Below are 144,179 nucleotides of genomic sequence, written 5' to 3'. Positions count from 1 at the left end.
ACCACACAATTAAACAAAATCAAAATAGAGTCAAGCATGCTCATGGGTAAACATGAAATAGGGTCGCATTTTTTTTTTTTTTTTTTTTAAATATTGGAACTGTTGAAGCCTAATTAACAAAGACTCATAATATTAAGCAAAATAAACAAATCAAACACCAGTAAATAGCAAATATATATATATATATATTATTTTATTTATTTTTTTATTTTTTTAATTCTGATAACAAAAACAAATCAAACAAACAAAGTCACATTCGGATGCTTGAGATGGATTCGAATGAAAGTCAGGTTATTCGAATGACCTTGAGGGTATTCGAATGTCGGCTGCAGCTTTTAAAAGAAATGACAAATTCATTCGAATGAATTCAAATGAATTTTACCTTCATTCGAATGAATTTTAAACAGTAATCTCATTTGTGAAGGGATTTGGCCGGTCATTCGAATGCAACAGTAATTTCATTCGGATGAATTTCATGAACATTCGAATTTCTTTGAGAGTATTCGAATGGTTTTGGCAATATGCGCACTGAGAACTATGGGTCATTCGAATGTGCTTGAGATCATTCGAATGTTGCAAAGGTCTTTAGAATATGTTATTCAAACATCAAACAAACAACCACAATTAAGCATGAATCAATTGTACCTCACCCCCCAACTTGAATTATGTATTATCCTTAAACACAATAACACTTAATAAAAAAAAAAATTAGAAATACCTGGATGGTGAAATACCCTTAGACACAGTAAGAAGTTGAGATTTAGGAGTACCTGGTGTCTTCAATGCAGAAAAAAAAAATCCATATGCTCATTGTGGATTTCAAAATCTGAACTAAAAAGGAAGCATAAACTGGTGAACGTTAAAGAGAAATGCCAAACTTATAGAAGAACTAAAAAAAACACATTCAAAATTAAAAACAACTACATGAAGGCAGAACTAATAGCCTTTTATTCTTATTATTTTTTTTTCTATTGCTTTTTCCTCTTCTTCCAGTTAAGGAACAAATAAGTGGTTGCACTTCGAATCACAGCAATCATTACATGCTTTAAACCACTTATAACATTATTTTCAAAATGATGCAATTGGATTTTTCTTATAAAAGCACGACCATCTTTTGAAAATGTTTCATTCAGAGGTGTTGGATCTATTACATCAGAATATGGAATATTAATTTGCACAAACACCTCACACATGTCTGGTTTAATTTGATCCCCTACATAGACCAACCTAAAGGACAAAAAGTTAGGCTCAAATGTGGATAAACCTATGTCATCTTGACATTTCAACTTCTGGATCTTATCCTCATCCTCCTCCCAGACTTCTTCTTCTAAAATGGTATCACTGGATGAAAGTTCCTCCCAAACACACTGACCTATAGAATCTTGATTAGGTTGGGTTGGAAACTCACCCGGATCACTCATGCTCAAGATCTCTATCAACAAGGTCAATTGTTCTAAAATGTCACTTGTGGCCCTAATGGTTTGTTCTTGAAGTTTGGCCATTTGCTCAAAAACTTTTTGATCTTCCATGAACTCCTGAAGGGTATCCTCTAAAGATTTCTCATATGGAGACTGATAAACATCGGATGCAAACCCTTGCTCTAATTCAAATTGGTGAGGTGATGGAGGAAAAGGTTCATGAGATTGGAACACAGAGTCATTGTTCCATGGATGATTCAAATGGTTAAAAGAAAACCTCTCCTCACTGTGGTGTGTCTGAAAATCAGATGGCTGCCTATTCAAAAATTTCTTGAGAACAGGTATGGTAGGACAATCATCTGTTTGATGATTTGAAGACTCGCACACCGAGCATCTAACCTCACTTAAATTTTGAAAATTCTGAAATTCCAACCACTCCACCTTCCGAGTTAAATAATCCAATGTTGCACTAGGGTCATCATTAAAATCATGGGGAACAATAGGAAGTGTGGTGTAGGATGGAGTTGGTTTCCTAGGAAGGTTTGAGTAATCCTCAAAGGGTCTGGAAACAGTTTGCTTAATGGGATCATGATAACCAAAAGAATTTCCAAACACAGACATGTAATCAAAATACTGAGACATAATGGAATCTGAACATGAAAATGCAGATAAGAATTCTAACAATGAATCTTACCTAACCTATGTCTCATGTATTAATAACATAATAACAGAATTAACAGAAACTAAGTTACTGTATTTTTTTTTCGCAGCACTAATTCCATCACCGATCTCCCCGGCAACGGCGCCAAAATTGGCTGCGCTTAACCTTGTGCATTTATTTCAAACAAACACATACAAAATAAACAAAGAAGAAACAAGCATGCAAGCACAAGGCGTTTATACTCGCCAGTGTACGAGTGTGCGCTGTAGCACAATTTAATTTTCTGGGAAAGTCCAGGTCGATTCACTAGGAGATCGTTAATAAAATGAAAATAGAGCCGCGATGTAAATTGGGTTGTCAGGCCAATTCATTTGATTTTAAGTGAACAAAAATGAAGTACTGTAACTGTAAGAAGTCTTGAGTCAAGGCAATGTTCAGTGCCAGTTCCATAACTTCCCAACAGATAGATAGGTACCAAAAACACATGTCTGAATTAATTTGAGGTTTTGATATTAAAATGCATCTCAAGATGATGGTAGTTCTTGGTCTAGCAATCTCCATACATGGCATGAGAGATTCTACGTTAAGCAACTACCATAAATTAAAATACAGTTAATATGCAGTAATCAGATAACCCATTTGGATTTGGATATGATAGCATCTCCAGTTTAAGTAATCTCCATACATGGCATGGAGACTCTAAGTTTGGCTTATGCTCCACTCCAAATTCAAAAATTCAATGAACGCGCAATACTCAAATTAAATCAGGTTTCTGGTAATGCATTCGAAGTTCGGCTATCTTGGGAAATCTATGGCATTGGACACTGTCCGCGCCTTGGCCCAAGTTTAAGCTTAGCCACACATCTCCAAAGAAAAAATTAAAGAGACAGGAATTAAAGTTCTGGAATGTAAATACTGGAATTAAAATTAGAGAAATGTAGATGAACAATGAATTAAAGTTACAGAATAAAAAGAACAGAACGAAAACTACAGAATGTAAGTAACTGAAATGAAGAACACTGGAACAACATGAAGAAATAAAAACTACTGGAATTTAAGAACAAAAAGAAAGGGATAGAACAGTGTGCTTTTCCCCTTATTCTTGCAGAAATGGCGGATGGGGTCTCCCTTTGTGCTGAAGTCGACGATGAATATATATATGTACATATTCTGCAAATGGCCCTGGTCAAAGAAGAAATTACATCGCGGGCCACCATGGTCATTTGCGCATGCTCTGACAGAAGATCACATGGTGAAGCTGCTGTGCGCCTGCTGATTTCACGAGCTGGGCTTCAGTTTCGCTTTCAATGTGCACATGCGTGGGTCCCAGTTTGGACTTCTTAATTTAATCTCCAAGTTAAATTGCAATTAGCCTTACTTCACGTCCACTGGTTCACGCTGCATACAAAGAATATAAGTTATTGATATATTATATATTATATATATGTATGTCACGCATGAATATAGAATATATATATGTATTATATTTATATATTATATATTATATATCATATATTATATATTATATTATATTATATTTATTTTATTTTTACTATTTTTTTATATTATAGATATTATATATATTTTTATATTAATTTTTTAAACCTGCATATAACCACAAATTGAATATAAATATTCAATTAAAACCAATGTTAAGATTAAACTAGGGGTATAAATATAACAAATTTTTGGCATTTTTGAGCATTAATCAGCCACTCATCACCAAGGCCACTCGTCATCAAGGCCACTCGTCACCAAAGCCACTCGGTCACCAAGGCCACTCGTCACTAAGGCCACTCGGTCACCAAGGCCACTCGTCATCTTCAGGCCACTCGTCATCAAGGCCACTCGTCACCAAGGCCACTCGGTCACCAAGGCCATGTTGGAAATGTATGCCCTAAAGACACGTTTTGTTTAATTTATGGTAATGATGTTTCTTTTAGTCAGTTTGTGGCACATATATTATTTGCATTTAATTGTTGGAAAAGTGTCCATGCTATTAAGTAAGTGATTCATGTGATGGGTCGTTCTTCACAGTTAGGCATGAATCATGGGTACTTAATAAGCAAGAAAATATTACTCTTGATCTTTTGATAGAACTGGGCATTCTATCATGATAAGATCATTGTACAATAGATCCTAATGGAGAATGGCTTGCCTTAGCCAGTAAACAATCCATTTACTCTAATTGTACAAGCGCATTTGGAATGCGTAGAGTGGACCTGTGATAGAAGCTAATGACAAAGTACTAATTATCATGGAGCTAATCTATCACTGCTACTACGTGGACGAGTACTCTAATACTTGAGTATTAGTTGGTGGTCTAGTGAACCTAGAGCTATATTCTTAGATTCACTGTAGGTGAGGTCTATCAAAGATCAATAACCTTTTGAGTTGGGAGTATGGTTTCTAATTAGCTAAGACAGACTAATACAAGATAGTTTCTGTGATTCACCCCCTTGTGATTGTCTAAGAATAATCAAATAATCCAGGGCCCTAGGAACGTGACTTAAGAGTGTGTGCTTCTGGGTAGCTCCCAGTGATAAGCAAGTACATTCGAGTAGTCACGGATTATTGGACTAGTGATCTAAGGATGGTAGAAATCATTTAGAGAGGTGTTAGTACATTATTCCTTTCTAAATGATGGGTGTTACGCAGAGGGGTATTTTCGTCATTACACTAGTAGGTCAAAGACATTGCATATGCAAAATTATTCGTGGGGTCAGTGTTACCATATGGTGATAGTTGGAACACTTAGAATGACAAAATATAGCTACTAGGTAGCAGGGATATTTTGGTCATTTTAGTAGCCGTGAATAATTTGTCTTTTGGTCCCCGGGGTAGCTCGATATAACTCATGTATTATTTAATACATTTGGCTTGTTGGGTGAATTACATTGAGAGAGAATTATTTTATTCAGAATGGTCCATAATTACTTGGGCTAGAATAAAATAATAGTTCATTAGTTTTTAATTAATTAATTGGGCTAACCCAATTAGAAAATTAATTAAATGGACTTGGCCCATTAGGGTTTGGCCCACTAGGGTTTTAACCCTAGGGTTCTCCCTATATATTCTCTCCTTGGTTGTTTTTCATCCAAGTCGATTTTTACTCTTCTTCACCGAAAGAGAGGCCACGAGTTTTGAGTCATACCTTGGAAGATCGAAAGAGAGCCTTCAAGTTCTGATGCGAAGGAGCCGAAGGATTGCAGGACAGCCGTCGTTTCCACCACGAGAAGAAGCTCCCGCCCATCCTCCGCCTGTCGCTTCATTCCGTCCGGTAGTCCGTAGGAAAAGTAAGTTTCCTAGATTCTAATCAATACGAGGAAAGTTTTTATTTAAAAACACTTCCGTTGCATGCTATGTATCCTCGTCATGATCCTTCAGGCCACTCGGTCATTTTAGGCCACCAGATCATTTTAGGCTACCAGATCATTTTGGGCCACCAGATCATCAGCCCACCAGATCATCAACTCTATCAGATTCTCAGATCTAGACCTTTACCAGATCCAATTGCTTATCAAGATTCTCATCAGCAAAGACACGACTCCCAAGACTCTTGCGTCTATCCGCAATTAAAAATAGATTGTTGTATTTTGGCAACAACTCTAGAAAGACACAACTTATTACTGTAGTACAACTGTAGGGCACCCTTTTATTACAAACTTGAGTACCCTAGCTACTATTCACAATATATTACTTAGATTACAAGGGTACATAATGAAACCAAGATCCCAAAGCTAGCGAAGCTCCACCTCCTTGCCCACGCTTTGACCTAGAACCTGAAACACTTGATACTTCTGATAAAGTTGGGATGCTGAATGTCCCAGGGGTATGAAACACCTAAGTTAGACAATTACATCTAAGCGAGTGGTTCAAAAAAGGAAATATATGTGAGTGCAAATGCAATAATGCTATTATGAAATCCACCCCTATGGTAGCAATGCCAGGGTGTTGCAATCACCCCTGCGATCATCATAGTCACCCCTTGGCTCACCGTAAGAGCACGAGTTCTTCCATGATGGCCCAACAACTAGCCACAGTCACCAACATGAACATGATATATGACAAAGCAGAAGCAATATGCATAACTAAGGAAAAATATGACATGTAAGCCACAAAGGCATGATATGCAAGCCAACACCCATACACAAGTGAAGCAAAAAATGCTCAAAGTGTCACAAAACATGCAGGAATCACTCACCTTGATCGTTTTCCCTTCGATAGCACTGTTCACAGCCCGGTTTCAAGCACTAGGGGCTGTTTCTGCAAAAATCACGCATTTTAATGAACCAAACCTTAAATATTTTTATATGGAGTTCTAGATAATTAAAATAGAAGAACAACGATGAAAATTTCAAATCAAAAAGAGGCCGGACGCGCCCTCACGCACCTCTGGAAGGGTGGCCACGCGCTGCCTCTTTCCCTGTTACGGATTCTGCAACCTAAAATTAAAAATGCTATAACTTACTCATTTTTCGTGCTCTACAACCTTACGAAAAGAGAATCGACTTACCACTTCGAATTTCTCTCTATTTCGGCTAATTTCCAATGAGATGTCTCCCCCCTTCCTCTTCCATGCTTTCTTTGGTTCTTTCTCCTCTTCTTTTGCTTAGTGTACTCACCACACTTGTTATACTCCACTCCCACATAGGTCTCACCACCTTTATATAAGCTTTCAAAGCGTCCATATCTCTAGATATTACTTTCCTCTTAAGTTACACATTTTTCTCAAGCCATCATTACATTATCCCTTAGCTTTTAAGTTACCACATTTTTCTCCTCAAGCCATCATTACTACATTATCCCTTAGCTTTTAAGTCACCCCATTTTTCTTCCGAAGTCATCATTACAACCCTTGAATTATCCCTTTGGTTTATCTTTCAATTCAAGTTTCCATTTCCTTCCAATCCCAAGTCTCCAAATCTCACCTTCACGTGACTTCTAGGATAAGAACCCATTATGACTATTATCTCTTACTTTCCAAGCCAATCTTATTCTTCCAAGTCATGCCACCTTAAGACTTTTGGGGTAAAGCTCATTATTACAATCATTCCTTCATAAGACTTTAGGGTAAGGACTCATCATTACAATCATTCCCTTATTACCTTAATGCCCTAAATCAAAATATGACCGGCTATCGAACCACTCCAGAATTAGAGATCTATGTATCTCTTCTCTAGTTTGCAGCAAAGTGCACCCTAGGTCATCTTCTCACAAGGAGCCTCACCTTCTTCTACCAACAAGGAGAACCAATACAAATAACAGTTTGTTTAGGGGGGGTTGTTTTGACAGAAAATTAATTGGCAAAACAGAAAGATAAAGATGGATGAAAAATCAGTAAAAGATATGCAACCGGCTGTGTATTTGTCTCCTATGTGAAATCTTCCTCGTCCAACCTATATACCTTGGCTTGCTAGATGTTTTGATATCCGGATAACAAACTCAAAGCATCCCCAACAACCGTCCAAGGATTAGAATGATTGGAACAACAAAATGAATACAGAAATCTCTTGTAAACAAAATGCAGCCATTCACTCTCTATTCAACCTATCCGGACCTATGCAAGAACAACCGTTCAAGCACATAATATTCATTTCCTAGATGTTATACCAACCGGCTATAACATTCTGCTCTCTAAAGCATTTAACAGAAAATGAAACCATGCAAATTCACACAAACCTGCCATGAACTCCATGCATTCACAAATCTGCCCAAACTAAACCAAATAGAAATGAATAAGAAACAAACAACAAACCAGATTCTTGTAGCTCATCCGGGACTCAAATTCCACATGGATTCAAGACACACAACCGGTTACAAATGCTCTAGCCTATCATTACAGCAAGGAAAACAAAATGGAACAAAAGATGTAGAAAACAGAAAAATGCTACAACAACAAAAACGGGCAGAATCCTCTCTATTTTCTCCTCCCTTTCTATCTCATGATCTTCTGGAAATTAATGCTAAGAGGCCTTAAATACATGGCTAAGAAAGGAAAGGCTAGGGAGGCTAGGGTTGGGCCTAGCCCAACAGAAAACAAGTGAGCCCAAAACAGCACAATGAGTAGCCCAAGTCTGCTCCTTGAAAGTAGGCCCAAGCTCCTTTAGTTGAGCCACTTCTCTAGCCCATCCAATATTCCCTAAAGCCTGGATCCATAGAGTAGAGGTAAGATAGAAAATAGTGTAAGGACAATTTGAAGCATAATAAAATAGAAACAATGAAATATCAGCAAAAATTACTTCAAATGGCCTAATAAGAATGAGGTGAAATGCCAAAATATGGTATAAATATGCATGCTATCAAAATACCATTGATTTTGTTACTATAATTTTCATTACAACATCCAAGCTTTATATCAAGTTCCGGGGTATTACATCCTCCCCCCCTTAAAAGAATTTTGTCCTCAAAATTTTCCTTCTTAGTTCCCAAAGCAAATTCCTCAAAATCATGGTGTCTCCCGAACACTTTCTTGGCATGCCTCGATCAATATGGTTTGCCTTAACTCTTGGCCTAAGGCACATATTTTTAACTCAGAAATTGAAATGTTTCATCCGAAAATCGATATCAAGGTTTTCGACCCTTTCCCAATTGTCAACTCATGACCATACCTTTGAGTCTTCTAGAATAGCTTGCCAGGTCTGTTTATCAGATGAGAGTGAATTGTCAGGCTAGCGACGTAAATAGATGTTCCATCAGGAATCACATCCAATGCCACAGGCTAAAAAGCCTCCACCAATCCCCACTCTCGGGTTAATAGAACATGCTCATTCCCGCATTAGTCACCACGTTCACCTAGAACAGGCTTATAGAGCATGCTCGTTAGCCACCACATTCATCTTCCCGGGGTGGTACTGGATCACACAACCACAACCCTTCAAACAGACCATCCACCACCGTACCCCGCATTCGTATCCCTTTGAAAGAACAAGCACCTCAAGCAATCATGAAGACCTCAAACTTTTCACATAGCGTTGCCATAGCACGCTCACTACTACATCAATATCCACATCAACAAGGGAAGAGTTCAGGATAATCAAATCAGAGCCAATTGCTCACAATTTTTGGGGTGAACAACAAATTTACATACCAAATGAAGGTCAGGTTGGTAATCAGAATAAAATTTGCCTTCCCTTAAGGCCAAGTATGGGAACCGCAATCCCATTGCTTTCTATTACTGGAAAACACATTGCCTAAGCAAGTTCACAACACATCGCATGCCTACATTGCGGAAAAACATTCCATTCACAATTACGACCTACCCCAACCCATGTATGCAATTTACCATTCCATCACCCCCCTTCCAAACCTTCGAATTCCCAAGCTCACTTAGCACACAATGCAGTAGTCACACTCCTGGTATCGACACTTTCTCATACCCAAATTCTCTCAAGGAGAACAAGTCAGATATCGATCCACAAATACAACCACAAACTAATCTAAGTATGATTTGAACACCTCAATCATTAACTCACAAGGGTTATAGGTGCGTTAATCCCAAATGTCATCACTAGACACTCATAATAATCCGTAACATGATCTAGAGCAACCTTGCCACACCTTCCTTTTAATTCTCAATTACATTCCTTAAAGCCACAAATCATACTCAAAGATAGAATTACTCATTAACTCACAACTACCTAACTTATTACTTGACATCCCTTCTTTTTCCAAATTATATGTTGATACCTTTATCATCATACCTTAGATGATATGAATGGGCTGACCGTCGATCCCATTACGCAAATATCCTCGAGAAGGACATAAGAATTCCATGAACTAGACTTACCTCAGTTCTGTAATCATTGATTCCAAAGTCCAAAATTCTCAAAATCCTCAAGATTCTCAAATGTATCAAGTTCTGGAAAAATGGTTTTTTTTAATACTAGATTTTGATAAATCATTTACAAAAATAACCACCAAACTCGGTTAGTCTCCCAAGACTCCAAATTTATCAACCCTCTACAAAAAGTTGAAGATAAAGAATCATATATGGAAAGATCCCCAAGAATCTAGTAAGTCATTCAAGATTTTCTGGCATAGGTTAATTTTTCCAAATAACTAGAATACTTACTCATCCAAGTCCTGTCTTGTAAGACAATATGCATCTCCCCACACAATTGCTACCCAGAATCCTCGAGATTCAAAACTTATTAAACTCATGCAACATATTTGCTAGTACGAGGCCCTAGTAAACTACAACTCATTTGCCTTCCACTAACAAACCATTTATGGAAATGTTTCCAAAAATCTCATGCATTACCCAAGATTATAGCATGGGGTCTTAGTCCACTATAATACAACTACTTGTACTTCATCCCTTGCTTACTTACCCATTGGACTAACCATAGTCCTCGGGAACAACCTCAAATGTCACGTAACTTACCCTGTCACCAAACAACTTAAAGGTTAGTAACAATGAACACCATCACTCTCATATTATAGACATCTCATGTTGCTACTTTATCCTTTTTGATTTCCAAAAGTAGCCCCATGACCTATCCTGAAATCCAAAAGTCTGCAAAAGTTAGTAACATCAAATATATCTCTTGAATCTCAAAATTTCTATAAGAAATAAGATAGTTCCCCAAGATCCTCTGAAAGTAAAACAAGATCACTACGAGGCAAGCAGCGTAGTTCAAAATTTTGAACCTTACCCCGATCCCAGCGATTGGATCAACGTCGAAATTAAATCATTCACAAACAAATAAATAAATCTAACCTTTAGATTATCGAGTCGTTCGCGGATTCGAGCCGTCCAAGCGTCCGACCTCTAACTCGTGATACGCGGCACGAGTCCGTTGGCAAGGAGAGCGGAATAGGAGTGCTAGCTCCTTCTCCTTTGCACGGCTTGTGTATGGACGGTAAAAGAATCGATTTTCAACTCTTGAAAACCAACAAAATAAAAGTTGCTTAATTTGGGCATCCCATAAAGGGCTATATATAGGGAGGCAACCTCCTAGGGTTTGCCAAACCCTAATGGACATGGATTGGGCTAGCCCATTAATCCTAGTCCAACCAGAGATTAAAGTAGCCCAAATCCATTTATAAAATATTTGGCCTAAATCTAATTTAAGCTCAAATATTTAATATTTAATATTTAATATTTAATATTTGGCCCAAATCTAATTTAGTCCAAATATAATATTTATTATTTAATATTTGACCCAAATCTAATTTAGCCCAAATATTTAATTTAATTTAATATTTGGCCCAAATACTTTATTTAACCCAAGTATTAAATTAAGCCCAAATTATTAAATTAGAAACTTCTTTTCTAATTTAATCATTAAGTTAGAAACTACTTTTTAATTTAATCAATTGCTATTTTAGGAAACCTTTTCCTTTATGACGACCCCTCGTCATATCGATGTCATTACGTCTGTTTGTTCTTTTCCTGTGAAAACCTACGACGGCACAACTTCTTACCGAAGTGTCCCACTTAACCATACGTCTGCTTTCCTGGTTTAAGCCAGGGACCGTGCCTATTGCGTATGACTCATTAGGCTCCCGAATATGTTGGCAATGTGTCAGTACGAACACATAAGACAAGATTGGCCTCTAGCAAGGCATCATGCCTACCAAATTATTCAAAAGGATTCATAATCCGCAAATAACCTTTCACGAGCATGGTTACCGTGTAATTCGATCCTCTCGTCAATGTATCTTATGTGATCTCAAGTATGGCGATATGTTGCTTGATAACGATCACATGAGTTTTCTTCGGTCTTCTGGATATCTTCACTTAATAGAAAGTAAATCAATAACTCCTTATTGATCTCTTTTACCATGGCTATGGATTTAAAGTGAATATCCACCGAAGGCGCCTTAGATACATCATCCTCTATCAAGGGATAGACGAGTCCAATCTTGGTTATACACCCATCTCCATAAGTCTCACGATATACCCAACGATCGCCCACATGCAGCCTTTGTCTAGGCCCATCGAAACGATATCAAAGCATACCAGTCTTCTTATGAGATTACCGTGACAACCTCAGGTCCAAGGATTAGTTACACCCATTTCGTATGAGAATTCCATCAACATATAACCAAAATGGATTCTCATGGCGAGTCATGTCCAGTGACATGTTCTCCAACATTGGTCACCTATGTACTTGTCTAGGAATCCCCATGCCTATGGGTGTGAGACCCCCATTGCTATCACATAGCAAAAACATAGCACATACAAGTCTTACCGCAATTGTCAATGTCCATTCTTGACATTGCTACGACTTGGGACGTTTAATGATGTCTAGAAACTGTGATGCATAATCTCACATCTTTATAGATTATTCACAGTATACATCATATGGACTTCTATCTAGTTTCATTATGTTATTACAATAATAACAAGAAACTAATAGAATGACTTCTTGTGAATTTGAATAACTCCTTATTCAAATAATAACATGATTACAATTGTCAGTGTACAACATGCCCAATCTGGTTGGGTCTAGAGCACCTACACTAACAATCTCCCACTTGCACTAGAGCCAATCACTCATGTATCTTATACCTGATGATCGAACATGACTTTCATGTTTCTCCTGGGACAGAGCTTTAGTCAAGAGATCTACGACGTTGTCATCCGTCGACACTTTCTCTATATATGTCACCACAGCTGATAATCTCCATTATCATATGGTGATATCGCAATACAAATTTGGTCCGTTGATGAGACCGTGGTTCCTTCGCTTACGCGATGGCTTCATTGTTGTCCCAATAACTGTTATTGGATCAACAATGCTGGACACCACTTTAAGTTCATCAGAGAACTTACGGATCCATACAACCTCCTTAGCTGCTTCGAAGGTTGTTATGTATTCGACTTTAGTTGTTGAATCTGCCACTATCTCTTGTTGGAACTCTTCCAACTCATGGCCCAGCCATATAGGCAGAATATGAATTTCGACTATACGTGATTTAAAATCATCATGGTCGAATTGGAAACTGACATCCATGAACCCCTTCATGGTACGCTCTCATTCTCCATATGGTAAAAACATCTCTTTAGTACTTCACAAGTACTTAAGAATGGTTTTCACAGCAATCTAGTGTTTCTAACCTGGATCAGCTTGATATCTACTACATATGCTCAAAGTATATGCAATATCAGGCCTCGTACATAACATAGTATACATGATCGAGCCAATAGCCAAGGCATATTGTGCTTGACTCATCCTATCTCTGTCATCTTGTGTCTTCAAACACATAGCCTTGGAGAGATGTATTCCATGTGACATGGGAAGAATTCTCCTCCTAGAATCTTCCATGCTAAACCTCTTTAGCACCCTGTCAATGTACGTGCTATGGGAGAGTGCTAGCAACCTCCTGGATCTATCTCTATAGATCTTTATTCCCAGAATATAGGCTGCTTCTCTCAAATCCTTCATGGAGAAAATACTTTGAAAGCCATATTTTAACTAATTGCATCATGGGAACACCATTCCCTATGAGCAATAAATTGTCCACATATAAGACTAAAAGGACCACCACGCTCCTACTAACCTTCTTGTAAACACACGGATCAACTTCCCTTTTGTGAAAAATCAAACCTTTTGATCTTTTCATCAAAACATTGATTCTAACTCCAGGATGCTTGCCTTAGTCCATAAATGGACCTTTGCAAGTTGCAAATCTTATTTGCATGTTTATGAGTAACAAAACTGTCAGGCTGTGTCATATACACATTCTCGACCAGGTTTCCTTTAAGGAAAGCTGTTTTACCATCCATATGCTATAACCCAGAGTCAATGTCAGACATTGCCTCATCATAGGTAGTAGGCTCATCGTTCTCAGCTAGAAGCACATCTTCATGTGCCGAGATGAGAAATCCATATCTCTCTTGCTCGCAACGAACCCTCATCGACCTATGAGGTTCTTGTGTAGAAGGTTGGGGAGTTGACACAACTTCTTGTGTCTGACCTTTCTCGGGTTCCTGGAGGGGAGTATTTGTTTGTGGTTCGCCTCGAATCTTATTCGAGCTTAACATTCCTCCCACTAGCCACAGCATCTAAGAATTCTTTCTCAAGGAATGCCACATGCTTGGCAACAAAACACCTTTTGTTCATATGGGTGGTAAAAGTAATATCCATTTGGATATCCCACAAACAGATATCTTGTCGATTTGGGTTGTAGCTTATTACTGTCAACACGTTTAACATAAATTTGACAACCCAAAATCTTAAGGAAAGACAAATTTGGCTTCTTTCCTTTCCATATCTTATATGGAATCCGAGTAACTGATTTACTTGGAACCCTGTTCAAAACAAAGATCGCGGTGAGGAGTGCGTATCCCCAAAATGAAATAGGGAGTTCAGCGCGACTCATCATGGACCAGACCATGTCCAACAAGGTCCTATTCCTCCTTTAGACACACCACTCATCTCTGATGTTCCAAATGGAGTCCATTGTGAGAGAATCACATTCTGCTTCAGATGATCTAGAAACTCACTGTTCAAGTATTCACCACCTCGATCTGATCGAAGTAATTTGATACTTTTCCCAGTTTCTGTAGCGCCCCGCTCCCACCTACGGGTGTTACTCGTGAACAATCACCCGAATTGTCCACTTGCCCGGCCTTAGGCGAAGGGTGGATCGTGTTTCAAGACGAAACGCCCTAGGTGGGATCTAGGCTCGTCCTTCCCTTCGCTGAATCCCAGGATTCGCTAGCGGAATTGGGCTTTAGCCACACTGCATTGGCTGCTCTTTCACTTCATTTTTTTTTTTCTCTTTTTTTTTTTTGAGCTTCTCAACTCCCAATTTTCCAGAAATTTCACACACCTCCAAATGCATCAAATCCTCCACTTTTCTCATTGTAAGGCCTTATTTCTCAAACAACCCTTCTTAATCTTTATTTATTACAACATACCTTAACAATGAGACTTACATCACAACTTAGGCTTCAAATGCCATAAGCCAACATCTCATCTTAATATAAAATCAAATACTCTCAAGATATGCAATACACATATGATCTTAGGCTTTAACCAACCATTAATAATCAAGTTAATTTACATCTCATGACTCAAACACAATAACATAGGCTTCCATAAGCCATAACCTACACTTGAATCTTCTTTCCAAGCTTCCACATGCCATTCCACCATTTCCTTTACTTTACCATGCTTTCACAACCTACATGTGAGGGTAAAAAACCTCATGAGCTATTAAGCTCAATAAGGGTGCAATGACATAAAGTATGGAAATTAACAACATAGATGCTAATGCCATATGCAAGTGCCTAGGGTTCCAATACCTCAACCCTCAAGGTTAAAGGCTTCAACATACCCATCCCAACACACAATTTCATGGCCATGAGTCTCATGCACACAAGCATATGCAAAGCAAGCACAAAAATGTTAAAATGCATACAAGAGTCATGCTAGCCTCCATCCACTTGGGGCTTTCCCCTTACCTCATACTCCATGGATCTTCAAGTTTCCAACAACTTCAAGCCTCCAAAATCACTTCCTTTAATTTCTTCAAACTCCTTACATGAAAAACAAGCCTAGGATTATAAAGAAATCCTATAAAAATGAGAGATACAAGAAAATTATGAAACCCTTACCTCTAGGCTTCTTGGATTTCTTCTTCTCCTTTTTCTTCTTCTTTCTCTCTTCTTCATTTCTTTCTCCAAATGGCCAAAGGAAACCAAGACTTCCCTTCTTGCCATTTTATACTAGTTCCCTCATTTTTCAAGAATGCATCCTAGCCATTAGATTTATTTGGTGAGAATAAATCCTCACCATCCAAACTAACACAATCCATGGCATTAAGTCTTGTTTAAAATCCACCATTGGATCTTTTCTCACTTTACAAGACAACATCTTAGCCATCCAAAGGAAGCACAATCCATGTGCTTTGCTAGGTTTTAATCCTAGCCTTTGATTTAATTTGGAGATTAAATCTCCACCTTCCAATCATTTCTCTTCAAAATCTCTCCACCCATTTGGCAATCCATGCCAACTTCCAAGATTTAATGGCAACCCTTGGATCACTTTCCCATTTCAAGAATTAATCTCATCCCTTGAATTTATATTTATTTCCCATTTAAATTAATCTCCCCATTTTCACTCATAAATGAGTGACTAATTTCCATTTCTTTCCCATTTAAGTTAATGGGACTAATTTCACATCCATCACACTTGAGAGACATAAATAATTTCTTTCCCATTTAAATTAATGGGACTAATTTCCAACATCACATTTGAGAGACATAAATACTTTCTTTCCCATTTAAATAACTCTCATTATTTTCCAAGGCATTAATGGTGACCATTTACCATTTTCTTTTGGATTTTCTTTAATCCATATAATCATGCCTCTTATTAAATGCTTGAAAGACCATTTAATATTTCTTTTGCATTTAATTAATTCCTTCTCCAACTCATAAATCCACATATATAATTTCTCTTAAATTTCCAAGATTATGCCAAGTGTCACTCTAAGACACAAATTTGGCTTCCAATTCTTGATCTTGGTCCTCCATGTGGCATTACCACATTAATTCACTAACTTAGGGAAAATTTAATTATTCTCCTCAATAATTTATTATCCACCATTTTCCCTATTTCCATAATTAATTTCCTTCATGGAATCCCCCAAAATTCCCAAATACTATTTGTGAATTTATTAATCCCACATATTTCCTCATAAATATCATATTGGGATTTTTATTCACTTATACACCTAATTCCACATAGGAATTATTTTTAATTTATCTAAATACTCTTTTTATTGGATTTTCCTATCCAAATTACCAAAATACCCTTCTCATGGGCATTCTCAATCTCAAGGATCATCACTTCCTCAAGGGCATTTTTGGAAGTATACTCATTTCCTTTCCTATTCTCTTAACACCGGTTACACCGGGTGTTACATTTCACCCTCCTTAAAAGAATTTCGTCCTCGAAATTCACCTTACCATAATCTCCTGCCCAAGATAATTGCATTCTCGGGCTACATGGCAAAAATTTTTTTTTTTGCGCTCGAGAACCTCATAGCCTAATTATTTCTCACATTTACCTTGGGTTACACCTACCTCAAGGCTTTGCTTTAGGCCTTTGATCCTCCTATTCTTGAGGACATTCACCGATCGAATACCGCTTTGGCTTCCCGCCAAACCGCACCTTTGGTCGCTGGTCTCGCTTATTGCCACGCTGTCCATCTACAGATGGATTTTTCTCTTCCGCGAAGCATCACTTTGCTGACCACTTCCCATTTTCCATCAATCAAACAACTTTCACTAATATTGCTTCACTGATCAGTCTACCACGGTTTTACGCCGATCACACACGGCAACGTTTCACACTGCCAAATCACATGGCCACGATTTTACGCTGGTCCAACCAGCAACATTTTAGCACTGATCATCCACCGCAATGTCTCTTTTAGTGCCCACAAGACACTTCGACACCCATTCATCATGGCATACCGCCATTATCACACGCACGCATAGCCTAAGTTGATCCTCATGGCAACCTCTCATTACCGATCAACTTATCGTGCTAGTACTACACTGGAAGCACCCATTTGGCCTACCCTGCCAACTTCGACCATTTCATACATGGTCTTCTAATTGACCAGCCGACCCTCATTTTCGATATGATTACGCAAAATCCACATACCTAACACCATGCCAGGTAAATACACCGTTCAACCGTACGTACATTACCCTAGTCCAACTCGAGCCTGGCGATGCACGCACCATTACAATCTCACCTCGAGCTTAACCATGCTCGGGCCACAACCTTCTCCCAACCAGGAGTTCTTTGCATTTAAGCACACAAGGTACTTACTAGCTGATATCACACGCTAGTAAGGGTCTCTTACCCATACAAGGGAATTCTTCACTGAGCAACCCCTCTTCAATTCTTCACCCCATTTCAGCTTTTACAATTATGTCCCCATGCTAGGCCTTACCTTGGCTATTTACCCTACCACGAGTCCAGGATCCTACCATTGTGCTTTTAGGTCGCAGGACCATTAATCGGCCCTCGTCATCACCCACGGTGCGTGGCACAAGTGAATGGCTTGTTACCATCTGCACAATCACTTATGCATCGCACCTGTAGGATGACTTGTGCCTTTGGTCCACACCACAACAAGTTATCATGGTTACATCCCCACTCTTGTAGCGATCTTTAGCCAAATTCACTCACCCAGCCTCAATTTCATTGGGACTTACAACCCTCACCATTTCTCAATAGAGCCTCTTACTATTGAGGTATGACACTTCCAGCCATCATACCTCAGGTTCATTCTCAACCCGAAATAGACACTTGATTTAAACCATGCATAATGGTTCCTCTTGTCCTCCTTGGCAAGGACATCACCATAACAGCAACGAATTTTTTTTTTTTTTTCTCCCCCACGATCGTTGCATTCCAAAATTCACCGATACCAGCTTTTATGGCCATTCGCACTCGGCTTCAAGGTCTTACCATGCACGATGGTTACCTTTGACCTTCCTGACCACTTCTTTTCCCTAACCGCGATGACGACACCACCATGCTATCGCAAGGACTTGCTGTTCTTTGAATCTCACTGGTCACCACAACCAGCACGACCCTACTCTTAGGTCGCCTTCTTCACCTCACCTTTTATACATCTAGCATCTAGCTAAATCCCTGAGAGACTTTGGCTTCTCCCGAATTTCTTATACACTTTGCTACAGCTAACACTCACCTCTCGGTGAGCAACCACATGGCTCTACACCACAACAGCTTCACTAGCCGATTTCTTTTCACAACCATTAACCTTAGACGCGAGGTTAATTTTTATTAATTGCTCACACTCCAAGGCATCCCTTCAACTGCATCACTCACACCCATTAGGCGAAGGGAGAAAAGGCCGAAAATTTAAAAATTTGAAAATGATGAGTTTTTTCTCCAAAAATTGGTGATCCATCAATGGAGTGGTTTAAATGGTGATTTTTTTGGAGCCCGATAAAATTCTTCGATAGAAAAGAATTATCGAGAAAATGGCGATTGGGCGCCTGAAGGAGATTTTCCTTACAGCCAATGCAGTGTGGCTAAAGCCCAATTCCACTAGCGAATCCTGGGATTCAGCGAAGGGAAGGACGAGCCTAGATCCCACCTAGGGCGTTTCGTCTTGAAACACGATCCACCCTTCACCTAAGGCCGGGCAAGTGGACAATTCGGGTGATTGTTCACGAGTAACACCCGTAGGTGGGAGCGGGGCATTACAGTTTGTTTCTCTACTTCAAATCTAAATTCTTTGAACTTTTCAAAAGTCTCAGATTTGTGTTTCATAAGATACACATAACCAAAACATGATCTATCATCAATAAAGGTTATGAAGTAAACATATCCACCTCTAGCTTAGGTGGACGTGGGTTCACACACATCAATGTGCACAAACCCTAGCACTTATGTAGCCTCCCTTTACTTTAAAAAGAGACTTAGTTATTTTGCCAAGTAAACAAAATTCGCAAGCACCATATGATTCATAATCAAATGTGCTAAGATATCCATCTCTATACAAGTTGGATGTGCTAGTCTCATTTATATGGCCAAGGCAACAATGCCATAAATAAGTGCTATTTAAATCATCTGATTTAAGTCGCTTAGTATTTATGTTACTGATAGGAGTATCAACATCAAGGACATACAAACCATTACATATTGTTGCTTTACCATAAAACAACTCATTTTTATAAAACGAACAACTATTGTCTTTTAAATAAAAATGAATATCCATCCTTGTCAAACAAGAATTAGAAATTATACTCCTAGTCAAACTAGGATTCTAGTAATAGTTATGTAACTCCAATACAAGCCCTATGGGTAATGTTAATAAATAGGTCCCTACAATTAATGAAACAACTTTTGATCCATTTACCACGTGTAGGTACACTTCTCCTATTATTAATTTCCTCATACTCCTAAGCCTATACACGAAAGTGTAAATATGAGCATTAGATCCAGTATCTAATACTCATGTGGACTGATCAGAAGTAGATCGATTAATTCCAATAACATAAATACCTAAAGTGCCTTGAGTAGAACTCTTCTTACTCTACACCTCCCGATTTATCATAGTGGAAATATATCGCATCCTATTTCCCCTTTTAGGTTTTGGTCTTCTGGACTTTTCCAGATTGCGCTATGGAAGAACTTTTCTTCCTTTTGGCTTTCTTACTCTTGGGCTTGCCCCTGTGCGCCTTAAGCCCTTCAACTAAGAGAACACTTCCCTTGGCCTATAATCAATTTTAGGCTTGGTCTCCCTAAGTATGGATAACCACTCTCCAAGAGTCTTTTCCATAGCCGTTAAGGAGGGACTGTAGCACCAAATCTAGGGTAAGTTTCTGCATCCATACCCAAGTTTAGCTCTAGCAACTTATTGATAAAATGTATCATCTCCATGACATGCTTCTCAATAGATGATCCTTGAGCCTAGCCATGATCTCATAGGCATCATAACTCTTATGATACGACCTATGTTTTGGGGTCATGACAGCCAAGACGATATATCAAGCGATGATCATATCACCTATGTGCATCGTCTAGGCCTAATGTGCTATTATTTCTTTAACTGGTGGCTTCGTAAGAAGATGGCCCTTTATCACATAAAGGATCTTATCAAACGTGAGGACTATCCTCAAGATGATCTCCCAGTCATAGAAATTAGTCTCATTGAAGGTATAATTGCCCTCGAGTATCGATCTTATCGACATGTTTCCAGACATTCTGGATCAACAACTGAATAGAGATATTATTATAATCATATTAAATTGCGAAATCATAAATTGCAAGAAATAACATTTTATGATTGCTCCCACTATTTTCTACGAGTTTGCCACCCTCAAGACATAACTCGGGAAATCCCGTTGGAAGATTTCATAGTGAGCTAGGATCCCATCTCCCCTCGCACAACCTTTAGTGACTCAACAAATTGTGTTAGGATCGATTAGGTAGGTACTTGCTCCCAATTGCATCTCCATGCAACTCCTAGATGTTGGAAATGTATGCCCTAAAGACACGTTTTGTTTAATTTATGGTAATGATGTTTCTTTTATTCAGTTTATGGCACATATATTATTTGCATTTAATTGTTGGAAAGGTGTCCATGCTATTAAGTAAGTGATTCATGTGATGGGTCGTTCTTCACAGTTAGGCATGAATCATGGGTACTTAATAAGCAAGAAAATATAACTCTTGATCTTTTGATAGAACTGGGCATTCTATCATGATAAGATCATTGTGCAATAGATCCTAATGGAGGATGGCTTGCCTTAGCCAGTAAACAGTCCGTTTACTCTAATTGTACAAGCGCATTTGGAATGCGTAGAGTGGACCTGTGATAGAAGCTAATGACAAAGTACTAATTATCATGGAGCTAGTCTATCACTGCTACTACGTGGACGAGTACTCTAATACTTGAGTATTAGTTGGTGGTCTAGTGAACCTAGAGCTATATTCTTAGATTCATTGTAGGTGAGGTCTATCAAAGATCAATATCCTTTTGAGTTGGGAGTATGGTTTCTAATTAGCTAAGACAGACTAATACAAGATAGTTTCTGTGATTCACCCCCTTGTGATTGTCCAAGAATAATCGAATAATCCAGGGCCCTGGGAACGTGACTTATGAGTGTGTGCTTCTGGGTAGCTCCCAATGATAAGCAAGTACATTCGAGTAGTCACGGATTATTGGACTAGTGATCTAAGGATGGTAGAAGTCATTTAGAAAGGTGTTAGTACATTATTCCTTTCTAAATGATGGGTGTTACGCAGAGGGGTATTTTCGTCATTACACTAGTAGGTCAAAGACATGGCATATGCAAAATTATTCGTGGGGTCAGTATTACCATATGGTGATAGTTGGAACACTTAGAATGACAAAATATAGCTACTAGGTAGCAGGGATATTTTGGTCATTTTAGTAGCCGTGAATAATTTGTCTTTTGGTCCCCGGGGTAGCTCGATGTAACTCATGTATTTTTAATACATTTGGCTTGTTGGATGAATTACATTAAGAGAGAATTATTTTATTTAGAATGGTCCATTGGGCTAAAATAAAATAATAGTTCATTAGGGTTTTAATTAATTAATTGGGCTAACCCAATTAGAAAATTAATTAAAAGATCTTGGCCCATTAGGGTTTGGCCCACTAGGGTTTTAACCCTAGGGTTCTCCCTATATAAATCTCTCTTTAGTTGTTTTTTTATCCAAGTCGTTTTTCATTCTTCTTCACCGAAGAGAGGCCACGAGTTCGAGTCATACTCCGGAAGATCGAAAGGGGGCGTTTGAGTTCTGATGCGACGGAGCCGAAGGCTAGCAGGACAGCCGTCGTCTCCTCCACGCGAAGAAGCTCCCATCGCTCCATTTCGTCCGGTAATCCGCCGTAAAAGTAAGTCTCCTAGACTCTAACCAATACGAGGATCGTTTTTTTATTTTAAAACGCTTCCGTTGCATGCTTTTGATCCTCGCTCATGATCCTTCACTAGATTCATTGGGTTGACAACTCCTTGTCAAGCACATCTTATGTGACTCCCAATCTTTGCCTCTATACTCAGTAAGGCCTTGAGTGACTCAACAAACCCCACCTTTCTAGTTAAGTCGGACCCACCATTCAGGGACATCTCATGGCCCATGAAACATAGGAATCATAGGTGACACATGACCTTGAGTGACTCAACAAATCAAGTGCTAGCTAGAAACCTAATGCTTCATAATGATGGAAGGCAAGTTGGCTTAATATTAATGAGGGATTTATTATTTATTTACTTAGGTCTCATCACATGCAATTAATCAAATTAATAATGCATAATAAACGACTCAAACCGGTGTATGGTATGGATAACTACGGCTAGCCCCCTCGAGCCATAGAAGGAAAGCTAGCGGGTCAAACCTAGGTGAAGAATCACATATTGCTTCATAAGCACATTCTTCAAGCCTTCATTGGTCTTCGAATCTTATCTTCAATTTGGCTCCATCTCTTGCTCTTCATACAAACTACAACTATCGCTACTCTATTCTATTCTACATACATTACATAGAATCAGAAACCCCGAGTTACATTCGGGGGGAGTGAGATGAGAAGAGAATGTACATCAGAGTATAAGAGAGGCAGGACACGCAGGCCCTATTTCAAAAATCAAATTTATAAACATTCATTCCCAACATAAAATAAATGGTCGACTCGATCCATACCATACACCCATGCAATCAATCACATTGATTCATTTAGATTATGTTAATTAATTGTCGCATCTATTTCAAACTTAATGAAACGTTTTCAATAAATTGAAAATTTGTATAATTTTGGAAAAACAAAATTGTTTTAATTGTGTTGGGCTTGGGCTCCATCCATTAGTCTAACTAACAAGGCTCAACAGGTCTTGGATCAACCAATGTATGTCAAACATACATTAGCAGCCCAATAATTAATAAATAACCCAATTAATGGCCCTGTCCCATTTTTAATCACGGCCCATAAGTGTCATACACTCATGGATCGGATAAAAATAATAAAAAATAGCCAAACAATTTGGCCGGGCCCCACCAAAGAGAACCAAATGCACTGGGCCACCGAAGGGTCGACCCGGGTGCTTCACGAGGACCCCCAGGAAGGGTCAAATCGAAGCCCGAGGGAGCGAGAGGGGCCGGGAGGCGGCTGGGCAGCATGTCAAACATGCTGCCAGGCCGCAAGGCCCATGGGGCGCGCCTAGGGAGCGCATGGGCCGCGCATGGGCCGCGCCAGGCGCGAATGGGGCGTGCCTGGTGCGAGCGGCCGCGGCCCGTGCGGGCGGCAGGGGCCATGCGCCGCTCGCGGGTCGAACCCGCGGGCCGCGCGCGGGACGCGGGTCGCGCGCGCGGCCACGCTTGGGGCCGCCTTGCGCACGCGTGGCCGCGCCTGTGCACGCAGGGCCGCGCCTGGCCGGGCCCTGCGCGCGCCCAGGCCGTGCCCAGCACGTGCGGGCCCCACTCGGCCGCGTCTTTCGACGCCCCGGTGCATCCGTATGCACCCCGAACCCCGTTTCGCCCTTTTTCGTGTCATACACGATCTTTTTCCCTTCACCCAGAAACGTTTTGCAATCCAAAAAATACAAACGCAACAATCATTTAATTATTTCACAAATAACAATATAACCGAATCCGCACGTAAGGAATTGAAATATTTCGACGATGGCTCTAATACCACTTAAAGTAAAACAAGATCGCTACGAGGCAAGCAGCGTAGTTCAAAATTTTGAACCTTACCCTGATCCCAGCGATTGGATCAACGTCGAAATTAAATCATTCACAAACAAATAAATAAATCTAACCTTTAGATTATCGAGTCGTTCGCGGATTCGAGCCGTCCAAGCGTTCGACCTCTAACTCGTGATACGCGGCACGAGTCCGTTGGCAAGGAGAGCGGAATAGGAGTGCTAGCTCATTCTCCTTTGTGCGGCTTATGTATGGACGGTAAAAGAATCGATTTTCAACTCTTGAAAACCAACAAAATAAAAGTGGCTTAATTTGGGCATCCCATAAAAGGCTATATATAGGGAGGCAACCTCCTAGGGTTTGCCAAACCCTAATGGACATGGATTGGGCTAGCCCATTAATCCTAGTCCAACCAGAGATTAAAGTGGCCCAAATCCATTTATAAAATATTTGGCACAAATCTAATTTAAGCTCAAATATTTAATATTTAATATTTGACCCAAATCTAATTTAGCCCAAATATAATATTTATTATTTAATATTTGACCCAAATCTAATTTAGCCCAAATATTTAATTTAATTTAATATTTGGCTCAAATACTTTATTTAGCCCAAGTATTAAATTAAGCCCAAATTATTAAATTAGAAACTTCTTTTCTAATTTAATCATTAAGTTAGAAACTACTTTCTAATTTAATCAATTGCTATTTTAGGAAACCTTTTCCTTTATGACGACCCCTCGTCATATCGACGTCATTACGTCTGTTTGTTCTTTTCCTGTGAGAACCTACGACGGCACAACTTCTTGCCGAAGTGTCCCACTTAACCATACGTCCGCTTTCCTGGTTTAAGCCAGGGATCGTGCCTATTGCGTATGACTCATTAGGCTCCCGAATATGTTGGCAATGTGTCGGTACGAACACATAAGACAAGATTGGCCTCTAGCAAGGCATCATGCCTACCAAATTATTCAGAAGGATTCATAATCCGCAAATAACCTTTCACGAGCATGGTTACCGTGTAATTCGATCCTCTCGTCAATGTATCTTATGTGATCTCAAGTATGGCGATATGTTGCTTGATAACGATCACATGAGTTTTCTTCGGTCTTCTAGATATCTTCACTTAATAGAAAGTAAATCAATAACTCCTTATTGATCTCTTTTACCATGGCCATGGATTTAAAGTGAATATCCACCGAAGGCGCCTTAGATACATCATCCTCTATCAAGGGATAGACGAGTCCCATCTTGGTTATACACCCATCTCCATAAGCCTCACGATATACCCAACAATCGCCCACATGCAGCCTTTGTCTAGGCCCATCGAAACGATGTCAAAGCATACCAGTCTTCTTATGAGATGACCGTGACAACCTCAGGTCCAATGATTAGTTACACCCATCTCGTATGAGAATTCCATCAACATATAACCAAAATGGATTCTCATGGCGAGTCATGTCCAGTGACATGTTCTCCAACATTGGTCACCTATGTACTTGTCTAGGAATCCCCATGCCTATGGGTGTGAGACCCCCATTGCTATCACATAGCAAAACCATAACACATACAAGTCTTACCGCAATTATCAATGTCCATTCTTGACATTGCTATGACTTGGGACGTTTAATGATGTCTAGAAACTGTGATGCATCATCTCACATCTTTATAGATTATTCACAGTATACATCATATGGACTTCTATCTAGTTTCATTATGTTATTACAATAATAACAAGAAACTAATAGAATGACTTCTTGTGAATTTGAATAATTCCTTATTCAAATAATAACATGATTACAATTGTCAGTGTACAACATGCTCAATCTGATTGGGTCTAGAGCACCTACACTAACATCCTCGAATTGATATAGGGTCTTAATGACCTTAATTCCATACATTCCTCGAGTTTCGAGAATTCTCATAAATAATTTGACGTGCAAAATAGCATCTCGAAATCCTAGGTGCACTAAGTTTTTGCAAAATATTGGTTAATAAAATTTCTTATCCTCATTAATACAATTGATCAAACGATCTCATTGGCACCCAATAGACCTTAAATAAACTTCCATATAAAGGATTATATCTTCCTTTAATAATTTAATTAGTCTTTCCCAAGATTTACCAAATAACCAAATAATTACTCACATCTTGCCCAACTTACGTACTTGCCAAATCTTGCTGTCCTTAACAGGCACAACCTAGAACAACGAGTAGCCTATCCCGTCATCAAAATCGAAGATTAGTAATAGGAAAACATCATACAATGCTACTTACGTTTACTCACATTTATACACTTGAATAGACTCCTCATTTCACTATTTTGTCCATTCGAGTACATCTACATATAATCCTTTGTCTCACAAAACCAAAAATAATTCTTGCTTGGTTTCGGATCTATACCTGCCATAGATCAAAACATCCTCAAAGTTAGTTAACTCAAATCTAAATCAAAACCACAAAGCCACCACAACCCATAATATCCTCAAAGTTAGTTAAATTAAAATCTAAAGCCAAATAATATATTTAAGCTCTGATACCATCTGTAACGCCCCACTTTTCCAAATATGCAATAACTTGAAATATAATTAAGACATCACCTACGGGCATTATGCAACCCTTAGCAACGGAAGCATTGGATCGAACTTGCAAGCTTAACCAAAGCCAAATAAAGGGGTTTCCGCTAGATTTTCATTTCCAGAACAAAAAATGTAAAAGACTCTCAATACTCCGAAAAGATAACTTATTACTATAGTACAATTGTAGGGCACCCTTTTATTACAAACTTGAGTACCCTAGCTGTTATTCAAAATATATTACTTAGATTACAAATTTACAAGGGTACATAATGAAACCAAGATCCCAAAGCTAGCGAAGCTCCACCTCCTTGCCCATGCTTTGACATGGAACCTGAAATACTTGATACTTCTGATAAAGCTGGGACGCTGAATGTCCCATGGGTATCAAACACCCAAGTTAGACAATTACATCTAAGTGAGTGGTTCAGAAAAAGAAATATATGTGTGTGCAAATGCAATAATGCTATTATGAAATCCAACCCTGTGGTAGCAATGCCATGGTGTTGCAATCACCCCCGCAGTCATCATAGTCACCCCTTGGCTCACCATAAGAGCACGAGTTCTTCCATGATGGCCCAACAACTAGCCATAGTCACCAACATGAACATAATATATGACAAAGCAGAAGGAATATGCATAACCGAGAGAAAATATGACATGTAAGCCACAAAGGCATGATATGCAAGCCAACATCCACACACAAGTGAAGCAAAAAATGCTCAAAGTGTCACAAAACATACAGGAATCACTCACCTTGATCGTTTTCCCTTCGATAGCACTGTTCATAGCCCGGTTTCGAGCACTAGGGGCTGTTTCTACAGAAATCACGCATTTTAGTGAACCAAACCTTGAATGTTTTTATATGGGGTTCTAGATAATTTAAATAGGAGAAGAACGATGAAAATTTAAGGTCAAACAGAGGCCGGACGCTCCCTCATGTGCCTCCGGAAGGGTGGCCACGCGCTACCTCTTTACCTGCTACGGATTCTGGAACCTAAAATTAAAAATGCTATAACTTGCTCATTTTTGCTCTGATTCGCTCTCCGTTTGAACCTACGAACTCCTCTTTTCGTGATGCATTACCCTACAAAAAGAGAATCGACTTACCTCTTCAATTTTCTAGCTCTTTTAGCTGATTTTCAATGAGATGTCTCCACCCTTCCTCTTCCTTACTTTCTTTGGTTCTTTCTCCTCTTCTTTTGCTTAGTGTACTCACCACACTTGTTATACTCCACTCCCATGTAGGTCTCCCCCCCTTTATATAAGATTTCAAAGAGTCCATATCTCTAAATATTACTTTCCTCTGAAGTTACACATTTTTCTCAAGCCATCATTACATTATCCCTTAGCTTTTAAGTTAACACATTTTTCTCCTCAAGCCATCATTACTACATTATCCCTTAGCTTTTAAGTCACCCCATTTTTCTTCCCAAGTCATCATTACAACCCTTGAATTATCCCTTTGGCTTATCTTTCAATTCAAGTTTCCATTTCCTTCCAATCCTAAGTCTCCAAATCTCACATTCACGTGACTTCTAGGATAAGAACCCATTATGACTATTATCTCTTATTTTCCAAGCCAATCTTATTCTTCCAAGTCATGCCACCTTAAGACTTTTGGGGTAAAGCTCATTATTACAATCATTCCTTCATAAGACTTTAGGGTAAGGACTCATCATTACAATCATTCCCTTATTACGTTAATGCCCTAAATCAAAATACCATTCATTTTGCTACTATAATTTCCATTACAACATCCACGCTTTATATCAAGTTCCAGGGTATTACATCCTCCCCCCCTTAAAAGAATTTCGTCTTCAAAATTTTCCTTCTTAGTTCCGAAAGCAAATTCCTCAAAATCATGGTGTCTCCCAAACACTTTCTTGGCATGCCACGATCAATATGGTTTGCGTTAACTCTTAGCCTAAGGCACATATTTTTAACTCAGAAATCAAAATGTTTCGTCCGAAAATCGATATCAAGGTTTTCGACCCTTTCCCAATTGTCAACTCATGACCATACCTTCGAGTCTTCTAGAATAGCTTGCTAGGTCTGTTCATCGGATGAGAGTGAATTGCCAGGCTAGCGACGTAAATAGATGTTCCATCAGGAATCACATCCAATGCCACAGGCTGAAAAGGCTCCACTAGTCCCCACTCTCGGGTTAATAGAACAGGCTCATTCCCACATTAGCCACCACATTCACCCAAAACAGGCTTTTAGAGCAGGCTCGTTAGCCACCACGTTTATCTTTCCGGGGTGGTACTGGATCACACAACCACAACCCTTCAAACACACTATCCACCGTCGTACCATGCATTCGTATCCCTTTGAAAGAACAGGCACCTCAAGCAATCATGAAGACCTCAAACTTTTCACATAGCACTACCATAGCACGCTTACTACTGCATCAATATCCACATCAACAAGGGAAGAGTTCAGGATAATCAAAACAGAGCCAATTGCTCACAATTTTTGGGGTGTACAACAAATTTGCATACCAAACCGAAGGTCAGGTCGGTAATCAGAATAAAATTTGTCTTCCCTTAAGGCCAAGTATGGGAACAGCAATCCCATTGCTTGCTATTACGAGGTAACACATTTCATAAGCAAGTTCACAACACATCACATGCCTACATTGCGGAAAAACATTCCATTCACAATTACAACCTACCTCGACCCATGTATGCAATTTACCATTCCATCACCCCCTTTCCAAACCTTCGAATTCCCAAGCCCACTTAGCACACAATGCAGTAGTCACACTTCTGGTACCGACACTTTCTCATACCCAAATTCTCTCGAGGAGAACAAGTCAGATATCAGTCCACAAATACAACCATAAACTAATCTAAGTATGATTTGAACACCTCAATCATTAACTCACAAGGGTTATAGGTGCGTTAATCCCAAATGTCATCACTAGACACACATAATAATCCGTAACATGATCTAAAGTAACCTTGCCACACCTTCCTTTTAATTCTCAATTACATTCCTTAAAGCCACAAATCATACTCAAAGTTAGAATTATTCATTAACTCACAACTAACTAACTTATTACTTGACATCCCTTCTTTTGCCAAATTATATGTTGATACTTTTATCATCATACCTTAGATGATGTGAATAGGCTGACCGTCGATCCCATTACCCAAATATCCTCGAGATAGACATAAGAATTCTATGAACTAGACTTACCTCAGTTCCGTAATCATTGATTCCAAAGTCCAAAATTCTCAGAATCCTCAAGATTCCCAAATGAATCAAGTTCTGGTAAAATAGTTTTTTTTAATACGGGATTCTGATAAATCATTTACAAAAATAACCACCAAACTCGGTTAGTCTCCCAAGGCTCCAAATTTATCAACCCTCTACAAAAAGTTGAAGATAAATAATCATATATGGAAATGTCCCCAAGAATCTAGTAAGTCATTCAAGATTTTCTGGCATAGGTTAATTTTTCCAAATAACTAGAATACTTACTCATCCAAGTCTCGTCTTGTAAGACAATAGCTATCTCCCCACACAATTGTTACTCAGAATCCTCGAGATTCAAAACTTATTAAACTCATTCAACATATTTGCTAGTACGAGGCCCTAGTAAACTACAAGTCATTTGCCTTCCACTAACAAATCATTTATGGAAATGTTTCCAAAAATCTCGTGCATTACCCAAGATTATAACATGGGGTCTTAGTCCACTATAATAGAAATACTTGTACTTCATCCCTTGCTTACTTACCCATTGGACTAACCATAGTCCTCGGGAACAACCTCAAATGTCACGTAACTTACCCTGTCACCAAACAACTTAAAGGTTAGTAACAATGAACACCATTACCCTCATATTATAGACATCTCTTGTTGCTACTTTATCCTTTTTGATCCCCAAAAGTAGCCCCATGACCTATCCTGAAATCCAGAAGTCTGCAAAAGTTAGTAACATCAAATATATCTCTTGAATCTTGAAATTTCTATAGGAAATAAGATAGTTCCCCAAGATCCTCAAATTGATATAGGGTCTTAATGACCTTAATTCCATGCATTCCTCGAGTTTCGAGAATTCTCATAAATAATTTGACTTGCAAAATAGCATCTCGAAATCCTAGGTCCACCAAGTTTCTGCAAAATATTGGTTAATAAAATTTCTTATCCCCATCAATTCTTTGAAAAACAATTGATCAAACGATCTCCTTGGCACCCAATAAACCTTAAATAAACTTCCATATAAAGGATTCTATCTTCCTTTAATAATTTAATTAGTCTTTCCCAAGATTTACCAAATAACCAAATAATTACTCGCATCTTGCCCAACTTATGTACTTGCCAAATCTTGTTGTCCTTAACAGGGACAACCTTAACCAACGAGTAGCCTATCCTGTCATCAAAATCGAAGATTAGTAATAGGAAAACATCATACAATGCTACTTATGTTTACTCGTATTTATACACTTGAATAGACTCCTCATTTCACTATTTTGTCCATTCGAGTACATCTACATACAATCCTTTGTCTCGCAAAACCAAAAATAATTCTTCCTTGGTTTTGAATCTATACCTGCCATAGATCAAAACATCCTCAAAGTTAGTCAACTCAAATCTAAATCAAAACCACAAAGCCACCACAACCCATAATATCCTCAAAGTTAGTTAAATCAAAATCTAAAGCCAAATAATATATTTAAGCTCTGATACCAACTGTAACGCCCCACTTTTCCAAATATGCAATAACTTGAAATATAATTAAGACATCACCTACGGGCGTTATGGAAACCCTTTCCAACGGAAGCATTAGATCGAACTTGCAAGCTTAACCAAAGCAAAATAAAGGGTTTCCACTAGATTTTCATTTCTAGTATAAGAAATTTAAAAGACTCTCAATACTCTAGAAAGACACAACTTATTACTATAGTACAACTGTAGGGCACCCTTTTATTACGGACTCCTCTTTTTGTGCTCTACGACCCTACGGAAAGAGAATCGACTCACCTCTTTGATTTCTCGCTGTTTCGGCTGATTTCCGATGAGATGTCTCCACCTTCCTCTTCCTTGCTTTCTTTGATTCTTTCTCCTCTTCTTTTTCTTAGTGTACTCACCACACTTGTTATACTCCACTCCCACGTAGGTCCCCCCCCCCCCTTTATATAAGCTTTCAAAGCATCCATATCTCTAGATATTACTTTCCTCTTAAGTTACACATTTTTCTCAAGCCATCATTACATTATCCCTTAGCTTTTAAGTTAACACATTTTTCTCCTCTTAAGTTACCATATTTTTCTCCTCAAGCGACCATTACTACATTATCCCTTAGCTTTTAAGTCACCCCATTTTTCTTCCCAATTCATCATTACAACCCTTGAATTATCCCTTTGGTTTATCTTTCAATTCAAGTTTCCATTTCCTTCCAATCTCAAGTCTCCAAATCTCACATTCACGTGACTTCTAGGATAAGAACCCATTATGACTATTATCTCTTATTTTCCAAGCCAATCTTATTCTTCCAAGTCATGCCACCTTAAGACTTTTGGTGTAAAGCTCATTATTACAATCATTCCTTCATAAGACTTTAGGGTAAAGTTCATCATTCCTTCATAAGACTTTAGGGTAAGGACTCATTATTACAATCATTTCCTTATTATGTTAATGCCCTAAATCAAAATACCATTCATTTTGCTACTTAATTTCCATTACAACATCCAAGATTTATATCAAGTTCCAGGGTATTACACCCCGGACCTACCCATTCATTTATATCACATGCATTGGCACGTTGCCTAGAACTAGAATTGAGAAAGTAAGATTTCCCAATGATAGTGGCTACCCTTTTGAGGGAAAACAAGTGAAAACTTGCACGGGTTATAAGGATGGGGAAAATCATGTTGAGGAATAATGGATTTGCAGTTGAACTTACAACATTAGAGATTCAAAATTTTGACATAATCCTAGAAATGGACTTCCATTTTGGAAATAATGCTAGGATTGACTGTCAAGCAAAGTAGTAGAATTGCAAGATAACTATGAGACTTGGAAAATGTGGGAAAGGTTTTAAGGGCATGGGTTGGGGGAAAGTCGTAACTGTGAATGATATGTTTCCCCGATATAGGCATGCGATGTGTTGTGGGATTACTTAGGAAATGTGTTTTCCCATAATAGCAAGCAATGGGATTGTGTTTCCCATATTTGGCCTTCGGGGAGGGGATACATTTATTTTGGTTACTGACTTGACGTTCGGTTTAGTCTGCAGGCAGTTATACACCCCAGTAATTACGAGCAGCTATTTCTGGCCTGATTGTCCCAAATATTGCCTAGTTAATGTAAATGTCAGTGTAGTAGTAAGCATACTCTGGTACACTTGGGAGCATGGGTTGGTTTTGAAGAAATGGGAAGAAGCCAAGTTCAAGTATAATGAGGCAAGGCGGTGTGTCCTCATGAAAACATATGGGTTTCGACAGCTAAAAAATTGTGAGCAGCATTTTATCTCCCATGAATTAGAATTGGCAACAATTGTGGTTGTTTGGAACTTTGGCAGCACTATTTGTTTGCGGAAAGATTTGAGGTCTTCACGGATCAGGGAAGCTTGAGGTGCCTGTTCCCTCGGAGAGATTTGAATTATATCAGGCGGTGGTGGTGGATGGAGTTTTTCGAAGGATTGTGATGGTACGATCCAGTAGCACCTCAGGAAGGCAAATGTTGTGGTTAATGCAAGGGTAGCCAATCTGATGGCCCGGGGGGTGGAGACTGGTAGAGGCTTTTAACCTATTAATAGTGGGTGTGATTCCTAAGAGAACATCTATTTACGTCGCTAATTAGCAGTCAATTTTGTAAAATCTTATTATAATTATATCCCTGTTTTGATCTTAAAAATTGGGTTTAATTGAATATTTTGTAATTATATGCAGATTTAGAGAAAAATGAAATTTAAAGAAAAATTAGGGGTGAATTAAAAAATTTGGAAAAAAATATTTTTTTTTTAATTTTTAACAAAAGAAATTAAATTTTAAAAGAATCTATAATATATATATGTTGGTTCCTAATGATGGCAAATATATCCCAAGATGGGGGTGAATTGGAATTTGTATAGATTTTTGATAATTTAAAACTTTGATTAATGGCAAAACACTATGTTTCAAAATATAGGATATATGTTTCGAAATAAGACTTTTTGTTAAGTAGGTTTCGAAACCTACTATATATGTTTCGAAATATATCTCACTGTTTTACAAGTTTCGAAATATGAAATGTATGTTTCGAAATCTACTTCACTATTTTGCTTGATTTGAAATCTTTTACCTTGTAGTTCAAAATAACGATCTTTGGAAAAGATGATTTATGTAATTAAGAGGATACCAAAGATGTTTGTATATCAAAGATATGTTTTCTATGTATATGTATAAATTTGTTCTCAAGAAAACTATTTTAGTCTTTGATAACAAAACTTATGCAAGCATGTGCAATAGACAATAATGATACATGAAAGTTAAAGAATACTTGCACACAAGATATATAATGGTTCGGCACCCGCCTACTTCACTACCTTCAAGCTTACCCACTTGAATGATTTTGCAATCACAATCACTTTTTACTAGTGATCGCCACAACAAGAGTTTTACCACGGTTTACCCTAAAACCTTACAAAATAAGTTTTTACGGGCTCAACTCAAACCTAGCACCAAGTGAGTTTTAAGGCTAAACTCAAACCTTTGACACAATGAGTTTTAGGCTCAACTCAAACATTTATACCACAATGAGTTTTAGGCTAAACTGAAACCTTACAACATTAACAAAATAAATAAGTTTATCTTTACAGTCCAACAAATGTATAGCAATAGAATGCCTTACCAAATAGTTGTACAAACCTCTTAAGTTGAGGTAAGGAGAGCTGGAAAGATGATGCTTCGGATTTTCACACTTGCAATGCACAAGAATAAGATGTGTGTAGATCTTCTTGAAAGCTCAATCAAACATTTTAATCACCTCTTGTGCTTGAGTGTGTGTCTAGTGTGTGCTCACTTGTTCTTGCTTGTTGTCTCTCTATCAATCTTTTCATGTCTTCAAATACCTGTTATTTATACAAAAAGATAGAAATCTGACTGTTTTATAGCCGTTAGAGACAAGACAAAAAAGTAGGTTTCGAAACATACATAATAGGTTTCGAAACATCACAATTTTACACATAGGTTTCGAAACATACTCCTTATGTTTCGAAACATACAGTCTTTACAGCTAGATATGCACCAAGAGACATCAATGAGTGGGAGACACAATATATTCCCCACAACACATAATAATGATCTCCACTTCAAATTTGAATTTGAATTTTGCAAGCCATGGAGAATGCATTAAAAAATGTTTTGAGAAGCTTTTAGATAAATATTAAAAATGCAAAGCAAAAGGCATCTCGGATCTCTGCTGACAAAGACATAGGTTTCAAAACATACTATCATAGGTTTCGAAACATACCTCTCTGAAAATAAGGTTTCAAAACATACCATCATAGGTTTCGAAACACACTTCTCTGGAAATGAGATTTCGAAACATGATATATAGGTTTCGAAACATAGTTCAAAATCTGAAACAAATGCTAATACATAGATGTTTCAAAATAGCATATGCACTTTAGAAAACATGAAAGCTTTTCAAAGGGGTTTCAAAACATGCATAGAGATATGACAGATATCAGAATGATTTGCTTGACAGCACAATCCACAACATGTATATATCACAACTTATTTAAATTTCTTTAGTTTAAGTAAATGTCCACATTTTCTTTTATTTATATTTTACCTCCATTTACTTTAATATATAAATGTAAATAACAAAATACCCCCTATTTGGATTCAATAAAAATATCTAGAAAATCAAAATTCAAAACAATAAGAAAGTAGATTTTGATTTTTAGTACAAACTTACGATTTTGCGATTTAACCACCTCCAAAATATATACTTTTTATTTTATGAAAAATTTATTAAAAATCGTTTTAGCACTAATAAATGTTAGATATCAAATTACCGGAAGATAGTTTTCCAAAAAGAAAACTCTTTCTTATATATCTCCTTATAAGGTGCTAACCTTACAGACTTAGTTAAAATAGGGTTTTTATTTTCACAAAGTGATACATGATATTGAAATTGATATATATTGAAAACCACACACTTGACTCATAAGTTAGGGATTAAACCAATATATATTTTTCATCATTAAAACTAATGTACAAAAAGTACAACAACAATATATACATATATATAACATATATATAGTATATTATAATAGCCCATCATATAAACATATATACTAATTGAATGCAGCATGCGTAACATACATATATATTCAAATTATATAATACATTCTAACATATAACATTATATTTGCATGCAGGAAGCTTGGATCCGCATGACCATTAAATTCCAGCCGTTGATTGCAAATTGAGGCAGCCCAACAATTAAATTGGAAGTAAAGTCCAGCATCCCATGTGGCCCAAAAGAAATCTGAAATCCCAGCAAATGAAGGCCCAGCCACATGTTTAATTGGAAAGCCCAAATTGAGCCCAGCTCGTGGAAGCAATAGACGCACAACAGCAGAATGCGGTCCCTTCAATGTAATTAAATCCAAAGAGAAGGGCAACACTGGAGAGCAGCTTCCGTGATGGGCAATTCTATTCACAACGAGGGTTTTACTCTTTGTAGCCTTTTCTCATTAAATTTTTTTTTTATTTTTCATAAATCCTATTTTACCCTTCTATCACCCCACCACGTTATCTTCCTCATAGTCACTCCATCTCTTTTTCTCTCTCATTATATCAATTTCTTTCTCTTTCACACCCATCTCTCCATTTCTCTCTCCCAATCAGCACACACACAAATATGTATATATATATACAAACACACAGATAATTTATTATAATAAAATAAAATTAAAAAATATAAATAAATATCTATATTTTAAATAATTATAAATTAACTAATTATAAATTTTTTAACTAATTTTAAATTTTAAATTATCGTGAGTTAAATTTTTGATACTCAAAAATATTTAAAATTAATTAATTTATCTTATTAAATTACTTAAAGATACATATACTTAAAATTAGTTATTCAATCAACTAATTTAATAAAATATATATTTTTAAAAAATAGTTGAATTTATTTAAAGATATATGTATCTTTTTAAAAATAATTTATTAAATAAATTCAACTAATTTATTTTTTAAAAAAATTAACTAATTTAATTTATTTAAAGATGGAGGTATCTTTTTAAAAGAATTAACTAATTTATTTATTAAATAAATTCAACTAATAAGATAAATGTATCATTTTTAAAAATAATTTATTTATTTATATTTTTTTATTATTTTATAATAAAAAAATTAATTAAAAAAAAAACAAAAACAAAAACAAAAACTTTCCCAAAAACTAGCTTTTGGGAAACATTGGGTTCCCCGAAAGCTGGCTTTCGGGGAACCTTTTAATAGTCAAATTTTTTTTAAAAAAAAAATTAGTTATTTTATTTTATTAAATTATTTAAAAATACATATACTTAAAATTAGTTATTTAATCAACTAATTTAATAAGATATATATTTTTAAAAAATAGTTGAATTTATTTAAAGATATATGTATCTTTTTAAAAACAATTTATTAAATAAATTCAACTAATTTATTTTTTTAAAAATTAACTAATTTAATTTATTTAAAGATGGATGTATCTTTTTAAAAGAATTAACTAATTTATTTATTAAATAAATTCAACTAATAAGATATATGTATCTTTTTAAAAAGAATTTTTTTATTTATATTTATTTATTTTTTTATAACAAAAATTAATTAAGAAAACAAAACAAAAAAAAAAACAAAAACTTCCCAAAAGCCAGCTTTCGGGAAACATTGGGTTCCCCGAAAGCTGGCTTTCGGGAACCTTTTAATAGTTAAAAAAATATTTTAAACAATTAGTTATTTTATTTTATTAAATTATTTAAAAATACATATACTTAAAATTAGTTATTTAATCAACAAATTTAATAAGATATATATTTTTAAAAAATAGTTGAATTTATTTAAAGATATATGTATCTTTTTAAAAAGAATTTATTTATTTATATTTATTTAATTTGTTTTTTTAAAAAAATTAATTAAAAAAACAAAAAAAAACAAAAACAAAAACTTCCCAAAAGCCAGCTTTCGGGAAACATTGGGTTCCCCGAAAGCTGGCTTTCGGGGGAACCTTTTCATAGTCAAAAAATATTTAAAAAAATTAGTTATTTTATTTTATTAAATTATTTAAAAATACATATACTTAAAATAATTTAATGAGATATATATCTTTAAAAATTAATTGAATTTATTTAAAGATATATGTATCTTTTTAAAAATAATTTATTAAATAAATTCAACTAATTTATTTTTTAAAAAAATCAACTAATTGAATTTATTTAAAGATGGATGTATCTTTTTAAAAGAATTAACTAATTTATTTATTAACTAAAATCAACTAATAAGATATATGTATCTTTTAAAAAAGAATTTATTTAGTTGTATTTTTTATTTTATTTTATTATAATAAAAAAATAATTAAAAAAAAAAAACTTCCCCAAAAGTTGGCTTTCGGGGAACCCAACGTTCCCCGACCCTCAGCTTTCGGGGACCCCAGCATTCCCCGAAAGCTGGGGGTCGGGGAACGTTGGGTCCCCCGAAAGCCAACTTTCGGGGGCACTCCCAACCCCCAGCTTTCGGGGAACGCTGGGTTCCCCGAAAGCTAGAGGTCGGGATACGCTGGGTTCCCCGAAAGCCAGCTTTCGGGGAACGCTACGTGCCCCGAAAGCTAGCTTTCGAGGGACCCAAAGTTCCCCGACCCCCCAGTTTTCGGGAAATGCTGGGTTCCCCGAAAGTTGGGGTCGGGGTCGGGGGTCGGGGAACGTTGGGTTCCCCGAAATCCAACTTTCGGGGAAGTTTTTTTTTATTTTAATTATTTTTTTATTATAAAAAAATACAACTAAATAAATTCTTTTTAAAAAGATACATATATCTTATTAATTGAATTTATTTAATAAATAAATTAGTTAATTCTTTTAAAAAGATACATCCATATTTAAATAAATTAAATTAATTAATTTTTAAAAAAAATAAATTAGTTGAATTTATTTAATAAATTATTTTTAAAAAGATACATATATTTTTAAATAAATTCAACTATTTTTAAAAAATATATATCTTATTAAATTAGTTGATTAAATAACTAATTTTAAGTATATGTATTTTTAAATAATTTAATAAAATAAAATAACTAATTTTTTAAAATGTTTTTTTGACTATTAAAAGGTTCCCCGAAAGCTAGCTTTCGGGGAACCCAATGTTTCCCAAAAGCTAGCTTTTGGGGAAGTTTTTGTTTTTGTTTTTTTTTTTTAATTAATTTTTTTATTATAAAAAAATATAAATAAATAAATTTTTTTTAAAAAAGATACATTTATCTTATTAGTTGAATTTATTTAATAAATAAATTAGTTAATTCTTTTAAAAAGATACCTCCATCTTTAAATAAATTAAATTAGTTAATTTTTTAAAAAAATAAATTAGTTGAATTTATTTAATAAATTATTTTTAAAAATATATATTTTATTAAATTAGTTGATTGAATAACTAATTTTAAGTATATGTATCTTTAAGTGATTTAATAAGATAAATTAATTAATTTTAAATATTTTTGAGTATCAAAAATTTAGCTCACGATAATTTAAAATTTAAAATTAGTTAAAAAATTTATAATTAGTTAATTTATAATTATTTAAAATACAGATATTTATTTATATTTTTTAATTTTATTTTATTATAATAAATTATCTGTGTGTGTGTTTGTATATATATATATACATATTTGTGTGTGTGCGCTGATTGGGAGAGAGAAATGGAGAGATGGGTGTGAAAGAGAAATAAATTGATATAATGAGAGAGAAAGAGAGATGGAGTGACCATGAGGAAGATAACGTGGTGGGGTGATAGAAGGGTAAAATAGGATTTATGAAAAAAAAAAAAAAAAAATTTAGTGAGAAAAGACTGCAAAGAGTAAAACCTTCGCTCTGAATAGAATTTCCCTTCCGTGATTTAAAAGTAGGAACAATACCCTTGATACAACAGTTAATAACAGAAGCTGCTCTCCAGTGTTGCCCTTCTCTTTGGATTTAATTACATTGAAGGGACCGCATTCTGCTGTTGTGCGTCTATTGCTTCCACGAGCTGGGCTCAATTTGGGCTTTCCAATTAAACATGTGGCTGGGTCTTCATTTGCTGGGATTTCAGATTTCTTTTGGGCCACATGGGGTGCTGGACTTTACTTCCAATTTAATTGTTGGGCTGCCTTAATTTGCATTCAACGGCTAGAATTTAATGGTCATGCGGCTCCAAGCTTCCTGCATGCAAATATAATGTTATATGTTAGAATGTATTATATAATTTGAATATATACGTATGTTACGCATGCTGCATTCAATTAGTATATATGTTTGTATGATATGGCTATTATAATATATTATAAAATGTTATTTTTTTCAAAAATTTCTAATTCACCCCTAATTTCTCTTTAAATTTCATTTTCCTTTAAATTCACATATAATTATAAAATATTCAATTAAATCAAATTTTAAAATCAAAACAGGGGTATATTTATAATAAAATTTTATAAAATTAATCGGTAATCACACCCTCCAACTTGAATATTGCTAGTCCCTTAGCAATGAGATTTAATACTAGATTTCAATCTTCACTTTTTCACAACTTATCAAATATTGAGATTTCAAGTATGATGCAAAAATGTATAAGCGGAAACAAATGAATTTTAAACATACAATGGAATGTCTCTTATTAAGTGTTTGTCAGGCAACATGCAATCTCAAAGATGTAATTAAATCAATCAATGCCTCGCACTCTAATCTCTAAATTTTGACTTCAAACCTCATAGTAAATAGATACCCTCCAAAAGAAATAATCACACATGACAGGACTCAGGGATGCACTTTAATAAGAGTAAGTGTAAATCAAATGCAACTTGGTGTTATCCCAAATATAAAAAACAAAATTAAGAACAGAAGGGATTTTGACATAGCGTCATGATAAAAAATGCATTCATGATCAATGTCCAAATTCCAATCAAAATCTTTTCTTCTAAATTCTAGGCTTAAGTGTCAACCTGTCTAAGGATCAAGTGAGATCATAAAATGGTTGCAATGGGGTCAGGGTGATGGAATGGTTATGGAAGAAAAGGAAGTAGGGATTTAAAGAGTGTCTTGTGACCTTTATTTGGGTACCTCTTACTTGATATCTCTAAATATATATATTTTTTATTATTATTTTCTTTTCTCTCTTTTTTTTGAAATTAGCAACAAAGGAAAAAATTGTTCCAATATTTTACTGGCGAAGGAAGCAACTTTTTTTTTTTCTATTAATTTGGACTTTTTTTTTCTTCTCCCATTTTGCTCTCTTTTTTTCTTTTTCTTTTTTATAACTAGGAATAATAACAATACCAACAATAGTACCCTAGATAATAAGAGGGTTCACAACACACCTAAAGGGTAAGGACATGATTTAAGAGTGGTGATGGGTAGAGCGAGGGTTACCAAAAAAATTTATTTTCTATGTAGGCTCAAAAGGGTTTAACAAAAGATGAAGTTTTAGGAAAACAAATTAGGTTTAAGGCTCAATTATCAAGAAAATAATCTCACTCTCATATCTTATAAGATAAATCTACTCAAGCATAGCATTCAAAATAGGAAATTTGACTAGAATTCTTTTATTGTCATGTTTAGCATTCAAAGCAATGTAGGATATTGAAATTATTGAAAAAAAAATCAGAGCAAATAAAAGTATGTTCAGAGTGAATTTTTGTTCACTCAGAATCAACGACAATAGGCTCAAATGCTCACAATGGTCAATAGTCTCCACCTTTATTAAGAATTCATGTAATGTACCAATTAACTAATAACAACCTCTTTTGATTTCATGTCACGTAGACAAATGGAACATCCAGTGCATTCAAAATCCTTATTCTCAACTCATATAGTTCTATTTTCAAATAAGAAATCAAGACATTTATGCGTAGGTTGTGAATTTAGTTTAATATATCTAGTATCGAAATCTAATGCGTAGGGATAATTTTTTTTTTTTTAAATGACATGACCACACAATCAAACAAAACCAAAATAGAATCAAACATGTTCATAGGTAAACATGAATTAGTTCCTTACAAAATTGTGCCATCCCCCCAACTTGATTTACATATTATCTTTAGGCACTAATGAAATGAAAGGGGATAGGAGTACCTGGCAGTCTTCAATGTAGGATTGATTCCTTATACTTACTGTGAAGAGTTGAAACTAAACTAAAAAGAAACATTGACTACAAAACATATAAGTAATAACAATTGAAAGTACATCAACTAAAGTGAACAATTTTTTTTTTTTTTATTGTTTTCTTCCCATGTCTAGATCTGAAAGATCCATTTATTCATTTTCTTCTTATAGTAGGCTTCATCCAATGCCCACTATTGGGAAAGTTTTTGATGGAAGGATGGCATTGAACTATTATGTCAGAAATTGTGGCGCCCCACTCTTACTTATAGGTGTCACTCGTGAACAATCATCCTAACTGCTTACATGCCCGGCCATTTCTGAAGGGCGAACTATGTTTCAACATGAAATGCCCTAGGTGAGAATTAGGTTTCGTCATTTTCTTCCCTCAATCCCAGGATCAACTAGCAGATTTTGCCTTTAACCATACCATACTTGGCTAATTAATTTCCATTAAGTTTACCCAATCGCCATTTTTATTATTTTAATTCTTCTTCTTTCCAAGAATTCCACCGGGCTCCATAAAATTCACAATTTCAATCAACCCATTGATTTTTACCAATTTTGGAGGAAAAATTCATATAATTTAAATTTCTAAAACTTTGGCATTTTTTCCAAAAATACCCAAAATTTCTTTATTTTTTAAAATTCCTCCAGGGCCCATAATTAATCAAGAAACGCCACAAAAATCTCGATTTTTTTAAAATTTTTAAAAAAAATTGACTGGCGGGGCCAGCTGGCGCTGCTACTACCTGCCCGCGCGCCCACGCACACTGGGCCTCTCCTATTGCCCGGTATGGCCCCCGGCTACTGCCATTTGCCAACCTCACTCTTCCCTTATTTTTTTTCTCTCTTTCTTGGGCTTCCTAGCCCAAATTTTTTAGAATTTAAATTTAATAAATAAATCCTACAAATTTCACATTTCCAACCAAAAATTATTCTTTTTCAACACCAAAATAAACCTCAACATACATCCAAAATTTTCTTTTATTTCACAAATGAGGCTTACACAACCCTATTGTTGCTCACATAACAACATCCAAATAAAAATACATCCATGGTTTTAAGCTTTAACAAGCCCTTAATTATGAACAAAATAAATTACAACCCATGAATTAAATACAACATATAGGCTCCCATAAGCCATCCAATGTTCTCAGATCTTCATTCCCATATATCCACATGCCATTCCATATTTGCCTTGATTTTTTCCATGCCTTTACAACTTATATGTGATGGTAAAAACCTCATGAGCTATTAAGCTCAATAAAGGTGCAATGACAATAAGTATGAACAAAAACATATCGTGTGAAGCCAAATGCATGTATGCAACATGGTTAGGGCTTCCACATCCTCACAACCACCTTAGTTTGAGGCTTTAAACTACCATACTCCACACAACCTCATGGCCATAGGTCTTTAAACACAAACAACATGCTAATGCACATATTAAAAGTTTAAATACATACTTACAACTTGCAAAGCCACCACCCTTGGGGCTATCCCTTACCTTGAGGCTTTAGTGCTTCCCCAAAGCCTTCTTCTTGGAGCTTCAAAGCAAATCCTTCCTTGCTTCCAACTTCCAACTCAAAGAAAGCTTTCTTCCTTCTCTCTTTCTTTCTTCATTTCTTTCTTCCTTTGAGAGATTTTTTCCTAAGTCTTGATATCCCAAACTCAAGAGCAAATCCTAACCCTTGATCTTTCTTTATGAGACTCAATCTCAACCCATGAAAGAAAACACAATCCATGCCATGGTCCCTTTAAATATCAACCATTGGATCACTTTTCCTTTTCAAGAACTAATCTCTACCATTAAAAGAAAGCACAATCCATGTGCCTATCCAATATTACATCTCCACCATGGATTTATTTTGGAGAATAAATCTCCACCATCCATCTCATGTCTCTTTATAATTATCTCCACCCATTTGGCAATCCATGCTAACTTCCAAGACTTATCCTTGGATCAATTTTCTTTTCAAGAATCAATTTCATCCATTGGATTTCTTGAATTTTCCATTTCTTTCTCATTTATTTAAATGGGACTATTTTCATATCCATCACATGAGAGACATAATTTATTTCTTTTCCATTAAAACAATTCTCCCATTTTCAAAACATTAATGAGAGACTATTTTCCATTTCTTTTTGGATTTTCTTTTAATCCAATACAATCATGCCTCTCATTAAATGCAAGAATGACCACTTTCATTTCTTTTTGTATTAATTAACTCTCTCATTTTACTTGGACAAGAGCTTGCCAAGTGTTACCCTAAGACACCTGATAGAGCGCATATTTTCATATTATTTAGCCCTCATACTTAGTCTTTTTGCGCGTTAGTTGTGTCATTTTATTCATCTTGATTTTGTTTTATTTTATTTTATAGGAATTGGGCTTCACACTATTTTATTTTATTTTGGACATATTAGGGCTTCCTGGGTCATAAGGAGTTTTGATGGCAAGAAGGGAAACAAGGAGATTGGAGACAAAGAAGCAAAAGTGTGCTGACAGATTTGACCTTCTGTGCTTCTTTCAAATTTTTGGCCAAGTTATAATCCCAGAACGTGAATGATGTCAGAGATATTGTAGAGGATTTCTTGGGCTCTCTGGAATGATATGGTTTGTCCAAATCCGAGTTCGTTTGGGCCTCCAAATATCGCTTCAAAGTCGGGACCAGATAGCTGGGTTAAATTAAGAAAGCTGCACAGACACTAATTCTTTAAAAGGCCATAACTTGGGCGTCCGATATCCAAATCCAGTGATTAAAAAACCCAAATTCATCTACTCTTCCTGATCTACAATTTTTATGAAGGGGCCGAAGCCCAGAACGCACGTTATCCTATTCGAAATCAGCTATGGAGTTTTGGTAACCTAGGGTTTCCTCCCTAAGCTCTATTTAAGCACATTAAGAGACCATTAGGGAAAAAATTCTTTTCGGACTTGAACAGTAGCCGATTTTCCTTTTTCTCCATTGTTCTTGTCAAGATGGAAGGCTAAGGATTTTGTAACTGGTTGCATGCCATACTCCTTACCTGGTTTGAATCTTTGGACGTTTTTGTATATCTGTTTTCATCTTTAATCTTATGGTTTTGTTTCTTTGCTTCTTCTCAAGTGTGTATGTACTTTATGCGATCGTATGAATGCATGCATGATGCTTGGGCAGATTTGACTAATAGGCTCGATTGGGGTATTGGTTGCAAGAAATAAAATAAACTTAATGGGCGATTGTTCATGTCGATTTCAGATCCGTGTGCTAAAAGAAATTGAAACTTGTATATTGATCAAGAGGATCTTCTGTGATTTTTATATTTGTTTCGATTTAGTCTTCGGCGATTGTCAAGCATTTTCTTTTGATCTGGGGATTAAAGATAAATAGGTTCTTTATATGGTGGATGATGATACCCGGGTAGGGAGGAAAGGTTGCAATCGGTTGCATCTCGGTTTACTATCTTCGTGTTTATTTTGTTTTCTGTTTTTCACCAAACCCCCCCCCCCCGTTTAGTCTTGTTTTGACAAATCCGTTTGAAGTTCGTTGGGAGACGACTTTGGGTTGCACCTTTGCTGCAAGTCAAAATCATTATTCATCTAATCTATCGGTGTTCGACAGCCCGATCAACACCATACTTGGCTTCCAAGATTTAATCTAAACCATCCATGTGGTATCACCATATTAATTCACCAATTTAGGGAAAATCAATTATTTCTCACATAATTGAATATTCTCTATTTTTCTTATTTTTCATAATTTAATTCCTTTATGAAATTTCACTCCAAATTACTAAAATGCCCTTTGTGAATTATTAATCTCATTTATCTCCACATAAATACAAAAATGAGAAATTAATTCACTTCCATAATTAATTCCACCTATGAATTATTTTTAATTTACCAAATTACCCTTTATTAGACTTCACTATTGTTTTCAATTTACCAAATTATTTTCAATTTCTTTTGTTAAAAATTAAAGAAAAAATATTCTTTTTTTCTAGAATTTCTAATTCACCCCTAATTTCTCTTAAAATTTCATTTTCCTCTAAATCCACATATAATTACAAAATATTCAATTAAATCTAATTTTTAAGATCAAAACAGGGGTATAATTATAACAAGATTTTACAAAATTGACTGCTAGTCAATCATTGGTTCTTTTATCTGTAGGAATAGATCCGATAAGCCATTCCGAAAGACTCGAGGGTAAGGTCATGGATTGATGACTAGGATTTCGGTTCTCGGATGGAATACTTTAGTTTAATCAAATTTATATGCCTAAACCCAAGGAATTGAGGCAAACTATACTAGATGAGGCACACCAAGCCAGGTACATTATCCACCCTAAAGTACCTCAATATGTGAGTTTTGAGGAACTCCAAGCTGGAGAGGGTTGCGTGTGCAGGCGCATGGCCCACTTTTCAAGGGTGCATGAGAGAGTGTGAGACCTCTTTCTTCCTTGCAATTTTCCAGAAAATAAGTAAAAATCAGTAAAACAATATTATATAAAAAATATTTGGTATTTGGTTTACGAAAATTTGTGTTTTCTATAGAAAACCCAAACCCAACAATTGTGAATAGTGTTTCCAAAGGTAAAACAACAAGGTGAGTGGTTCCTACATACTATTTGTAACATCTCAAACAATATTATGTAAAAATATTTGGTGTTTGGTTTACAAAAACTTGTGTTTTCTATAGAAAACCCAAACCCGACAATTGTGAACAGTGCTTCCAAAGGTAAAACAATAAGGTGAGTTGTTCGTGCATACTATTTGTAACATCTCGAATATTTGTTGGTTCATTTGTGTGGTTTGTGGCTTGCATATCACGTGTTTCCTTGATAAAGCATATTATTCCCGTTCATCATGCATCACGACATTTGTGGTTGTGGCTAGTGACTTCAGGGTCATCATGTGTGATCGGGAAGGATCACGTGCTCGTGTAATGGGGCTGAGGAGTTTAGACATGATGATCAACAAGGATAATTGCAATATCCTACCTCACGACCATGGAAAGAGGAATCTTGTGACATACTTGCATATTGCATTTGCAAGCACGAAATCCTTTTTCCGAATCATTCACTGAGATGTTTCATATCTCAAATTGGCATATTCAAACATGCAAGGTACCCCGGGCACAAGTAAAGGAAAAGGCAAAGAGGTGGTGTAACAGCCCCTCCCTAAAACTACCCGAGAAGAGGTGCTACAAAAATAAAATAAAACTAATTGATAAACTGAAATCTGATACCATAAAGAAATATCTCAATCAACTGAAATAAGAACTCTGATACCGCATAAATTAGAAACATAAACTCTATCTAAGGGAAAAAAACCCTCAACTGAAATATAAACTAATACTGAACTAACAAACCTAATAAACTAACAAACTCCCAGACATCTTTAATCTTGAGCGGCTCCACGTACACACACTACTGACCACTGCTGCTAGGCCCCACATCTGGTACTCTCCCGTTAGGATCTAGATTGGTGAAGAGTACAAGGTGAGCTATAAAGCTTAACAAGTAATAAGCTGGAAAGAATAGCTGAAACTAAATCGAAGAATATCGATACTGATAAATACTTACTAAACTTGTACTGAGTATAATCACTATCTGTTTGCATTCATAAAAAAATGTAATGCACATAAACTGTAAACTAAATACAGGTATACAACTTTGGCCCATAGGCTCACGTAATCTGATAATACATACTTGTCTGTCTGAATTTTGTATACATAAAAACTATAAGCACATATTGTGGGCAATAAGCCCCTAGCCCCCTGGTTGCCACCAGGCGAGCAACTCATAATTGAGCTAAAAATGATACTATGGGATCCCTGCGGACTAAGCCGCCTGGTGCGCATAATGCAATGCAATGCTCACATAAATGTTGGCACACGATATATAATGCTCCATATAAAGTTATGCTTAATGCTCATACCAAAATGTATGCACATAATCTCACAAAATAATGCTGATCATGTCATAATAAAATAACACTGAACATGATATGATCTTCATCTATATATTGGAATACAAAGATTCTATGAATTATGATTTATGGTATGGGCATGATTAACTTGTCATATTTTGGTATACAAATTCAATATTTGGAGGTATTGAATATTTTGAATAAAACTTGAATTAAAACATCACTAGAAATTAAATTAGATTTCTGGAAAAGTCATCCGGATAGGAGGAACAACATCCAGATATGAAGAAGGCTCATTCAGATACACTAGTATTCAAATGAGAAGCTATTCGGATATGCTGGGATGTATTCGAATATGAACTAGGACATCCGGATATGATTCAGGTCATCCAGATATCTTACTGAGGCATTCGAATGTTACTTGAGACTATTCGAATATGAAATTCAACTTTTGGAAGAGGCATCCGGATATGCTAGACCTATTCGGATAAAAGAAAGGGCATCCAGATATGAGCTATCTGGATGTGCGAAGAATCCATCCGGATATCATACATAAGGAACTTAGAACTCATCCGGATATGGGAAGACCCATTCGGATATCTACAATTAAATTTGACGAATATGAACGTTAACAGAGACTGAAATTTGAAACAAAACTTAATGATTCTACACCATTCTGAATAAAATCTTGGGAAAACGAATTGCAATCGATATGAAACAACTTTAAGGATGATTCAAAGATAATATTTGATTGCATCGCTATAAAGATCATGCATATATGAGAACTTGCCTCTAAAAGAAATAAAAAGATGAATGAACTTACAACTCAAGAGAAAGAAGAAATAATAGGACTTGCACTCCAAATGGGAAAATGAGTAATAGAACTCACAATCCAAAATGGAGAAGGAGTAATAGAACTTGCAATCCAAAATAGATAAGGATTAATAGAACTTGTTCATAACTTCATTGTTACACACACACACACACACACACACACATATATATATACATCTCTTCTTACTGATATAAATTTGAAAACTACAACGAAGAACTGGAATAATCTGAAAATGAAACTAATATGAACCTATAATGGAAGGGATTACAGGGAAGATACTTGCCTCGATAAATCTTGATTGACTCACACGATCTCAACCAGAAATCTCCTATGTAAAGCAACTTCTGCAACTCACAAACTTCTTGGGTCTCTGCTCCTCACGCGACGTGAAGAAAACTATGGCTTATGTGCCTTTATATAAAGAAAGAAATAGCCTTAGAAGCCTATCTCCTTCTCCTTTTATAATTTGGAATCCTTATTCTTAATTAACTTGGAATCCTCCACCTACTACAACTAGGAGACTGTCAATCCAAATCCATCTCACGCATGGATTCTCACTCTCTCTTAAATACACAATCTCACTTAATTAATAATAATACAAAAATTATTATTAAAACTCTCAAATAATAATAAAACTCTGGAATTATCTTCATTCCCTTGCATTTAATTTTCACAAAATAAATGCCATTAAATGTTATTTAAATACTATTCTCTCAATTAAAAATTATTGGATTGCCATCTTGGCAAATTCTTTTAACTCCAAAATTAAATAGAATTAAATACTATTCTTTTCCTTCAAAATCTCTAAATTGCCACATTAGATAATTAATTTGCAAAATCTCTTAATCAAATACTTCAATAATTAATTAAATAATTTCTGAATAAATACTGGGCCCTCTAACGGGTTATTACAGTTTCTCCCATCCTTAAAAGAATTTGGTCCTCCAAATTCGTACCTGGTTACTCAACAACGAGGGGTAAAGACTCCTCATCTCTTCCACTACAACAAAAACGGGTTTTAACGACGGGAAAATCAGTCGTTGAAAGTTGATTTTCAGTCGTTAAAAAGTTATAACGATGGGAATTTTCCTGTCGTCAGTCGTTGTTATTGCCTCCGAGGATAAAAGTTTTTAACGACGGGAATGATAAACCCGTCGTTAATTGTATTAGCGACCGTATGATTCCCGTCGTTAAAAATAATTATTAACTACCAAATTATAACCCAATAACAACAATATTTCCCGTCGTTAATAGTCTAAACAATTAACGACCGTATAATTCCTGTCGTTAAAAATAAATTTTTAATTATCAAAACACAAACCAATAACGACAATATTTCCTCTCGTTAATAATATGAACAATTAGCGACGATATAATTCCTATTGTTAAAAAATTAAATTTTTAAATTTTTTTATTTTTTTTAATAGTATATATGAAAACAATTGTTAGTCATCAATGATAAAAATATTATGTTTTGATATAAACCACCAAACCTATATATCATTATCCATATCAAATTGAAATAAAACTCATAAAATTAAACATGTCATCCAAATAACACCAAAGTAATCATTATCCATTAACATTTACACACCAAAGGTAGTATATATATAAGTGTTAATTGCCAACAAATTACACCAAAGAATATGTTCAACTAAAAATAACACTTTGACAATTGTATATACTATTCAAAAATATACACCAAAAAAGATATTCAATTAAAAGTAACATTTTAACAATCATATATACTATTAAAAAATGTTCAACAAAACACTATATATAGTCATAAAACTATTCATGTACTCCAAGATAGCAGTTGTTTCCTTTACAATCTTGTTGTCTCATTGACCTACAAAAACAAGAAATAAAACATGAAATTAGAGTCAAATAAGTGTTCATGTTTTCTTTATAAAATGTTAGAAATAGAATTAACAAATCTCAAAACGTCTCCATCACAAACTATATAACATATAATCACTAAAATGTACCAAAACATAGAAACCCTTAAATATAGAGTAGATTGAAATGTAAATTAACAAAAACACCAAGTCTTAGTTCTATAGAATGAGGCCACCTATATGAATTCTAATTTGTGAATTATCTTTATCCATCACCATATCTTCTCACATCTCTTTATCTACTAAAATGTAGTCCTATGACCCAACATAAAATAATAAAAAATAAATATAATATATATTATGATACATATGTATTCAACACATATATTCTGGCAAATTAACAAAAATTATTCTAGTCCTATATTCCACAATCAATAGAACCAGTGCAAAGCTTGTTCAATCCAGCAACAATACAACACAAAATCAATTAATAAATGTGTAAATGATTGGCAGCTTATCTTTGTGTGTGTGTGTGAGAGAGAGAGAGATACTTTACAAATAAATAAGATTAAAAGGGGGGGGGGGGGGAGGCATTCCCATTTCACCACGCTCCTCATTTTGCAAGAGTCATTTTCACACAACTTTTTTTTTAATGCTATTTCCATAACTTGAACCAATGACTTTCTAGTCAAAAAGGAGCAACAACACCATTGCTATCGTGGCTCATTGTCTTTTTGAAATAATTTACATATGCATAAAAAGGTTCCAAACAGGATGCACCCGGCAAAGAAAAGATCAATAAATTAAAATAGGCCACAACTAGGAGAGTGGAGAATGCCAAGGAAGTCCATTAAAAAAATATAGGTTTTGAAAATTCTGAATTATGCCAAAAAAATGACAACCAACAATAAATAAGTCTTTACTCCATGCATAATCAATCATGCCATCTGAGATTAAAAAGAAAAAAACAGTTGTCAGATTTCTCTCTATGTGTGTGTGTGTGTGTGTTGGTTTGGGGTGGGGTGGGAGGGGGGGGGGGAAATCCTCATTGTTAATGCGTCCGTGATCCATCTCATTGAACCATACCAAAACCCTAACTTTATATAGAAGGGTAACAATTTGAAACGTTATCCGACTCCCAATCCAAGAAAAATCTACCAAAGAGTTGTTTTCACACGATCACTCAATAAAAATTAACTTAGCTAATCCACCAGGGTTAATTTACCAACCGTACGAGCATAACCAATGATCAACTGAGCCAACAATAGTCCACCAAATACTATCATTTCAGGACAAACCACTCACTAGAGGCTCAAAAAATGAAAGTCAATCACTGTAAATTTGTTGAGGAGGTGGAGAGCTCTAAAATTGGAGCATGATTAGGCTTGGGAGAATAAACAAATCATTTGGGTGATTTCATGTCTCCTAATGGACTAATAGTAACACCCCTCCCGCCCTCATAATAATGCCTACTGATAAAGTAATTAGTTACACCAATTAAAATTAAAAATGTGCTTTTTAATTAAAGCATCAATTTTACAACCCTAAAAGATAACTAGGACTCCATATCCACAAATAAACCAACATTTTTTTTTTATTTTCTATCTCTTTTTTTCTATTTTGGATAATAAGAGTGTTTTCCTAAAAATCTCAAAGTTAAGAAGAAAGAGATTAATAATATTGACATTAATTGTTTAAGGATATTCTGGAATTCATATACTAGTTGAACAATAATAAAAAGTCATAAATAGTCAAATTAGGAAGGAAGTGAATCTTAGTTGTAACAATTAACATCAGAAGCAAGTGAATCTTTTGGTTTTATAACAGTACGTTCCTCTGTTTTTTTAACATCAAAAGCTTGCTTTAAATAGTCAAATTAGGAAGGAAAGAAGCAGGATCGAGCATATGCAATCAGTGTAATATATATACATACACACATAATACAAGATTATATTGCTTTAACGCCACACGATCAGTCGAATTGAAGTTTCAAAGTATCAAATAAATATATATACATACACACATAATCCATAGACATACACATAGAATACATATATACACACATAATTCATATACACACACATAATACATATACACACATAATATATATACACGCAGACTACATACACACAATATATATATATACCTTCTTTGAGGCAGTGAAAGCGGAGGCGGATTTGGTAGTGGTGGCAATCGGAGGCGGAGGCAGCGGCAGCGACAGCGGCAGGAGGCGTGACGAATCAATCGACAGCGGGAGTACTTCATAGAGAGAGAGAGAGAGAGAGAGAGAGAGAGAGATGGGAGTTAGGGATTTGATGATTTGGGGAAGAAGGGGAAAGGGAGAGGGAGAGAAAAAGAGAGGGAGAGAGGGGAGTTAGGGATTTGATGATTTGGGGAAGAAGGGGAAAGGGAGAGGGAGAGATATACACGGCGGGAGTATTCCCACCCACATTTTTTTCTTTTTTTTTTATTTTTAAAATATTTATTTGTTATGTAAAAATCAAATAATTTATACAAATAATATTATTAATTATTTAATTGATAAAAATAAAATAATTTATGAAAATAATTATTAATTATTTAATTGATAAAAATAAAATAATTTATAACTATGATAACTAATAAAATAATAATTTGAATTATTAATCTAAAATATGGTAATAAAATAATTTAAATTATTGTATCAAATTAATATTTATTTAAAAATATAATTATATTATAAATCTAATAATTATAATAAATTAATTAGTTTGATATATTGTATTATTATAATAATTATAATAAATTAATTATTATAAGTAGTACTTAAATTTTAATAATTTTTTTTATTTTATAGTTAAAATTAAAAATTTTAGTCAATAATGACGGGAAAATGATTGATTAACGATGACTTAATTTACCTGTCGTTAAAAGTTATCTTATAACGATGGGATTTATATTTAGTCGTTAATAGTACTACATTAACGACCAAAACTAATGTTGTCGCTAATTTTTGGTCGTTAATGCCTGTTTTTGTTGTAGTGTTCTTCTTATTCTCATGTCGCCTCTTTTGACGAGTGTCGTTGCCATTACACTTTTACGAGAGGAATTGGTCGGTTTCTCAAAATCTTCTCTTTTTGCTCTAGAATACTGGTAGGTATCTTTTCATAAGACACATCTTCTCTGACTTCAAGAGTTTGAAAATCAATTTCATGCTGAGGATCTGGCACATACTTGCTCAACATCAAAATGTGAAACACATTATGAACATAGGACAACTAAGGTGGTAAAGCTAACTTATATGCCAAAGTTCTTATCCATCTCAAAATCTCAAAAGGACCAATGTAACGGGGACTAAGCTTCCATGTTACACCAAATCTTCGAACTCCTTTAATAGGCATTACTCTCAACCAAATATGGTCACCTACCTCAAACTCAAGGTCTTATCGTCGTTTATCTGCATAGCTCTTCTGTCTGTCTTGGGCTATTTTTATTCTAGCTTTGATCACTTGGATCTTTTCTGTCGTTTGATTTACGATTTCAAGACCGAATAAAGCCTATCTCCAATCTCTTCCCAACATATCGGCGATCGACATGGTCGTCCATACAAAGCCTCATACGGACATTCCAATACTTGAATGGAATCTATTATTATAAGCAAATTCTACCAAAGGTAGATGCTCATCTCAACTATCTTGAAAATCTAGAACACAAGCTCTCAACATGTCCTTGAGAGTTCTGATAGTCCTTTCTGACTGACCATCTGTTTTTGGATGAAATGTCGTACTATACTTCAATTGAGATCCTAATGCATCATGCAAAGCTCCCCTAAAAAATGAGAAGTGAAACGAGGATCTCGATTCAATACAATGCTGAATGGAACACCGTGTAATTTCACAATCTCCTCAATATAAATCCTTGCAAATCTATTCAATGGATAAGTCTTCTTAATAGGCAAAAAAAGGGTTGATTTAGTTAAACGGTTAACAATCACCCATATAGCATCATAACCTCTAGTAGTCCTGGGTATACCCATCACAACATCCATAGTAATATTATCCCATTTCCACTCCGGAATAGGTAACAAAAGTAATAAACCTACGAGTTTCTGATGTTCCACTTTAACTTGCTGGCATATTGAATACTGCGAAATATATCTGGCTACATCTTTCTTCATACCACTCCACTAATATTGTCGCTTAAGGTCGTGGTACATCTTCACAACACTTGGATGAATAGTGTAACGACTCTTGTGTGCTTTATTCAAAATCTCCTGCTTAAGATTTTCATCATCCAGTATACAAATACGTCCATGGAATAGGAGTATACCATCACTCCGTAGAGTATATCCTAAAGGAGAAAATTTCTCAATGTATGCTAAAATTTGTGCCAACTTCTTATCTTTTGATTGCTTGTTCTTAAATAAATCAAATAACTCGGGTTGCACCCTCATATAAGCGCAACTCATCACTGTACTATCCTCTGGGCTGAAATAGATAGAGCACTCAATTGTTCCAATAACTTCCATTTTTGAACCATCATCGTAGCCATAGAAGCTCCTTGCCGACTCAAAGCATTGACTACCACATTAGCCTTTCCTGGATGGTAGAGAATCTCACAGTCGAAGTATTTAAATAACTCGACCCAACGTCTTTACCTCATGTTTAATTCTTTCTGCGATAAAAGATAATGTAAACTCTTATGATCTGTATAAATCTCAACTTTCTCACCATATAAATAATGTTGCCATATCTTCAATGTAAATATTACTGCTATCGACTCCAAATCATGAATGGGATAATTCACCTTGTGTTTCTTCAATTGTCTTGAGGCATAAGCATTTACTCAACCTTATTTCATCAATACACAACCCAAACCTAAATGGGAAACGTTACTGTAAATGGAATATTTCTCTCCACTTCTTGGTATCGCTAAAACTGGTGTAGTAGTCAACTTTTGCTTCAATTCTTGGAAAGCACGTTCACACGTGCCATTCCATTCAAACTTCTCTCCTTTCTTGTTAGCTTAGTCATAGCGGAAGATAAACAAGCAAATCCCTCAATGAATCGCCTCTAATAGCCTGCAAGACCTAGAAAACTACGTATCTCTATCACTGTCATCGGTCTCGGCCAATCCATAATTGCTTTAGTCTTGTTTGGATCCACTGAAATACCGTCTCTAAACACCACATAACCTAGAAATCCAATCTGAGTGAACTAGAACTCACACTTACTAAACTTGACATATAATTGTTTCTCTCTAAGCCTCTGCAATACTATAGTAAGATGCTTCGTATTCTCCTCTACACTAGGTGAGTAACTAAGATATCGTCAATGAAGACAATAATGAAGCAATCTAAGTACTCATGTAGAAGTCGGTTCATTAAATTCATGAAAATAGCTGGGGCATTCGTTAACCCAAATGGCATCACCACAAACTCATTGTGTCCTTAGTGAGTCTTGAAAGCAATCTTTTGAATATCATCATCTCTGACTGGCACCTGATGGTAACCTGATCTTAAGTCTATCTTTGAGAACACTTTAGCTCCTCCCAACTGGTCTAATAAGTCATCCACTCTTGTTCTTCAATGTCACCTGATTCAGTTGGCGATAATTAATACATAATCTCAAAGATCTTTCTTCCTAAAAAACAATACTGGTGTGCCCCACAGGGATGATCTGGGTCAGATAAAACCTTTTTCTATTAATTCTTCTAAGTGGGCCTTCAACTCCTTTAACTCATTAGAAATAGGCTGTATACTAGGAAATAATTCAATAGTAAACTCTACTCCTTTATGGGGAGGTAATATTGATAGCTCATTAGGGGAAACATCTGAGACATCTCGTACTACTGGCACCTCAAATAACTTCCTCTTGCTTCCCTCATTTGTGGTAACAAAAGCTAGGTAAGCTTCACATCCATCATGTATCGGCTTCTCTACTTTCATTACTAAGATCATAGGAATCGTAACGATAGGCTTGACTCCTTTATATATCTGAACCGGCTGTCGAGCTAGATCAAAGTCAATAATCTTCTGTTGACAGTCAACTCTTGCATAATTCCGTGACAACCAATCCATGCCAAGGATCAATTCAAAATCCCTAACATCAAGAATTTCTAAATCTTCAAATAGCTTATTATCATGTACCTACTCCCTTCATGGCTACTTGTGCCATTTTCCATTCATTACTGTCTCTCTCAATAGCATATGCTCGCTTGAACTATCTTGGCATAATCCACACTCTAAGCTCTTCCAAAAGCGTGGCAAATATCAGCACACAATCCTCTCCGAAATTTAACAGCCTTCTTTGCTTCAGTGGATGCCAACTCTGAGGCCTATCTAGTCAAGGCTGTAAACTCTGCCTCACATTGGGCCATTGTCTTGGTACCTTACACCAACTCAACAAACTCAAAAACTTTCTGGTCTTTGACCCATGTTAGCAATAAGTGTCGTTGAATACTTGCTAAAATTCGACCCATGCTGGGTCCTTGATTACCAACCTCTGGCGAGCAGTCTTCCGCCATCTCTCGGCATCATCTCCACATAAAAATGTGCTAAGTCGCATTTGACGATCGTCTATACAATCAATAGCATCTAATTCTCAATTGCTGCTGCATCTGTGCCTCCATGGAATGCTGATGGTCGGGAGGCCATGAAATCCTTTAATAGTTGACTCCCTATATTTGTCTCCACAACTGAAGCTGTTAGAGCGGCTGGCTTATCACCTCTACTATCTCCTACTTCTTAGGGAACTTGTGATTCCCTTACCTGATTAGTAACTAGGGTATCTACCACCCTCATCACTCTTAATAACATATCTTACATCTCAATCATCTCTTGCCTTAAGTCACTATCAGACTCCCCTGGTAAGCTAGGCATGGATACTGGAACTTTCACCGGAATAAAAGCAGCTTGACTGCGAGTCCGGGGTCATCCACCTCTATTAATCATCTTCTTGCATCACCACTTAGGGTTTAGAATACTATTAATTGGGTCAACTTATCTAATTGACGGACACAAGTTCTAACTCTACCCAACATCCTATGTGTGTACGGGAGACTCCTCAAAATACCGCTCTGATACTAATACTGTAACACCCCATCTCCTAAAACTGCTCGAGAAGAGGTGCTACGGAAATAAAATAAATCTAACTAATAAACTGAAATTTGATACCATAAAGGAATATCTCAATCAACTGAAATAAGAACTTTGAGATAACATAAATTGGAACCATAAACTCTGTCAAAGGGAAAAAACCCTCAACTGAAATATAAACTAATACTGAACTGACAAACCTAATAAACTAACAAACTTCCAGAGAATAACTTAGCAGCTCCACGTACACACACTACTGACCACTACTACTAGGCCCCACATCTAGTACTCCCCCGCTAAGACTTGGATTGATGAAGAATACAAGGTGAGCTATAAAGCTCAACAAGTAATAAGCTGGAAAGAATAACTGAAGCCGTCGATACTGATAATTACTTATTGAACTTGTACTGAGTATAATCATTGTCTGTTTGCATTCATAAAAAAATGTAATGCACATAAACTATAAACTAAATGCAGGTATGCAACTTTGGCCCATAGGCCCACGTAATATGATAATACATACCTATCTGATCTGAATCCTACATACATAAAAACTGTAAGCACATATTGTGGGCAATAAGCCCCTAGCCCCTTGGTTGCCACCAGGTGAGCAACTCATAATTGAGCTAAAACTGATACTATGGGATTCCCGCGGACTAAGCCACCTGGCGCACATAATGCAATGCAATGCTCATATAAATGCTGACACACGATATATAATGCTCCATATAAAGTCATGTTCAATGCTTATACCAAAATGTATGCACACAATCTCACAAAATAATGTTGATCATGTTATAATAAAATAACGCTGAATATGATATGATCTTCATCTATATATTGGAATACAAAGACTCTATGAATTATGATTTATGGTATAGGCATGATTAACTTGTCATATTCTGGCATACAAATTTAATATTTGGAGGTATTGAATATTTTGAATAAAACTTGAATTAAAACATCATTGGAAATTAAATTGAATTTCTGGAAAAGTCATCCGGATATTAGGAAGGATATCCGGATAGGACGAACGACATCTGGATATGAAAAAGGCTCATCCGGATACACTGGCATTCAAATGAGAAGCTTTTCGGATATGCTGGGATGTATTCGGATATGAATTAGGACATTCGAATATGATTCAGGTCATCCAAATATCTTACTGAGGCATTCAGATGCTATTGGAGATTATTCGAATATGAAATTCAACTTTTAGGAAAGGCATCTGGATACTGAATGAGGCATCTGGATATGCTAGACCTATCCAGATAGAAAAAAGGGCATCCGGATATGAGCTATCTGGATGTGCGAAGAATCCATCCGGATATCATATACAAAGCACTTGGAACTCATCCAGAAATGGGAAGACCTATTCGGATATCTACAATTAAATTTGACAAATATGAATGCTAACAAAGACTGAAATTTGAAACAAAACTTAATGATTCTACACCATTCTGAATAAAATCTTGGGAAAACGAATCTCAATCCATATGAAACAACTTTAAGGATGATTCAAAGATAATATTTGATTGAATCGCTATAAAGATCATGCATATATGAGAACTTGCCTCTAAAAGAAATAAAAAGAGGAATGAACTTGCAACTCAAGAGAAAGAAGAAATAATAGGACTTGCACTCCAAATGGGAAAATGAGTAATAGAACTCACAATCCAAAATGGAGAAGGAGTAATAGAACTTGCAATCTAAAATGGATAAGGATTAATAGAACTTGCAATCTAAAATGAATAAAGATTAATAGAACTTGCAATTCAAAATGGATAAGGATTAATAGAACTTGCTCATAACTTCATTGTTATACGCATATATATATATACGTATCTTCTTACTGATATAAATTTGAAAACTACAACGAAGAACTGGAATAATCTGAAAATGAAACTAATATGAACCTGTAATGGAAGGGATTACAGGAAAGATACTTGCCTCGATAAATCTTGATCGACTCACACGATCTCAACCAGAAATCTCCTATGCAAAGCAACTTCTGCAACTCACAAACTTCTTGGGTCTCTGCTCCTCATGCGACGTGAAGAAAACTATGGCTTATGTGTCTTTATATAAAGAAAGAAATAGCCTTAGAAGCCTATCTCCTTCTCCTTTTATAATTTGGAGCCCTTATTCTTAATTAACTTGGAATCCTCCACCTACTACAACTAGGAGACTCTCAATCCAAATCCATCTCATGCATGGATTCTCACTCTCCCTTAAATACATAATCTCACTTAATTAATAATAATACAAAAATTATTATTAAAACTCTCAAATAATAATAAAACTCCAGAATTACCTTCATGCCCTTGCATTTAATTTTCACAAAATAAATGCTATTAAATGTTATTTAAATACTATTCTCTCAATTAAAAATTACTAGATTGCCACCTTGACAAATTCTTTTAACTCCAGAATTAAATATTATTTTTTTCCTTTAAAATCTCTAAATTGCCACATTAAATAATTAATTTACAAAATCTCTTAATCAAATACTTCAATAATTAATTAAATAATTCCTAAATAAATACAAGGTCCTCTAACGGGTCGTTACAAGTGGTCAAAGTCTAGTTTAATTTTCTATTATTCATGTACTACGATCTTTCTATAAAGAGAAACTATTGTAATCTTTAGACTTTTCTATTAATTTCACTAATTTTAGATGGACATGGGTCATACTTGTAAGTGTTTTACTACCAATGCTATACCAACAAGGGTTGCAATAAAGCTCTGGTCTGTCTTTATTCTTTGAGGGTTATGTGTTACAATCACTCTGTAAATATCTCGAATGATGCACTGTGAACGTCGTATAAGGAGGCTATTATGATCCTAGGGGTTTATTTGTTGGATTTTTTTTGAATTTATGTATTGTAGTTGTACTTATACTAAGACTACATAGTGTAAATCCTAGTTATTTACCTTTTAGTTAACTTTTAGGTTCAATCATTCACTTCTGTCGGTAAGGATTTCTATAACGCCCATGTGTGATATTATAGCTTGTATTTAGCATCGTTATATATTTGAAAAATGGGCATTCCATCTCTAATGATACAACAAGACTTCAAACAACTCAACTATTTAGAGAAACTTTCAACATGTTACAGTCATAGTCGCAGTTGACTCTTTTTGACCTTTCCCAAAACGTACAAAGAGTGTGATTTTGTCTTGTTGACAGTTCATGAGAACAGTCAATTGTTTTTGCTCAAAGGTCAAAACCAGTGGACTGGTTTTCCAACTAGTCAACTTTTTTGCCTTGTTTTCTCAACCCATCACCCAAGGCTTAAACAAATCGACTGTTTTTTTAGTAAGGTCAATGGTTTTTCCTTTTTGTTAAAAGAGTGCTTATTTCTTTGAAAATATTTTAACACTTTACTTTTTATAAATCATTTGAATTAAAAATAAAATCTCTTTAAGAACAGAATATTGTCTTTCAAATTTTCAATTTAAAAACCATGCCATAAAAGATTTTGTTTCTATTTAAAGCATATTAATTTGGAATAATTTTATCCTTTGACATGATTTTGATTCTTTATTTTCAATTTTCAAAAATACAAAGTTTTTCATCATCAAAACATCAACAAAAGCAAATCAACAAGTTTTTCACAAATTCACCTTAAAACCTGTTACAAATATAGGTAGTTTTCCAAATCTAGACTCAACAACAAACCTTTTTGAATTATAAGAAAACAAGATGAAACACTTTAAGTGTATCTTAGGTTACAAACATATTCAAATAAATACACAAATTTTAAACGAGCTCAATGATGGATCTTACTTTCCTAAATGAATGAATGAACCAATGATGAACCTTCTTGGGAAGCCTTGAAAAGTTTGAAAACTTGAACAACTTGTATCATTGTGCTTTGAAAGAATGACTTAAGAGTGTAGGATTATTAGCATTTTAAATATCTCCACAATTTGCTATTTTTCAGCTTGAAAAACACTTCAGAGAAAAAAAATAGTTGTTTGGACTGAAAGGAAGTGATATAAAACAATTTTTTATCATTTATTTTGAAACATTAATGAAAGGTATGTTTCAAAACATTTGCCTATGTTTCTAAACTTTGCTCCAAAACTATCTTGTTTAGGGTAGGTGTTGACATGTAATGATGGGATTGGTCAATCACTCACTAATGTGATTGGATGGACCAATGAGAAACACCCATACTTATATGTTATGGGTCCAAAATTTGAAAATCTAAATAAACAAATAAATTTATACAAAATCTTTGCAGGAGAATTTTATATAAATTTTTTATATTCATAGGCAAGTTTTAGAACATGCCTAAAGTATATATTATTTTTTAGCAATATAACGGTCTATTGAATTATGTCATATGTCTCAAAATTCCCAAATTATTTTAAAAATAAATCTTGAGTACAAAATAAAAAAATATAGTACACCAAGAGCATTTTGGTCACACAAAAAAAAAAAAAAACTAGAATTTGATATCAATTATAGAAAGGTTTATTAACATTTCTTTTGAAGTAAACAAGGTAAGGGGTATGAGAACTATTTTTCATTATTTTGACATGAAATGATTGTATAGAATTATTTTGAATAGTATGAGATGTAAATGTGAAAAGTAATGAAGCATGTACTAATTATTTTTGGAAAGTTCATGTCAAGATGCAATATTTATTGGTGTTTTGATACTACTAAAAATGTTTTTTCATCTCTTGAACCTTATGGAAAATATTTTGGATCACGTAGCTCCTACTTAAACGTACTTTATTCTATAAAATGTTTATATACGTTGATGTGATAGTTGTTTGTAAGGGAGGAATTGTCTGGGGAGTGGGACGAGAAGATATATGATTTGCTTGTAAGAGTTTCAAATTCATTTTCAAATCAATTTTGTGCTTGAGGTGTTACTCTTTAACGCTTTAACTTAAGATATGTTGTATTTTTTAACTGATTTAGCTTTTATTTTGGACTTGACTCGGATAGATGCAAATAAACAATTCAACTGAAGTGAAATATACTCAAATAAATTAATGGCAATTTAGAGGGATGTTGCTTAGCGAGATGGCGATTTAGTATTATAAATGTAGATTAAATTCAAATAAATTAATGTGTAAAATACACAAGAAAGAAAGTGAAAGAGAATGAGAAATTTTAAGCCTTCAAGTTTGAAATGAACTTATGATTAAGTTTTAGGTGTACCACGATCAAACTAATACACTCAAGTAATTGGGTATGTAAAAAGAAATAGGAGAAAGGAAAACGAGTAATGAATCAAACAGCTTTTCTAACGCATGCTTTTCTTCTTTTTCCTTCTCTTTTGCCCCTCAAAGATGCCTGGTCCATGTGTTGAATGGAAAATCTCATAGAGAAGTGGGACTTGGGGGAACACTAGAATCATGACTGGGATACAACATAGCAGAAGAACAGGAATGGTGATCCAGGAGATCCGGTGGCTGAGGAATATGTGAATGGTGGTGCCAAAAGTAACCATCATGCTGGCTATAGAGAAGAATAGGGTGGCTACGCCTATTATGAGTTTCCTTGGCAAAGACACGAGAAATTCATCTTCAGTGTAGCGTGATTTGAGGATCCCTAAGAACATGAGCACGGAACTGGCAGAAGAGAACATGGACAAGGCATCGGATACTATGAAGATCATTAAGGAATCCTTGTATAAGTAAAGTGGTTTGCCGGTTTGCTCATCGAAGCCGCCTGGCACAGTGAAGATTGCTGTGAACATAACGGTGGCGACAAGAGCGGCCACAACAGTGCATGATTGTGACGTCTCCTTCATCCATTTCTCCCCTTCTTCCTTCATTTTCTCATGCTCTGAAATAAACAAAGATCGAGCCGTCTGGCCCTTCTTGTTTTGCATTTCTCTATACATTGGTTGAACAACTTTCTCCACTTCCTGCAATTAATAGCCCTTGATGCCGTAAGAATTAATTCACCTTAATATATGTAAAAGGCAAATTAACAAGGATAATGGGGATCACCTGAAACCACTGGAGTTCCCTTTGCATCTTGAGAGCTGCACCAGAAATGCGATCAAGATGAGAAGAGGGCGACAACATGGCCGCGTGGTGTAAGATGGAGTTATCATCTTTGTCCAAGCTAGTTGCTATCATGTTCCTCTTAGGCCCCATCTTGTGTAACAAGTTGAAAATCTTTTCTCGTCGTTGAAGAACTGCATATAGGAATATGTTGCGGCTATCCTCATCAAGTACCCATATGATATCGGGATAAGCTATGAGCATTTCTTCCACAAACTCAACGACCCCGTGCTTGACTGCATTGAAAATTGCTTGAAATAATTCGCTATTCTCTATCTGGGAGTGACTTAAAGCCGATATTTGGCAAGAAATGCAACTCAGCAGTTCAAGGACTTGGGCATGTTTCAACTTTATCTCATATATAGTTTTGGTGCAGGGTACTGCAAGCGTTCAAGAGGGGAACAAACAAACGTTAATACCAACCAACCATGCAGAAACATCAGCAGAGGATTGAAGTGAATTTGCTCTTCGTACCTACGAATTTTAGGACATCCCATGCTACTTCATACGAATGCCTGAGTCCTGCATGTTTTCAAGCCATTATTTTTGGACTGAACAATTAATTCTTGTGGCATTCTTAATATGTATAAACTTATACCTCGTATGATGCTGTTTTCTTGATCGGTAGATCTTCCGGAGTAAGCTTCTATATCACTACAGTTGGGTGCGCCATGTGAACGTATGGGTATACCTTTCAGTAATGGTGGACTTGTATTAAGTTTGCAATTACTTCAAAATTGGGCAAAATTAATAGAAAGAAGAAACTATCAAACAACTGTGCAAGAAAGAATTAATGGGGCTTAATTTCCCTTTTTCTTTTACTAAATTAAAGTTCATTTCGACCAAGGAGGGAACCAGAGGCCAGAAAATGGAATCATTAGAGACTCAGAATAGAAAACAAACATCTTAAGGAAAACAAGAACTGCCAAAGCTGCTCACAGGCTTATCATACTCTCTAGCTCTCTCTCTCTCTCTAAAAAGTATTTGTTTATTCTTTGATCCCAATGAATCCTGCTCATGTTTTCTTAGAATGGCTTAGTAGGCACTGACCCTAATTGAAGCAGCTCATCTATTGCACAATTTAGGAGAATCTAAAGTTCTTAAACCGTCGGATGATGACTTTGGATTTCGAAAGTTTGATAACGGAGAGAATACTAATTAATTAAACCATTCATGAGTTTTGATTTTGTTAATTCCTGTTTAGTCTCGGTGAATGGATTCCTAAAGATAGAAAAACAAGAAGGAAAATAGTATGGCCCAACTAACATTGTGTATTGTTCTCTTATTTAATCTTTTCCTCCATCATCTCCTTTTTTTCTATTTTAGGTGGTCCATAATAGTCCAACCGAAATCATCACTCTATGTTGTGCCTAGGGGTGAACATTACGTTAGTTTGGTTATCGTACTAACCGAAATACTGAAATCGAATAGATTGAAATTGTGTAAAAAATTAAACTGATTTGATCAAAGAAATAGAAAAATCAAACAAACTGAAAACTGAAAAAACCAAACAAATATGAAAAAAAGAACCGATAAAAAAAAAAAGAACAAATCAACAAACTGACAAAACCAAAAAAATCAAAAAATTGAAAAATTGAAGCTACTAAAATTATAAACTCACCTCTGCGGTTGGGGTCAAATGCAAGTCACCAATCGAAGCAAAGAGAAAGGGGAATGGTGGGTCGATCGCGGGTCGCTAGTCGGAGAAGGGGAAGGGTAGATTGGTCATGACTCATGAGTTGTCAGTTGAAGCGAAGAGGAAAAGGAAGGGTGGGTGAATCGTTGTTTTTCAATTAGAGAAGGGGAAGGGTGGGTCGGTCGCAACTCACGATCACCAATCGAAGCAAAGAGGAAGGGTAGGGAAGATTGGGGATTGCAGTCTTGGAATTGCAAAGGATGGGTCGAAGGTAAAAAGTAAGGCAGGAGGATCGGTTTGGTTCTTCCATTCTTCTATTCTTCTTATTTTCTTCTTCAATTATGGTAAAAAATGACAATGTTTGGCAATTTTGCTCAGTTTGGTTGTTTTGTTTTTTTTTTTTCAACACGAAAACTGAATTGAACCAAAATAACAGAAATTGTCAAATTTTAAAATCTGGCTGAACCAACCCTTAGCAAAAGGTGAACTAAACTTATAATTTCGGTTGGTCCATGATGCAGGAGCATACTCGGGAGAAGAGAAGTCTATTTAATTTTTTTTTGTTTTCTGGTGTTAGTCTTTGAAAACCTTTTGACTTTTATGTCTTGTGAATGTGTGTTGTTTGTCTTGGAAATATGGCTTGCTTTGGAAAGTCCTAAAGCAATAAGTGTCTAGGGAAAATAACTTTGAGTATCTTTTGTAATCTCTATATATATCTTTGTGAATGGAAATTTGGGGAGTTTTTGGAGAATATATATATTGCAAGTCCTCTCCTTTCTTGAAGTGAGTGAGTCCTAAATATCAAGCGTGTGGCTTGGTCGTGTGAGTGTTTTCCACGATTAGCAACGTCGAGTGACGTCCGTTACCTCCGGTCGAGTGATTCCCGAAATTATCCTAACTTTGCAGGTTTCGGCTTGCATCAGTTCAATTTGGTTATTTCGATTAAACCAAAATTTTGCACACCCTAGTTGTGCCCTAGAAAAGAAACATAAAAAAAATATAAATCATATATGTATGAATACATGTCTGGGTATATATAACTTTTGTTACTACAAAGAACAAGTAAATTATACTGAGATTTCATGTGGTTTGGGTCTTTTGCAAGAAAACTTTATATAATTTAAGAATGTCTTATAATTTTTTTTTTCTTGACCACCTTGTTTAATTTTTTTTAAATATGAATGATTTAAAATATCTTTGGATGTCCTTGTGCCTTAATTTGTTTCCTCATACACCTTATTTGAAGTCATTTTGTAATAGACATAATAAGTGTTTGAGTAAAAAAAGTAAACAAAAGGGAATTTCTAAAGAGATTTTTAAACTATATAAAATCTCTTTGCAAATGACCCAAATTACAATTGAAGTATATGTGGATTAAGATCCAGTAAAACAAATCCAATAGGAGACCCAAAGAAAAATCTTGAGGAAATCCCATAATGACATCTTAAGGGAAAACAATTTGGGGCAAAAGGATCCACCTAATGAAGACACATCAACCCATTCACGAAGCCTATGAAAGAACAAAACCTAAAAGTTGAAGATAATGCAAAAGTGGCAAAAGAAGAGCTTTATGCCAAAAGACCTAGAGAGACCCTCTCGACTAAGGAGTCCTTGGGAGAGTCTCCTCAAGCTCCTAGATCTTTAGGAGACCTTAAGATATCCTTTACGAATCCCTGACTTGTTGCAAAACTAAAAATGAAAACAAGACAACTTCAAAAAATCCCTTTGGGAATCTCGTAAATAATAAGATTTATCCACAAAAGTTTAAATCCTAGTCAATCTCAGAATACTAGGGATGCTTGTCTCAAACCCCACGCTCCCTTATAAATCAATGAGCCCACATCCAGAAAAGGTACGCCTTTAATGCTTATTCAAGAGATTTACAATTTTTTTTTTAGCATTTTTATGAATCTAACTTAAATCTCGGAAGGTTTGCGTAGGGAATGGCTTATACGCTTTGATTATTTTCTTTCTTGCAAAGTTTTGAAAGCTTAAGGAAGAATTCCTTGGCATATAAATTTATTGTTGCATTTAGATGACAACAATTGCATCATTGGTGAGAAATATATCAAGAGGCCAATTAAAACACTCATATAATGTTTTGCAAAAGGTTTTAAACGATAGACAACAAACAAAGTGAGAAAGGATTAGAAGTCAACAATCCTAATCTTTGAATTCATTAGGAGACTCTCCTGGTAGAAGTTCCTTGAAACAGTACACGAAAGACACCCTTGATAGAAGCTCCAGGAAAAACCTTGCAAGAGACTCTCTCTATAGAAGCTCCTAAAACACCCGACAAAAGTCTCCCATGGTAGAAGCTCTAAGAAGAACCCTATAACGGCCCGCCTCTTGGATCCCCCGCTAGCATAGATGATCTGTGAGAGGGTTATTACTTGAATGATACCAAACCATAACACAAGCTAAAACTCACACACAACCCTTATTAAAACCATAACCTTTTTATCACATAACATTTAATAACCATCCTTACATAACCATTTATAACATGAGCCCACCTGGGCTTACATAACATACACCTATCTCAAGGACATAAAAGCATTACCTTGACCAAACACAATGACACGCATGACCTAGTTTTGGGAGAACTCTACACATGCTACCATGGCTCGACGGTCTGGACCCAAACCCTACTGAATGTACCTTCCAGCTCAGGTGAACCCCGAACATGGAATGATGTTCAAACGAAAGGTGAGTCGTGAGACTCAACAAGCTCATGAAAGAAAGGTTGTAGGTTAAAACATAACTCTTCCCTAACATCCCATGCAATCCATGCCAATGCAACAACATACCATGCCATGCTCACTACGTGCCTTAGCTCTAAATACATAACATAAAGTAAACTGCACATAGAGGGTCTTTGGGGCTCACATAAAACACATACTGGGGCCCAAGTCCCGTATACAAACTTGTAGCAACCCAACATAGGCTACCATAGACTTTCGAGGTATACACCAGATCATTCCCCACCGGTCCCAAACACTTCAATATCTAAAGACCTCCGAGGTATGCACCAGATCATTCCCCAGAGTCTCAAAGAACACCTGTGCAGTATACACCAGATCATTCGCCACCCTTGTTGTGGGTCATTTCTACGACATACGCTCCTTGGTAGGCCACACCTGTTACCCATAGCCACTCATTCTCACCATGCAATGTAACAAATATGAAATGTAATGGATTTTGTAGCATAAACATGATGACAAGGCCCCCATAAACTAAGCATCATGCCATGCTACGCCCACGTAGGAATACACACATGCGAAATGCTCTAAATGCACCTGTTCACCTAGGTTACCCAAGTTGGCTCTTAGACCAATTGGATCATGGAAATGCTCACACATCCCATCACACACAAAGCATGTTCCCCCAATGATTGCAACCCAATCCTCATGCATCACACACATCATGATATGCACAAAGTCAAGGCGGGAATATGGCAGTACCAGCTCTTCTGGCCCGTCTAGCGCTTATCGTAACAGTTGATGACTGGCGCCCATACATCCAACCATCAACTACCACAAGCCATGGTCGACAGTCAGTGACTTTGTACGCTATACTCTTGCTTTGATTATGTGATTCTAGGATAGAATGAATTGATCATGGATTGAAGTGTTGAAATGTGATTTTCAAATTCATCCATATAGTGCTACAAGTTTTTAGCAAAAATATCAATACATGACTAACATGTGAAGTTAATCGAGTAAGTGTGCTAAGAATATAAGTTCGTATAAAATTAGTCGAGTAATGAGAAGTATTACTCTAGTTGCCAAGATAGAATAGATATTTCGAAAAGAACTTGAGCTTATCACTTGAGTAACTTAGGACTAGAGTCCTAGTGTAATACCTGAAAATCTTGTGATATTTTGGTGAATAAAGTGTTTTGGTTTAAATATGAAATTCCATGAAAGTTGATATTAAAAGGTAATACCCTAAATTTGAATTAATAAGTGACCGAATCAATTGTAGGGAATGCGCTGGAGGTTAGATATCTAAGAAAAAGATATGAGATTGACGAGCATCTCAAGACGAGATTTATGGCATTGAAAGAAATAAAAACATAAGCAATTTTCGGTACAACTATGATTCAAATTGAAAAATTGAATGATCGTAAGGGACTTCCAAAAAGTCAACGGAACCTTGAGGAGGTTCAGGTTTGGCGTAAGGAACAACCCTGGAGTGGTTTCGGGATGAAACAAAAGGATTCGCGACCAAAACATGATCTTACATATATTCGGGCGTAAGTGTAAATTTTAATCTTGGTCGAGGGTGGTCAAAAGGATGTTTTTTATTAATCTTTGGAGGTGAAATAAAGAGTTTGGAACTCATGGTTCTTAATGGAATTGTTGGAAAACTCAAGGGCTTCAAGGAAAGGGCCAAAATACAATTAAGAAAAGCTGAAGTGGCTAAAGTGTAATTTCCAGAAGTTGCAAGTGTGAAACCTGCAAACTTGGACGCCGAATTGCCGCTGTTGAAAGTCAAGAATTCCGGTGATGGGACAACCATAGGTGTAACACCCCGATTTCCCAACGCGTTGGGTAACGTAAAATTCTGGGGATATATATTTCCTTTCAACGGATACTTAACACAAAACCGTTCCCTGAAGATCCCATTACACCTTCTTAGTATATCAACTATGAACCATTAATAAACTAAGACAGGTACATCACCTAAGCTAGATCGAAACCTCAATAGCCATAATCGAAATCACTTTATTTATATCATAAAGTCAAACCAATGCTTACATGACGTCCTCAAAATAAACAACATAATTGAAAGCGACATATTATAAGTTATTCACTAATTGTTGTCACTCCTAGGCAATTTCCTTTCCCTTCGCACCGCTGCCTTCACTTGGAACATTTGAATATTCAAGGGACAAAGTCTAGATTAGATGATGAATTATCTAAGTGAGAGTTCAAAATCATGTTTTTACGAATGTATGCAAGACATGAAATATATCAACACAACCCGATAAGCCCTAGCCCAAGAGAATCCCATAGCGCTTAACCTTACCACGGGGAAAGAGCAATCTCTCTAAAAGCCATGCCACCATACCGACACATTGACACGACATTGTTTTAGCTTAAGAGGGGCAAGGTCAACGTATCTCCCTAACAGCTCGGGAACAATCGTTACCAACTCTCGGCCTAGGAAGGTCACATCAACATAGGAACCCGGCTCACCACATTTACATTGGAGATTACGCTCCCATTCTAAGCATCCAGGAACCACTACACAATCCCAACTCAAAACTCATATGGATCACCTAGTCATCCTAGTGCAACTTTCCTAGCCGAACAACCTGGCACAAAAACCAAGGCGACTATCCCAGCATGCACACCAGCACAAGATACCCTTATTATTCCGTCACGCCCTTGGAGAATTATGGCTACACTATCCATACAATATTTTAGGCCGACATTCCATACGAACAACACAAACACAAGACTATGCCACATTTCATAACTCAATGCATCATATAAAACACATTTTATAAAATGCAATGCACATGTTCAAAATATTTAGGGACTAACCTCCCTCATAAACTAACCGTCATCGGTTACTATTTGCATGGAACAAAACCATTTTGCATGAAATCTCAACATGTTTAGGTAACACAAATACCAAGTTTTTAGAGTAGAAGCACCCACATTAAATCAAGTTTTTCGGTAGAACACTCACCTCGAACGTTTTCAGATTGCCTCAATCCTCATGCATTGCCTCAGTTTGCGTGCCAAATCACAAACACTCTAACTTATACTCAACCTCAAGCCACAATACTCCCTAAACATCATATTTAATTAAAGAGTATCAAAATCTATTTTTTCATAATTTTCTCTATTTTTCTCCTAATTTTCAACTCGATAATTCAAAAATAATTATCTCCTCAAACTTTTTCCCAAATCTTTCAACATGATAATTCCTAAAATAATTTAATAAAAATATAGAAGCAAAATACCAATTTTACCCCTGTGTCATGCACCCTCCACGTGGCTGTGCGTGGAGTGTGACGCGTGCAGCTCACGCGCTGTAACGACCCATTAGAGGGTTTAGATTTTATTTAGAAATTATTGAATTTCTTAATTAGTTTTGTTTGGAGGATTTTTGCCAATTAATTGTTAGTATGGAAATCTAGAGACTTTAGTTGAGAAAATAGCTTTTAAATAGCATTTAATTATTTAATTATTGTGAAGATTAAATGCAAGGACATGTTGGTCATTTAAGGATTTGATATTAGCATTTAATTATTAAATAGAATTATCGTGATTAAGGGATTGAAGAATCCATCCGTGAGACGATTGGGTTAGAAGACTCCTAGTTATAATAGGAGAATGAGTTATGGCATTAGGGCTTCTTAGATCAGTGTATATATAGTTTCATAAGTCATATGTTCTTCACGCCGCAAGAACAAAGAGCCAAGAAGCAATCAGTAAGTTCAATTTTTTGCATAGGAGGCTCTCGTGAGATCATTAAGTCGATCAAGAAGATCATAAGGCAAGTATCCTTCCCCTGTAATCCTTTCTTACAGGTCTTGATTGAGTTGATATCAGATTTCCAGAATTGAATAAGTTCTAGTGCATGTATATGTATATATATGTGCGTTACAATGAGTTATATCAGTTCAGTGCATGTTATAAATATATATCTACATGCGTACAGTGAGTTCACAGCAAGCATGCATAATTTCTTTCAGCGATTCTCATCAATATTGTTGTTGAATCATTCTCAAGTTTGTTTGGAATCAGTTGGGATTTGTTTTCTCAAGTTTTCTTTCGGAATGGTGTAGTAATGTTAAGTTTGTAATTCAAGATATCATCTCTGTTCGTGAGTTTTATGTTTGATAAGATTCCAGTCATTCGAATGAGTCTTGTGTCATTCGAATGAGTTCCAAAGCATCCGAATAAGTTTCAATGTTATCGTAAGCTTTTCCCTTATAATATTCCAGTCATTCGAATGAGTTTTTGGTCATTAGAATGAGTCATGTGTTATCATATCATTCGTATGTGTTTTTGGTCTGTCATTCGAATGAGCTTTCTTGTCATTCGAATGAGTCCTTGAAGATGTGACTAAGCTGTTGCTTTATAGTCTAGCATTCGAATGAGCCTTCTTGTCATTCGAATGATCCATAAATTGATTCGAATAAAGTTACTGTTGCATTCGAATGAGTCGCATTTTGCCAGTTCAAAAGTTGGAAATTTTCAAAATTCATTCGAATGAATTTGTGAGTCATTCGAATGAGTCCCAGATCAGATCCGAATAGCCTTTGAATAGCATCTGTCATTCGAATAAGCCTTCTGTCATTTGAATGAGTCTCTGTCATTCGAATGAGTTTTCTGCCATTCGAATGAGCTTGCTGAAATCCTTTTTTTCATTCGAATGGGCTGCTTTTTCATTCAAATTGCTTCATTTTGCTTCCTCAATCATCTAAATAGTATCAAATGGCATCCGAATGGCTTCCAATAAATTCTTGATTCAAGTCTTAAATTTAATATAAATATTCAATTATTCAAATATTGAATTTTTATGCCAAGACATGATAAAATCCAATATGCCATGCCTATACTCAGAAATTTCAGAATATTTAAATCTCAATATTTCTAGTGAAAATCATATACCATGTTTAGCAGTTCATTATGACATGGTCAGCATTATTTTGTGAGATTATGTGCATACACATTGTATGAGCATTGAGCATGACTTTATGTGGAGCACTACATATCGTGTGCCAGCATTTATATGAGCATTGCATTATGCGCGCCAGGCGGCTTGTCCGCTGGGATCCCACTAGTATCAGTTCAATTATATCTCAGTTATGAGTTGCTCGCCTGAGGTCGACCAGGGAGCTAGGGGCATATTGCCCAAAGTATGTGCTTACAGTTTTTATGTTTGCAGGACTCAGATCAGTCAGGTATGTGTTACAGTTATGTGGGCCTACGTGCCAAAGTTACATACCTGCATTTAGTTATAGTTTATATGTATTACATCTTATAATGCCATCCAGTGATTATTATATCTCTCAGTTCAAGTTCAGTAAGTTTTAAGCAGTATCGATATTCTTCGATTCAGCTTCAGTTATTCTTTCCAGTTTATTACTTGCTGAGCTTTGTAGCTCACCTTGTACTCTTCACCATTCCAGGTCCTAGTGGGGGAGTACCAGATGTGGGGCCTAGCAACAGTGTCCAGTAGTGTGTGTACGTGGAGCTGCTCAAGACCAAAGATGTCTGGGAGTTGTTAGTCTATTAGTTAGTGCTTGATCAGTTTAGATTTATTTTATAATCCAGTTTAGGGATTTTCCCTTAGATGTAATTTATGGATTTCAGTTTATTGGCTAAGAGTTTTATTTCAGATGATGGAGATATTCATTTGGTATCAGATTCCAGTTATCAGTCAGTTTATTTTATTATCCCCAGTAGCACCTCTTCTTGGGAAGTTCTAGGAGAGGGGGTGTTACACGCGCCACCTTCTTCTCCGATTTCTAGCCGCAGGCAACTGCTCTGATGGCCGATCTGAGGGTACCCCCTTGAAGCCCTCAACCAGTCGATCCCAACGCCACCAACCTCCAGCTGAAAGAGCACCGGAAAACACCCTAAACAGGTAGTTGCAGGCGGTCCGCCTCCAATTTTCGTCGAGTATCAAACGGCCTTCAAACGCACCCAAAACACTTCGAAATGCTCCAAAATCGATGCCCACACACCAAGGAGCAAAAACCCTCTATTTGTTTCCCTCAATTAGTCCTTAAACTCAACAAATTTGATGCAAAAATTTCTTAAACTTTTGACCCTTTTTATAGCCAAATTACAGCCACCTCTCAACCAATCACTGGGCAAGGCTTGGCCTTTAAGCTTCCCACAACCGTATAATACCTTCCTCAAGTCTCCCTCAGCCTTCCCATCATCGGAAACGGCAGCCATGTGCGGTGGAAGGCGACGGACGAATTTCCTTGGCGTTCACATTGCCAAATTATGGTAAATTGCACTTCAGCCCCCTGATTTATTTGAATCTCGATTTTGCCCTTTTTCTTGAGCCCCTGATCTTTCTAATAATACCACTAAGACCCATAAGTTTAGTGATCTTCGTTTAACTCTCAAAATTCCCCAAAAACTATCATTTTGACCTCCCTCGGGCAAAATTAGAAAATTACACTTAGGCCCGATTGATCGTTTTGACCCTAAATCCCTTTGTTTTAACCCGAAATTTCTAGAGGGTTGTTTAATATGTAAAATCTAAGCCCTTAAGACACTCTGTTGACTTTCTGGATATTGCCTACGTTAATTCGATTTTCTTAGCCCGGTCGACAGTTGTATCGAAAACTGTTCCTGATTCAACTTCTTTTGATACCTAAAATCATGTCTCGATTTGCTTGTTGGTCCTATTCCATTTTCCTTTAATATCTAAGGTTTGGGGTGTTGGAATTTGAGCGAATACTTGTGTACGCACAAGTTAAACTTGATCAAATGGATCATGAATTGCTTAGCAGAAATGTGCTCACTAGATAACTAGAGAGAGCTCAACATGAGTTTTGAATAGCTCACAGTAGCTTAAGCTAATTCACTCTAGCTCAACTCTAGCTCACCTAGCTCACTCTAGCTCAAGTCAACTCAAGGTAGTTGGACCTAGCTCGGGGGAGTGACACTAGCTGAGTGACATGTCATCAAGTGAGGTGGAAGTGACATGTCATCGGGTGATAACATGGAAGCTTACATGGACCGCCAATTGACATGTGACTTAACCAAGTGTTGACACATGGCAACACATAAATCTCTCTCTCTCTCTCTCTCTCTCTCTCTCTCTCTCATGGATGAAAAGCCACCATGATGGGTGGTTACACCAAGTTGGTTATAGGTGGTTACACTAAGGTAACCACACATCCTTTCACACCAAGTTGGTTATGGGTGGTTACTTGGAAGGTTCTATGCACCCTTTCTCCAAAGACAAGTCCTTTGGAAAGGGGTGACACTCAAATATAAATAGAGCACCACCAATTCCATGCAGATGATTAATTTTGAGAGTGTTTTAAGGATTGAAGGATTATACAAGTATTCTTCTAGTGAGAAGAATAAGAGACTAGCAAAGAAGGCATATTGGGTTGTGAAAGTATTTTGGTTACTACTTCTTTAAGTTGGTAATCAAATTACCCTTGGTGTAGAGTTGTGTTTTTACAACAAATCGATCCTAGCATTTAAAAGGTAAAATTATCTATCTTGGAGTTTTCAAAGTAAGATTTCTATTTCGCTATTTTTCCATAAGAAATCTTTCAGTGGTATCAGAGCCAAGGTTTTTGTGCCTTTTGCTCTCTCTTCAACCTTTCTTTTATGTCATCTTATTTGGTCATGACTAAAGCAATATTATGAATTCATATTCTTACTTAATTGTTTCAGTTTTATGATACATGTTATTTTGTTATGATGTATCATATATGTGGTTACTTTTAAGATGAAAATCCATGCTTAAAGAAAGTTGACTCAAGAACGGGCTAGGCTGGTCTTTGTATCGGTAAGACCCGACTTGAGTGAATAGGCTAATTATCCTTGGTATTGATCTACAGTTGTGACTGATTATCATACCTTGGATCTACAACAAGTTGTGATTGACCCTTGAGTGAATAGGCTGATTATCCTTGGTATTAATCTACAATTACCACTGATTATCATACCTTGGATCTACGACTTGAGTCAATAGGTTGATTATCCTCAGTATTGATCTACAGTTATAACTGATTATCATACCTTGGATCTACAACAAGCTATAGTCATTGCAAATATTATAAGAAAAAATGTTGTATTTTCATTCACAGATTATATTAAACATGCTGATCACATGCATGCATATGAGGTTTTGATTGTATGATAAAACGTACTTTTGGATTGAGTATGTATGTTATTTGATTGGTTGTTTAGTATAATGCTTTGAATGAAAAGTTATGGACAAGTTGCTGATGGGTGCATGTGCATGTAGATGGCTAATGCTACTAAGGGCATAATTGTCGAGCTTAATAAAGATTTGAAGCTTGATGGTGACAATTATGCTATATGGCAACAAAAGGTTCAATTCATACTAACTAAGCAAGAAACCCTTGAAATGATCACTGAAATCATGATAGATCCTGGTGATAAGGCAATGCCTCAACAAAAGATGGATTATGCCAATCTTAAAAAGAAAGATAGCATGGCGAGAATCACTTTGCTAAGTGCAATGATTGATGACATCATGGTGGATTTCGTTGTGCTCAAATCAGCCAAAGCCATATGGGATAAGGTTAAAGAAAAGCTTGGTAGCATCTCTCTAGAGAGGCAAAGAGCACTAATTCTCAAATTTGAGAATTATATGAAAAAGCTTGATCATACAATGGGAAGGCATCTACGAGAGATGTCCAAAATGATCACTGGATTAAAGGCTGTGGGACATACTCTAACTGATGAACAACAAGTGCAGGCTGTCATTCGTTTGCTTCTCGATAGCGAGTGGCAATTGATAAAGATCAATTTGTGGCACAACACTGAAATTAAGACCTTTGAAGATATTGCTCGTCATTTACTTTTAGAAGCAGAAGTGATGGATATTACAAATTCTAAAGCTTTTGTGGCTGAAGGTAATACTTCTAAAATGAAGAAGTGAACCAAAGGTATCAAGAAAGGGAAAAGAATGAATGGAAAGTTATCTGTCAAGAAGGTCAAAGACAAGAAGGGAAAAGATCCCAAGAAGGGAAAGGATCCCAAGAAAATCAAGTGCTTCAACTATGGCTAAAAGGGTCATTTTGCACGTGATTGCACTATACCAAAGGTACACTCTACTCCTTTTAGGTTTGATGCATTAGTTGCATCATGTACTTTCATGGTTGATTGTAACTCAGTATGGGTTCTGGATTCAGGAGCAACCAACCACATAGTAAAAGATCGTGAGTTGTTCATGCATTTTAGGAAGATTCCACCAAATACCAAGTGGGTATATGTTTGAAATAATGCACGACTTGAAGTACAAGGAATCGGGATTTGTGAAATTTTGATAAAGGATGGCCATTGTCTCCATCTAGTAGATGTACTTTATGTACCACATATTAGAAGAAACTTGATTTCTGTATCTTGTCTTTTGTATTTTGGTTTTGAATTAATATTTGGTGGAAATAAAGTGGATCTATTTTCCAATAAGAAGTTTGTTGGTTCTGGTTTCTTACATGATGGTTTCTTTGTTTTGAATTCTTCAAATGAAAATTCAAACACTCATTGTCTTATAGCTGAAAGACAAGATGAATATTTATGGCATTCAAGATTAGGGCATGTAGGAGAATCAAGAATGAAGAGGTTAGCTAGAGAAGACTTACTTGGTTCTTTGAGAAATGTATCTCTTCCTACATGTGAATATTGCCTTGCTGGAAAAATGAGTAGGAAACCATTTGGGAAAGGGTCCCGAGCTCTGTTTCCATTGGCTCTAGTACATTCTGACATATGTGATCCCTTGAATGTGATATCTAGACAAGGGTTTAGATATTTCCTCACATTTACTGATGACTATACTCGCTATACACATGTGTACTTGTTAAAGTTTAAAGGTGAAGCAATGAGTTGCTTCTTGGCATATGTGCAATTGGTTGAGAATCAACTTAATACTACGATCAAATGTCTAAGGATTGATCGTGGAGGTGAGTATATGTCTAATTTGTTTAAGGGGTTCTGTGAGCAAAAAGGAATAGAAAGGAAGCTTACCATTCCTGATACACCCCAACAAAATGGAGTGGCCGAAAGGAAGAATCGCACTCTCTTAGACATGGTGAGATCTATGATGGCTCAAGCCAACTTAGATATGTCTTATTGGGGAAATACATTTCTAACAACAACATTTGTGCTCAACCGGATGTCGTCCAATTCAGTATCTTCTACTCCTTATGAGTTATGGACTAAAAGGAAGCCAAATTTGAACAATCTAAGGCCTTGGGGCTGTGCAGCCTATGTCCATAACACCAAATCTGAATTTGGAAAGTTAGGACCAAAAGGAAAGAAATGTGTTTTCCTTAGATATTGTGAAGACTCTAAAGTCTATGTGTTTGATCATTTAGAGGAAGGGAGTAAAAGAGGTGAATTTGATTCAAGGGATGCAATTTTCTTGGAAAATGAGTTTCCAAGAAAAGGGAATGTTACTACAGGAGTTTCCTTTTATGAAATGTCTGAATCACAAGTTGATAATCACAACGTATCAACTATACCTACACCACAAGGAGTGTTTGGGAATGTTGGGTTGAGTGGGAGCATTGAGCATCCAACTGAAGTTGGTCAAGATGTGACTGACAATGATCAAAATATTGATCAAGATATACCCACACAAGAAAGTGATCAAATAAATGAACGTCAAGAATTGGTAGAAGATGATCAACCTCTCGAACAACACGATAATGATGTGCACCATGAGCCTTCTCCTAGTGTGCATAGGTCTTTGAGAATATTTAGATGACCAAAGAAGTGGTGGATTCTAAATGATGAAGTGAACATGGTTTCACCTGAGGTGGATGATGAACCTTGCACTATTAAGGATGCACTTAATAGTCCTGATTCAGATAAGTGGAAAATGGCTATGGAAGAAGAACTAAACTCTATGAGGGATAACCATGTCTGGGACTTGGTTGATCTTCCACAAGAGAGGAAAGCAATTGGGAACAAATGGGTTTTTTGAATCAAGCAAAAAGTAGATGGTTCCATTGATAGGTACAAGGCATGATTGGTTGCCAAAGGGTACACAGAGGTAGAAGGTGTTGATTATCAAGACACTTTCTCACCTATTGTCAGGTTTAACTCCGTTAGGGTAATACTTCCAATAGTAACCCATATGGACTTGGAATTACATCTGATGGATATTAAGATAACCTTCCTCAATGGTGATTTGAGTGAAGAAATCTATATGACACAACCAGCAGGTTATGTCATTAAGGGTTAAGAATAAAAGGTATGTCACTTAATGAAGTCGATATATGGCTTGAAGCGAGCTTCTAGGCAGTGGTATCTAAAATTCCATCAATCAATTTTGAGCTATGGTTTCAAAATGATGGATGAAGATCATTCTGTATATGTCTTGCATTCCAAGGAAAAATTTGTGGTCATGTCGCTATATGTAGATGACATTCTATTAGCAAGTAATAACAAAGGGTTTTTGAAAGTCATCAAAGGATGGTTATCATCAACTTTTGAAATGAAAGATATGGGAGAAGCTGCATATATCCTTGGAGTTCAGATTCTAAGGAATCGGGCTACAAAGTTGCTAGCACTATCTCAAGAAACTTATATAGATAATATTCTTGAACGCTTCGAAATGAAGGATGCTAAACCAATGAATACCCCGATTGCCCATAATGCCAAAATTAGTGAGGCAATGTGTCCACAAAACCCTCAAGAGAAACATGAAATGGAACAAGTTCCATATTCAAGTGCTATAGGGAGCCTAATATATGCCATGATGTGTACATGACCTGATATCAGTCAAGTTGTTGGGTTATTGGCCAGGTATCAATCCAACCCTGGAAGTCAGCATTGGAAGTGTATTAAAAGGATTTTTCGTTACCTTGAAGGTACAAAAGATTATTGTTTATGCTACCAAGGTGGTAGTTTACAGTTTGTTGGATACACAGATGTTGATTGGGGAGGTGATAAGGATAGATGCAAATCTACATCGGGTTATATTTTTCTACTGAATAGTGGTGCTATCTCTTGGAGTAGCAAGAAGCAAACTTGTACTATTTTATCCACCATGGAGGCTGAGTTTGTGGCGAGTGTTGCTGCTGTACAAGAAGCCATATGGCTTGGTCATTTTATTTCCCATTTAAGTATAATGCCTTGCAAGAATGAGCCTATCACAATATGCTGTGATAGTTAAGCAGCTTTGGCTTATACAAAGGATCCAAAGTATCATGGGAAAACCAAGCACATTGGGATAAAATATAATTTTGTGAGAGATGCACTTGAGTCCAAGGAAGTTTGTTTGAAATATATACCTACGACGACTATGGTGGCAGATCCCTTAACTAAGCCTATACCACCTGATTTATTTACCCGTCATGTTCAAGTAATGGGGTTGCGTAGGATATGATTATACTTCCTTGTAACATGCAAACCATATTGTATTCAAGGTTATTTTATTAATGAAATGAGTAGATGGATTCTTTTCATTACCATTAGCATATTCCATAACACTTAAAGGATATGTCAAGTATAGGTTGAGGATTGGCTCTCTCACACGGGCAATCTGCCCTTAGTTTGTGAACCAAGGATGAGACTTACTCAAATACCAACATAATCATGAGATGATTGTTTGAGGTAGTCACATTATTTTGTGGATGTGATCTTAAGTATGATAGTTGCCTTGATGAGTTGTCTGTGTTAGAAACTTAAGATGAGGTGATATGTGATTCACCAAGCATATATGTACCCCACATCTATTGCTCAACCTATGAACCAGACAGGACTTCCTGAAGAAGTTCAGCGAAAACATGTGTTTTGGTCAGTGTCTGCACTGTATTTATAATTCAAATCTTGACATACGCTCCAAGTTGAATGAGACCATTTCTTGAAGTGGGAGTACACTTAGTAGAATTCCACTAGACATGATTTAAGTGGGAGAATTTGGGTGATTCTTGTAGTAAATCATTTAAGTGGCTTGTGATACCGTGGCACATGTCTCATACCATGTGTGTACATTTAATATAGTGTCCACCGAGAAGTAACTAAGAGTGACCCCTATCTCTTATGTTGTGTGAGCTTCTCATTTTTGTATTCCTTTAGTGACAATTGACTACTATTTTGTGATTATGAGTTATTTATGTTGCTTTGATGGGTAACCTATGACCATGAGAACATGTGGTCTGTCGGTTTCTTTGTTGGGTAATTAAATAACTTGTAGTTGTAAGATAGTGAGTTCAAAAGGAAAGACTTTGTTTGAATATGCTGTCGCTTGTATGTGGAATCGATCCAAATCATATGTTTCTTAGCAAAACAAGCCTCCACTACATAGCGGTTTAAAGCATGAGTACTCGTTGTTTGGTACGGCTCATGAGTTTGAATTAGTTTCAACTCACAAAAGGGATTGAAAGTAGCCAAATATGTGTATCAACAAGTCTTAGGTATCAGGTGAACTTAATGGTTATAACCATTAATGCTAATGACAGCGGGAGTCATTTTGACAACTATCTATTTAGGTAGGTAGGTCACATCGATTTGAGAAAATCTGCTATGTCTAACTTAACAATTGGATAGTAAGAAAAACTCAACTTTCGCCAAAGGGTCATGGCCCATATGCCTTGTACGAGTTTGCATTTCTTTTTATGTGTTCTTGATGTGTTAGTGATGATTGGTTCAAGTTTACCATGTGCGAGTGGGAGCTGTTGGAATTTGGGCGAATACTTGTGTACGCACAAGTTAAACTTGATTAGATGGATCATGAATTGCTTAGCAGAAATGTGCTCACGAGATAACTAGAGAGAACTCAACGTGAGTTTTGAATAGCTCATAGTAACTTAAGCTAATTCACTTTAGCTCAACTCCAGCTCACCTAGCTCACTTTAGCTCAAGTCAACTCAAGGTAGTTGGACCCAGCTCGGGGGAGTGACACTAGCTGAGTGACGTGTCATCAAGTGAGGTGGCAGTGACATGTCATGGGGTGATGACATGGCAGCTTACATGGACCGCCAATTGACATGTGACTTAACCAAGTGCTGACACATGGCAACACATAAATCTCTCTCTCTCTTTCTCTCTCGTATGGATGAAAAGCCACCATGATGGGTGGTTACACCAAGTTGGTTATAGGTGGTTATACTAAGGTAACCACACATCCTTTGACACTAAGTTGGTTATGGGTGGTTACTTGGAAGGTTCCATGCACCCTTTCTCCAAAGACAAGTCCTTTGGGAAGGGGTGGCACTCAAATATAAATAGAGTACCACCCATTTCATCCAGATGATTAATTTTGAGAGCATTTTGAGGATTGAAGGATTATACAAGTATTCTTCTAGTGAGAAGAATAAGAGACTAACAAAGAAGGCATATTGGGTTGTGACAGTATTTTGGTTTTTGCTTCTTTAAGTTGGTAATCAAATTGCCCTTGGTGTAGAGTTGTGTTTTTACAACAAATCAATCCTAGCATTTAGAAGGTAGAATTATCTATCTTTGAGTTTTCAAAGTAAGATTTCTATTATGCTATTTATCCATAAGAAATCTTTCATGGGGTACTCCCTTCGGTCATTTCGATCTCTTAAAACTGCGATAGTACACCCTACAACCTCTTTCTTTCAAAAATTCCAGTTATACCCTTCATCAAATACCATTTATACCCTTAAGGATTTCTCGGGTATTACAATAGGTGCCAGGGATAAGGCCATTATTGGCCTAAGAAACTTGGAGACCGAGCCTGGCCGTTGATTGGCCAAAGAATCGGCTAGAAAACTCTATAAATAGGGGTCGAGGGTTTTGAGTTTTCTACACCAAATCCAAGTGCTTTGAGATTGATTCGAGGGAAACTAATAAGGGGCTTTTGTTCCTTGTGTCAAGAGGATAATTTATGAAGAGTTTGGTGGGTTTTGGAGTGAAAATGAGTGAGATATGAGGGTCACCAAAAAGTTGGGTCTAGCAAAAAGCCGAGGATTTAAATGATCGATTGAAGTACTTTTGGTTGGTGTTTTGGGCATCCAGGGGCACCATTGTGATTGGCTTGAGGAGTAGAACAAGGTAGGAGAAAAACCAACAATTACCGGTGATTGGATCAGGAGAAGACGACTAGTGCATGAGGTTCACACGCTAGCCATTACGCTCAAGGCGCGTGAGATACCATTTTTGTTTGAAAGTAATTTTATTATTTTTTGAAAATTATTTTATGAATTATAGTGGAAGAAAATTATTTTGAGTAATAATACGATTATTTGAGACTGAGCGTTAGAATTGAGGTATTCTGAGTTACGTTCAAAGTGAGTGGTTCTACTTAAAAATTAGTTTCGTTGCATGTGAATGGTTTAACTTGTGAATGGTAGTTTTCATGTGGGAGATTCGTCTCAAAATTGTTTTATTGATTCATATGCATTGAATTTTGTGCATTAAATTATGTGCATTGAAATGTTGATTTATATGATGCATCGAATCATGGTATGTATTAGTGGCATTGGCATGTTTGTGTGTTGTCCATGTGGGTTGTCAACCTGGGGTGTGGCCCTTGAGATAGCACTCGGGATGCGTTCCAAAGATTAATGCCTACTTGTGGTGAGGTAGAGAGTGGACACCACCCCAAGTTCCTTTGAGCGATAGCATTGTTTTCGAGGAGAACGTTGCATTTCCAAGGGTAGGGGGAGAGGATGTAATACCCAAATTTTTATGTATTGAAAGTATTTTAGAATTTGTAGAATTTTTGGGCCAAAACGCAATTTTGTCACATTTTAGGTGTTAGTGTAGGTGCTCTAGACCCAATTAGATTGGGCAAGTTTTACGCTGATAATTGTAATCATATATATTATTGAATAACAAGTTATTCAATTTCACAAGAAGTCGTTCTATTAGTTTCTTGTTATTATTGTAATGATCGGATGAAACTAGATAGAAGTCCATATGAGGTATACTGTGACTAATCTATAAAGATATGAGATGATGCATCATAGTTTCTAGACATCATTAAATATCCCAAGTCGTAGAAATGTCAAGAATGGACATTGACAATTGCAGTAGGACTTGTATATGCTATATTTTTGCTATGTGATAGCAATGGGGGTCTCACGCCCATAGGCATAGGGATGCTTAGACAAGTACATAGGTGACCAATGTTGGAGAACGTGTCACTAGATATGACTAGCCATGAGAATCAATTTTGGTTATATGTTGATGGTATTCTCATACGAGATGGGTGTAACTAATCCTTGAACTTGAGGTTGTCATAGTCATCTCATAAGAAGACCAGTATGCTTTGACATCGTTTCGATGGCCTAGACAAAGGTAGCACATGGACGGTCATTGGGCATATCGTGAGGTTTATGGAGATGGGTGCATAACCAAGATGGGACCCGTCTATCCTTTGATATAGGATGATGTATCTAAGGCACCTTCGGTGTATGTTCACTTTAAATCCATGGCTATGGTGAAAGAGATCAATAAGGAGTTATTGATTCACTTTCTATTAAGTGAAGATATCCGGTTAATCGAGGGAAACTCATGTGATCGTAATCAAGCAACACATCACCAAACTTGAGATCACATAAGATACATTGACAAGAGGATTGAATTACGGATTATGAATCCTTCTGAATAATTGGGTAGGCATGACTCCTTGCTAGAGGTCAATCTTGTCTTATGTGTTCATACCGACACATTACCAACATATTCGGAAGTCTAATGAGTCATACACAATAGGTATGATCCCTGGCTTAAATTAGGAGAGTGAACGTATAATTAAGTGGAACACTTCGGTAAGAAGTTGTGCCATCATAAGTTCTCACAAAAAAAGAATAAATAGAAGTAATGACATCGATATGACGAAGGGTCGTCATAAAAGAAAGAGTTTCCTAAAATATCAATTGATTAAATTATAAAGGAGTTTCTAATTTAATAATTTTCTATTTGTTGGAGTGACAAATAGGAAATAAAACATATTTGGGTTTAAATTAATATTTAGGTTAAATAAAGTATTTTGGTCAAATATTAAATTAAATTAATATTTGGGCTAAATTAGATTTGACCCAAATATTAAATTAAATATTATATTTGGGCTAACTTAGATTTGGGCCAAATATTAAATTAAATATTATGTTTGGGCTAAATTAGATTTGAACCAAATATTTTATTTAAACTTATTATTGAATTTGACCCACTTAATTAAGATTCTAGTTGGACTAGGATAATTAGGCCAGCCCATATCCATAAGGGCTTAAGAAATCCTAGAACTGCTCTATAAATACCCCTTTAAGGGTTGCCCAATATGATGATATTATTTTGTGTGGTGTTCAAGAGTTGAAAAACAATTGCATTCCACTCTTTGCTGTATCTTTTGGCATCGATATGAAATGAGGGAGTTCTTTTTTGTCCATACACAAGCTGGGAAAAAGAGAAGGAGCTAGAACTCTCATTCTGCTCTCCACGCTAATGGACGCGTGCCACATATCACGAGTTAGAGGCCGAATGCTTGGACGAATCAGATCTGCAAACGACTCAAAAATCTGAAGGTTAGATTTATTTTATTTTGTATGTGAATGATTTGATTTAGATGTTGATCCAATCGCCAGGATCGGGGTAAGGTTCACAATTTTGAAGTACACTGCTTGCCCCATAGCGATCTTGCTTGACTTTCATTAGGGCCAAACCGTGAATTACTAATCTTGGCAAAAACTTGAAGAAATATTACCAGGGATGGAAGAACGAATCTTAGGGGATAAAAATGCCTAAGAATCAAAGGATTCATAAAACGAGGATCAAAATATGGGATTAGGGACACTCGGGCCAAAGTGCAGAATCTAAGATTTCATTGAGGGTGGTTGGAACAAGGGTTTTTCTAAACTTTTGGGGGTGTAATGAGGCATCCTAAACTTGTGGGGCTTAATGAAATTATTGGGAAACCCAGGGTTTGAGGGATATGGCAAAAGTGTAAAATATCAAAACTTGGGGGGTGAAAGTGCAAAATTTTGAAAAGCATGTGTGAAACCTGCAAAACGTAGGCCAAGTTTGTTGTGGCCACTGGCAAGGCCCCCAAGGGGTGTAGGGCTAACCTCCAGGCCATGATGGCCTAGTTTCGACAACCATTGGTCGTGTATGGCGACCGGTTGGCCGTGATTTGGCCGAGAATCGGTCAAAAAATTTAAAAGGAATTTTTGAAGATTAGATCGGACATTTTAGGTTGTTATGATGCATTTTAGGGCACTCAAGGGCTTTGAATGAGACTTAGGAACCAAGAAAGGCTGGGATTCGTTGAGGAATCTATGGAATTTAGCTAAAAAAGCTCGAATACATGACATAGGGTTTTTAGTAAGTTCGAGTGGAATGTTGAGGGTTTAGAGGTTGAATGAAAGGTCACGGATAAGGGGCTTTTGTTCCTTGAATCTTGTAGAACATTTTTAGAGAATTTGGTGAGGTTTCATTTAGGTTTGAGTGAGATACGAGGGATCGCTAGAAAATTCAAAGGCTCGCCAGAGATGTACTGTAATTTTGTTATTCGAGGCACCGCCGATGAAGTTTTGGGGCATCCAAGGGCACCCCCAGGTTCGCCTTGAGGAGCGCTTCAAGGGGGTAGGATCAGATTCAACATCGGAGCAAGTCCTAGTGGTCAGAGTTGGAGAAGACAATCGGCAAGTGTATTGCACGCGCGTATTTCACTCTCAGCACACGCACCAGGCACGTGAGGGTGCATGAGTGATAGCATGCATATTTATGCTATATTTTGGCATTTCACCTCAATCTTATTACACCATTTGAAGTAATTTTTGCTAATCTTTCATTGTTTGTATTTTATTATACTTCAAACCATCCTTACACTATTTTCTATCTTACTTCTATGGATCCAGACTTTAGGGAATATTGGATGGGCTAGAGAAGTGGCTCAACTAAAGGAGCTTGGGCTCACTTTCAAGGAGCAGACTTGGGCTGCTCAATTTTGCTGTTTTTGGGCTCACTTATTTTCTGTTGGGCTAGGCCCAACCCTAGCCTTCCTAGCTCTTCATTTCTTAGCCATGTATTTAAGGCCTCTTAGCACTTATTTCATGGGGGAGGAGGAGAAAAGAGAGAGGATTCTCTGGCCGTTTTTGTTGTTCTAGCATTTTTTCTGTTTTCTTCATTTTGTTCCATTTTGTCTTCCTTGCTGTAATGATAGGCTAGAGCATTTGTAACCGGTTGTGTATCTTGAATCCATGTGGAATCTGAGTCCCGGATGAGCTACAAAAACCTGGTTTGTTGTTTGTTTCTTATTCATTTCCATTTGGTTTAGTTTGAGCAGATTTGTGAATGCATGGAGTTCATGGCAGGTTTGTGTGAATTTGCATGGTTTCATTTTCTGTTAAATGCTTAAGAGAATAGAATGTTATAGCCGGTTGGTATAACATCTCGGAAATGAATATTATGTGCTTGAACGGTTGTTCTTGCATAGGTCCGGATAAGTTGAATAGAGAGTGGATGGTTGCATTTTGTTTATAAGAGGTTTCTATATTCATTTTGTTATTCCAATCATTCTAATCCTTGGACGGTTGTTGGGGATGCTTTAAGTTTGATATCCAGAGATTAAAACATCTAACAAGCTAAGATTTATAGAGTGGACGAGGAAGATTTCATAGAGGGGACAAATACACAGCCGGTTGCATTTCTTTTACTGATTTTTCATCCATCCTTGTCTTTCTATTTTGTTAATTAGTTTTCTGTCGAAACCCCCCCCTAAACAAACTGTTCTTTATAATTGGTTCTCCTTGTTCGTAGAGGAAAGTGAGGCTCCTTGTGAGAGATGACCTAGGGTGCACTTTGCTGCAAACTAGAGAAGAGATACATACATAGATCTCTAATTCTGGAGTGGTTCGACAGCCGGCCAATGAGGTCTGGGGTAAATTTGTAATGAATTTTATAATTTATAGAAAATTATTTTAGGAATATTTGTGGAAAGATATTTGGCAAAATAGGTGTTACATATTTATTATAAAGTTTTAAAGGTAAAAGGAAATTATGGAAAATATGAAAAAATAGGAAAATCTTAAGAAATTAAGGATTTTGATGTTTGGTGGAAAAATCATTGACCAGGAGATAGCTTGGTCATACGGGCTTGAGGATTTCGCTGTGTTCTAGGTGATACGCTGTTCGAGGTTGAGATCGAAACACAGTTAAGGTGAGTGGTTCGACCCAAAATTTATGTTTAGTTTTCAAACAAATGATTTAACCTGTGGATGGTTGGTTTCATGTGAACATGTTACCTAAATGCTTTTGATTTACAAGCATAATGTGCATATTGAGTTTGTTACATGATGCATTAACTGGATATGTTCTGTAAAAATGCATGGTGTGTGGTTTTCATGGTATTATTATGATGTCCATTGGGATGGGATGGGGTCTATTAGAGAATGGGGCAATGTTAATCTCAACCGTGATGAGGAAGGGATTTCCTTGGGTGACGTCATTGTGCACCCTAGAGATTAAGTATGCCGCGATAAGGTCAATCTCAACCATGTGATGTGGAATGGATTTTCAACGGGTGATTGCCAATATGCACCCAAGAGATTGAGTATGCTAGGGAGATTTCTCAAGGGGGACATCATTGTGCACCCTAGAGATTAAGTATGTCACGGTAAGGTCAATCTCAACCATGTGATGTGGAATGGATTTTCAACGGGTGATCGCCAATATGCACCCAAGAGATTGAGTATGCTAGGGAGATTTCTCAAGGTTGAAGTGTTGTGTTATTTATATATGCCATGCTCATAATCATTCATGCATTCTATAAATTATTTTTATGCCATCACTTAGATGATTCAACATATAATCTGGATTATACCCCTAGAACATTCAAACATTTCAGACGAGGGTCACGGCAGGGGCGAGGACGTGGTCAGTTAGGGCTGATGGAGTACGAGCATGATAGTCATTATTTACATTTTTGAAGTTCTGTAATCCTTATTTTGATTGGAAGACAATAGGTATGATCAATTGCAGTAATCTATGTTATGTGATCTTATTCATTTCCATTGTGTAATAGTATGCCCTACATAGCTTAAGTCCATCAATCCTGTTAGCTGAGCAGACAAGACTGGGCTTTTGGGATTTTTGTGAGCATGTGAAAATTGTTCTTTGAGACACTAAGTGTGTCGAACTTACATATGGAAAAAAAATCCCGATAATTCCTTATAGTGACACGCCCAGCAAGGCGGGGTGTTACAATAGCACTTCGACACTTAAGTCAGTACCCCTTAGAAACATTAGAGATACTCTTAGTGTTTAGAGTTTACCTATATTTTTGGATCCTCTTTCTGAGTCCTGTAATAGGGTATTTATAAGGCGCGAATCATGACGGAATTAGGTGTCGACATGTGTTAATCATCTAGCGGTGAGAAGGAGGCCTTGCCACGAGGCCCAGCATTGAGGCGAGCCTTCATTTTTCAGTGAGGCCCAGCCTTGTCGCGAGGCTTGGTTTGGCTGTGAGCCTTGGCCTTGTCGTGAGGCTTAGCTTGGCCGCAAGCCTTAGCCATGCCATGAGGCTAGAACTTGAAGTGAGCCTTAGCCTTTCCACGTAGGAGCACACTGCCTCTAGGGTGCTTGGCTTTGTTGAAAGAAAATTTAGGCTTTACTGCAAGGCCCATCTCCGCCACAAAGCTTACTTTTCCACGATGATTCATCTTAAGGAACACTACTACAAGGCCCTATTCTTGCTGAGATGATTTACTTGTCGTAAGGTTTTGCCTCAAGGCTATTTTATGTTGGATTTATGTCTTTACCGCAAGCCACACACACTGCCTTAAGGCTCACTACCTTGAGGTCCCTTTACCACGAGGCCTTGTTATGTATAGATGTTATCTCTTAAGGCACATTGCCACAAGCCCTATTGGTGTCGAGATGATTCGTCTTAAGGCACACTATTGCAAGGTCCCTTTGCCACAAAGCCTTTTTACGCTGAGATGATTTGTCTTAAGGCACACTGCCACAAGGTCTTATTCAGGGATTATTTAGTTTAAAAAATTCCATTTTTTCATAGGTGGTAGAACAATTTTCCCCCACTCTTCTTTTTTCCCTTAAGGTGAAATAGAAAAGTCAAAAAATTTGATAAGCCATTGATAATCACTGAAGATGGGAAGGTCTTTGTCGCATTGCCAGGCTACTAGGCAGAACAAAGGGCTAATTGTGTTCAATGAGCAATCTGTGTGAATCACTTTACTGGGCTATTAGGCGGGATAACAAGCCAATCGTTTTTGAGGGAGCGATTGTGCGGACCGCATTGCCCAGCTGATAGGCAGGATAACGGGCCAATCGTATTAACGAAGGGATTGTGTGAACCGCATTGCCGAGCCATAAGACAAGACAATGGGCCAATCATTTTTAAGGGAGTGATTGTGCGAATTGCTTTACCGGGTAGATATGTAGGATAATGGGCTAATCGTTTTGATGAAAGGATTATACGAACTGCGTTTCCAGGCTAATAGGCAAGATAACGGGCTAATCGTTTTGAAGAAGTCATTGTTATGTATTGCATTAAAGAGTATAAGCACCTTCCATTTTGACATGGCTTTGTTACACATGTTGGCTGCGCTTAACCTTGTGCATTTATTTCAAACAAACACATACAAAAATAAACAAAGAAGAAACAAACATGCAGGCACAAGGCGTTTATACTCGCGCAGTGTACGAGTGTACGCTGTAGCACAATTTAATTTTCTGTGTAAGTCCAGGTCAATTCATAGGGAGATTATTTATGGATGAAAACAAAAATCACAAAGCATTTGGTTTTGATAAAAGTTTTCTGAAATGGTTTAAATGCAAAATCTCAACTAAGCGAGATTGTGGATGGACAAATCTTGGGACAAGGCAATTTCTGTACCAGCCCACTGATTCACCAAAGAGATATCAAAATATTAACATTGACTGATTTAAATTGAGGTTATGCAGTTAACTGTATCCCAAGATGATAATAGTTCTAAGTTAAGTACTCTCCATACATAACATGAGAGAGTCTGGATTAAGCAACTATCATAAATTGAAATACAGATTAACACACATTTGAGATCTAATAAGTAACCACAACTCAAGGTCATGATAGGTCTAGATTAAGCACTCTCCATACATGGCATGAGAGAGTCTAAATTAAGCAACCATTATAAATTGGATCGCAGATTAATCATTTCAGCTTAAGTATGAAAGCATTTCCAGTTTAAGTAACCTCCATACATGGCATGGAAACTCTAAGTTAGGCTTATGTTTCAACCTAAACCCAAAGATTCAATATACACACATTTCTCATTTCAAATCAGCATTCTGTTAATTCAATAGGAGTTCGGCTCTCTTAGGCAAACAATAGCACTAGACACAGTCTTTGCCTTGGCCCAAGTTTAAGCTTAGCCACACATCTCCAACTAAAAATTAAAGAGACATGAATAGTCAATTCAAGTTTAAGCATTCTGTTCATTTGTGTTGTATTTGAATGATCGAAGAAAAGAAGGAAGAAAATGCACAGTAAGTTGAAATTCATCCGAATGAAGAAGGAGACATTCGAATGACAGTGATAAATTCAAAGAAATCAAAGAAGACATTCGAATGTGTCAACACACATTCGAATGAAAACCCGAAGACTCTTTGACATGTACAAATGAACGCAGTGGCTCTAAGGTAAATACAACCAACTTTTTGAGCAGCTTTTCACCACCAAGTGGTCCCCCTCCTCCATGTGCAACAAGCTTAAAAAGGGATGATCCTCCTCAGAATCGAAGGGAATCCTCATCCGCCTTTTGACCAGAATAAGGGGACAATAGCACTTTTCACGTTCTTTACATTTTGTTCCATCAACACAGTGTTCTTCATTTTTAATTGAAATTCATCTGTTCATTTTTTTCTTTTCTGTTACATTTTGTAATTTCTTTTCATGCTCGTTTACATTCAACAACTCTCATTGACTATCAACTCAAATGCGAAAGCTAGATCAAAACTTTAACATGTCATAATCGAAACCACTTAGTTTATTGATGATTCATAGTTGATATACTGAGAAGGTGTAACGGGATCTTCGAGGAACAGTTTTGTGTTGAGTTTCCGTTGATTGGAAAAAAAAATATCCCCGAAATCTTACGTTACCTAATGCTCCGGAGAAGCGGGGTGTTACAGCGAACATCCTTGCGGTAAAATTCCTTGAGGCAGACACCCTTGCGACAGGTCATAAACTCAACACATTTTAAAGTCGAACCAACATTTACATGACGTCATCAAAATTAACAACATAATTGAAAACGACATAAAGTAAACTATCCATTAATCGCCATCACTCCTCGGCGATCCCTTTCCCTTTTGCACCGCTACCTTCATTTGGAACGTTTGAATATTCCAGGGACGAAGTCCATATTAGATGACGAATCATCTAAGTGAGAGTTCAAAACACATTTTTCATGAATGAATGTAAGACATGATATAAACCAAATACACCCGGTAAGCCCTAGCCCAAGAGAATCCCAAGCGCTTAACCCTACCACGGGAAAAGAGTAATCTCTCTAAAAGCTATGCCACCATACTGGCTCGACGACACGACGACTCGACGCGATTCTAGCTTAAGAGGGCAAGCCAACGCATCTTTCTAGATTACGTTCCCACTCTAAGCATCCGGGAACCACCATACAATCCCAACTCCAAAATTTCACATGGACCACCTAGTCTTCCCAGTGCAACTTCTCTGGCCAAACGGCCTGGCACAGAAACCAAGGCAGCTATCTCAATATACTCACCAGCATGAGATACCCCTATTATTCTGTCACACCCTTGGAGAATTATGGCTACACTATCCAGACAAAATCCTAGGCTGACATCCCACATGAACAACACAGTATGGACCACCTAGTCATCCTAGTGCAACTTCCCTAGTCAAACAACCCAGCACAAAAACCAAGATGGCTATCCTAACATGCACACCAGTATCAGATACGCCTATTATTCCGCCATGCCCTTGGAGAATTATGGCTACACTATCCAGACAACATCTTAGGCTGACGTTCCATATGAACACACAAAACACAAGACAATGTCACATTTCACAATTCAATGCATCATATAACAACATTTTATAAAATGCAATGCACAGGTTCAAAACGTTTAGGGACGAACCTCCCTCATAAAACCAACCGTCACCGGTTATCGTTTCAATGCACAAAACCATTTTGCGTGAAATCGCAACATGTTTAGATATAACAAGTACCAAGTTTTTGTAGTGAACAACTCATAGTAAACAAGTTTTGGGGGCGAACACTCATCTCGAACGAAACTCAGAACACCTCGAATCTTGTGCCCAACCTCGATTTTCGTGCAACTCCTCAAGTCTTTTGACCAAACCACCTCCTTACACGCCCTCACACGCTGCCCAAGTGTTCTATGCGTGTGATGCCTCGTGTATGCTTTAAAATCCCTCTATCCACTAAACCCAAAGCACTCTCGTCTAGCACGAATTTATCACAACTTCGAATGAGAGAATCCTTAGCCATGAACCCCTTATTTATAGGTTTTGGAAACTTAGCCACCAAGAAACACATATGCTGCAATCATTTCAAATCTTCCAAAATCTTGTTTAATCATTCCAAATCTTCTAAGATCTTCTGCAATCATTGTAAATCTTCCAAGATATTATATAATCATTACCAAATCTTCTAAGATCTTCTACAATCATTCTAAATCTTCTAAGATTTTCTACAATCATTCTAAATCTTTCAAGATATTATATAATTATTACCAAATCTTCTAAGATATTCTGCAATCATTCTAAATCTTTTAAGATTTTATATAATCATTTCCAAATCTTCTAAGATCTTCTGCAATCATTCTAAATCTTCTAAGATTTTCTGTAATCATTCTAAATCTTCTAAGATTTTCTATAATCATTCCAAATCTTCTAAGATTTTATGCAATCATTGATATCTGAATCAAATCTTATTCAAATCAAATCTTTATCCAAATCAAATCATATCCAACAAAATCTTATCCAATCAAATCTTATCCTTAAAGTCATCATGAGACTTTATTCTTATCTCTAAAGTCATTATGAGGCTTTTCCTGAATCTTTCAAATGCCCCTAGTAAAAAGGTTTCAAGAATTACACTTTGGCCTGAACTTTTGGATAATTTCACTTAGACCCCTTTCAACATGCTCCCCGGGCTAATTTTTAATTTCATTTTAGTCCCTAAAGAATGGATTAATTAGGCTAATAGCCCTAATTTTTAGGTAAATTACACTTTTACCCGAATATCAAAAATTATGATTTTACCCCTGGCTTAGAAATTGAGCTTGTCTCCAAACATCCACAATCCCTTAAAACATCCTATTTCCTCAAGTATCTGAATCTAAAAATCTCGAGTATTACATCCCTTACGATCATTCGATTTTCTCAACCTGGTAGATAGCTGTACTAGAAACTGTTCCCGATCCAACTTCTTTTGATGCCTAAAATCATAACTCATATTACTCGTCATTACCATACTATTTCCCTTAAAAATCTAGGGTCCAGGGTACTCCCTTCGGTCGATTCGACAATTAGTTAACTAAATTCTCAAATTGATTTTCAGTTCCTTAAACTTACCTGACACTTTGTAACATGGGGTATTACATTCGCCTTAAGGATCTTTGCCACAAGGATGTTCGCCTCAAGGATCTTTCCGCAAGGATGTTTGCCTCAAGGATCTTGCCTCAAGGATCTTACGTCAAGGATGTCCTCCTCAAGGATCTTGCCGTAAAGATGTCTACCTTACGGACTTTCGCCTTAAGGATGTTCCCCTCAAGGATGTTTGCCTCAAGGATCTTTCCACAAGGATGTCCGCCTCAAGGACTTTCGCCTTAAGGATATTCACCTCAAGGATGTTTGCCACAAGAACGGGAGTGTCGCAAGAAAGGTTGCTGCAAGGATACTCCGTTTCCCTATTGATACTCATAAAAAAAGGGTTAGAAGGCTCGCGGGATCTTTGCATCGATAGCCCTCTGACGCTTAAGTCAATAGCCCTTAGAAACAGTAGAGATACTCTTAGTGTTTAGAGTTTACCCATATTTTTGGATCCCCTTTCTGAGTCCTATAGCGAGGTAGTTATAGGGTGCGAATCATGAGGGAATCAGGTGTCAACACGTGTCAGTCATCCAACGGTGATGAGGCCTTGCCATGAGCCCTTGCCATACTACGAGCCTTCGTCTTGCCGCGAGGCTTGGCTTTACTAGAGCCTTGGTCTTACAGCGAGGGTTGGCTTTGCCACGAGGCCTAACAACTCGTCTTGCCATGAGACTTGGTCCGACAGCGAGCCTTAGCCTATCCACATAGGACCACACTATCGCTAGGTTGCTTGGCTTTGTTGAGAAAAAACTTAGGCTTTGCCACAAGGCCTATCTACACCACAAGGCATACTTTGCCACGATGGTTCGTCTTAAGGCACACTACCGCAAGCCCTATTCTTGCCGAGATGATTTCCTTGTCACAAGGTTCTGCGTCAAGGACATTTCGTGTTGGATTTATGTCTTTAGCGCAAGGCACACACACTACCTTAAGGCTCACTACCGTGAGGTCCCTTTGCCACGAGGCCTTATTATGTTGAGATGATTTCTCTTAAGGAACATTGCCACAAGTCTTATTGGTGCCGAGGTGATTCATCTTGAGGCACACTATCGTGAGGTCCCTTTGCCATAAAGCCTTGTTATGCTAAGATAATTTATCTTAAGGCACATTGCCATAAGGTCTTGTTCAGGGATTATTTTGTTCAAAAAATTCCATTTTTCTGTAGGTGATACAACATGTTGTTGGAAATGTATGCCCTAAAGACACGTTTTGTTTAATTTATGGTAATGATGTTTCTTTTAGTCAGTTTATGGCACATATATTATTTGCATTTAATTGTTGGGAAAGTGTCCATGCTATTAAGTAAGTGATTCATGTGATGGGTCGTTCTTCACAGTTAGGCATGAATCATGGGTACTTAATAAGCAAGAAAATATTACTCTTGATCTTTTGATAGAACTGGGCATTCTATCATGATAAGATCATTGTGCAATAGATCCTAATGGAGAATGGCTTGCCTTAGCCAGTAAATAGTCCGTTTACTCTAATTGTACAAGCGCATTTGGAATGCGTAGAGTGGACCTGTGATAGAAGCTAATGACAAAGTACTAATTATCATGGAGCTAGTCTATCACTACTACTACGTGGACGAGTACTCTAACACTTGAGTATTAGTTGGTGGTCTAGTGAACCTAGAGCTATATTCTTAGATTCACTGTAGGTGAGGTCTATCAAAGATCAATAACCTTTTGAGTTGGGAGTATGGTTTCTAATTAGCTAAGACAGACTAATACAAGATAGTTTCTGTGATTCACCCCCTTGTGATTGTCCAAGAATAATCAAATAATCCAGGGCCCTGGGAACGTGACTTAAGAGTGTGTGCTTCTGGGTAGCTCCCAGTGATAAGCAAGTACATTCGAGTAGTCACGGATTATTGGACTAGTGATCTAAGGATAGTAGAAATCATTTAGAGAGGTATTAGTACATTATTCCTTTCTAAATGATGGGTGTTACGCAGAGGGGTATTTTTATCATTACACTAGTAGGTCAAAGACATTGCATATGAAAAATTATTCGTGGGGTCAGTGTTACCATATGGTGATAGTTGGAACACTTAGAATGACAAAATATAGCTACTAGGTAGCAAGGATATTTTGGTCATTTTAGTAGCCGTGAATAATTTGTCTTTTGGTCCCCGGGGTAGCTCGATATAACTCATGTATTATTTAGTACATTTGGCTTATTGGGTGAATTACATTGAGAGAGAATTATTTTATTCAGAATGGTCCATAATTAATTGGGCTAGAATAAAATAATAGTTCATTAGTTTTTTAATTAATTAATTGGGCTAACCCAATTAGAAAATTAATTAAATGAACTTAGCCCACTAGGGTTTGGCCCACTAGGGTTTTAACCCTAGGGTTCTCCCTATATATATTCTCTCCTTGGTTGTTTTTCATCTAAGAGTTTTTTTTTTACTCTTCTTCACCAAAAGAGAGGCCACGAGTTTGAGTCATACCTTTGGAAGATCAAGAGAACGTTCAAGTTCTGATGCGAAGGAGCCGAAGGATTGCAGGACAGCCGTCATCTCCACCACGAGAAGAAGCTCCCGCCCATCCTCCTCCTATCGCTTCATTCCGTCCGATAATCTGAAGGAAAAGTAAGTTTCCTAGATTCTAATCAATACGAGGAAAGTTTTATTTAAAAATGCTTCCATTGCATGCTATGTATCCTCGTGATGATCCTTCACATGTATACTTTGACATTGTTATGGAAGCATCTCAATAACGGTGTGAGTGCAATAGTGATTGGGTATGCCATAAAGCATGTAAGTGGTCAAGTTAGGATTCATCAACCCCCGTTAAGGGGAGATATGTCTTATAGGCCCTTTCGTGAAAGACGACTTGAAGTCTATGGCCACAACTAGATGTTGATACAAAGAAAGTCATCCTTTTAGGAGATAAAAGAATTTTATGATCAAACTGAAAATGGATTCACAATCTTTTCATATCCTCATTTGATTGAGACAATATAAACCGATGAAAGGATTAAATTGCATGGGAAGGCCACTGCTAAAAAGTAGTGATCACAATTTGATCCTTCTACTAATTGGGGACTATGATGGGTTGCTAGACTATGCTATTGGTTTATGGCCTTTGAGAAAGGTCATTACCAACATACGTAGAAGCATAATAGGTCACACACATAAGGGTAAACATCAGTAGGTAATAGCGGGCTCATTTAGGGTCTATGAAAACCCTTGTGAAGAGTTAAATAAAATCCATAAATTAGGTTTGCCAAATTCCTCCTAAAATCCTAGTTGGACTAGGTTACCTATCCGGGCCTTAGGTTTAGGTGAAAATTGGTACCTGATTAATTAGGATTTTATTTATGGACTAACCTAAGGCTATTGGGGTATTGTAAGGAGCTTAATAGGCTGTTTTAAAGTGTTCAAAACTAAGACTCAAGTGGGTTGTTTTAAAGTGTTTAAAACATAAGTCTCAAAAGGGTTGTTTTAAAGTGTTTAGAACATAAAGCCCAAAAAGAGAATGAAAGGAAATACCCAATACTATGTTTTAAAGTGTTTAAAACATGTGCTTAAAATACCATGCAGCCCAAACCTCATTAATTAGGGTTTAAGCCTAAGGGTTATAAATAGCCCCTATATGGTTCTTTTCAGTGTGTTGTTAAGCCATTGATGTTGTTTGATGTGCATGTGAGAGAGATCCTACATTGCCCCTTTTGAGCTAACACTCTTCAAGCCTTAGGAAGCCACCCCCTTTGAGGTTCTTGGTGTTGCATGCTTGCGTGGTTACCGTTAAAGGTCGGATGCTTGGACGACTTCGTGATTGCCTCCATTAAGTGTTGGTTTTGAATCTTCACTTCAAGAGGTAATGTTTCGCCCTCTTCTTCATAATCTATTCTCTTGGAGAGATCCTAAAGGAATTTATGGTTAAATCTTTTTATTTTTTCATAACGTTTATGATCTATAAAGTCCTTCATAGGGCTCATAGTCCTATTAGCAATTAATGTAGGTCATTTCCCATTTTCAGTTCATGATAGTCTCATCTGTTGAATTTGATAGCAACATAAAATCAATTTTGAAAGATCATCTCCATGCATCATAATGACCACATCTAGTCACAAGCAGTTGTTGTAATGATGACCTTTTCTTACAATGTGATTACGTTGAGGTAGAAATGTCTTCAATTTTGTTCTCCCCACTTGCGTTACTTATTATGAACATTTCTGTGTTTTTAATATCTCCTTAAATCCCCTATGGCACTCAAAAGTTTCATAGAAAAGAAAAGTATGTCTAAATGCCTAGCTCAATGCGACATTTTCTAAGAAATGCTGGCAACCAAATAAGTTTTCTCATTAAAGTCAACTTCTGGAGCAAATTTTTGATTGACCTCCCTCAAGTGTTCTCACTTTGATGGATAGTATGTGATTATGTGTTTCCTTAATCTACTTATTAAATCATGAAAATAACCTTTTGAGTACTTAATTGTTGTTTTCCGTTTAGGCATATTCTTATGTTTCATATCATTTTTATGCTTACCAATTTTGAGATTACACCAATTATATTTCATAATTAAAGGTTACTAACTGTAAATACCCCATATGTAAAGGTTTATTATTGTTTGAACCATATATGCATTTTACTTCCTAAATTGAGTTTCTTGAGTGAAAATAGTAGGTTCAAAAGATGTTCATATTATGGAATCAACAATAACATAATTTAGAAGCTTGTTCATTGAGTCTTTAAGTTTTTTATTTTTTTTTTCTCACCAGTTTGCTAAAAAGAGTGGTATAATTTAGTATTGGCAATTCATAAGCAACACTTTGGTTAGGATATTACTTTTTTATTTGATTGTTAGATGTATGTTAGAAGTCACAACAAACATTGCATTATACTTCCAAAAAGGAAAATAAAGATTGATCACAACATACTATAAAGGGGTCTAAATAAATTCATATACCATATGTAGAATGAATGATACCTTTTGAATAAATTGTAAACACAGTTGAGTCAATTCTCTATTCAAATAATAGTTCCTAGTGACTTAGAAAGTGAGACCATGAACTTTGGCTTGTATACTATATACCCCATTTGGACACCAATTGGAACTCTAACACAAAGGAGAAGTCTATAGAGCATTGAAAGCCTTCTTTTAATGACTCAAGCCAATCTTAGAAAAGCATAGTGTATAAATTCAAACTAGGGGTTATTTAAAAGGTACAAAAACTAGATGGAAATAATCTACTCTTTTTGGAGCTCTCCAACATTATCTTTTATCCCTTTCTTATGGATGAGATCATATCATATGGTTGGAAGATCTCAAACTAAAATATTACCAGTATTACTATGTAGGAGTCTCCATTATGTTATAGAAATAAACAATTAGGAAAGAACTACAAATTAATCTTGTAATTGATATTTATGATGTTACTTATTTTGAACTATGCTTACAATACCTCCATCATATATCTCTCAATGTATTTTTGTGTAAATCTTAATGTTCTATCCCTATTATTTGCTTTCTTATTGTATACTTTAATTTCATAATGCTATATCTCTACATGCATTCAACTTACTAAGGAATGGAATTTCAGTGTATAAATAAGAATTCCATGGGGATGTCAAAGCTTATCGATGCCTTTTTTGTTTTGTTATGTTTAAACTAACATGAGTATTAAATTGAAAAACAAAAAGAGAATATGCTAGTATGCTAAGATAAAACCATATTAAAATGCATAACTAGACCAAGAAAGATAAAGGCATAAGTAAATAAAACCAATAATGTATAAAAAGGATAAATTTGTTGAGTGAATAAAGAATACCCACATAAGTATATCCATCGTTGCCAAAATGAAAGGTGAGTTCCACTTGGGAAAGCTGTGTGTCTGGTAGCCAGTGTGTTTAGTGTTCCACCTGGAGGTTCCTTTAGTACAGTAATAGCTAGGTCTGGGAACTTTTGAACCAAATCCAATGCAACATCTATGGTGACATCAATAATAGACAAATGCATACCAAAAGATTAAGCTCTATATGATGATCAATGAGAATATATATATATATATATATGAATAGGAGAAGTTGAGTTGGCTTTCTTACCATAGATTTGGGCTACAATACAAGTGGTAAGAAGCTTAACACCTTGCTTACCCCTCTTTGGATCTAGTTCTTTCTCTGGAGTCATACAATAAAGGTAGCGCACCATTTCTATGTGGCCAAATTTAGCAGCCACAACCACTGGGATAAGGCCAGGAATGTTTGTAACCCTTAGCAAGGAAAAGTTCTTCCTCACTAAAGGTTTGGCTATCTTTACGATTCCCCCACCAGCAGCAATGGAAAGAGCTGTTTCACCAAAGTTATTTTTTAGCAACAAATCTTTTTTACTTATCATATTAACCAACTCTTCCACAATCTTCACATGTCCTGATATTGCTGCAATATGAAGAGCCCTATCCCCATATAGAGAAAGTTTTTTTGTTAGCGCTTCAGGATGTAGCTCAAGCAAATATTTAACAAGTGTCCAATCTCCCTTGTGTAAAAACTTGTTCAAATTCACTAGGTGCGCTTCTTTGTCAATACCTGTAAAAGTTTCATTTGTTATTGCACTTAATGTATATGTCAAAATTTAAATAACAAATGTTTTATATTTATGCATAAGCTTAGAAGATGTTAGCAAAAAAATTGTGAATAACATGAAACAATATGGAAAATGATGATTTTTCAAGAAAGGTCTCCAATGAGACCATCCATGTCCTTGTAGAGCTTTATCGATTTTATTTGTTGGTAAATGTAAATGATAAAAATGTTGGAATGATTTATTAGGTCACTATCAAAATTTTGAAAGTATAATTTCTAATGTGATATCATTTGCATAAAATCCTAACTTGCTCTTTAAATGTAATATATTCAAACAATATATTAGAAGTAGAAATTTTTTTGAACATGATATCTAAAGATTGAATGGGAAAAGATGAAAAGACTATTAATTTATATTTCAAGAGTTTTTGTTTGGTGTTAGTGTTGTCTAATTAGTTCATACAATGGAAAATGCTAGACCACTGCTAAATTTGAAAGTACAATTTTAATGTGAACAATATTAGTACAAAATTCAAACTTTCTCTTTTAAAATTTGTTATATTCAAGCAATATATTGGAAAGAAAATTTTTTCAAACATGATATTTGAAGATTAAATGGGATAAGATCAAATAGCGTATATTAATTTATATTTGAAGAGCCTTAATTTGGTTTGTCTTTCAATTAGTTCTCAAGTTATTCAAAGTCAAACTATTAATATAAAGCATGCTGTTACATGTTTAGAATTAAATATCATTTCCACATAATGTTCCTATGTCTGCCCTTATTTCTTCTTTGATAGAAAATACAATCAATTTAGCTACCAAACTATAAAGCAAAATAGTGTTATTTTTAGATCATGCAAACCAAACCCAAAAGTCAAATGAGAAAAATAACAAGAAGGGAAAATTAACATGATTTGACTTCAACAAACCTACATCTAATGTCCCACCACATGTGGATAACCCACTAATAAATATTTTTGCATGGAGAAAAAATAAAACCTTCCAACATACATCCTGACTCCAAATAATCTATCACTCACAACTCAAGGACTCTGGTTATTGAGTCATGGCGCACCCATATCCATAATTAAATTAAACAACACCTATTTATAAGCACCAATCTTAATCATAGTAGGGCTAGATTTCCTAAACCTATCATAATCATTTAATCAAAATACCATCAAATAGGGTTTATCTAAGAGACTTCTTCTCCAATAGATTAACCTTATCAAATGAGATAAAACCAATCTCAATATGAATAGATGTGATAAGAGAAAACCCAATCAGAATTTGTGGAGTTATATAATAAAGAGAAACTCGCATATCAAAGTAATAACAATTGGCTCCCTATCCTATCCTTCTCTTACCCTAGTCTCCCACTTTGCCCTAATCTTAGCAACCTTCTCCCCTATTGTTTATCTTCACCCCTAGCTTCCCATTGAATCTGCCAATAGGACATCCTCGAAGTAGGTCAATATAGAACTACTCAATGATCATCAAACAATTCATAACCATCCAAGCAGGTTGTCAAGTTAAAAAGATCAATGATGCAAAACCTTTCAACAAACAAGTAATCAAAGCAATCATCCAAAACTCTTGGGGCATGAAAGGTTCAATGTAGAAAAGAGATACCGCATGCAATATATTTGTCATTCATTTCTCACAAAAGGAAGATGTTTAGGTGACTTATTCAAAGCTCCATAACACATCACAAACAAACTCAAAGCCATTAAAGAATGGAATCTTGAACAAAAAGAAATAAGAAGTTAATTTTTCCATTTCTCCTTTCTATGTCCAGCTATAGACACTTCCTACAAGCCAAATGAATGTAGAAAATGAAAGAAGAATCGGTTGCATCATTGGCTACCTACAAAGAGTTGGTAAGAACTTTTTAACGGCATGGACTTAGTATTAATGCTCATGTTTGGGTTGGAATCAACTTTCAAAAACTTATAATCTCTAGACTCAAAATCAAGAAATGAATGGAAATCCATAACAACTTTATGTTCTTATGAAAGATTATGAGACTTTTTCTACTCTCATGGGAAAATTGACACACCTCTAAATAGTGTGTGTAAATGAATTCTTCCCTCAACTATGCACCATTTTTAAGAGCTTGCATCATCTAGAATTCCACTAGCTCTGGGCTTAAATAGGAAAACCATCCAACATTGCCAAGTAATGAGCTCAACAAACTAGTATGCTTACTTCACATTCTTAGTTATTGCTCTTTTCAATCCTATCCTCATACAAGTTCTTGGAGTTGGTATACATACATTCACCATCACAATAAAATTTGTGGAGCAAACTCAACAAAATGACCCCATGTGGGACCAATGTAACACCATAGTCAATCTTATAGCCTATACCTCACATTTCAAAAGTTGTTGGCACTAACCCCGCTTTGTATCACAAGCTCAACTTGATCCTATATATAAACTTCCAATAGAATATAGTAGTGCATGTATCTCCTTAACATCCACAACCTACATCCTTATTCCCAAACCTAGGTATCAAATTCCCTCTTAGCCCTTAGAACCATTGTCAAGATCACACATTCCAAATAGTAGTTTTTTTGCATCCTAAGATTCGAAGGAGGGTAATCAGAAGCCTAAGAATCAGGATCCTCAATAATGCATGAGTTTAGTTAAAATAATTAAAGACTAGGGAATGAACTTAAAGTGAAAACAATTTTCAAAGGAAAATGAAGAAAAGAAAGCTTGGTTATCTTAGTTTTTATATATTCTATTGTATTTTGAATGGTATTCAAACTTAACTTCCTTGGTGTAGGATTCTTCATACCATAATGTTAGTGTAGGTGCTCTAGACTCAATCAGATTGGACAAGTTATATTCTGACAATTGTAATCATGCTTATTATTGAATAAGGAGTTATTCAATCTCACAAGAAGTCGTTCTATTAGTTTCTTGTTATTATTATAATGACCGGATGAAACTAGATAGAAGTCCATATGATGTATACTGTGATTAATCTATAAAGATGCATCACAGTTTTTAGACATCATTAAACGTCCCAAGTTGTAGCAATGTCAACAATGGACATTAAAAATTATAGTAAGACTTGTATGTGTTATGTTTTTGCTATGTGATAGCAATGGGGGTCTCACACCCATAGGCATGGGGATGCCTAGACAAGTACATAGGTGACCAATGTTGGAGAACGTGTCACTGGATATGACTCGTCGTGAGAATCCATTTTTCTTATATGTTGATGGTATTCTCATACGAGATGGGTGTAACTAATCCTTGGACTTGAGGTTGTCACGGTCATCTCATAAAAAGACCGATATGCTTTAACATCATTTCGATGGGCCTAGATAAAGGCTGCACGTGGGCGATCGTTGGGCATATCGTGAGGCTTATGGAGATGGGTGCATAACCAAGATGGGACTCGTCTATTCCTTGATAGAGGATGATGTATCTAAGGTGCCTTTGGTGGATATTCACTTTAAATCCATGGCCATGGTGAAAGAGATTAATAAGGAGTTATTAATTCACTTTTTATTAAGTGAAGATATCCAGAAGACCGAAGAAAACTTATGTCGTCATAATCAAGCAACACATAGCCAACTTGAGATCACATAGGATACATTGATGAGAGGATCGCATTACACGGTAACCATGCTCGTGAAAGGTTATTTGCAGATTATGAATCCTTCTGAATAATTGGGTAGGCATGATGCCTTGCTAGAGGCCAATCTTGTCTTATGTGTTCATACCGACACATTGCCAAGATATTCGAAAGCCTAATGAGTCATATGCAATAGTTACGGTCCTTGGCTTAAACCAGGAGAGCGGACGTATGGTTAAGTGGGACACTTTGGCAAGAAGTTGTGTCGTGGTAGGTTCTCACGAAAAAAGAACAAATAGATGTAATGACGTCGATATGATGAGGGGTCATCATAAAGGAACAAATTTCCTAAAATAACAATTGATTAAATTAGGAAGGAGTTCTAGATTAATAATTTTCTATTTTTGGAGTGACAAATAAGAAATAAATATATTTGGGCATAATTTAATAATTTACTTTTCATACAAGCATACTAAAATGAGAGAAGAAAGAATAAAGCTTACCTTGACTTCTTCTTCTTTCTTCCAGCCACGCGGCCAACGGACCGCGGGGCCCTGAAAAATTAGGGATTTTGGGGAATTTCTAAATTGATTTTGGGCCCCGAAGGAATTTTTAAAATAAAGGGATTTTTCGGGCATTTTTGGAGAAAATGCCGAAATTTTAGAAGTTTGAAAATTTGAGTTTTTCTTCCAAAAGTTGGTAATCAATCAATGGATTGATTTTAATGGTGATTTATGGAGCCCGGTAAAATTCTTGGATGGAAAAAGAATTAAATGTAAATAAGAAAATGATGGTTGGGCATCTTCATGAGTTTTCTTTTCAACCAAATGCGGTGTGGTTGAAGCCCAATTCTGCTAGTAAAATCTTGGGGTTGAGGGAAGGGAAGGACGAGCCTAGTTCCCACCTAGGGTGTTTCATCTTGAAACATGGTCCACCCTTCACCAAAAGCCGGGCAGGTGGACAATTCGGGTAATTATTCACGAGTAACACCCGTAAGTGGGAGTAGGGCATTATAGTCTTTACGACCGATCTACCTTGTGTGGTAACCTACTGTGTGTGGCTTTGATCATTTGGGTGAGAGAGGGCTTCGGTTGAGTTCGACCGAGAGGTGTTGGGGTTTTCTAGGCTTATGGTTTGGGGCTTCACTTTGGCTTGTGGTTCCTATTCGTTGGCGTTACCAAAAGTGGTGAATGGTTCTTTCAGATCTGAGCCTTGAACGTATTTAAACAGGGAGTTTTTTACTTCGTGTTCATCTTCTTGTTGTTGTTATCGGTACTTTGTGTATTGTTCTTTATGTTCTATTAAATCTGGTTCGATGTTATTACACTAACTCATTTGTTTTGTAGTGATTTTCCACAACAAAAAGAATTCAAAACAAAACAAAATAAACAGACTTATATAATAGCAAAGTATTAACTAATTTTGACTCAAGTACTACTATATATAAATTATATTACAAGTCAAAAGTAATGACCAATTAAGCCTATCCTTTGTACCAAAAAACTAGAATATTAACATGCATTGTACATGTTCTCCGACCATTACCCACAACATACTACATTTTTAGTAACACTAAGTTACACAAGTACATAGTTGTATTTTGCCTTAAATATAACTATAAAATAGGACCCAAAATAATGAACTAATTAAGCCTACCCTTATTGAACCATAAAACTAGCATCCAAAACATACCATGCTTTGCATAACTATGTTCCCACGGTAGAGAACCTACTCTTTAACTACAACAATTAACCCTTCTACAATAGTGGAGTAAGTCTAATACCACCTTTATCCCTACAACCACACCGAAATGTCTGACATTGTCCTTACTCCACCATTAAAAAGTAATGAACTTGTAACTAATCTAAGTAACCTTTTTGCGCCTTTATACATTCCCTACATTGCTAACACATATTACCATCATACAACACAAACTTTAAATTAGAGGAAGACTTCCCCATCATCCCCTTACCCACAAAATGCTATAGTTAGCATATAAAGGTTGATTATATTCAAGGGCACCTCTAGTTATTTATAATTTGAAAAGAACACCTTATGTTCCATAACTCACACCTTGAAATGGCCTCACCCTACACCTCCCTAAATAACCTATTACTGAAACAACTAATAGCCTAACACCCTTCCCTAACTATAATACCTGGTGTTACATGGTGATGAAAAATATATGATTTCCAGTTATTTTGAAAGGACCTTAGGTGGTCTGGGAAGCACAAGGGTCAATGTTGAGTAATTAATTAATAAAAATTTGTCGAATCGATGGTAGGGAGTGCCCCGGGACTTAGATGTCTAGGAGAGAGGGCATGTGATTGGTGAGTGTTTCGAGGTAAGGCTAATGATACTGGAAGCAGTCCGATTGGGAATAATTTTCAGAATAAATTCTATATAACCCCGAATAGGTGTCAGTATTGAATGGTTGGAAGGGACCTCCGGGAAGCAAAGGGGGCCCTAGGGGTTGTCTGGTTTTGCATGTAAATCAACCCTAAAGTGTTTTTGGGTGGAATAGAGGTCCTGTGCAGGCATAGGGACAAAATCAATATTCCTGAATAAATGTCAGTAATTAATTTTCGAAGAAATCAAGATTTTTGTGGCTTCATGATAATTATTTGAGGCTTGGAGGGTCCAAGTGAAATTAGTAAAATCCTTAAGTGGAATTAAGGAGATCCTTAGGTGGTGTTGTTTCCAAAATACAACAATTTGAATTTTTAGGAGTGGGACGCTTGTGGATGCCGACGGTTAGGATTCGATCAAAACTCGGTCAAAAGGTTAAACTGGGCTTCCAAAGGGGGGGTCTTCCGAAGGAAATTCCTGAAAGATTATCTCGAATGGTCTTCACGAGGTGTGGACCGAAGCGGATAGGATATTCCTTCAGAAGGGTATTCCCGAGAATCCCTTCCGAAGGGTAATTTTGTGGTAATTGAAGATATCTTGATGTGGTCAGTGTAAAGTGGCCAACGGTTTCGAGGGCTGGTGCTTCCGAAGAATGCTCCCGAAGGACTTTTCCAAAGTTGACGAAGGTTGCTTCCGAAGGAACTATGAACAACAAATAGGGGTTAGAAGGCTCGCGGGATTTTCCTTCCGCGAAGGCCCTCCCATGCTTAAGTCAGTAACGGAAGGAAAACAATCTTATGGAAGGAAAAACAGGCTAAGTTTATGAAGGAAAATGAAAGTAATAAATTGATGTCTGGATCCCCTTTTTTGAGAATTGTAGCTGGCTTTTATAGGGCTCAAGCTTCAAGGACATGTGCCATTTCTTGATTTTTTCTTCCTTAGGACCCTTTCGAAGGCGTGTTTCCGAAGGAGTCAGTTAACAGCTATTTTTCTTCAACAATAGAGCAACGAAAACTTCCTTCTGAATGAGCATTTCAGAGTGCTTCTAAAGGGTCCTTCTAAAGGACCCTTTCGAAGTAATTGCTTCACCCTGCACAATTGGGGCCTTTTCTTTCCTTCTGATTATTGGGGCACAACAAGTGGGATTAATGAGAATATGGAGGGATTAAAGATGTAATTTTATGTATGTATATATATATATGTACGTGTGTGCGTGAGGAAGCTTCAATGAAGCTTCCTAGACTGTGGTTTCTGAAATTTTAAGTGAGGGAGTTCGAGAGGTCCACCGAGGCATTGCTTGAGAGAAAGATCGCGAGAGAGAGGTGGAGAGATCGAGAGAGGGAGATAGTCGAACTCAGCCATGGCAGTAATAGCCTTAAGCTACTATTGTAGTGGCCGAGAGAAGCGAGGAAGCCAAAGGCGATGGTAGCAGTAGAGCTGGAGGCAACGAACAGCTGTGGCTGAGGTGGAGGCACGCGGTGGTGCACGAGGCTGTTGAAGAAGGACGATCAGCCATGGCTACTGCGGGAGCTACAAAGTGTATGGGAGGCTGCTACGGAGGCAGCTCGCGGTGGAGGGCACGGTGCGGCTGACGATGGCCGGATGGCGATGGCCAATTGCGGCCATGAGTAGTTGCAGGCGGGCCTGATGCACAGAGGAAGAAGATGAACATGGAAAGAAGATAAAGAGAAGAAGAATAGTGAAGAAGAAGAATAAAAGAAAAAAAAATAGAAAACAAAAGGAAAACAAAAAGAAATAAAGAAAAATCTAGAAAATAGAAGTGTTGGAAAATTCCAGAAAAATTGGGGAAAGTTTTGGAAGTCGATTTAGGCCTAAATGGGATTTTGGGCATGAGATGGTAGTCAAGAAGGCAATGTCGGTGTGGGCAATTGGCCGATTTTCTTTTCTAGATTGACTGTGGTAAGTTTATAATTTCTTTTCAAGTTAATTTCATTATGCGAGATAATGGGGAATAATTTTTAGTTGGATTATGCCCGCGGTTAGGGTTGTTTGGAAGTGGTTGATGAGTGGGACTTTGTGGTGAATAGTAAAACATAGACCCCGGTTTAATTTCTGCTGTTGCATTTTGTGATTGCATCTAGGGTCGATCGAGGAGGCCGTGATCCTAGAAGAATTCTATAATACCCGGGAAATTATTAAGAGTATAAATGGTATTTGATGAAGGGTATAACTGGAATTATCGAAAGGGGCACACTATCGCAGTCTTAAGCGAACGAATCGATCAGAGGGAGTAACTCGGACCTTAGATGGCCAAGGAAAATGTAATGGTGTCGACAAGTAATACGAGTTATGATTTTTTGTGATGAAAGAAATTGGATCAGGAACAGTTTTTGGTATAGCTGTCGTTCGGGCTAAGAAAATCGAATCGACATAGGGAATATCCGAAAAGTCAATGGTGTATCTTGAGGACTTAGATTTTATCTATAAAACAACCCTTAAGTGATTTTGGGTTGAAACGAAGAGATTTGGGGTCAAAACGATCAATCGGGCCAAAATATAATTTTTTAAATTTGCCGGAGAGGGGTCAAAATGGTAGTTTTTCAGAAATTTCAAAGGTGAAATTGTTAGTGTAGGTGCTCTAGACCCAATCAGATTGGGCATGTTGTACACTGACAATTGTAATCATGTTTATTATTTGAATAAGGAGTTGTTCAAATTCACAAGAAGTCATTCTATTAGTTTCTTGTTATTATTGTAATAACCGAATGAAACTAGATAGAAGTCCATATGATGTATACTGTGATTAATCTATAAAGATGTGAGATGATGCATCACAGTTTCTAGACATCATTAAACGTCCCAAGTCGTAGCAATGTCAAGAATGGACATTGACAATTACGGTAAGACTTGTATGTGCTATGTTTTTGCTATGTGATAGCAATGGGGGTCTTACACCCATAGGCATGGGGATGCCTAGACAAGTACATAGGTGACCAATGTTGGAGAACATGTCACTGGATATGACTCACCATGAGAATCCATTTTGGTTATATGTTGATGGTATTCTCAAACGAGATGGGTGTAACTAATCCTTGGACCTGAGGTTGTCACGGTCATCTCATAAGAAGACCGGTATGCTTTGAAATCGTTTCGATGGGCCTAGACAAAGGCTGCACGTGGGCGATCGTTGGGTATATCGTGAGGCTTATGAAGATGGGTGCATAGCCAAGATGGGACTCGTCTATCCCTTGATAGAGGATGATGTATCTAAGGCGCCTTCGGTGGATATTCACTTTAAATCCATGGCCATGGTGAAAGAGATCAATAAGGAATTATTGATTCACTTTCTATTAAGTGAAGATATCCGGATAACCGAAGAAAGACTTATTGGATCATAATCAAGCAACACATTGCCAACTTGAGATCACATAGGATACATTGACGAGAGGATCGAATTACACAGTAACCATGCTCGTGAAAGGTTATTTGAGGATTATGAATCCTTCTGAATAATTGGGTAGGCATGATGCCTTGCTAGAGGCCAATCTTGTCTTATGTGTTCGTACCAGAACATTGCCAACATATTCGGAAGCCTAATGAGTCATACGCAATAGGCACGGTCCCTGACTTAAACTAGGAAAGCGGACGTATGGTTAAGTGGGACACTTCGGCAAGAAGTTGTGCCGTCGTAGGTTCTCACGGGAAAAGAACAAACAGACGTAATGACGTCGATATGACGAGGGGTCGTCATAAAGGAAAAAGTTTCCTAAAATAGCAATTGATTAAATTAGAAAGTAGTTTCTAACTTAATGATTAAATTAGAAAGAAGTTTCTAATTTAATAATTTGGGCTTAATTTAATACTTAGGCCAAATAAAGTATTTGGGCCAAATATTAAATTAAATTAAATATTTGAGCTAAATTAGATTTGGGTCAAATATTAAATAATAAATATTATATTTGGGCTAAATAAGATTTGGGCCAAATATTAAATATTAATTATTTGGGCTTGAATTAGATTTGGGCCACATATTTATAAATGAATTTGGGCCACTTTAATTTCTAGTTGGACTAGGATTAATGGGCTAGCCCAATCCATGTCCCCTAGGATTTGGGAAAACCCTAGGAGGTTGCTTCTTTATAAATAGCCCTTTACGGGATGCCCAAATTATGCCTCTTATTTTGTTGGTTTTAAAGAGTTGAAAATCAATTATTTTCCCATCCATTCATAAGCCTTGTTAGGAGAAGGAGCTAGCACTCCCATTCCGTTCTCCTCGCCAACGGACGCGCGCCGCGTACACAAGTTAGAGGCCAGACACTTGGACGGCTTGAATCCGCAAACGACTTAAAAATCTAAAGGTTACATTTACTTTATTATGTATGTGATTGTTTGATTTCGACGTTGATTCAATCGCCGGGATCGGGGTAAGATTCAAAATTTTGAACTATGCTGCTTGCCCCGTAGCGATCTTGCTTTTCTTTCAGTGGTATCAGAGCCATCGTCGAAATATTTCAATTCCTTACATGCGGATTCGGTTATGTTATTATTTATGAAATAATTAAATAATTGTTGCGTTTGTATTTTTTGGATTGCAAAACGTTTTTGGGTGAAGGGCAAAAGATCGTGTATGACACGAAAAAGGGCGAAACGGGGTTCGGGGTGCATACGGATGCACCGGGGCGTCGAAAGACGCAGCCAAGTGGGGCCCGCGTGCACTGGGCATGGCCTGGGCGCCCGCATTGCGCGGCCGGGCGCAGGCGCGACCAGCGGGTTCGACCCGCGAGCAGCGGGCGGCCCGTGGGTGCGACCCGCGACCCGCGCGGCCCCAGCGGCCCGCGCACGCCCTTGCACGGCCCCTGCCGCCCGCACGGGCCACGGCCGCGCGCGCCAGGCGCGCCCCATGAGTTCCCAGCGCGTGCCTGGTGCGGCCCATGCGTGCCCCATGAGGCCCCATGGGCCTTGTGGCCTGGCAGCATGTTCGACATGCTGCCCAGCCACCTCCCGGCCCCTCTTGCTCCCTCGGGTTTTGGTTTGACCATTCCTCGGGGTCCACGTGAAGCACCCGGGCCGACCCTTCGGTGGCCCAATGCGTTCCGTTCCCTTTGGTGGGGCCCAGCCAAGTTGTTTGGCTATTTTTTATTATTTTTATCCGATCCATGAGTGTAAGACACTTATGGGCCATGATTAAAATTGGGTCAGGGTCGTTAATTGGATTATTTTTAATTATTGGGCTGCTAGTGTATGTTTGATATACATTGGTTGATCCAAGGCCTGTTGAGCCTTGTTAGTTAGACTAATGGATGGAGTCCAAGCCCAACACAATTAAAACAATTTTGTTTTTCCAAAATTATACAAATTTTCAATTTATTAAAAACGTTTCATTAAGTTTGAAATAGATGCGACAATTAATTAACATAATCTAAATGAATCAATGTGATTGATTGCATGGGTGTATGGTATGGATCGAGTCGACCATTTATTTTATGTTGGGAATGAATGCTTGTAAATTTGGTTTTTGAAATAGGGCCTGCGAGTCCTGCCTCTCTTATACTCTGATGTACATTCTCTTCTCATCTCACTCCCCCCGAATGTAACTCAGGGTTTCTGATTCTATGTAATGTATGTAGAATAGAATAAAGTAGTTATAATTGTAGTTTGTATGAAGAGCAAGAGATGGAGCTAAATTGAAGACAAGATTTGAAGACCAACGAAGGCTTGGAGAATATGCTTGAGAAGCAAGATGTGATTCTTCACCTAGGTTTGACCCGCTAGGTTCCCTTCTATGGCTCGAGGGGGCTAGCCGTAGTTATCCATACCATACACCGGTTTGAGTCGTTTATTATGCATTATTAATTTGATTAATTGCATGTGATGAGACCTAAATAAATAAATAATAAATCCCTCATTAATATTAAGCCAACTTGCCTTCCATCATTATGAAGCATTAGGTTTCTAGCTGGCACTTGATTTGTTGAGTCACTCAAGGTCATGTGTCACCTATGATTCCTATGCTTTATGGGCCATGAGATGTCCCTGAATGATGGGTCCGACTTAACTAGAAAGGTGGGGTTTGTTGAGTCACTCAAGGCCTTACTGAGTATAGAGGCAAAGATTGGGAGTCACATAAGATGTGCTTGGCAAGGAGTTGTCAACCCAATGAATCTAGGAGTTGCATGGAGATGCAATTGGTAGCAAGTACCTACCTAATCGATCCTAACACAATTTGTTGAGTCACTCAAGGTTGTGCGAGGGGAGATGGGATCCTAGCCTGCTAGGAAATCTTCCAACGGGATTTCCCGAGTTATGTCTTGAGGGTGGCAAACTCGTAGAAAATAGTGGGAGCAATCATAAAATGTTACTTCTTGCAATTTATGATTTCGTAATTCAATATGATTATAATAATATCTCTATTGTAACAAAACACCTTTTGTTCACATGGGTGGTAAAAGTAATATCCATTTGGATATCCCACAAACAGATATCTCGTCGATTTGGGTTGTAGCTTATTACTGTCAACACGTTTAACATAAATTTGACAACCCCAAATCTTAAGGAAACACAAATTTGGCTTATTTCCTTTCCATATCTTATATGGAGTCTGAGTAACTGATTTACTTGGAACCCTGTTCAAAACAAAGATCGCGGTGAGGAGTGCATATCCCCAAAATGAAATAGGGAGTTCAGCGCGACTCATCATGGACCAGACCATGTCCAACAAGGTCCTATTCCTCCTTTAGACACACCATTCATCTCTGATGTTCTAGGTGGAGTCCATTGTGAGAGAATCACATTCTGCTTCAGATGATCTAGAAACTCACTGTTCAAGTATTCACCACCTTGATCTAATCGAAGTACTTTGATACTTTTCCCAGTTTGTTTCTCTACTTCAAATCTGAATTCTTTGAACTTTTCAAAAGTCTCAGATTTGTGTCTTAAAAGATACATATAACCAAAACATGATCTATCATCAGTAAAGGTTATGAAGTAGACATACCCACCTCGAGCCTGGGTGGATATGGGCCCACACACATCAATGTGCACAAGCCCTAACACTTATGTAGCCTCTCCTTACTTTAAAAAGAGACTTAGTCATCTTGCCAAGTAAACAAGATTCGCAAGCACCATATGATTCATAATCAAATGTGCTAAAATATCCATCTCTATACAAGTTGGATATGCTAGTCTCATTTATATGGCCAAGGCAACAATGCCATAAATAAGTGCTATTTAAATCATCTGATTTAAGTCGCTTAATATTTATGTTATTGATAGGAGTATCAACATCAAGGACATACAAACCGTTACGTACTGTTGTTTTACCATAAAATAACTCATTTTTATAAAACGAACAACTGTTGTCCTTAAATAAAAATGAAAATCCATCATTGTCAAACAAGAATTAGAAATTATATTCCTAGTCAAACTAGGATTGTAGTAACAGTTATGTAAATCTAATACATGCCCTGTGGATAATGTCAATAAATAGGTCCCTACAACTAATGGAACAACTTTTGATCCATTTACCACATGTAGGTACACTTCTCCTATTATTAATCTCCTCATACTCCTAAGCCTATACACGAAAGTGTAAATATGAGCACTAGATCCAGTATCTAATACTCATGTGGACTGATCAGAAGTAGATAGATTAATTCTAATAACATAAATACCTGAAGTGCCTTGAGTAGAACTCTTCTTACTTTACACCTCCCGATTTATCATAGTGGAAATAGATCGCATCCTATTTTCCCTTTTAGGTTTTGGTCTTCTGGACTTTTCCAGATTGCGCTATGGAAGAACTTTTCTTCCTTTTGGCTTTCTTACTCTTGGGCTTGCCCCTGTGCGCCTTGGGCCCTTCAACTAAGAGAACACTTCTCTTGGCCTATAATCAATTTTAGGCTCGGTCTCCCTTAGTATGGACAGCTACTCTCCAAGAGTCTTATCCATAGCTGTTAGGGAGGGACTGTAGCACCAAATCTAGGGTAAGTTTCGGCATCCATACCCAAGTTTAGCTCTAGCAACCTATTGATAAAACGTATCATCTCCATGACATGCTTTTCAATAGATGATCTTTGAGCCTAGCCATGATCTCATAGGTATCATAACTCTTATGTTGCGACCTATCTTTTAGGGTCATGGCAGCCAAGACGATACACGAAGCGATGATCATATCACCCTTGTGCATCGCCCAGGCTAAAGTGCTACTATTTCCTTAATTGGTGGCTTCACAAGAAGAGATCTCTCTATCGCATAAAGAATCTTATCATACATGAGAACTATCCTCAAGATGATCCTCCATTCATAGAAATTAGTCCATTGAAGGTATTATTGCCCTCGAGTATCGATCTTATCGACATGTTTCCAGACATTCTGGATCAACAACTGAATAGAGATATTATTATAATCATATTGAATTACGAGAAGAAATTCTTAGATGCTGTGGCTAGTGGGAGGAATGTTAAGCTCAAATAAGATTCGAGGTTAACCACAAACAAATACTCCCCTTCAGGAACCCGAGAAAGATCAGACACAAGAAGTTGTATCAACTCCCCAACCTTCTACACAAGAACCTCGAAGATCGATGAGGGTTCGTCGCGAGCAAGAGAGATATGGATTTCTCATCTTGGCACATGGAGATGTGCTTCTAGCTGAGAACAATGAGCCTACTACCTATGATGAGGCAATGTCTGACATTGACTCTGGGTTATGGCAGATGGATGACAAAACAGCTTTCCTTAATGGAAACCTGGTCGAGGATGTGTATATGACACAGCTTAACGGTTTTGTTACTCATAAACATGCAAATAAGATTTGCAACTTGCAAAGGTCCATTTATGGACTAAAGCAAGCATCCCGGAGTTAGAATCAATGTTTTGATGAAAAGATCAAAAGTTTGATTTTTCACAAAAGGGAAGTTGATCCTTGTGTTTACAAGAAGGTTAGTGGGAGCGTGGTGGTCCTTTTAGTCCTATATGTGGACAATATATTGCTCATAGGGAATGGTGTTCCCATGATGCAATTAGTTAAAATATGGCTTTCAAAATATTTTCTCCATGAAGGATTTGGGAGAAGCAGCCTATATTCTGGGAATAAGGATCTATAGAGATAGATCCAAGAGGTTGCTAGCACTCTCCCATAGCACGTACATTGTCAGGGTGCTAAAGAGGTTTAGTATGGAAGATTCTAGGAGGAGAAGTCTTCCCATGTCACATGGAATACATCTCTCCAAGGCTATGTGTTTGAAGACACAAGATGCGAGAGATAGGATGAGTCAAGCACAATATGCCTTGGCTATTGGCTCGATCATGTATGCCATGTTATGTACGAGGCCTGATATCGCATATACTTTGAGCATATGTAGTAGATATCAAGCTGATCCAGGTTAGAAACACTGGATTGCTGTGAAAACCATTCTTAAGTACTTGTGAAGCACTAAAGAGATGTTTTTGTCATATGAAGAATGAGAGCATACCATGAAGGAGTTCATGGATGCCAGTTTCTAATTTGACCATGATGATTTTAAATCACGTATAGTCGAAATTCATATTCTGCCTATATGGCTGGGCCATGAGTTGGAAGAGTTCCAACAAGAGATAGTGGCAGATTCAACAACTGAAGTCGAATACATAACAACCTTCGAAGCAGCTGAGGTTGTATGGATTCGTAAGTTCATTGATCAACTTAAAGTGGTGTCAAGCATTGTTGATCCAATAACAGTTATTGGGACAACAATGGAGCCATCGCGTAAGCGAAGGAACCACGGTCTCATCAACGGGTCAAATTTGTATTGCGACATCACCATATGATAATGGAGATTATCAGCTGTGGTGACATATATAGAGAAAGTGTCGACGGATGACAACGTCGTAGATCCCTTGACTAAAGCTCTGTCCCAGAAGAAACATGAAAGTCATGTTCGATCATTAGGTATAAGACACATGAGTGATTTGCTCTAGTGCAAGTGGGAGATTGTTAGTGTAGGTGCTCTAGACCCAATCAGATTGGGTATGTTGTACACTGACAATTGTAATCATGTTTATTATTTGAATAAAGAGTTGTTCAAATTCACAAGAAGTCATTCTATTAGTTTCTTGTTATTATTGTAATAACCGAATGAAACTAGATAGAAGTCCATATGATGTATACTGTGATTAATCTATAAAGATGTGAGATGATGCATCATAGTTTCTAGACATCATTAAACGTCCCAAGTCGTAGCAATGTCAAGAATGGACATTAACAATTGCGGTAAGACTTGTATGTGCTATGTTTTTGCTATGTGATAGCAATGGGGGTCTCACACCTATAGGCATGGGGATGCCTAGACAAGTACATAAGTGACCAATGTTGGAGAACATGTCACTGGATATGACTCACCATGAGAATCCATTTTGGTTATATGTTGATGGTATTCTCAAACGAGATGGGTGTAACTAATCCTTGGACCTGAGGTTGTCACGGTCATCTCATAAGACCGGTATGCTTTGACATCGTTTCGATGGGCCTAGACAAAGGCTGCACGTGGGCGATCGTTGGTTATATCGTGAGGCTTATGAAGATGGGTGCATAGCCAAGATGGGACTCGTCTATCCCTTGATAGAGGATGATGTATCTAAGGCGCTTTCGGTGGATATTCACTTTAAATCCATGGCCATGGTGAAAGAGATCAATAAGGAGTTATTGATTCACTTTCTATTAAGTGAAGATATCCGGATAACCGAAGAAAGACTTATGTGATCATAATCAAGCAACACATTGCCAACTTGAGATCACATAGGATACATTGACGAGAGGATCGAATTACACGGTAACCATGCTCGTGAAAGGTTATTTGCGGATTATGAATCCTTCTGAATAATTGGGTAGGCATGATGCCTTACTAGAGGCCAATCTTGTCTTATGTGTTCGTACCAGCACATTGCCAATATATTCGGAAGCCTAATGAGTCATACGCAAAAAGCACGGTCCTTGGCTTAAACTAGGAAAGCGGACGTATGGTTAAGTGGGACACTTCGGCAAGAAGTTGTGCCGTCGTAGGTTCTCACGGGAAAAGAACAAACAGACGTAATGACGTCGATATGACGAGGGGTCGTCATAAAGGAAAAAGTTTCCTAAAATAGCAATTGATTAAATTAGAAAGTAGTTTCTAACTTAATGATTAAATTAGAAAGAAGTTTCTAATTTAATAATTTGGGCTTAATTTAATACTTAGGCCAAATAAAGTATTTGGGCCAAATATTAAATTAAATTAAATATTTGAGCTAAATTAGATTTGGGTCAAATATTAAATAATAAATATTATATTTGGGCTAAATAAGATTTGGGCCAAATATTAAATATTAATTATTTGGGCTTGAATTAGATTTGGGCCACATATTTATAAATGAATTTGGGCCACTTTAATTTCTAGTTGGACTAGGATTAATGGGCTAGCCCAATCCATGTCCCCTAGGGTTTGGGAAAACCCTAGGAGGTTGCTTCTTTATAAATAGCCCTTTATGGGATGCCCAAATTATGCCTCTTATTTTGTTGGTTTTAAAGAGTTGAAAATCAATTATTTTCCCGTCCATTCATAAGCCTTGTTAGGAGAAGGAGCTAGCACTCCCATTCCGCTCTCCTCGCCAACGGACGCGTGCCGCGTATCACAAGTTAGAGGCCGGACACTTGGACGGCTTGAATCCGCAAATGACTTAAAAATCTAAAGGTTAGATTTACTTTATTATGTATGTGATTGTTTGATTTCAACGTTGATCCAATCGCCGGGATCGAGGTAAGGTTCAAAATTTTGAACTACGCTGCTTGCCCCGTAGCGATCTTGCTTTACTTTCAGAAATGAGAAGTACAAAACTTGTGTGCCATAGTGGTATAGTTGGATTTAACATGGGTGTTATGGAAAGGGAAGAAATGTCAATAGAAGAATTTGGGGGGCTGAAGTGCAAATTATGAAAATATGGCAGTGTGAACGCAATAGCAAAAATGGCCGCCGCAATCCGTCGCACATGGGGGTTGTTTCCGGCAATGGGATGGCCAAGGCGAACCTGGGGAAGGTCGTATACGGCCGAGGGAATGCTTGGGGACCAAGCTTAGCCGAGATTCGGTCGGAATTTGAGTATGAATAAGGGCTGAGGGCTTGGACTTTTGAAGCATCAAATCCACCGCATTTTTGGATGATTTTGAGAGAATGGTTATGGGTCTTTTGATCCTTGCATCAAGGAGAGTCATTCTGGAGCATTTGGTGGGTTTTTGAGTGAGTTTAATGGTCGATTGAAGCTTGGTCGAAGTCGGTTGGCGAATCGCCTTGGGCCACCTGTAACTGGTCGTTTGGGGCTTTTTCCAGTGACCTTTCGGCTTGAGATTGGTGCCTGTAGGATTGACTTGAAGAGGGCTTTAAAAGGGTGCAATCAAATCGGCCATAGAAGCCATCGTCGGCAGCCGAAATTTTGGAGAAGATGGTGGCACGTGAGCTGCACGCGCCACACATCACTTGTACCCAAGCGCCAAGCGCGTGAAGGCGCGTGCGAAGGGGCATTTTGGTAATTCTTTTTCAAATATTTTTATTTAATTATTTTAGGATTTATTGTGTTGGAATATTTGAAAAAATGGTTAAAAAGATAATTATTTTGGAATTATCAAAGTGAAAATTGGGAGAAAATAGAGAAAATTATGAAAAAATTAAGGAAAATAGATTTTAATGCTTCCTTAATTAAATATGATGTTTAGGGAGTATCATGCCTCGAGGTTGAGTATAAGTTCAAAGGTTTGTGATTTGGCACGCAAATTGAGGTAATGCACGAGGATCGAGGTGATCCGAATACGTTCTTGGTGAGTGGTTTGATCCTAGTCTTACCTTATCTTGAAAGTATGTTGGATGTGTGTAATGGGTTCAGGTGAGCGGTTTTTACCCTCCCAAGCTTAGAACACACGTGGTTGAACCAATTCGAGTGGGTGGTTGTACCCCCCAGAACTCGGGATGTTATGCTTATGCATTTTACTTATGTAATTTTGGCATCAAATGCATATTGAACATGTGGTATATTGCATCAACTGTTTTTACTTGCAAAAGAGTCAGTGCATGGCGTGTGATTTTCATATCATCGGGGCATTAGTTTTCGTGATGTGATTATGTCCATGGGGGACGGGATGGGGTCTTCTTGAGAATGGGACAAGGTTAATCCAGGTGAACAAGTGACACGGTAAGGCACTCGAGGATTAAGTATGTCGCAGCAAGGTCAACCCCAACAGTGTGCGGAATGGATTTTCCACTGGAGGTTGAGTATGTCAGGGAGATTTCTCAAGTTAGACGTGTTGCATATGTCGTTTTGTCTATATATGTCATGCTCGTATGTCTTTCATGCATTATATAAACAGTTTCATGCTATCACTTAGATATTTTATCATTTAATCTGGGTTATGCCCCTGGAACATTCAAACTTTCCAGCCAGGGACTGCTGCAAGGGGGAGGACGTGGCTAGTTGAGACCAACGGTGTATCATTTTGGAAGCTTTAGTATGTATTTGGTTGTGTATGAACGGTAGTATGATAATATTGTTATCATTTGGTAGTTTTATAATAAGTGTTTCGGTGTAGAAACACCTTGTATGAACTCGTGGTAGGCTATGGTATTGATGTTAATGTATCCGTTGCATTATAATATGTCTCGTTTAGTTGTTAAGATTATTGATCTTGTTAGTTAAACGGGCAAGACTGGGGTTCTCAGGATTCGTTACCTGCATGTGAGATTATTTTTGAAATCACCGCGCGTGATGAATTTGGAAAAAAAAAGATTCCCGAAAATACCCTTATAGTGACACGTCTGGTAAGGCAGGGTGTTACAAGTTCGAAGTTCGGGTTAGCATTCTCACCCGTGGCAGAGAAGAGACTTCGAGCCAGGTAAGGGATGACCCCAAGGATGGTGATCTTGCATGCATTTGTAAATGTTTTCTTTATGAGTTGCATGTAGTGGTTAACACTTGCATGATATGAGTTCTAGTGTACCTATGGCCATATGGAGGACTAGTGTTGTGGGAATGGTTGGTTGATGTCTTAACATATGGAGGTTATGAGGGCATGGAAGACTACGCATTTTACATTGGAATTTGTATTACATGCTCTCTCAAACTTCATTTACTTATGCATTGCACCCTTATTGAGTCTTTATAACTCATGAGGTTTTAACTTATGTTGTAGATGTTGCAAGTCCAGATGCAAGCAGGGATGGTGTCGGAAGGCTGATGTGGCGACTAGCGTTGTCGCTCGAGTTTGTATGTGTATATTCTTGTATGCACTCATGTGATTGAATGTAAACGCTGATGAGTACTAGATATAACTAGTTGTTGTATTCATTGTAATGCGAGAGGTGTTTGTGAGATTGTTTGTTGTTTATGGCTTTAGTTGGTGAAGCCGGGTTCGGATCAGGTCAGGATAAAGAAGGTATGTTTCCATAAATCCCCAGTACTTAGTGGATGTTTGTGCGCTAGTTTTCTGACTGGGTCACCTTTGGCTTGCTACGAAGTGAGCTGAAGAAAGGTGAAGCTCACTTGGGTTTCGGGTCCCATTCCGCTATGTTTTCTTGTTTGTTTTGGGACCGATTTCTTAAGTGAAGCGAAGAGAAGGACGAAGCCTAGTGCCGACCTAGGGCATTTCATGATGAAACATAGTCTAACCCTTCAGTTGTTGGTCTGTCGTGTGAGTAATCTAGTCGATTATTCACCGGTGGCGCCCGTAAGTGGGAGCGGGTCGTTACACTAACTCACATCCACTTAAACTTAATGACCATGACTCTCAAAAAGAGAGATTGGAATACACCATCATGTAGTAAATCTAATTATATACCCTGGAGAATCAAATACCTACTCATAATATCTTGCAATACAATATGAGACTGCAAGATTATTCACAAGCTACACACAAAAAAACAAAATCCCTATAAACTAACCTTACCACACATCCTTCTCAAGCTCAAGCATTATGGAGGAAAAGATTTCAATGTAAGAATACCAAGAGGATACCCGTAACAACCACTTTAGTATCACTACAATGGTTATGACAACAAGAAAAAATAAGAAAAGGAAATGGGTGACCTTATAATAGTCATCAAGAAACAACTCTAAAGGCTTGGGGTAAGCTTTATAATGCACAACCAAACATTATAACTAGAATCACCTAGAACTATGGAGCCATTATTATGGCCTCAAACATCCTCCAAAATAAATGCCTTACATTGAGAATTTTAGCTTGTTTGATTTTTTCTTATAGAGGTATGTGTTAAATAACCCACTTTGAATATAATTCTCAAATATCTTAGCTATCATCACTTCTCCACTATGATGCTAAATGAGAAAAAGGAAAGTATATGTCTAGTCGTCTACTATAGAAATGAACTAGACATTAAAGTCCTATTCTAAGTTTAAAAGTCATTATTACCCTCATTTCAGACCATAATAGAAATTGCTCGTGGATCCTTAACTACAAATAAGCACCCCTCTAAAAGCGTCTTTAAACCCTTGGTTGGAGACAAAAGGATCACATCTTCCATGCCTACAAAATAGCCATAATATTCATTGTTGACTTTAATAATATTATAAGCTGATATGAAAAGATTGATGGTAGTCCCTACTTAGAGCCCTTAAATGGTGACTTTATACCACTTATCAATTCTCTTAGACTCATAGGTCTTAGCTTTCAATACAATCCATGTACATTATCAAACTAAATGGATGTTTGACTCCTATTAATGAAATATCAACCACTACACCCATAAGAAAGAAAATTATTCCCTCAACCCTAAGTAGCTTCTAGTATTTGCTTAGATGATGCTACGCTATTCCTATAACTCGATGGAGAGGATGCTAAATTGCATTATCCATTTTAATTTAAAGCCATGTGGCTTTGCCATCCAACTGCAAGCTTAAGGTTCAATAGGTATGGTAAAAGTGCTCTCTATCTCCTACATCTTTAAGGCATTTTTCAAATAAAAAAAAACAAAAGGAAGTTTGAGGAAATGGAATCAATCTGAATGTAAAGATTACGAAGTCTAGCTAAAGGTTCTCATAGTTACATATAAATCCTCCATTAAAGTTCACATCCATGTGATATAAATTGAGAAGCTACTCTCTAATTCCATTCGAATGAGCTGGTGATTGGAAAAGAAAATAAATGGTAGTATAAAGTAAGAATCCAATAACTTGAAGAATGTGATAAGAACACTTCCTTTCTCTATTATTTGAAATAGGAGGAACTACATAACAAAATACAAGCTGCAATAGAGATTAAATTGATAGAAGAAATTGAATTGGCTAAGCCATTATTAGCCATTATAGCCATCAATTCTCCTTTCAAAACCATCTAATATCTTTAAAGAATCTAAGCATATTCTATTTGATTACCTTTACATTGAATTTCTAAGCTACATTCCATACCATGATGGCATTAAAGGCGTGCTTAACTCCATGAGTTGCTTTTGTGCCATGGGACTAGATGCTATGTCCCATAATTATCTTCTTTAAATCTTTTTGACAAATTATAAAAAATGTAAACATAATGGCACAAAAGTTTTCACATTTAGTTACTTCATTAGGGTCATTTGGTATCTAGATTAAATAGTGATAGGACAAAGTTAAGAATGGAATAAAATAGTAATGAGACTAGTTAATAATATCATACAAAGTGAGGCATTACTTGAAACTATTACTTAATATGTTTGGCATATAAAATTATGAATGAGGTATTGTTAGTTATTAATAAACAAATGACCAATTTACCCATTTTTTGTTTTCTTTTTATTTTTATTTTCTCCTAGCCTAAGTTCATTAACGATTGGAGGAGATGCCTCTGCGTCCAATTGCTGGTGACTACCATGATAACTAAAAATTGAGGTATTTTCGGAAATCATATATTATTGAGCTAGAAATTGAAACTTGCCAAAGAAGGAAATAATCAAAAGAAATTACAGATTTGGAATTTGATAGTGACTTATATGAGCTTCTCTCCAATCACCAACAACTACCATGGTGGCCCGATGTTAGTGATAGTGCCCTAAATGCTAGATTTACACTACATGAGATGTATGTGAGTAGCACTTATGATGTAATCTTGATAATTAATAAAAGGTCATATCTTCATTCATACTCTCCATCTCACCTTTACGAATGAGTCCCTAGATTTCCTAGTAGAGATCCTATTCTTAAGAGTTAAGAATAATGTGACGAGGACCTTTAGTTCAGGATTTCTTAAAGGTATTCCCGATCCTTTGATTTATCAGAAGAGGAATATGGTTTATCAATCATGGATTGGCACATAGGCTACTACCATTGTTTAGCATGGGATGCTAATGAGATGGGGTGTGAGTCACATGTCACATTGCATGAGATGCAATAGTAGACATGTAGGTGGGTGTTGATAAAACATCTATTAATTGTGATGCCTACGACATATCATGTGGGTTGGAGGATTAACGATATGTTTTGGCTCTCGATTGGGTATTTGATCCTTTGATTGGAAGCTACAGAGTTGTCTTGTGCACTGGTGTCAAGTATTTTCCGTTAAGTGGAACCATCCAATGTGAGAGGTGGGGATGCTCTCTGTGTGGTCTTTGTGCAATGGTGTATGGAGGTAGATGCTTGTTGATAGGATCCATTAACCTCCCCTAGATGGGGGCGAATATCCTATGTAATCTATGTTAGAGGTGATTGGAAATCCACTGGCCAATGTGAGCGTGATTGCAAAGAGTTTCGAAATGCTACCTCAATCATGTCGTACTAGATCTGTCATAGTTATCGTGTCTTGTGAGTTTAATCAATCAAAGGATCTTCACTCAATCAGGATGTTAGATGAAGGATTATATTACTATTAGGATTATCCTGAGTCACAAAGATACTCAGGATCTTTCAGGGTGCTATGGAGATTTGGAGAGATCTTTTTAGTAAGTTGAAGTGTTCGGACGACATCAAGGAGTTGATGTATCGTGATTGGTACATGGCTGTGAACCTAGAAAGTCACAAAGATACTAAGTAATGTATCATATTACTGATTAGTTGTTGTTAATGTGTTCCTCATCAGTAAGAGTTAGTGATGTTGGTTACGGCTATATGTTAGTTATATGGATCTATAGATATGGGATACCACTAAGAGTTAGTGAGGCAAACCGTTAAAGGGCACATACTTAAGAGTTAATGGGGCCTTGGTTCCATTAAGAGTTAGTGGAAAGGCTGTTAAGAGTTAATAGCGGGGCCTATGTGCAATGTGACGAAGCTAGAGCATTGGCAGAAACAGGTCAACTGGTGCTTGGAGCGATCGACTAGTCCCATGTTATTAAATGCTGCATGGAATAGTTGACTGCCTAAATTGGTCGACCATTGCTCTTATGTGGTTGATCGAGTTAGTGCTATTAATTGGTGTGTGAAAAAGGTTGACTTCGATCGGGTGCCTCATGTGGTTGACCGTTTGCCTCAATACTCCATCACTTGGTGGTATCAGAACATTAAATGCTTTGATGCATGCTATCATTTGAGGAGGCATGCATGAGAATGATAAACAGATTGAGAGAAATTGGAGAAGGTTTTGAGAAACTCTCCAACAGCTACTCCTTTCTCTGGTTCTTCTTCCTTGCTCTTGCTTGCTGCTATGTTGCTTTTTCTTCTTCCATTGGCTATTGCCATTGCTTCATCTTACTTCAAACCTTGTTATTGTAGCTTACCTTCTTCTTCTCCCATTTAGATTTGATTTTTGGATAGCCATCTTATAGCTGAAAAAAGGGATATTGAACAGCTTCAGGTCGAGAGGGTCCTAACACGACTCAGTGGAGGGTTTTGAGGGATCTCGGGCATGGATTGACTAGTTCCTCCACACGTGAGGAGGCGAGCTGGTCACCAAGTGTTGTAGGTTCTTAGGAGCAGATCGAAAAATAAGAAGGAACTGCCGCATTGGAAACTGGCATCGACTTTCTTTCATAAAGGTATATCGACAAACCCCTAATGGAATTGTTTTTCTATTTTATGCATATGGGTGATGAATATTGGGTCTTACAAGGATTGTTTTTTCTTTCATTGTGCACCATGATGTATTGGTTTTTGGTTTTGAAAATGTTTTAAAACCTGTTAATCCTTCCATTGATCCACCAATAGTTGGTTTTTGGCCTCGAGTCCCCGTTATCTTTCATCGTTCTCTCTGTAGAAAAAGTTCTTTTAGTGAAGCTAGGAGAAGGATGTCCTCCAGGAGACAGTTTCTTCTCCTGGGAGAATAATGTTCTCCTAGATAGTTAGACACCACTAGTTTAGCCAGTTGAGTCATTCTCTCAGGGGACAATAAGGGAGATCTTCTCCAAACTACTCTCACATAGTAATAAACTTTTCCTTACCTTGCACAATGGCAGCCCACCTTAAGACATTCCTTCTCCTAAATGACTCACTAGGCTTATACTCTTTCGGGGAGGGTTCTTCTAGACTTAATTCATGCTTAACCTAGGATAACTCCATGCACCTCTACTATATGTGTGTCATGTGTTCCATCATCGACATTTAGGGGTTATAAATACCCCCATCCAACCCTACATCAAGAGGAATCTTCTCTGTAAACTTTTAGCTTTTCTCGCCTAATTACACCGAAACATAGTATTAACCTACTTGTTTATCTGGAGGAGTAACTATCTTTTCTCCCATACAATTTCACTTGCTTATTTAACATCATCACCATGATTGTTTATGACTTAAGCATTGGAGGGCCTACACGAGAGGAATCCCTACATTCCTTCTAATGGTGTACTACCTTGTAGTTGTTTTCTCCCCAGATAGCAAAGCTTTCCCTTAGGTAGTCATCCATCTCCCTCCTACTTTAACATTCTACTACTTATTCAAGTCTACAACTGCTTCTATAAGAGACTCAAGCTTGTTGATCTCTCCCCTAGATTTAGGCACTCTCCCTTGAACAACAATGTGAGCTCTCCCCCGGGAAGTAGGCTCCTGTCGACGTTCAATTTCAGCCGACCGTGATTCGTTTTGGGCCGCCGTGAGTAAATCTAAAAATACTGAGAAGAAGAAAGGAAAACCAAAATTCCAAACATGCGTCAACACCGGAATTTTTTACGTGGTTCGGCCAGAACGATGCCTACTCCACGACCGCACTCTGATTATTCCTTCAGAATGGCGGTATTTGATTATTCTCCCTGTCCCCCATTATACAATGGGGGACAAACAACCTTTATCGTCTGTACAAAACCGGGAGTGGGATCCTCATTACGAGGGGCATGGGCTGTTGTAGATAAAGTGAACGGGCCCTACCTCTGACTTTCTCAGCAGCTTCGCCACTTATGCGAGTTGATGGCTTTAAGCCAGCGACCTGGATGATACAGCGAACTGAGGGTTTTATAGAGAGCCCGTTAATCGATCGTCGAGAGCTCGCCAGGGGGTTTTATCAGGAGCTCGCAAGGTGCTTGATTTACGGGCTTCGGGCTTTGGTGGTGTATGGATTTCATTTGACGAGGTCGCCAGGATCTTCCGAGCTCTGGGTGATTGGGCCGGCCCATTGGGCTGAGTCTGGCCCATAAAGGGTGATGCGGGAATAGCGTATAACACCTCCCAATTTCTCCCAACTTGAAAGTCACCTCGATTTTCTTGTCTAGCTCTACCTATGTTTGATTTTCTCGCATTATAAATTTAATTATTGTATTTTTTATAACAACAATTTTTGTGTTATATCTAGGAAACCAACAAAAAGTCAAAGCTCATGGCAAAAACAAGGTCAATTTGTGTTAAAAGATAGTAGCATCAAGGAGATGAAGCTACCAGAACTAGAGCAAGCCCTACTAAAGAATGTCTCCCAGTTACTTTTCCAGGAGAATGTTCTTCTGACTGCATAAGAAGTCATCCTAAAAAACAATGTGGGGAACTTGAGGTCAGTTAATAGTATTCATTGGAGCAAGGTTGGCCTATGTTGAGTAGTTCCCATGGACAAATCCGTACATTTCTTGGACAAGTCTATAGTTATCCAGATTAAGGAGACATTCTCCCAAATAGTGAAGATGTTCTCCCAAACACTTTACAACTCCTATTGAGGTTCAAGACATGCATTCCTTTAGACATTCTACAACTCTTGGGAGAAACTCCTAGGCCCCCATAGGAGTATCAAGACCTCCAGAAGTAGCAATACCACCTACAATTTCCCTCATGGAGTATGAAGAGCTCAAGAAGAACTATGATGAATTGAAAAACAGTCATGAGGAGAACACTAAGGCCCTTAAGGACCTTACTGATCCATTGTAAGTCCTTTTGCCTAGTGCTGAATTGCCACCATCAACAACGCATTTGGCCTCAAGAGGGAACAAGCCACTATCACTTTCAAGGCAGTCCAATAGGTCACCTCAGGCCCCTCAAGGACCCCATCCTTACATGCCTAGTCCTAAAGAAGTATATGCAGAAAGGCGTAGGTGAACAAGAAAAGCCATTACCCAAGACGAGACTATTGAGAGCACAACTTCCATGGGCAATAGAAGTGTTATAAAGGCAATTTTTTTTAAAGCCTATTAAGGTTATTCCACAAAGTTCTTAGGATCTAAGGTTAAGAAGATTGTTGAAGAAATCCTTGAGCTGAAAAGGCTTGATCTGCCTACAGTGGCATGCATCGAAGAAAAATGCCCTTCTTTTCTGACTTGTCGAGGAGACCACTCCCTTCATGATTCAAGCTTCTGTAATTGTATGTATATTTCGAAAAGGGGAATCCCAGCTATCACATATAAGAGTACAACTCCCTCACTCTTCTCTATTGCTTCTTTTGATTAGTTGTGAAAAGAATTCATCATGGCCTTCATCATGAATGCCCCAGGACAGAAAGATTTAACATATCTGCTCATTGTTCGTCAAAGCCCAAGTGAAACATTGAGGTAGCACATTGATCGCTTTAGAAATGCCACCTTGGAGATACATGAGTTGTAGGTAGGCATGGTAGTCAAGATGCTTCTTCATGGCATTACATTTGTGCCATTAAAGGAGTCCTTGGCCTTTGATCAGCCAACATCATTGGCTAAATTGCTCATCCTTAAAAATAGTTTTGTGGTGCAAATAGAGATCTTGAACACCTTGGGCGCTCCAAGTGATAAAAAGTAAAAGGCTTGGTAGACAAGAGATGAAAGCTCAAAAAATTAATGAATTCGCTAAAATGCAGTTTCAACGTTTCACACCTTTCTCAAACCCCTGTACAACAATTCTTTCTTCTGTGGGGCACACTGGATTAATTAGTTTTCCTCCTCATTCTAATAAATCATTGGATAGAAATCCGAACGCCTTATGTAAATTCAATGAATGTTTAAGTCACTTAATTGAATAGTATCGCAACTTAAGAATCAAATTGACTATTTGATCTGCATAGGCAAGCTTGGTCAATTTTTCTTTGATCGTCCAAGGTAACCCTAATTCAAAGAAAGGGGCCAAGGCAGGGCAATTGAGGAGGAAATCCTCCCGTGCCTAGTTATGAAAACCAAAAATGAAGGATGAAGATGGCAATCACCAAAGGGGAGAAACCTCATGGGACCTTGTGCAGAATGAAACCACTCAAGAGAGAATCCATGTCATTTTTGGTGGTAAGACAATGGCTAGCGACTCTTTTCCAACAACGAAAGCTTATGCTCATTAGTCTTTGCTTGTGGATTTAGTGGCTTGTGTTGAACAAAATGAAGAGCTAATCACACTTACTCCAACAAATCAAGGTGATAATAATGATGTTGAATACCCCTCATGTATCAAGGCACTTACACTGACCACATAAGTCCAAGAGTAAGTTATCTCATCTTACACACCATATAGGTGTCAGGGTGATCGTCTGCGTGAGAGGACCAATCCAAGCCTGGTGACATTCACGAACATGTGCAACTATTTCAATGTTTTCCATATCAACAACACAATGTTATATAATGAAAACAGAAAGAAGATAATGAATATCCATCAGCATAAATCAATATGAATGTCGTAAACGATGATCAAATGTAGAATTCAAACACTACATAATCCCATATGCCTCACATGGGATTCAAATATATTCTTGCTAAGTAGCTTTGTTAATGGGTCAGCCAACATTTTAATGCTAGGAATATAACTCAATACCACTTCCTTGTCCCATATAGTGATATCTTCTTCTTATGTGCTTCCCTCTATCATGAAATTTGGGGTCATATCGTAGCCATATTATCGATATGAATCTCGACAGGTTCATCAGCCTGAGCTGTTACTCGAGCTCTCAAAGGAAAGCATTAGGCCAAGATACATGTCTTCTAGCTTCTGAGCTAGCCACATACTCTGCTTCCATGGTCGATTGAGCAATGTAATCTTGCTTCTTGCTTCGCCAAGAAATAGAGCCTCCAGCAAGAGTGAAAACATATGCTAATATGGAGACACTATCATCTATATCTTTGCTAAAATTCACATCAAGGCAACCATGTACTTTCATATCACCACCTTGGAAAGCTAGGACATAATCATAAGTACCACGTAGATACCTCATGATTCTCTTAACAACTTTCCAATGTTTCTCGCCTGGATTACTTTGGTATCTACTTACAAGCCCAACGGTGAATCAGATATCAGGACGAGTACACTTTATTTGGTACATGAGACTCCCAATAACATTGGCGTATGATTTCTTTTCCATTAATTTCTTTTCTTCATATGTTTTAGGGCACTGACTAGTACCCAAGGTGCAATCCTTATTAACTAGAGTATCAACAGGCTTTGTTATCCATATTAAACTGTTCAAGGATCTTATGAAGGTAAGTCTCTTGAGACAAACTCAAAAGCCTCCTTGAGTGATCCCTCAAGATCTTAACTTTGGGGATATAACTCGCTCCCCCTAAATCCTTCATCTCAAAGACAGAGGATAGCTATTCCTTAATGGCGTTGATCATCTCCAAGTTGTTTCCAACCAATAAGATGTCATTTACATATAAGGACAAAATCAAGAACCCATCTCTTGTCCATTGGACATACACACAATGGTCTTCCTCCATCATGGTCAAACCTATGGAGGTGACAACTTGAGAACATACATGGATCGTTTGAGACAAAACACTTTGCCCTCTTACCCTTCAGTAACAAAATCGATGGGTTGATCCGTGTATATCTCCTTGTCTAGTTCTCCATTGAGAAATGTTATCTTGACATCCATCTGGTGTAGCTCAAGATCTAAATGAGCGACGATGGCTAGAATCATGCGAAAAGAGTCAAATCTCACCACATGAAAAAATGTCTCTAAGAAATCCACACCCTCTATTTGGGTGTAGCCCTTCGCGACCAACTGGTCCTTATACTTGTTGGTCGATCCATCAGCTTGACGTTTAATTTTCAACACCCATTTGTTGCTAATTGCCTTTCTATTTGGTGGAAGATCCACAAGTTCCCACACCTTGTTCTTATCCATCGAGTCCATTTCCTCTTTCATAATGATCAACCATTGATCTCGATTTGGGAAGGTTAAGACTTCTTCATAAGAATTCGGCTTAGTGTCATCTGACATGGCACAAATAAGTACCTTTCCCTCAATATCATCGAAATGACAATGAGGGATAAGCTCACGTTGGCTACGTCGAATTACTTAGTCTCCAAAGTACTGTCTATGGGTTCACTCCCATTAATTGTAGGAATCCTCCCACTGACTAAAGGCACTTCCTTTTGTAACTCATACAACTAGAAGTCCTTATCAACCTCACTAATTCTTGGGAACTCATCCTCAAGAAACTCTACATCCCAAGATTCTATCTCAGTCATACCCCCACTAGGATGTTCACCATACATGACATATCCTTTTGAACCCATAGGATATCGAATGAACACCTTGTTACTATCTCTTGGTCCAAGTTTTTCATACTTGTGGGATGTGCTATGAACATATCTAGCTGACCCCCAAGGCTGCAAGTGATCCAAGTTTGGTCTCCTACTAGTCCATAACTCATAAGGGTCAGAGGGCACGGATTTTCTTGGAGCACAGTTAAGAATATAGGCTGCAATCAACAACGCATCTCCCTAGAAACTAATTGGGAGATTCTTTTGCACCAACATCGATCTAACCATTCCAATAATGTCCTATTCTGGCATTTTGTAACACCATTTTGTTGCGAAATGCCAAGAATTGTCAGGTGTCGAACTATACATTTTTCATCACATAGACTTCTAAAGTTCAAAGAGTTTTTAAGGTCTTCTCCATCTAATTCTCAACCTTATGCACAAAGCGTCAAAGGAATCTCAACCTCCTTCATGCCAGTATCAAGGAAAAGAAAAGAATAACCTTGTCCTAATAAACATGCTACAGATAATAGATTACACTAGACTCTAGGAGCGTATAAAACGTCCTTTAGGAGTAGACTCTTACCATTCTTCATCTTAAGCTAGAACGAACCAACTCCAAGAACTTCTTCTTGTGTGCCATTCCCAAGCGTGACGTACTGAGTTCCTGCTGGCACCTGGTGGTAATCTACAAACCCTTCTTTCTCAACTCTTATATGTCGTGTTACTTTTGTATCCACAATCCACTCAAGACGTGAGTATGCAACTAATGCATGTGAGTAAACATGAATCAAAGGGGAATAAGAAAACAAATGTACCTTATTCGACTATGGACAATCCCGAGTGAAGTGGCCCTTCTTCTTACAATTGTAGCATTTCAGTTTTGACAAGTCTTTCTTTCCACATGCCCCTCTCTTGGCCTCCTTACCCTTGCCAATCTTAGGTGTAGGGCTTGATGCCACGATCCTTATCTCTTGCGTTTGGACCCAGAGCCCTCACGCTTATTGACCTTAGCTACAAAAGCCGCCACAGTTCGCTTCGATGCGCTTCGCCTCAAGCTCCAAGTGACATAAAATATCATTAAAAGTTTTAATATTTTCGCTATGTGTCAGAAGGAGTTTCATTTGAAACTACTCAGGGTCAAGCAAGGATTTAATCACCTCTAGGAATTGCTGCTCATTAGTAAGCGCTACTCCTGCACTCTGAAGATCTATGATAAGTGAACCTATCACTCTCAAATGCCCATCCAAACTGTGCCTCTGGTCCTTGACATACTGTTGAAATTTTAATTGTAAAGCATGAAGCTTTATTGTAGATGTTTGACCAAAAGTGATCTTCAGCTTTTGCCACATTTCCATGGCAATATGGCAAGACTCAAACTAGCCCATGAGGTCAAACCGCATACTAATTAGCATAACGGTCCCTCTCATGCCATTTATCATAGGCCCGTTGTGTCGCCAAGGAAACATTTTCCCTTTGCAACACGGTATGTGAAGTCTCCGAAACGTCCCATACTTTCTCTATCTAAAGCAGATACTGAATCTGCTTCTCCCATGTAGAGTAGTTGGATCCATCCAACTTTCTATCTTACTCATGCTTCCAACTGCTGAATTGGTGGCCATTGATCACTAAATCAGGGACAACAAAAGACATTCAATGCACATGTTCAAGGCAAACAATTAAATAAACATTTAGCTATGCACTTTAGGATCAACAGATCGTTAGGCTTCAAAGTCATCACCCTTGATGCATAACTAAAAATGTTATGACTCAATTGCTTATGTGGAACTGATCCACAAAATCCAACAATATATTAGGACCCACACAAGGCCCAAGATCAATACTAAACTAAAATTAATTATCAATAGCAAAGAAAACTAAACATTTGCTGACAACAAATAATTAATTAAGTTAATTTTTATTGAGAAAAAACATGCCACATAACATCTATTTATAATTTTAGACTCAAAATTAAACTTATTAATTTATGGTCTAAAAGAATAATCCAAACAATTATCATGACAAAATTAAAACACATAATAAATGTCATGAAAATAATATTACTAATTAAAAAGTTAGTCCTCCAGAATTGGATATTCTAAAAAATAATTTGAATTTTTTTAATTATTATTATTATTATTATTATTATTATTATTATTATTATTATTATTATTTTAATCTAAAAATAGATTTATTATTTAATTTATAATTTTAGCCTCAAAATTAAATTAATTAATTAATGGCCCAAAAGTATAATCTAAATAATTAAATAAAAACCCAACAATATGGCCCACTACAAAAATTGAGGCTCAAATGATTTTAATTAAAACCTGGTCCAACTTGTTAACGAAGATAAATGGCCCAAGTCCAATTGAATAAATTCCTTAGCCCAGCTCTAGATCCTTTCATGGATCTATAAGTGGATCGAGTCAACCCAACCTAGATCTGACCCAATGGGGTTAACCCAACACTTAATGGGTCAAGACCCATCATCTTCCCCAAACATCACTTAGGGTTTCTAAGCATCCTTGCACCGCTGCTATCGCTTTCTTCCTCCACTGCCGACCACCCTTCCCTTTTCTTCTCCATCTCTCATTTTCGATGGCTCTAACCACTAGCTGCATCCATTAACAACAGCCATAGAGGTTTTCATTTATGCAAGGAAGGCAAAGGAAGGAAGACCATAAATGATGCAGTAATGAACGATGCCATGGTCGATGACACGTATCATCGACGGTGACCAATGACACCATGGTTGCCGTTGCCGCCGCCTTTTCTCATTGGTCGTGACGAACCAGGCCTTTGGCAACGGGCATACGCAACCAGTCATGGCAAGTGACGTGCAGCTATAAGCCATGGCCAAGCCACCCCACACTCGCTGGGGATGGTCCTCCCACTCCTTGTGATGAACACGGTTGCCGGGGACGACCTCAGCCACCACCAGGACGAACATGGCCATTGGCAACAATGCCTCAGCCATGATGAGGACGGCCCACAATGGAGAAGACAACAAGGCCCAAGTTTCCAATGACACTGATCGGACCTCCTCTGGCCGCTACACCGATCAGATTTGGTTAATGCCATGGCGAGAAAACCAAGCGACAAGACCACTGGCCACCACGAACACGATCATTGCCAACGACACCTCAGCCATCACGAGGATGACCAACAAGCAGCAAGCCCAAAGGCCACGATCAACATGGCTGCCCACAACTGCCTCAGTCATGTCTGTATTGCGGCGGGCAAACAAAAAATAATTTTCATGTAAAAATATCACAAGTTACAAAATTATGTGAATACAAATAGTCAACCACAAAGGTGTAGAAAAAAAAAACCAAGCTCTAATACCACTCTAAACTTTTAATAAAATTGTAAACGGTATGTAAAATACTTGGATCGCAGCGGAATAATCAAAATTGATTTGTCTAACGACCTATGTGGAAGAAAACTATAAAAGCTTTCTTATATGTCTACCCTTTGTCTATTTGAGGCTTGAATGGTGATGTCGAAGATAGTATATGAGCGATTAAAAACTAATTCTGATTGTTGTATCTTTTCATTGGGTTCTATGCCTATTTATAAGTGTCACACATATATAGATAAGCATATTTATTTAGGAATTTGAATTAGATTCAAATGACAATCACTTATCCCATCAAATTGTTAAAATTCAAATACGTCAAATTCTAAACATTTATCTTATCATTGAAAACTTATTCTAATGTAGCCCCAATTCTAACATAACCTGATCAAGATGCATTGGTTTTGTACAAAAGATTTTACCCATTAGACAATAGATAAGGTGATTTGATTCTTGAAGTGAAATAGAACTGAGTGCAAGAGTTGCCGAAGTCATGGTTAAAAAGTTTTTTGATCAGCAGGCTTTGATGAAGGTTTGAAATGCTAGAAATGAGGGCGTGATTGAGAGGAGATCAGAAGGTAACATGGGTAAAGATGTGGCATCATTGTGGGACAAATTCACTTGTGCGATCTGAGAAACATTAGGGGCGAGAGGAATGGCAGTTCTCCAAGAATTAGCGTCAACCTTGAAGTTGGAAACCATCATGATGGTGGCAATGAAACCCTCCAGGAGATATAAGTAAAACAACTTTGAATAACCATTAACATTGATCAAGTGAAAAGAAGCATGTGGAGAGTAAAAAAGAAAATACAATTGCAAGGGTTAACTTCCTGTTAGTGGCATGTAAATGTTTCTGCCCTAAAATATTTGGTACCAAGAGTGCATAAAAACATGGGAGCTCTCATAGTGTATGGTTAAGTTTTTTTTTTTTTTCAGTTTTTTGTTCTGAATTACAAATTTTCATGTTTAGCTTTTATCTTCATTTAAAATGACAGAACACATAATAGGCTATTTGATAACTTTAATTTATTTTTATTTGTTTTATGTTTTTCATTTCCCATTTCCTTCCCACTATTGGAGTCCCAAACTCCAACACTACCGGGGAGGATCACTGGGGCTTTTATTTCTTATTTTCTATAAAATCTTTAATTTTTTATCTATAAAAAACTAAAAAATTGCATTCAAAATGTTAGAAGTATACAAAACTAATTTTCAATCTAAAAACTTAGAACACGTATACTTTGAACAAAAGATATTTTTTTCAATGTAACTTGTTTTATTGATGGGAATAGAGATGATTTGAGAAATATTTTTAAAAAATTGCGTTACTAAAATCTCCAAATTAGTACAAAAAAATTTAGAAAACTTATTCTAGGAGTTTGAAAGTTCATTTTAATTTTGGAGAACGAGCGTTTTCTAAATCTTAAATCCTTATTTAGAAAGTTCTTGTATTTGAATAAGTTTTATAATTAAATTTTTATTTTTTATAGAGTATTTTTTGAAAAACTGAGACTATTTTCTGCAACTAAAAAGCCCCCAAGACTAAGCTTGTCGAGGCCGAGGGTAATGGCATTGGAGAGAGAGAAATCAATCTAGGATAATGGTAAGCTTGTCGAGGATAATGGTATTGGAGAGAGAGAAAGCGAAAGAAAAATGAAAAGCATGCAATACACAAAATTTACACTGTGACTTTTAGGATTTCTAAACTCACTCTTTGCGAATAAGCTAAGAGGTTGACTTAAAAGCCATGAAAAAAGAATGGCTGGATTGCAATTGTTTGTGTTCAATAATTAAGAAGGTTTCTTAGACAATAGAAAAGCCCAATCTTTTCTATTTCTACTTAGATTTGGTTTCTTTTTTAATTTTTAATTTTTATTTTTTATCTGAATTTGAATTATTTGGAAATTCATCTCCATCTAATTATATGGGATTTGAGAATGAAGATTTCGGAAAGAAAAATACGAAAGACAAACATTAATTGGTTCACTGAACATGATACTTTGACATGGATGGAGCAACCACATGGTATTGGTACTTGTAAATGTTTTGGCCAAATGAACAGCTACGTACATCCTATCTAAAGTTGGCAAATATAAGACAACTAATTCAAAAAGGACAATCCAGTACATTTTAACAAGAATAAATTCAAAATAATCTGATAGGAGCAAAAACATTTATAGGTTTTGGGGTGATTCCTTTTACCTTCCTGTTCTGCTTCTTCATTGAGAGAGACAGTTGTTTCCGATTCCTCACTGCTGGGGGACTGAGTACTTGTTGGCCGTGCATTGTGGTTTCCTAGTTCATAGCTGTCCTGATCCGAATAATCATCAGAAGTATCAGTCCTTTCTCCTTCTTCCGATCCTTCACTTGAAGACCGGTTATCCGTTGCATCATTTCTACGTCCCAATGCCATCCTAATTGTATTTATTTTCCTTTCTAGCCTATATAATATCAAAATCACAGGGACACAATTAATAAGAGAGAGACATGTCTTTCTGTACTGGGAAAATTACATGGACAATTGCGTCCACTTAATTGAACTCCTGTTGGTAGATTATTGATTTAATTGAACTTCACAAGGACTTAATCTGATGAATATATATATATATATATTTATACACCCCAATAAACAGTTTAAAGATAAAAAAGAAATCAATGAAAATCACAAGTGTTAATTCTAAATATTACCATATGATTACCTGTACAGCGATCTTGGAGCTTATTTGGTAAACTTGAGGAGTGTTATCATGGTCATCTGTATTAATGCTTCCCAAATGAGCTCAAAGCTTTCTATAGTACTATGGCTGCTGTACATGCACGTGCAAGGAATACAAATCTCACACGCAAAGGACGAACAAATGTGCCAAACTGATCAATTCCTCGTTACACTTCCAGATATACTCTACTGCATGTCCCCATGTCCACCATTAATAAAGAAAGTTACGTAGGAGAGAAGAACTAAAGCAATTAATAAAGAGTTTGGTCAAATATAGAGTTTTATATGCAATCAATATTGTGCCATTTGTTTTTTTCTAATGGGTTCTTTATGTGATTTTGAAGATTGAAACAGTACTAACACGAGGCTCACGTGTCTTTCGTTCTACTCTTTCCTTTTTTCGCTTTTGCTTTGCTTCCGGAAGTTACCATGGCTTTATTCCTCGTGTCTTTGAATGAGATTAATGATCTTGCTTTCGCTTGCCCGCCCACCCCTTCTCTTATTTATATATTGATGTTTCCTGCAGCCTTGATGTGATACAGTTCTGGGTATTCTCCACGACGTGCAAAAATCCAAGTATAATTATATACATAAGATTATAATGCCTTCTTCAACCATTGAGCGTAGATTTTAACATCATTAGATGACAATTTTAAGTCTATAACGCAATCAACAATTAATGGTTGGCTACCGAGTCCTTATTTATGAAAGTTTGATAGTTTATTCGGGCTAAAATATATAGTGGCCAATTTGAGCTGTTTTTTAGAAAGAAAAATTATTTTTAAAGGTTAGAGTGTCAAATTAACCACTGCATATGGATCTTGACAATTACGACCCCACAAAAAGAATTATCCGGTGCATGACTTGGAACTAGCGTATGCAACCTCATCAGAGTTGTGCAAAGGAATGGTATACGTGATTGACTATGGTGAGTACGACAAAAATTTTGAGTAAGGCACATCGTATCTCATATACAGTGCACCATGGAACCACCAAAGTGTATTAGAATCTTCAGAAAATATATTGGTGGCCTAAAATGAAAAAAAGTATAGCCAAATTTCTAGGGAAATGTGACACATGTCAGCAAGTGAAAGTTGAACACCAAAAATCATTGCGGGGATTACAACCTTTGGACATTCTCGAATGGAAATGGAAACATGTGACAACAAATTTTATCATGGTATTACCCTGAACTCCAAGGAAAGTCGATACTATTTGGGTGATTGTGGATCTATTGTGGGGTGCCCTAAGAAATTCCACAAATTCCAAAATCCCCAAAACTCTTAAGTATTTTGTATATCCCCGAATGACTCCAGAGAGTCACCCATACAAGAGTCCCTCGGAGAGTCTCTAGGACGGTCGAGCCTCAGCATTACATACCTCGAAGACCACCCAGAGTCTTTCGGGCTTAGTTCACTCAGTGGTTCTAATAAAGAGTCTTTGAACCCACCTAGAGAAAACTTATCGGGGCACCTTCACCCTAAACTGTAACGACCCGTTAGAGGGCCCAGTATTTATTTAGAATTATTTAATTAATTATTGAAGTCCTTAATTAAGAGAATTTTCCAATTAATTGAGGAGTTGTTATTAGAATTTAATTAATTAATGAGAAATATTATGATTAAGGGGTTGAGGAAAGTCCATACGAGAGAGAGTTTTGGATTTGTGAAGTCTCCTAGTTGTGTTAGGAGAATGAGATGCCTTAGGGTTGCTCTCTTTCTCTCTGTATATATATATATATATATATATATTCCCATAGCATTAGTTTCTTCACGCCATGAAGAGTAGAGATCGCATAGAAGAAGAAGCAAAGAGTCAAGAAGCAGTTAGTGAGTCAAATGATTTGCATAGAAGGCTCTCGTGAGATCATTGATTCGATTAAGGAGATCATAAGGCAAGTATCTTCTCTGTAATTCCTTTCATTACAGATCCATGTTATTCTTGTTGAGTTTCAGATTATATAGTGCATGTATTTATATATATGCAATTATAGTGAGATATATCAGTTCATCCATAATCTCTTTACAGCGATTCAAATAAATATCATCATTGAATCACCCCTAGAATTGTTTCATATCAGTTGGGACTTGTTTTCCCAAGTTTTAATTCGGAATGGTGTAGTTTTATTAAGATTTGTTTAAGAACAGAGTCTCGGTGTTCGTTCGTTTTTGGGTTTAAAAGTTGCAGACATCCAAATAGGTTCCCTCATATCCGGATAGATTTTTCAGAGCTTGTGAGTAGCATCCGGATAGGTTATAACCTATCCGGATGGGTCAAAAAGTTTTATGTGAGTAACATCCAGATAGCTCTTGTTCATATCCGGATAGTCCAGTGATATCCGGATGCTTTGTTTTCGTATCTGGATGTGTCCAACAGTGACTGTGAGTTGTATACAGATGCCTTGGGTCATATCCGGATGTGTTTAATTGTCTATGAGTGATATTTGGATGCTTTGTGTTGTATCTGGATAAGTCTAAGGCTTTTTGAGAGTGATATCCAGATACCTTGTGTTATATCCAGATGTGTCCAAATATGTTTATGTCTCATATTCGGATGAGACCTTGCTCATTCGGATGTCTCTCATAACTTATCCAAAGCTCACGTGTCTTGTATCGAGATGAGACCTTACTCATCTGGATGTCTCTCACAATTCAATTCAAATTCAAGTGTCTTGTATCCGGATGGGTGAAATTCATATCCCAATAAGCCTAGGGTGTATAACACTTGCACCGAAATTCTATCTTTTCTCATATTGGTTCCAATATCTTCAAAACCCCAAAGCTAAGCGTGCTTGGGAGGGAGTAATTCTATGAGTGGTGACCCCTTGGGAAGTCTTCATGTTGCAATAAATAAATCATTAAATAACTAAAAAAATATTAGTAAATATTGCAATTCAAGGGAAAATACGAATAAATCTTTATATTCCAATATATTATATCATATTACATGTTTAGCATTTATTTTGACATAATCAACATTATTTTGTGAGATTATGTGCATACATCTTGGTATAAGCATTGAGCATGAATTTCTATGGAGCACTACATATCGTGTGCTAGCATGTATGTGAGTATTGCATTATGCGTGCCAGGCGACTAGTCCACGGGGATCCCACCAGTTTTAGTTTCAGTTTGTGTGTCGCGCACCTCATGTCGACCAGGGAGCTAGGGGCATATTGCCCACAGTATGTGCTTATAGTTTTTATGTATGTAGGTTTCAGATCAGTCAGATATGTTTTATCAGATTATGTGGGCTTATGAGCCAAAGTTGCATACCTGCATTTATCCTACAGTTTATGTGCATTACATTTATGAATGCAAACAGATAGTGTTATACTCAGTACAAGTTCAGTAAGTTTTCCTTTAGTATCGATATTTTTTTATTCAACTTCAGTTATTCTTTCCAGCTTATTACTTGTTGAGCTTTGTAGCTCACCTTGTATTCTTCACCATTCCAGGTCCTAGTGGGGGAGTACGAGATGTGAGGCCTAGCAGCAGTGTCCAATAGTATGTGTACGTGGAGCCGTTCAAGACAAAAGATGTCAAGGAGCTGTTAGTTTTATAGTGATTGTCAGTGTAGTATTAGGTTATTTTTCAGTTGAGGGATTTTCCCTTAGACAGATTCTATGATTTTTAGTTTTGTTGACTCAGAGTTTTATTTCAGTTGATTGAGATATTCATTATGGTATTAGATTTCAGTTTATCAGTTAGTTTTATTTTATTTTCTGTAACACCTTTTCTCGGGTAGTTCTAGGAGATGGGGGGTGTTATAGTATTGGTATCAGAGCGGTGTTTTGAGGAGTCTCTCGTACACACATAGGATGTTGGGTAGAGTTAGGATTTGTGTCTGTCAATTAGATAAGTTGGTTTGATTTATAGTATTCTAACCCTAAGTGGTGATGCAAGAAGATGAGTAATAGAAGACGACGACCCCGTACTCGCAATCAGGCTACTTCTATGCCAGACGAGGTTCCAGTTCCCACACCAGACTCACCAGGGGAGTCTGGTAGTGACTTGCGACAGGGTATGGCCGAGATGCGAGGCATGTTAGCAAGTTTGATGAGGGTAGTCGATACCCTAATTACAAATCAGGCAAGGCAACAGCAAGTACCCCGAGAAGCAGGAGGCAGTGGAGGTAACCCGCCAACTACTCCAGCAGTTCCAGCTGTAGAGACAGATACCGGGAGCCAATTACTAAAGGATTTCATGACCTTCTGACCACCAGCATTTCATGGAGGTATAGATGCAGCAGTGGCAGAGAATTGGATGCTATCGATAGAGAAGCATCTTCGATCTATTGGTTGTACGGACGACCAACGAGTACGATTTAGCATATTCATGTTTAGAGGCAACGCTGAGAGATGGTGGGAGACTGCCCGCCAGAGGTTTGGTAATCGAGAGCCCACATGGGTCGAGTTTCAGCAAGTGTTCAATGATGCTTATTGCCCAACGTGGGTCAAGGAGCCAAAAGTCTACGAGTTCGTTGAGTTGGTGCAAGGTACTAATACAGTGGCCTAGTACGAGGCAGAGTTTACAGCCTTGTCTCGATATGCTCCGGAGTTAGTGTCCATTGAAGTAAAGAAGGCCGCCAAGTTCCAGAGAGGATTGCATCCAGATATCTGACATGCTTTTGGAGGAGCTCTGAGTGTGGATTATGCCACGGTGGTCCAGCGAGAGTATGCTATCGAGCAGGATCGCAACGAATGGAGAGCAACACAAGCAGCCAAGAAGGGCACAGGTACATCTCAAGGTTCATCTAATAATAAGAAGAGGAAGTGAACAGCTAGACAAGGAAATAAGATAGAGAATTATCCACAATGTGGTCAATGTGGGAGGAAGCATGGGGGATCGTGCCTAGCTGGGAAGAGCGTATGTTACAAGTGTGGACAAGAAGGGCATAGGAAGAAGGATTGCCCGAGGAATTAAACAGCACTCCTCGCACCAGAGGTGACTTGTTTCAGGTGCGGACATAAAGGACACATCGCCAACCGGTGTACACAATCACCCCAGAATAGAGGCCAGCAGGTGAATCAGAGGCCACCAGTAGCTAGAGGGCTAGGACCACCTATACCCGCAGTACCAGTAGCTCAGCATCCATAGCCCGTAGATAGACAGGTGTAGGGTAGAATTTATACCCTTACCACATCTGAGGCAAAGTAGGGCAACAGAACTATCCAAGGTATTTTATCCCTATATGGTCATGATGTGCGTGCATTATTTGATACTGGTTCCACACATTCTTTTATTGCACTGCGCATAGTATGTTATGTTCCCCATTCTCTGATTTCTTTGTCGTATCACTTAATTGTGTCTACGCCGAGAGATAAGAGTATGGTAGATAGAGAAATGTTTGAGAATTGTGAGATCGAGGTCCATGATAAGAAGCTATTGGGAGATTTGGTAATTCTTGATGTTAGGGATTTTGATTTGATCCTTGGCATGGATTGGTTGTCACAACATTATGCAAGAGTCGACTGTTGGCGAAAGATTATTGATTTCGAACTACCCCAACAACTGGTTCTTATTTACATAGGAGTCAAGCCTATGTCTACGATTTCTATGATCTCGATGATGAAAGTCGAGAAGCTGATACGTGACGGATATGAAGCTTACCTAGCCTTTGTAACACTAACGAAGGAAGTAAGAGGAAGTTATCTGAAGTGCCAGTAGTACACGAGTTTCCAGACATTTTCCCTGATAAGTTACCAGGATTACATCCTCGGAGAGGAGCGGAGTTTACTATTGAGTTATTGCCTGGTACATAGCCTATCTCTAAGGCTCCATATCGAATGGCTCCTAATGAATTAAAGGAATTAAAGGGCCAGTTAGAAGAATTAATAAAGAAGGGTTTCATTAGACCTAGTTCATCCCCGTGGGGCGCACTAATATTGTTCATGAGGAAGAAAGATCGATCTTTGAGACTATGTATTGACTATCGCCAATTGAACCAGGTGACAGTGAAGAATAAGTATCCCTTACCTCGAGTGGATGATTTGTTAGATCAGTTACGAGGAGCTAAGATATTCTCGAAGATAGATTTAAGATCAGTATATCATTAGGTTCGAGTTAGAGATGAGAATATTTAGAAGACTGCTTTCAAGACTCGCTATGGACACTACGAGTTCGTGGTGAT

At 37.1% G+C, this 144,179-nt stretch overlaps 1 protein-coding gene across 1 annotated transcript; it reads right to left on the bottom strand.

The window, feature by feature from the left end:
* Positions 1-62,947: 62,947 nt before the first annotated feature.
* LOC127809127 (uncharacterized) lies at positions 62,948-138,176 on the bottom strand. Its single transcript, XM_052347828.1, has 8 exons — positions 138,031-138,176; positions 137,534-137,772; positions 100,832-101,311; positions 100,562-100,714; positions 64,468-64,560; positions 64,344-64,391; positions 63,813-64,249; positions 62,948-63,727 (listed from the first exon to the last, which is right to left on the bottom strand). The coding sequence occupies exons 2-8, from the start codon at positions 137,742-137,744 to the stop codon at positions 63,101-63,103; spliced, it is 2,049 nt and encodes a 682-aa protein (XP_052203788.1). The 5' UTR covers positions 137,745-137,772; positions 138,031-138,176; the 3' UTR covers positions 62,948-63,100.
* Positions 138,177-144,179: the final 6,003 nt, after the last annotated feature.

This window comes from Diospyros lotus, chromosome 9 (assembly GCF_014633365.1).
Source record: "Diospyros lotus cultivar Yz01 chromosome 9, ASM1463336v1, whole genome shotgun sequence".
NCBI classification, from domain to species: Eukaryota; Viridiplantae; Streptophyta; class Magnoliopsida; order Ericales; family Ebenaceae; genus Diospyros; species Diospyros lotus.
Note: the sequence above shows the minus strand (reverse complement) of the source record. Positions and strands in the feature narration are given on the sequence as shown.

Bases quoted from the DNA above. Each gene is read 5' to 3' on its own strand.
- LOC127809127 (XM_052347828.1), bottom strand. From the start codon at position 137,744: ATGGCATTGGGACGTAGAAATGATGCAACGGATAACCGGTCTTCAAGT. The intron at 101,312-137,533 runs GTAAAAGGAATC...AAACTTTTACAG, and splicing joins TGAAGAAGCAGAACAGGAAG to GTATTGACAAAGAAGCGCAC. The intron at 64,250-64,343 runs GTACGAAGAGCA...GAACGCTTGCAG, and splicing joins GGATGTCCTAAAATTCGTAG to TACCCTGCACCAAAACTATA.